At 46.5% G+C, this 133,579-nt stretch overlaps 1 protein-coding gene across 1 annotated transcript; it reads left to right on the plus strand.

Annotated features, from left to right (window-relative positions):
• Window positions 1-373: 373 nt before the first annotated feature.
• Window positions 374-74,383, plus strand: LOC119463818 (uncharacterized). The gene is made up of 4 exons (XM_037724642.2): window positions 374-1,489; window positions 67,315-67,403; window positions 69,424-69,664; window positions 71,996-74,383. Exons 1-4 carry the CDS (start codon window positions 586-588, stop codon window positions 72,277-72,279), a joined length of 1,518 nt encoding a protein of 505 aa, XP_037580570.1. The 5' UTR covers window positions 374-585; the 3' UTR covers window positions 72,280-74,383.
• Window positions 74,384-133,579: the final 59,196 nt, after the last annotated feature.

Below are 133,579 nucleotides of genomic sequence, written 5' to 3' on the forward strand. Positions count from 1 at the left end.
AGTGCAACAGGCTAGACACTAGATTAATCGGACGCCACAGGAGGCTCTCTTGGTAGTCGCCGCGCGTGATTGTTATGCCGGTGGTGGCCAAGGAGCGCTGTTTTGAAACCACCTGCGCGGGGTGTTCGCGGGACCCGCGGAGAGGAGGAAGTTCCTGGAAGTGGAGAGCGCGCGCTCAGACCCTCCCGCAGCTCGGCGCTGCTTCGGAGCGTGCGGGTGTGCGCGTGCGTCAAAGGCCCAGGAGCCAACCAAGATAGATTTACTGCTCGCTCTGGGCGCGAGCGCTGGGGCGACACGTCACGGCCCACGTGATGGCCCGCGGGCCATAAAAGACCCGGTCGAAGCTACACGCCGTACACACAACGCACACAGACCGTTGGGCGCGCGTTCACTGCTCCTCTCCCCGCTTTCGCGTGGCAGTCGCGCGTGCTTTGTTTTGCCTCGTGGGGCGCATGGTGGCCGCCCTGTGATCGGGGCCGCCTGGAGGAGCAACACATTGGACGCTGTGCCGCGCACTCTTTCGGACTGCAATTGTCTCGGGAGAGCGGTGGTCGCGCGGAACCTCGGCTGCCGAGGCTGACCGGCATGGCCCTGGAGAACGCGGCGCGTCGTGCGTCGCCGACGCGCACCACGGCCCGGCCTTCCTCGAGCCAGGGTTCGGCGGCAGACAGCGAAATCTGCCTGACGGGTGATGGGGCGGGCGGCGTCGCCGCTGGCGGCCGTAGTCCATCGAGCCAGCAGCAGCGCAGCCCCAGCCACAGCGTCCGCAGGAAGCCACGTGCCTCCCCGCACCGATACCACGGCAGCCACAGCAACGGCTGCGCCTCGGCCACTGCGTCCCCTCTGCGGGACGCCAGTGTGAGCCGGTCTCAGTCCATGCGCACCACACGCCGGCCTCACTCGCTGCAACGCCACTTCCGTGACCGGATCGCCAGCATCCCGGGCGACCTGCTCATGGTGAACGGCGCCAACGACTCGCGTGGCTCGTCCAGCAGCTCGCTGCCCTGTGACGAGCCGGCGGCTGACGTGCAACGCCTCAGAAACTTTGCCGTCACCTCCAAGGGCGTCGTGAACCGCGGTGACTCTTTCCGTTCCAAATCGCGCAGTACGCACAGTGTCGCCTCGACAGGTAGCGGCCACAAACTGGCTGTGCCGGGCTCCTCGGACGCCGGCGTCGACGCGACCAGCGACGCGTACTGCGTGTGCGCATCGTTGGACGGAGACAGACGTGTAGTCAGCTCCCTGCAGCAGCTCAGTCCCGAGCCCGCGGTGCGCACGGACCGGGCCACGTTCGCGCTCGCCTGCCTTGAGCCGGCCGGCCCGAGCCTGACCGGACTGCCACCCGAGGTGGTGGTCACGAGAAGCGCCGAAGCAGCTGACCTGGCCCGCTACCGAATCCTTGTCCTTGGCGCCCGAGAGGTGGGCAAGACGGCGCTCATCAACCAGTTCATGACCTCCGAGTACATCTACGCGTACGACAGCTCGGTCGGTGAGTGTTACACTGTCTCCCGCCTCCTACTTCGCGGCGAGGGGCACGTTTCAAGCGGCGCTGTAACGCCATTTGAAAGGTGTCCCTCGTCGTTCCCTTCTCCAACAAAATATTTCTTGTAACTAGCAATAAACTTTGTTATTTATTATTTACAGATGTAAGCCAAACATCTTTAGTGGCAGCGGCTTAGCTATCGCTGCACATACCTTTTCTGCTGTGTAGCCATTAAGAATCTGACGTGAAGACAAGCATCTCAGTTGCTATTAAATTTGTTGGATGTAAACCCTTCCGCTACTCACCAACATTTATATCTGGCTACCAAGGAAATATAACAAGCCTGTCTTTCGGAGTATGTCTTCGCCACCTGCCTCTCACGAGAATTGCATATTAGAAATGCTTTGTGCTCAGCGTGGCTGCCAGGCTTCAAAACTAGAGATGTTGAAGCCCTCTAGAGAGAGAGAGAAAAAAAATGAAGCATGCTAGGGTGATTAAGGAGACTAGCTTTCGGTTGGCTAGCCTACACTGGAGAATTAAAAAATGAGCTGATAATGGCGAGGGACAGAGAGGGAATAAGGAAAGACAATTAAGGTGAACTCGCACACACTATGAGTAATATCGAAATACTGCACGCCGCACTCTTTTGCTGTTGGATGTGTTGAAGCAAGCTGTCAAGGTGTAAGCGCATCTGATGGGATCTTTGTAGTGTCGGTTGTTTTTAGCTTTTGAAGAGGCGCAAAGTTTGCTGCTATTGCTTACGAAGCAATACCGTTTCAATCCCGTCCACCTAGCTGTGGCCTGGCAGCTGTCTCTGCTGACAGGTGTCAACTTTAATACTTACTGCCTGTCAGAGCAATTCCTATGACGTTTATCCTGGATGGCGAAAAGTAACAACCACAACGTGGCGTAAAAACTTAACTGTCCTCTTACTTCACAAAGAAATTCCAAGGGTCTCATAATGTAGATTTTTGATCTATTGATCAGATCAGAACATTCAAGCAATATCTGTCGTAGAGACACAGGCTTACAATGAAGTAAATATCTTCTAATTTCTTTACAATGTGCGTTTGTGTGAGTGAGAGAGAGAAAGAGTGAGAGAGATAGCAAGAATTATTCGTTTTACGCATTCCGTTGTAGACTCTGAAAATCCCTTTAGGGATAAATACCAAACGAAATGTGTTGCATTGAATAACATTGTTTGCAATGTACGAATATTAGTGAGGCACAGAAACTGCACTGCACAAATTCACAGGAATGTCCGACTGGACTTGGCCCATTAATTGGTACTTTATCTATCCCTTCACCTAATATCTTGCATTCAAGCTGCAAATGTCACGGAAATATTTTCTGATGTTCTTTAATTAACCAGCATTCAGTCTTTTCCCGCTAAACATGTCGCTGTGACAATTCGCCCAGTTGTCCATATTAGTTCCGCATCTTTAGTCTTTCTCAGCGGACGGCAAAAGTTTAGTAAAACATAATTTGTTACTCAATGAAACAGTGAGCCTCCTTAGATGCATCCAAAAAGTGCTAGCTAATATTACATCGTTATTCCCAGGTACAAGCTTTGTGACTCGCGAACGTAAAACCAATTCTGAGGTCAGGAGAAACGGTACGTGTGCCATGCTAAGCAGTTACTGAACGTTTCAGCCATCCAGTATTATGAAACATCTTATATAAAACAAGGTTAGCGTGCGCTTGCAGTTTAGTTATTTGAAGATTTTTCGTGCAGTGTCACGTAGAACTCCTTGGAGAGCATTCGCTGAGGCTTGTCCTGACTTAATACTGAATGCTCATTCTGACATAGAAATACATCAAAATAAAACGCTATGATATAGTTTCCTACTGCATGATTTGTTTGCCTTCTGCATAGAGGCATCGCGATATTGAGATAACCATATGTTTTGAATACCACGAAACTGATGGCAGTGCTGGCCCATTCTCCTGACGTCACATTGTGCCCATAGTCTACAGCCAACGAAAGAATACTCAGAAGGACATCTTTTTTTATTATTAATATGATATAAAGAGATGTTGACGCACAAATAAGGCACCGGATACTCCTTAGCTCTTGAATGGGTCTAACCTAGAACATACAGGGTTCAAGACAAAATGTCAAACCTTCTCATACAAGCACCAGAACATTAAAAAATTACTTGTGAAGCAGCGTTTTTACAGTAACACTACAACGAAAAAAATACGTGGTGTGTGTGTGTGTGTGTGTGTGTGTGTGTGTGTGTGTGTGTGTGTGTGTGTGTGTGTGTGTGTGTGTGTGTGTGTGTGTGTGTGTGTGTGTGTGTGTGTGTGTGTGTGTGTGTGTGTGTGTGTGTGTGTGTGTGTGTGTGTGTGTGTGTGTGTGTGTGTGTGTGTGTGTGTGTGTGTGTGTGTGTGTGTGTGTGTGTGTGTGTGTGTGTGTGTGTGTGTGTGTGTGTGTGTGTGTGTGTGTGTGAAAACTTTTTATTTACAAAAGTCCTACGGCTCGACTCTTTCAAGCCGAGGCGGGCCGCACCCACGATGGCACCGTTAGGCCCAGCCCTTCAGCGACATTGTGGGCCCTCTGAAAAAAATACGTTATGCATACAATAAAGAAATTAAATAACTCCACGGCACTGCAGAAAAAAGTCTCAAAAATACAAATAATACTGTCACCTAACAGTACAGTCGCTAGTCAGCGGGCGGTGCATACAATAGTCGACATAGCATAATCCACAAACACACACGCAAATACAGCGATGTTGAAATAAAAGGAACATTATAAGCGTTAATAACGGCCAACAATGCCACTGTCTTCGAGAAAAGTTTTAAACGATTTTAAAGCGCTCTTCTGCAAGGCCGTTGTTGACCAAGGGCCCAAAAGTTTTCTTAAACTGAAAGGTCTGCGGTCTAATGTCATTAGACTTTGAAAATGTATTTCAAAATGTGTGGAAATACGTGGTTTGACCATAATTCTAAGATCTCTGATTTGTACCATATTGATCCGCTTATTGAATTCAAATTTCTATTGTCATTAGACAGAAATATTGAAGCCCTTATTCATCGATTAAGGCTAGGAACTGCCTACAGAAAACATTTCTTACATAGAATTGGCCGGGCGAAAACCCCCGAATGTGATTGTGGATTTGTAGATAAAGATATACATTACCGCCTTCTTGAAGGGCACCTTAATGGCGGCGTACTTATGGCAGCGCAGGCATTCAAAAGTTTCGCGTTCGCTTCACGCTGCCTCTTAACCAACACGCTAACTGCTTCAGATGTCCCAAATTCCCTGTCGTGTACATAACTACTTGCAGTTGCTTAAAATAAGATAAAAAAGAAAAGCGCTCGAAAAAGCGACCGTGTGACCGGCAAGAGTGAACTAAACGAACCATTCCATTAGGTACAAAACCCTAACTTATTGTGTACTGAGGAAATGCGAGAGAAGAGGGCAACTTCACTGTGAGAAGCGCAGGTCTTCCTCCTTTCCAGGAAAGCAGAAAATAAAAAAAATGCTGTATGTTGTGATTTCTTTTAAGAGCGAACCATCTTGAGCCGGACTCTTCCAGAATGCCGCTGTATTTGTATAGTCTCGCCAATTTCGGCGACCTCCTAGAGCTTGTTCCTTGCTGGTTATCAGACAACACAACTAAAAGCAAAGCGAAGAGGACTTAGTGCATCAGCCAGACAACCAACTTAGCACCTTTCGATTTTGCGAGTGACGCTGTGAGCTTATCATGTTGACTAAAGGCTTTGAGCTCATCACCACAAAAGTACGCCTGGACTAGCCGCTACCGCTCGTGAATCACGGCGAGTGTTAAAGCAATAAGTCGGGATGTCGGAGGCGAGGATTATTGATTCAAAAATGGGGTTTAACTTCGCTCAGAATGTGTGTCCTGCGATAACTTTTTTTTTATTTTCACTGACCAAAACGATAGCAATACCTTCCTATGGCGCACAACGTTTTTTCGCTGAAAGAGGAGGCTTCTTCGCAGGCTTGCGGTGCCTCTGAAAAATAGATCCCGTTTTTTTACTCAATGTCGTTGCGCGCTGAAACAAAAGTCAGTTTTTTCGTCTGATCTCACTGTTCTATCACTCTAAGAGGCGACGGTGTTTCGTTAAACAGTTCTGGGCCGGTATTTTGTAGCGATGCCTTTAAAGTAATAATGCCTTTTCGCGCTAGTCGCCGCCATAGATTTTTTCATTACTGAGATGTAATTAGGTAATTGTAATTAATTATCTAACTCGAGAAGTGCTGTCCTAATTATCAAAGTGTCAATGAGAAAGTTGTCGAGCAACATGAAAAACTACCGATGCAGCTTTCTGTTGCTCAATACCTGCTACATAAAAGTCTTTTTCCGATTGTGAAAGAAGCCCGCGAATGCACGCATAGTGCTTCGAGCGGCCAGTCGCGCGGCAATTCTGCGTGTATTCGCGGGCTTCTTTCACACTAGGAAAAACGCATTTATGTAGCGCGTATTGAGCAACAGAGGGCTGTATCGGGAGTTTTTCATGTTGCTCTACAACTTTCTCATTGACACTTTGATAATTAGGACAGTACTTCTCGACTTAGATAATTAATTACAATTACCTAATTAAATCTCAGTAACGAAAAAAACTACTGGCGGCTACTCCAGTGTACTGGAAACAGTACGCACTAGGTTTGCTTCGCGTAACGCCGTTCCTCTTTTTTTTAAAATCGTGCTGCATGATAGCTGGGACACCCTGTATATTTTGTTTCTTCGCGAATTGTCTGTTCTGTCTGGTATACATTCTTTGTGAGGAGCGGAATAGTTCCAAGTAGCACTACGATAAAGAACCTCATAAGGCACTAAGCAAATTATTTTAATTAGAGCTTATACACTCGGTGCTGAATTTTACTCTATGTGCGGTTATGTATTTCATTCATGCTATTACGGGGAGATGTGCGAACAAGTGCTTTATTTACACTACACGGAGACAACAACAAAGATGACGGAATGGTTGGTTGATTGGTTGGTTTGTTTGTTTTCCTTTATGACCGGAACACATTTCGTCCTCTGTCTTGACCTCTGCACTTCAACAGCTTCTTCTACATCCGCAAGATAACTGGCTCCTAACAATGTGCCTCGAAAAACGCCGCCAAAGCATCACTTATGACGTTCGATAGAGCAAAAAACAAGGCCGTCTGGAAAACTTTAGAGGAAGTATACAGCTGAGCTCGTCAGCAGAACGGAGGTGCCATTGCAAGCATTTCCAGGCATACAATGTAGCGATTCCTTTCGTTCGATTCTGTTCCGTTCGTAACAGAATCGAACGCTCATAACCGCTTATGACCGGCCGAACCGGGTGACAACGTATAAGCAAAGCATCGATCGGACCCCTGACAATTAAAGCACGGAAAGAAAAATAATTGTATTAGGACAATTACGTTATCTCGGACCTCTTGTCTGAGGCACAGGAGCGGTGCACACTGGCGTGCGTCAGCGGCTTCAACGATATAGTATCCCCGCTAGTTCGAGACATTGTTTATTGCACATGCGTTGCCAAATGAGCCAGCCGAGTAAAAGAAATGTCGATAGCTTAGATTGATAGCCTAGCCCGGTTGAAGGTCTTCCTTCCGGTGTACTGTAGGATATAAGCTCTAGCTAAGGGCCGCATTGAAATGTTGAGCACGCGCTACCCCAAGAGGGCAGGTCGCCTCTATACTGGCCCGTTTTCGACCGGTATAATGTAATGATTCTTTTCGCTCGATTCTGTTCCTTTCTTTTCACCCACCGCTCATGACCAGCCGATCGCGCTGATAGCGTAGGCGGCGCGCTGCTCAGACAACTGACGAAGTGCAAAAAGGAAAAGAATCGGAATAGAATCGCTCTATTCCGGTTCTTTTTTTTTTCTGTGCGAGTTTCGGTAGAAACTCGATAATAACATTTTAAAATAAATTATGCGCCTATATCTAGAAAGACCGGCTCAAATTTTGCGGTGAAATGCGTTGATTGTTTCTAGTTGCCATTTTTCCATTGTGCATTTTTCAACAGTGCGGAAACACGTTAACTGGAACAACAAAACCTTTGGTTCCATATTTTTAGTAATTATTTATGGAAACTGGTGCAATATGCAGATCGCGTTTGCAGCAAAAGTTTATGCTTTGAGTACTGGCAGACTCAAGTTCTGCAATAAGAGCATATCGTTTAAAGTGATTAATTAAAGCAATGATAATTACTAAATTTTTGCTGAATAATAATATTATTGGCCCTTATAGCGCAAATTCTGATGTCCGCCGCTGCTATAAATCTTGGTTAGTAACAATTATAATTTTGTCTCGAATCACCCGTTCCTAATAGTCTGAGAGAGTCGCCGCTGAAACGCGATATAAGGCAATGCTCGCTTGGACCGGCTAAATTCCTTTCGCTTGTTATCGATGTGTGGCAACACTTCATCGTTTCAAGCGTTTCCTTATTAATTTTTTCGCCTTTTCACACCTTCAAAAATGTAGAAAGGTCTGAATATTTGGAGTCTTCGAAACAAAGGTAGAATTAATTGCAAGAGTGCTACGCAGAACATAATTAAGCCTTTTTATGACAGTGCATGGCCTTGTTCTATGACACTATTCGCCAGCATGCGTACGGGAAATTATAACTTGGCGTTTGAGAGGAAAAATTCTCATTCACCCGACTGTAACACGAAGCTACAAAGGATACGAATATGGGTTTCTCAGAAAGGAAACTTCGCAGTTGAAGGAAACTTCATCCTGGCCTGGGCATCGAAACCGGTACCAACGTCTTTCCTGGGCGGGCGTTCTAATATCTGGGAAATGAGGAGGCTAGCAGATCACGGAACAAGGCCTAGTTGAGAGAAACGACCGAAAGAAGCATGTTTAAAAGTCTCAAGTTCTAACTGTACTCAGATACATGCACCCTCCCGTTTGAACACTCTGCAACCATGCGAAGCGCTTCGTAATGCGGCTCCTCGTATTTATATGAGAGTACTTATGAAGAGCTGTGCGTTCCGATAAACAGCCCTGAGGGTTTAACGATTCTTCACAGTAAATAAAAATCCTGGTGAAAGCCTTGTATTCTGAGGTGGGCTAGTATTCAAATTTCACTACGTTTCTTGTTTTCAATGCAACACCATTAATTGTCACCTACCTGTCCATATGCTTCCCGACGATAATGCAAAACACGCAAACGCGCCTTGAAAAAATAGAAATCAAAACATTACTCCAGCTCATGAAAAATAAAGAGTGGGAAGTGCATTTCCTCCTTTAGTTTTCTCACGCAGTTGTGTTAACGAAGCGGAAAAGATTGCGCTTGACTTGGCTGCTTTCCGGCATTTTATGGCCTCTTTCTTATGGTTTATTTATATCTTGGCAATGAAAAAGCGAATTTTTTTCGTGGTAATCAAATTTTTCATTAGCGCTTGCATTCGCTAGAGTATCGTGAATGCGAACGCTGTCAGCCTCTCGAGCGGTATGGAGTTACAGGTTTCCGCAGAACGCTTTACGTTCGCTTTGAGAAGCGCGCGGCCCCGCTCTGGTCAGATTACCCCCATTGCAATAACCTTGATCACCACACCCCTCGGCAGAGGCGCCGGTACGCTCGAGAAAGACCAAGGCAGCTCAAGGTGGAAACGAGATATTCGAATTTCCATTGATTAACACAATTCAGAAGCCTCGCCCTAAGACGTGCTAACAGGATCCTAATAGTCTCATCATTCGTGGACGAAAGCTTTCCTGGGAAATGTCTAGTGCACTCTGAATGGCACCATCAACTATTATTTTTTTTCGCTAATTAATGCAGGTGGTCATCGCGCAAATGAGAGAAACGATGCTAACGATGAACTGCCTTCTAGCAGAATGGAGTGCTTCGCTTGACTGTACGCTTGTACGATAAAAGTGCCGAAAAGGTGGCAAAATGTGGGGGTTAATTCGAGACACTGCATTGTAATCAGCACAGAAAAAGGTGTGGACGATGGAGCAGGAAGACGGGACCGGCACAACCTAGCAACCCAACGTTTAATAATAGGTGCCATGACCTTTAGCAAACGCCAGCGTTAACAGCCCAATACATGGCGGCACTGCAACTCTTCTTTAAAATAGTCTATAGCAAGGAGCGCCCCGGGCGCACCGGGCCCTTTGCCTCGAACTCTAATTCTCTAGTTCTTATTCTGTAAGGTGCCTGTCGGGCACGCGTATTATTTTTTCGCTACTTCAAGTTACTTGTGTAGTTTCGCCTCGTATAGTTCGCCGCTGTTATCGCATGGCTGATTCGTAAGTATGGAAATGGTGGTACTAACGGGATCGGAGTTTCACGGATAGGTTAAGTTTACTTCGCTGGGCCCAGAATTGAGCGACTGTTCATTAAAAGCTGGAGATTATGGCGCCCCATGAACCGAAAATAAGGTGGTTTATTTCATTACGCGTTAAAGAGGATCTATTATAAGCATAAATATTATTATAAGATGGTCTAATACAAATAAGCGTTTTCCCGGCAAAAACGTGCTTCGAGTCCCAGTGGAACTTTTCCGCAGCGCTCGTGCACCTTCCTCAGCGCCTCTGCGCGCACCGCCGAGGCACAAATGTTGCTCCGGCGCCGCCGAAACCTGCGCAACCGCTTACAATTAACGCTTTAAAATAATCTTTCTCGACTTACTAACATAATTTACATTATTTATTATATCGTAGACATGGTATTCGGTACACATATCCGAAGTTTTAAACAAAAATATTTAGCAGTTTGCTTGCAGCAACGATTATAAAACTTATACTGCTCGAAGGAGCCTATTACACGCCACCATAGCCCTACAAATTTTCTGGAGCTCCCCCAATGAAGCTACAACTGTGTGGCCTCTCTAGCATATTTCTTATGACAGACACACTACATCCTGCGAAATTTTGTCTATATTTGTTTAATAGTTCGTAAATGACAACTTTTTTAGGCTTCCGAAGTAGAGAAGCTAGAGCTGTAATTGGCACATTTGATAATTTCCCACGTTGCCGCCAAAGTACCTATACATTTTAAATTTATTGAGCGTTCTTAACCTAATGTAAAAGTTATGTCTACGAAGTTTCATCTTGATACACTCGGTAATCCTGGCACGATGCACTGTTGAATACACCTTAGAGCTTGAAGGAGAAATTACCAGGCATTTGGTAATTTCTCACAAAGAGCTTCATTATCCCATGCATTTCTAATGTTGCCCATACATTACCCTGGACAAGCCCAACATCTTCTCCAAATATATTTACGCTAACTCTTATGGACCCCTCAATGCATATTCGTCGATGTTTGGAGCAGACGTTTGGAGCGGACGTTTGGAGCGGACGTTTTGGAGCGGACATTTTGGAGCGGACATTTTCCACCACGTCTAGTCGTAATAACAGCTTCGCTGAAGAAGTACAGTTGAAGGCAGCACTGTGCAGTGTAAATAGTGCAAATAAAAAGAGAGAAGGATGGTAAAAAAATGACGTGACTGGCATAGTCCTAGCAAATCAATTTTGCTTCTTTCTCGAATGTCTTAACGTTCTCTAGCGCAAACATATTTACTATTTACAAGGAATCAATAATAAAGAAGCACTGAAGCGTGTTCGTCCGAAAATAAAAAGAAAATGCTGGTGACGTCGAGCGTGACTGGCCGAGTATCGCAGGCCCTTAATGCGGCGCCACCTGTATATGTGCACTCTTATCAAGGCAACATTTGAAATAACGACACTTTTGAAGATAACAACCGCCCCGTAACCTTAAATGGTTTTCTTAACCTTGTATAATAATTGCGTTAAGGTTATTCATGTCCATCGGTAGAACGTACAGGTCGGACTAAAATTTGCAGCAGTAACGTATAGGGAACTGTCGGTGGAAGGCTTGTGTTGTAATTGTGCGTACGTGGCGCTGAGCGCCGATGCCACCTAAAAGGGCAACTGGGGCACGATACCTTTGTCGATGTTACTTATGCGAAGGACACCTACTGTGTTTGCTCTTTCCTTATTGCGTGCTTTCCCTAAAAAAAGAAAAAGAAAGAAAGAAAAAGAAGAAGAAAAAAAAAAATCATCGGCTCACAACTAGCTTGGCGTCACGGATCCGATCATACAGGCCTTTTGTTATACGTTCATCATGGACCCGTTGCTCTCACCGACGCCCCTGTCGCATCGGGGCTGCACCGAGACCGGAGCAGCACGTATACAACTACTGCAGTACTCAACCATTCAGAAACAATCACGCGGCGCTTTCGTCTTCTCTTTCGACGATGCGGTCGTGATGGTGCTCTTTTTTACACTCAATGAAACCTACCTTCCAATGGAGGCTTCGATCTTATCTGAAGTAAATGGGTTGATCACGACGAAAGTGTGCCTTCGAATGATCATAGGATCCAGAGAAACTCGGAAAAGGGCGAATAGGCGCATTGCAGGACTCATAAAATTTACCTGCTTCTGTCGAGAGCTCACGCATAGAAGGAAGGACTGCTATTAAAGCTAATACGGATGTATATTAGGGCTATTAAGGCTATTAAGGCTATTAAGGCTATGAAGGACCGATATTAATGCCTGGTTGCTTCTAGAACGAAACTGCCCGAGTAATGTTTTTTTGTTTTTTGAAAGAATTGAAAAGCCATTATCCGTATCATCTAAATTAAATATGTGTTGTAAACGTGTACGTGTACAGCCTGTTTTCTTCAAGATGTTTCTCTCGCGGCGTCTTAATATAGTTTCTAGATTGACCTAGCTGACTATTCATGCATTACCATTCGTATGCCCACCGTGCTGTTTCGTACATTATTCTGTCCGCGAATGAAATAGTCCATGCGGAACGAGGAGCAATATTTACCCTCAATTGCATTTTGTCACGGGTCTCACCGTCCCTCATCGAAGCGCTTTCAACACTGAAAGATGTGACAATAGCTCTCACTTCCGAGCCAATTGTAACAGTCGCGCGTTTCCACGTAAAGCGCACGTACTTACATCAGCACTCCGGAAGACAATCGCGGGGTCGTCTTGATTTCCGCTCCTCGGCAATTGGGCCAGACACGCGTGCAAGAACGGGATTGCATAAAGCGTCGCCACCCACGTTACACGTCACCGTGGCCGTGTACTGGAGCACCCTATGCTCGGCTGTGCAAAAGCGGTTAAGTTTAGCGCCATGGCTTCCGGCTTGCCCTTGAGATGGCGCGCAGCCGGCAACGCTTCTGCCGCGCGGCAGCATCATCGGGGAACATCTCGTCTTTCTGCGCGAAGATCAAGTGCTTGCACAGACGGGAAGAAACCCGTTGTGGCGCTGCCGATCTCCCCTGACGAAGCCGCGTCACAGAAAAAGATTGGTCGCGCTCGAGTTGACTCTTCAGCGACTGCTCCGTTTGTTTTCCCGTGTATTTTTGTCTTCGCGGCGGCTTATCGCGCTCGATCGTCCACTCGCTTCATGAGTTTACTCTGACCGACGCTCGCAGTGTCGTAATGTGGCGGAGTGTGGCAAAGATAGCCTCCGCTAATTGAATGTATTCGGTTGGCTGATGAACTTTCGCGGAGCGCGATTGCTGGAGGCACCGGACCTCCCGCAGGACTGAATGCTAAATAGAGCTGTCGCATTCATTGGAGGCCCACCGAGTTGATGACTGGACAAACAGGCGACACTCGCCTGGGCCGGCTCAAAAGAGTCACTCGAGGAGCGACAATACGAGCTGAAAAGTTCGCGCATGAAAGCCGCCAAGGGCGCACGGTTTGCGTCATCTGGAAAATATCTAGTTTCGCGGGCTTGAGCGACAAGACGAAAGCTTACCCGGTCGCGACGTCCTGCTCTTTGTTCCAAGTTAGTAATGAAGTACTGCTCTCTGCTATGCGCATACGCAGTGCGTGATAAGGGTGCCCCGTTAATTAGCGTAAAAGCTTCGCATTTCTCCTGTGCGAGCATTCTCTCGCCGAAGTCGAGTGCAGCCTTGCTCGATAACTTCGAAGACGCAAGATAGCAAACAACGCACTACGTACTGCGAACATTACACGGAGATCCACAATTCCGATGCAGGAGCAGCAATTCACTTGTCCCTCTTGACGGTCTTTCGCGAAGAGGAAAGAAAAAATTAACAGGTTGCACTTCTTTAATACATAACAAAAGAAGTTCCTCCTTGCGCTCATTCCGGGAACGGCTGACCCTAGGAACCTCGTTTGTCGATAAATGGGGGTGGCAAGAAAGGAGTACAGGAGCGACGAAACAGGTAATTGATGTTGTTTCAGAAATGGCCCGAATACGGGTGCCCGCCTTTCTTTAATTGTTCCACTGGCCAGCATGCACTGACCATGTGTTACTGGCTAAATGGAACCCTGAATCGGCGGGCGTAAAATTAGAAAACGTTGGCGACTCAGCCGCATCTCTTGCTTTTCCTTGAGGCAGAGTGTACTCTCGCGTCCTTATTTTAGTAGCTACGCAAAGAAGTGACTTCATGCCATCCTCTCGCGTTTCAACACGATGAACAGACAGGGTGTGTCGCCCCAGGCCTTGTGCAGAGATTTGGCGGCTTACTTAGACTGACGTGAAAATAGTATGAACGTGCAAGTTTGGCAGCGGCTTCAAGATAATCCTTTGCTGGTATACTTATTTTGATGAAATTGGAAATGTTGACAACTATTGCACCACCGGCTTCTTCACAAACAATAAACTGTACAATTATTAAATAATGAGAACACGTGGTGAACTGAAGGTATCACAAACTGTGATATGAAAGCGTCGCGAATGGGTTTGAACAGTGAATGATATTTTGAACAATTAGACCTAAAAAAGTGTTTAAAAACCATAAAAAACACTAAATAAAAAATATACCGCGTTTTGTTTGCCATAGTTGCAGGGGCGAAAATATATAATTACAGTTTAACCTGCTGCAAAGCAACCTGTTAGACACCTTGAAAGTTGGTTGCACATTGAAAATGTTCGTATTTCGAAAATGTCGAATAATAAGATGCATGCCATCAGAGGGAACGTTCCGACGTTTGCAACGTGCTGGGCTGCTACAACGGCCGTGTTCATCTTGACCAAAGATGACACTCCTGGTACCTTCTTTATCTCCTTTAGGTTTCAACTAATAAAGATGTTATCTTGCTACAGCAGTCGCTTTCTGACGAATAACCCCACCACACTCCGGCTCTGTTTTACAACGCACGCCGCCTCATCAATGTGCCTGCTCTCATTAGGCAGCCGTATGTGCGTTTATCTTAATTGACGTCAATATGCAAGGAAGTGTTCGCCCTATAGAATGAGGACGGTTACTCTCTATCCCATGCGCATCATATACTTAGCACTAGTATCATTAAAAAGCAAAACAAAAAGTCTCAGACCCGTAGCAAGTTGGTGGAGTTCCGACAGAGGCTACACACTCTACTAATTGGTTAGTGCATGTATTTAGTAGACACGTTGCTATTTGCATGATTATTTACACCCGTTGCGGTGGCTCAGTGTTTTAGGTGTTCTGTTGCTGAGGACGCGGGTTCGATTCCTGGCCCTAGCGGCCGCATTTATGTAGCACGGAATGCAAAAACGCTCGTGTACCGATGTTTGTGTGACACGTTAAAGTAAACCAGGTGGGTCAAAACTAATCTGGAGCATTCTGGTATAGCATTACTCCTAGCCCATACGTTGCTTACGGTCATTAAACTCAATCAGTCATCGTGAATGTTGACATTAAGTGACAGCAATGAGGTTAATATAAGTAACTAGAAGCAGAACAGCAAAAAAGATCATATTGTTGTATTAAATATCTTGACATCTGCTCCCCCCCCCCCCTTTTTTTTTTTTGTCGTGCTCCCGTACATTATTTCTTCCCGTTTTGCAAACAAAGAAACGAAAAAAAAAGAGCACAAATTACTCCAAACCCTCTGAACGTCAGAATAGACAAGCAGCCAAACAGAATGTCATGTAGAGTTCCGAATGCAAGAGTGCCGGCTGTTGCTGAGCATCAGTAAAGTTTTCCCTGAAATCAATCACGTCGGGTACATGCGAGAAGAGTCTTGTAACTTGAAAGGCTACTTAAAATCTAGTCCCAGTGGTTGTTCCTGCACTTTAATCTACACAAAGAAGGCCTTTCTCATCGATTATCGAGTGTTGTCCTCCTGTGCCTCGTGATCATAACAGTCGAGCTCTCCTTTATTATGAACAGCTCTGCTTTAATTTACCATTAACCGGTTTCGTGTAGTCCGGTTCAGTTTAGCGTCCTCCTTTATCTTCGTTCGACGGCAAGGGAAATAAAAGTGCCGTACTATCTCACTAGCCGGCTTTTCGTACACGTGAAAGCAAACACGCATGGTAAAGAATGTTTCACGTGCAAGAATAAAAAAATTCACCGACGATTACGATACTCCCTAATGCAAAATTTAAGCGCAACTCTGTACGTGTTTTCATTTCGCGATATATTGGCTGGCGCGGACAATCTGTCTCGTGCGGCACGTTGCAGACGGAGCGAAGTGTGGCGCATCTGCCTCGTTAATCGGAGATAGCGAGAGGCAACGCGTGGGTGACGCGTGGGCGCGATTCACAGCACCCGCCTAGACAGATTTCCCAGACGACGCACGCTAATCTGGCGCCATCTCGTAGTCATTGTCGCCAAACTACGCTTTTCTTCTCTCGCTTTCGCCATAATATCCTCCTCCGCTTTCCTTCTCGCGTCTTTCATCATCCGCTGCGCTTCGCGTTCGCTCTTTCAGCCTTCGCTGTGCTCGTTCGCTCGGTTACGCCGATGCCGACGCTCGCCGTAGGAACTGGCGCATTAGAAATGCGCTCTATAAAGAGTACTGCGTATTCATTACAGCGCACCTACGTCATTCTTATCAGGTAGTATGTCCTACTGCCCATATTTCGCTCCCCATCGCTGCGTATAGAATGCAATAATATAAGAAAATCATTATCAGCCCAGTGGCACGTTAGAAACGCTACGCCGGCTTCCTTCGAACATTTTCAGCACCGGTGTTAACGGAATGTTTCCCACGCGTAGGACGGTGACAGTTGGCGGTTGATCAGATTTTCCTGCGGACACCTCATACATAGGCTTTCTGTTTCTTAATAAGCTATGTGCTGGCTTCAAGCTGCCTTTTTAGGAGCGGTCGCGGCGTGTTTCATTCCCACGAACTTGCAAGTTTATCACGCTAATTTTGCATCCTGTATATTCAGCTCTTCTGCAGGGATTTCTCACCTAGGTTTTCTTCTTTCTGCGCAGAACTCCCACACACGCACGCACAAAGTATCCGTTCTGCTTGATGAAACAGAAAGTGAAGGTCCCCATGCTTATTTTCTCCTAATCTCGAATCCCTTATAGGCTCAATTGCGTCTCTAAACTTTCACGTATGCTGGGGAATAGAGGCAGCGATTCCACGTGCCAGGTGTTTCTGCAGCCTGCAAATAAGCAATGCTCAGTAAAGCTAAGGCTATGCACTCTTTATACCTGTGTACCCGACTCGCTACATTCGGCATTGTAAAGACCACGAGACAAGGACATCGCAAGGACGCGTGCTACCGTGTTTTACGTGAGTAAATATAATGAACAATGGGTCTGCGATTCTCGCTTGCATTTACTGCGGCGCCTGGAAAGGGAATTGTTCTTCGTTATTGTGGCCCTTGAAAACAAAAATGGATAAGTGAAGGGACGAAAGACAGCCGAAAAAGAAGGAACAGGAAATTAATTACAGTAAGATGGATAGTGGCGTTCACGAAGCCTATTCAATTCCAGCCCCATCAGAATGCAAGATAGCGCTGGCCGCAACGATAAAGATCGTGAACAAACTAACTACTATATTCGGTACGGCGAGTGGCCACACGCTCCTCGCCAGGCTGGTTCTTCTGAATGATCGACCAGTCTTGGCAACGACATCGGCAGTCATCCCATTAGAAGGAAATGCCTGCTATCTTTTTATTAGTCAAACGCCTGGTGTGAAGGCTATTCTTTTCCTCAAGCACGTGTAGTGCTTCCTGCTCCTATTTCTAGCCAACCGTCCTATTTCTCCTTCTCCATGCCTTTGTGCAGTTTTAAAAGCAAGTTATTACCGTGCGGGTAAACTCTTATTTATTTTCTTTTGCCAACGACAATCTTTCCTCACGTTTACAACCTGTGGAGTTTAGGTACTTACACATTTTATGAAGCCTCGATCTTTCCGAAAAACACACTAGACACAAGCAATTTTGTCTCGTAACTCAGCGTTGAATGAAAAAAGGCCGATAATATCAGGAGAAAACATTGTGGTGCTCGTTATTTCCACAGCTGCGCATGTCATTTTCTCTAAAGTCAGGTGAGACCCAAAAGTCGCGATGTTGGAATTTGGGTTCCTAGCATATAACTGCAGTAGTCCTCAATACTAAAGCAAGCTGGGTTTCCCGGTAAAGCACTCCGTGTCGAGTGTACGCAAAGGGATTTCGAGCGCTATGTAACGTTCGTTGAATGCAAGTACGATTGCGAAGTTGCAAAAAAAAGTCATCATTTTAACAGCGGCGGCCGCCATTGTTTCGCCAATGATGGAAACATTATTTGCTTTTCACCACGTTCCAGCGCCAAAAATGCAGAAGCGGAAGACCCTTGAAGCCCAGTTGTTACATTCAGCATTGTCAGCCCTCTGAATACAAAAGCTAAAATATTCTGCAAGGCCTACTCCTAGCCATAGCCGACAAAGAGCAGTTGTCTCGCCTCCGGCGAGTACAGATGTGATTTAGAAGCGGGCGAAGGGGCAAATTCTTTCTACAGTGAGGTGCACTTGGAGTTGAACCAGACACGAACGAGAAGGCGATCGTTTAGTTTTCGAACTGAAGCCTGATGGCAGACTGGTGCAGTAATGTAACCTAACTATTATACCTTAACAGAAGCTGGAATAGCGAGAAAGGCGTAGCACTTGAAATGCGCATTCATCGCAGAACATTTTCTCAGAGCTTAGTCCGCGAACCTTTTCACCATCCCTGTGTGGCGTGCTGTCCTGCTACAAAAAAATAAAAAAATAAAAATAAAAATAAAAATAAATAAAAGAAAAGAAAAAAAAACGGCACGCACGTCCGCAGGCACGCACACACTTGCAATTTTGGGCACACGTGAGTGTGCTTTCAAAGGAAAACGTCGTACAAAAGAAGAGGGAAAAAAAAAAAAAAAAAAAAAAAACTACCAGCGGTCTCCTGCGAAGCGCTCTATCACAGAGTAAAAAAAGAGAGTCACAACAATTGAGTTCATTATATGTATAGTAGACAGAGTGAAGATGTCATTTTAGTGCTTTCATATATTGTTCGCAGAAACACTTATCGAATCTTCATTGCTCACTGGCCGAATGAAATTTCATTTGCGTCCATGCCCGGCACTGAAAAGTGGATGCGGCGGTTTCTTTTTGTTTTTCTTTTTTTTTTGCGCTTCAGAAATGCCATGCATATGCTCCGTCCAGAAGATAGCCCGATTTGCTGCTGGAGGAAGAAGAATAAGAAATCGTGATAATATTGATAGGGCTACTGCTTCAAATCTCTACATAACTGAATTTAGTCCTGAAATCCAACGACGGCAGGCCTGAAGCATGTAACCTTGGCCGAGAACGCAATGTATGGCCATTGGTTGTGAAATGTCAAGCACACGGCTCTGTCACACAAGCGATTCACTGATAAAACTTTTATGCGGATGGAGCATGTATAGGTTTACTGGAGGTCCGTTTGAATAAGCCAAAGGAACACTGAGCTGGCTTTCCAGCAGTGCACCATTTTCCTAAACTATGGTTTTCAGCACATTGCTAAAATATTTACTTCACAGCTGGTGCACTGTTCCTGAGGTCGTCTATGATGAGAGCTGCGCAGTAATCGCTCTTTGAACAGTGTTCCGGCGGTCATATTTCGGGACACTTTGCATTGCGGGAAAGCCAGCCTGGCATTTTTCAAAAGTGTCTATTGTTTCCGCATTGAGGCAGCTATAAGCAGCCGCTTCAAAGAGCAATCGAACAATGTACACTAGAGTGCCGTAAAGTTCGCAATGTTGACTTATGGAGAATGCGTTGAAGCAAAATACCGGAAGTCCACTAAAATAACGAGCTCGTGGTCATGCGAACTTTAACCTTTTGCTTTCTAGTATAGGAAGCCTGTAAAACATTTGTTATTAAGTGCAGCGTGAATTGGTACCGGCTTTTCGCGACGTCGATCTAGATGTATAAAGGCTGCCCAGTCTTAGGCGTAAAAGGCGTAGCACTTGAAATGCGCATTTATCGCAGCTATGCGTTCAATCTCTGACACTGCTTATACGTATACGGCTACCACTATTGCAGGTAAAATAAGGATCGGCTTCTGAAAAAGAAAAAAAGTTCGGGGCAACATGGGGGCGTCTAAAAGGTTTCCTCCGTGTCGAGAGGGGCGACAGAGAACGGGGAAGCTGGGTGGCCCAAAAATAGTCACATTCGTGCGAAGCCAGTGACGTGGGCCGGACCGTTCCGAAAAGCTTTAGATTGCAGCACTTTTTTTTTCTTTTTCAGTAGCGTGAAGAGCGATACCTGAACTTTGCAAACGCCGTTTTTCTCATAAGCCATGCTCGACGTTTTTCAGTGTTCGTGCTTTTGTTTTGTCGTTTAGTTGACGGCACTCACTTTATTTTCTCCTCGGATGTCCGGGTTGTTGGCGTCGCTGGTTCCTACTATGAATCTAGAAGCATATGTGGGCTCACTCTGAGCAGCGGCGCGGCTATAATCTGCGCGAGAGACGACCACCAGGGCGAGACTGGTGAACTGATTAAAAAAAAAAAACTGAGTGCAAATATTGAGTGTCGCAAAACTATAAATAAAAATGATAAGAAGTAAGACGATCCGATTATTATGCTAGCGAATTGTCGGTTTAAGGCAGTGATATTTAGTTCGCGTCTGTCACACACACACACACACACACACACACACACACACACACACACACACACACACACACACACACACACACACACACACACACACACACACACACACACACACACACACACACACACACACACACACACGCACACGCACACACACACACACACACGCACGCACACACACACACACACACACACACACACACACACACGCACACACAAACACACACACACACACACACGCACATGCACACACACACACACACACACACACACGCACACACATGCACACACACACGCTCCATCAGATAGTCAAAATTAAACCGGAGCCCTCCACTACGGCGCGCCTCATAATCAGAACTGGTTTTGGCAGGAACAATCAGAAAAAAGAAGAACACACACACACATTGTTGGCTACGCAAGATAAAGATGAGTGATGACAAGATTGAAAAGCAAAATAAAATACAATGGAGCAACACAATAAAATACAGGAATGGAGCGAAGTAATCACGTCCATACTTTCTATGTAATCGGGTTGTGCCAAAGTAGCGAGCAGATATATAAGAGTAACTCGGGGTACGCCGAAATTCTTGTTCTGTAATTTAGCGCAATGGCCCTGAAAAACTTGCTTCACATAAGCAATAGTCATCGCACTTCGTTTTGCTTTCGCGCGCTCTCTGTCAAATATACGTAGACCATTTTATGACCTTCATATTTTCGACATAACATGAACGCTATAACTGGAGGCAGGATCACATATAAAGAGCAGATAACAGGAATGTTTACGGTGCTTAAAGAGTGAGACGCAACGAATTTACTCGTTCGGAGGAACAGTGATGAACGGCTCCTCGCATGCCGACCATGTACGCTCTATCTATAAAGCTAGCGCTGTGCCCTTCCTAAACGCAGTTTATGGGCTCTATGAAAGCGATAAAACGCTGCGTGGGTGCAACTGAATGTCGTAATGCTGCCAGATTTGTTATCCTGTTTTGTTATACACAACGCCAACCGTGAGATGAGAGAGAGAGAAAAAAAATAGAAACTATCCTCCAACGACAGCGTGATTTAGAAGGGACGTCAAAAGCACATTAAATACAGCGGATCTCATAGCATTACACTGAAGCAATAGACCCGCCGGGGTGGCTCAGTCAGCTAAGACGTTGCGCTGCTGAGCACGAGATCGCGGGATCGAATCCCGGCCGCGGCGGCCGCATTTCCATGGAGGCGAAATGCAAAAACGCCCGTGTACTTGCGTTGTAGTGCACGTTAAAGAACCCCAGGTGGTCAAAATTATTCCGGAGCCCTCCACTACGGCGTGCCTCATAATCAGAACTGGTTTTGGCACGTAAAACCCCAGAAAGAACCGAAGCAATAGAACTGAGGCTTTTCTCAGCAATTAATTGATGAAAATGCTCAAGCAAGAAAAAAGGTCATTTACAATCGCCAGTTGGTCGTGTAAATCACAGATTCACAAACTAAAGGGAGAATTATGCAACGCCTTGAAGTTCAAAAATGGTAGCGCTCCTATTTCATTGCAGGAAACTCATGTGCTCACTATAAATCGCGCTTGGAACTCGGAAATTGCTATTTATAAAACGCCGATATAAAGTTGTTATCTCTAGCAAACGATGCACCTGAGGGAGATGAAGGGGTTAATTTAGCGAAAATGCTAAAAAATAGTAAGTGGAAGTAATACAAGTATACAGCATAGGGATAGCCCTTTCTAATTTCGTAAATGCCCTATACGAGTCGTAACGCAGCCCCCTCGATATATTATAGCGGTTGAAGTGGCAGTCGCATAGAGTATTGCAATGGCAGCAACGTTATTCACTAAAATGGTTAGGTAACCAATACTCACCTTACTAGCCGCTCACGTGATTCCTCGAAACTACCGTTGGTTTTCAGCTCACCCAGGTTGTTATAGCCTGAAGGTTTTATTAAAGCGCGGGGTACTGCATGACGAACAGGTCGAGTGCAAGCACAGCAGCACTCGGGAGCGATAACTCGTGCGTACGAAAAAAGGCGCAGTTTCGTCCGAAAGGCGAAGCATCGATTGCGATAGCAAATTAGTGTACAGATATAGAAGGTAAGAATAGTAGCTTTGTTGGCCGTATAAACTTGTAAACATAGGCACACTAACTAAATTAACCAGCATTGTGTCAGGCGCGCACAAGCGAACATATGAACGCATCTCACTCGATCACCGCGGAAACTCGCTGTCAAAGCGCTGGAGTGAGTCAGCGCGGTAACAGCAGCGAGCGAATTGAGCTTCGTGCCGGCGATCGCATCAACGCGATCTTAGCCGGAAAACAACAGGGAAGGCAGACTCTGCCGCCACCGCAGATGGCTTTCAAGATACAGCCGCAATTGCTATCAATTGCTATCGGAATAATATCAAGTGACTAACCGTCCGCCCGCATCAAAAAGCTGCGCCCTCAAACACGCTCCACACAGTTGGTGAGCGCCTCTTTCCACGACCCATCAACCACCAGTTATCTGCATTCTTTCCTTATCAACACCCGGAAGGCGCTGAGCTGTTGCGTACGGGGGCACGCCAGATAAAGCGCCAGCTCTAGCTGGCGCTTTATCCTACAACGGTGCAATAAAGTGTTCACAGGCGTTCCCGTGTTTTCTTTTTTTATTGCGATAGCAATTATATGGACACTTCCACCGGATTTCTGCCGTCGGCGTCGCCGTCGCCGTCGTCGTCGCCGTCGCCGTGAGGTTCCGTATAGATAAAATCTGCGCCGCGCGCCGTATGCCCGAGCGGAAGCGTGCGGGGACGTACGCTGTCACGGAGAGCGAACGCACTCAATCTTCCGCGCGCAAGCAAGGAAGCGGGAAGCGAGCGCCGGAGGGAGCGGGGGGGGGGGGGGGGGCGCATTTCTATTCTGCCAAAAACCGCGCTCGTCGCTCGCTCGCACCGTCTCTTATCTCCACACGGCTCTGACCTTTATGCGCTGTGCATTCGCCGCTCAGTTTCCGTTGAAGCGATAGACCGCACGTACCTTCGCCCGCTCCGGCGTATATGCGCTTGCTGCCAGCGTTTTGACAGTCGTTGTCTGCAGTCATTCAGTGTGATCTATTCATGTTTGTTTGTGCGCGCTCACACCACAGTTAGTAATAGTCGGGCCACATTTTCCAACGCACGCTACACATGCAATGCTGCCCGGATCGGCAGTGCAGCGCTACAGGTGTGTCCCTTCGCACGCGCTGCCCACGGGCAGCGCTTCTCATCAACACCACCGTTTGACACGCGCCTTTTCGTGGTCATCGAGTCTCTCTTCATGTCGGTCTACTTACGCCGCAGCACACCTGCTTACTATTCATATTGCTACCAAAGCCGCTCACCTTACTTCGTATGACATTGCTGTGTTGCTATCGCATTCATCGCTTCGCCCTTAGGGCGAAACTGTGACATTTTTTATAACAATATTTACATTTGTACACTCATGAAATGACGTCTTTCCAGTGGTCTCCAGTAGTGTGAAATTGATTTGAACAGAAGTAGTCCTATGCTAACCTATAGATATATTAACAAACAATATTTTTGCATTGGAAAGTTGTACTGAGATTTACTTGCAAGAAAATAGCGTGAAGCACGCTTGACGATTTCGAAACATGATAGAGCGTGATTCGAGATAAACCACTTGTCCCTGAAACAAGATTGATTTTTCTGGTCAGAAAATGATTTACATATGCAACACCAAGTTGTGAATTGTGATCGAAATTTAAAGTTTGTACTCAACTACAATGCCACTTAGCCAACGCGAAATTTTGTTGATGAGTCCTGCGACCGTGCTTTATTTCCAAAGCTGCGTAGACTCTCAATTACTCACTGGCCGCGATGTTTTATGACTTCTTCACGTGATCGTGACTCAGTCATAAATACAAACAATTTTATAAAACCACAGTCCTTGTGGGCTGTGGTTATATGATTTTTTTATTAAACAAAAATGAAATTCTGAGGTTTTACGTGCCAAGCTCACCATATGATTATGAGGTACGCCTTAATGGAGGACTTCATATTCATTTTGAACACCTGTGGTTCTTTACCGTGCACCTAAATTTAAGTAAACGCGAGCGTTTGCTCATTTTGCCCCCATCGAAATGCGGCCACCGCAGCCGGGGTCGAATCAGCGACTCGAGCTTAACAGCACAATGCCTTAGCCGCTGGGATACCACATCAGGTGGGGATATAGCTAGTACATTAAATATACAACGTTTATTGTCTTCCTAACGCGGTCATTTATAGAATTAAAAGTAGAAAAAAAAGGAGATAGTAATTGGAGAGCGCCGTGCTACGCGAGAAGCAGTCAGAGCGCAAGAAAACGCATGAAAATGAAGCTATTCTATAGCCGGAGCGTAGCAGACGACAAAGGCGGGTTTCCCTACTGACGTCACGGTGATGATGATGATGATAATGATGATGGTTTATTGGCATCCCCTTTGAAACAGGGCGGCGACAAATAGTCACCTGGCCTGCTTGATTTAATCAGGTATACTATGCATGTGCTTTATCTAGCATTTTTGTATACCTCTTATTATTCTTTTTTTCTTTTTCAAATATTTACCTTGTACCGCTACCTGTGATTTTAAGAGATCAGGTCGTATCCATCTTTTCCCTGCTTTTTTTCCACCAGTACTCTAATCGTCTCTTGCTTACCTCTACGGCTGATCTGTTGATGTTTCCTTCCACTTTAAACCCAAGCGCTTCTGGGAGTTGCACGTTACCTACGGTTCTCGCTGGGTGGATCCCGTCGCATTCCATTGGGATGTGCTGAGTGGTCTCTGGATCTTTACTACAGCATACACATGCCTCATTATAGTTCCGAATATTCCGGAGCGCAGTTTGCAGCGCCGCCATTGGTCTCGCACAAAGCTAATTCTCTGCCCCCAGAATAAGAGGATCTATCCTCCTAGCCTCCTGACTCAATACGTGGAAAACCGTACAAACCGTGCTGCTACTTCTAAAGCACGGGAAGAAGGTGTGTATTTACAAACGAGGTAGCAGAGTTGAGCTACGAAAGCAGGCAATGCTTGCACGAAAAGCTCAGGAAAAGGTGGTCAACCTGAACCAAAAACCGTTATTTTTTCCCTTTCTGTTTCCCTCCGGAGTGAAAAAAATCTTAACATACTAGTTCAGTTCCGGTTCAATACCCTGAGTAGTAGTATGGGACCCATTGAAGATATAATCATTCATCGGAAAAGGTCGCAAGTAATCTTAAATCATACGAGGCTTGTGGTACATGTCTTCTTCATGAGGCGGGTATACGAAGCAGTTTTATATGGACTGACGAAGCGAATAGTTCTCAATTTGTATAATTAAACTACGGAGGTTCGAGGCATTACGGTACAAAAGGTAGTTGTTTTTTCCTCTCTAAGGCTGCTTAAGCTGAGCTCTAGTTCATCGAGTATACTTTAGGCATTCCGATTGGCCCTGTAAGGAACTGCTTCTTAGTTTCAATTCGAAGCTGTAGTGAATGGATGGGTTTCAGGAACAATTCGTGCCTCGCCATTAAGGCCATAATTACAATCAGTTGCTTCCTTTGCGGGAGGGGGGGGGGGGAGGGGTGTGCCATGTTGTCGATAAAAGCTGTTGCAGGTCGCTATGCAACATTCAATCGCATATAATGGCTTAACTCGCAATCTTAACCATGACACAATCCTTTCAGGTGACGGCTAGTATGGTATTCTTGAAGTGTTGTGGTATACATGACACGCAGTCGTGTTCACAACCACAAACAATGTTTTTTTTCTGGGTGCCTGATTCGGAGTGCCTGTTGAAAGTAGTAGCAAATATCTTCATACAAGATGCGCGCCTAACTCTTTTTCTTACGCATTACTATAGCGCCCTCATTTCGCAGTAACAACTCACCAGAAAGAATCTTGATGGAAAGATCGCAGGCAGTATCCTTGTAGCATACGGATTTATAATGTTAGCACCAAATACCAAGATTGCTGTTTCGTTTAAAATGCAATGTCTGCATAACTATGTACTAAGGGAATGTTATGTTTTGAGTGAAACATCATACAATGTTTTGCGTGCTGAATTTGCAGACATTCCTTTTACACAAAATTTATTAGCAGACGCGGAACACCTCTGCAGTACAAAAGCAGCAGATACCTTCAGCTTTACATAGCTTGCGATATACAAGTCGAAAATTTTCACGATTCACGCAGTTTTGAAAAAAAAAATGTCGAAGTTTCGCCCGAAATCTGAAGTATCAATTGCGATAGCAAATTAGTAGAGAGCTATTCGGAGTAGGGAGAGTAGTTTTATCGGCTGCATAAACTTGGACACATTCGATTACTAACTGAATTAACAAGCGTGGTTTCAGCGCGCACAAGCAAACATGAATAGATCACAATGACCGCAGACAACGACTGTCAAAACGCTGGCAGCAAGCGCAGCCGCCGCAGCGGGCGAAGGTTCGTGCGGTCTATCGCTTCAACGGAAACTGAGCGGCGAATGCACAGCGCATACAAAGGTCAGAGCCATGTGGAGATAACAGACGGTGCGGGCGATCGCCACTGCCGCGGGCAAAGTACGAGCGCAGTTGTTGGCAGAGTAGAAGCTGCGCCCCCCCTCCCTCCCGCGCTGCCTTCCCGCTTTCTTGCTTTCGCGTGGGAGATTGAGTGGTAAGTTCCCCTTACACCCGGTTGCAAGATACGCCTTTGGCGCCGGAGCACAGCGTCGACCCGCTCCCCTCCCTCCCATACCCCCACGGCCTTTCGCGCGACGGTCGCGTTTGCTTTCCGCCGTGCGTTCGCTCTCCGTGATAGCGCGCGTCCCCCGCGCGCTTTCGCTCGCGCATACGGCGCGCGGCGACGATTTTATCGCCTTTGGACTTTATACGGAACCTCACGGCGACGGCGACGGCATGAATCCGGTTGAAGTGTCCATATAATTGCTATCGCAATAAAACGTAATAACCGCTGACATTGGCATCACTCGCGAGTGTGTCTCCACAGACAGCCTTAGTTATGCAATGCAAGAATGCAACTACTCACGCAAGAATGAAACTGCTCGTGCAATTCAGATTTGCGCTAAATACCGTTTCAGCAGGTACACGTTTGTTGCCTCGGCCTTCGTGGTAGGAACATATAGGCGATAGGAACATAATTTAGTGCCGGGAGAATCCTAGATGAGACGTGAGCGCATTGGGTAAGTGTCGCTGACATGTTCTGGCCATACTCTACAGTATTTTCTTAGTTTTAGCACCTAATTGAATTTAACCACAATTAATTACTATAGTAGTAAATTTAATATTATTTGCACCGATTATGTCATGAAAATACTTTTGAAGCATACCACACTTACATCAAAAGTGCCGACATTGTTTCATCTAAATCGTCCTTTCCGATGAGTTTATAGAGAGATAGAATACTACAAAAAAAAAGGGGGGGGGGGGTCGTAGTAGGGGATCTTGCAAAAAGAGCATATGTACACAAGATCAACAAGGACGCGAAGAAATTTACAAAGGAACATGGCATATGTACATATCAACGCGGAAACACTGAAAATATAGACGATGCAAAAAGTTGTCAAAACAAAATAGAAGTAACAAGATCACTGGTGTCTACATGCGGAAACGCAGCACTTAGTAATTCGCTGTCTATCAAGGCTTTCATATAGCTCGAATTCACTGAGCTCGCTACGCCTATTCACCGCTGCGCATTGACGGGTCTAATGAAAAACTGCGTAGTTGCCCAACCTCGGCAATCAGCGCTGTCGTCAACGGTCGGAACGTTGGAGCCGCTGTCGCCACTCGGTGACCACGTAGAGCAAATGGGCTCGCAGTGAATCTTGCAATAAGCCCGCGGGCGACAATCGGTGCCAACAGGAGTGAGCGCGTCCGACGAGCGGGAGACGCGAGAAGTCCTTGCGAAATTAGGTCGGTTCCGTTACTGACGCTTCACCGGACGTGAGATGAGGCGTTCGGGCTCTGCTCGCGAGCAGGAGAATTCGGCACATCAAACCTCTATGGAAAGAGCGCGTCCTACTTAGAAAACGCTTTTTTTATTCGTGCTTTTAACGTCAGCGCAAAGCAGAGACGCAAACAGCCGCAACGCTATAGTACTCGGACAGCGTCGCTGCTTTGCCCTTGTGACCGAAACTTTGGAACCAAAGCCAGATTCACGAAACGGCTCATTCACAAGAACATTTGGCAACCGTTTAAACCGTGGCCTAACGGACTAACGTTAAGAGACAAGAAGAGAGCGGTGAAGATCAGAGAACAAACGGGGATAGCCGATGAATAGTTGACATTAAGCGGAAGAAATGGAGCTGGGCAGGCCATGTAATGCGTAGGATGGATAACCAGTGGACCATTAGGGTTACAGAATGGATACCAAGAGAAGGGAAGAGCAGTCGAGGTCGGCAGAAAACAAGGTGGAGTGATGAAGTTAGGAAATTCGCAGGCGCAAGTTGGAATCAGCTAGCGCAAGACAGGCGTAATTGGAGATCGCAGGGAGAGGCCTTCGTCCTGCAGTGGACTTAAAGTGCAGGCTGACGATGGCGATGATGATGATGAAACCATGGCCAGTAAAATGTAAGGATTCTTTTCGCCTGATAGTAAGACGTTCTTATCATCTACCGTTACCCGATCGACTAATTCTGGCAATAACGTAGGTGGGGCGCTCTGCTCTGGCCCATCCCCAATCACGAACATACAAACAGAAAGATGGTCAACTGGGGAAGCTGATAAGATGTCATCACTAAATGAGTGCGAGCAGAGCAGGGAAAGAAAGAACAATGACACCGAAGCGGTTACTTTCAACTATTTTTATTTTAAGCACTCTTCTCCCAGTCCAGCCACTTTTTTGGCGGACCCGCAGTGGTGGCGTAGTCGCTGCGGGGTTGTTGCACTGCGAAGCCCGAGGTCGCAACATGAAATCCCGGCCGCGGCGGCCGCATTTGGTTGGGAGAGAAATGCAAAAACGGCCCTTTACCGTGCATTGAGTGCACGTTGAAAAACCCCAGGTGTTCAAAATTAATCCGGAATATCCCCACTACGGCGTACCCCCTAATCACATCGTGCTAAAACCGCGGAAGTTAGTGTAATTTTTTTAATCTTTTTTGGCGGGTGAGCCATCTCGCCGTCTTCGTGGTCCGATTGCGGTGATATTGCTGTCTAAAATTACGTGCCACAGGGACGACTAGGTATGTGCACTATATAGTCACTGCGTATGTGGCATTGGGTACGTGGTATTGCGTCACTGCGTATGTGGTATTGCCCCAGGGGCCACTGCAGGGTATATTCCACTGGGTTTTAGATTGCTTTCAATCTTATATCTTGCTATTACAAACACTCTGCGTTACTTATTAGAAACACTACAGCGCGTAATCTCTACATAACCGTTCACTGCACAACAGTTAAATTATTCGTACAAATATTCGTTCTCTACGAATCATGCATGCTTCGCATTACGTAGACGTTAACTGCAGTTTAGTGTGCCAATTCGTTTATTAATTAATAATATTTATATCTTGATTGGAAGTAAGACAGTATATAAACAATCATAATAGACAGCCTGAGAACAAAAAAGCATAAAACAAAGGCCACAGGGAAGCTTACGAGAGAGAGAGATAGAAGGAAGGCAGGGATGTTACCAGTCAAGAGTCCTGTTGGCTATCCTACGCTGGTGGACGGGAGAAGGGGAATACGATGACCAAACAAACCTTTCAGGCAATTTGTCAAAAAAAAACTAACTGTTTTTCACTCGGTGAAAGTGGGGCCTCGCCAATACAGGCTGCGATGTTTTTTTATTAGGCATTCGACGCCAAAAGAAAAATCGTAGTGTGTGTTAGCGAAACATCAATTTTACTGAATGATGAAGAGTTTCTTTTTTTTTTATGACAAACACGTATCAAACTACCTGAATGGTTCGTTAATCGTTCTTGTGTGAATTTATTTTTTCAATGTCTTCTGTTGTTCTTGGGCAGTATATTATAATTGTGTTTATGTTGTCGCTCTTAAGAAATCAAAATTAATAAGTAGATTAAAAAGTATTTGAAAGCAAGCGCCTCGTTTCATTGCCCTTTCCCTGTACGGTTCACGTTATTTATGCATCGGTAATAGAATCATTAGATTATTATTCCTTGCAGACCCGAGGCCAGTTTGGGCGCTCATGTATCGTAGATTACCTGTTTGCATTGGCCACTGCCTTGGGTTATTTTCTCGTCGTCTGGCGCGACTGGTTTGCGCCTGGTTTGCGCCTGTTTTTTACTGAATCGGCGGATTTCAAAGTTTCGTGAATTCGGGCCCGGTTCACGAAACTTTCTGATGCGGAAAGATGTAGCGCCAAACCCCCCCCCACCCCCCTTCCCTCCCCTATGACCTGAGGCAGAATCCACAAAACGTTCTCACCGTAACAACAATCTAATATTTACCCGTGACCTTTGCTTCACTATTCAGATTGCATGGCGCCTGCTTTGTGAATGCGGAGCCCGGACAACTGTTGCCACAGGTCATAAAAAATAGTCATAGATTTCTGCTTGAAAAATCAGCAGAAATTAGCAGATTTTTGTATGCCGCCGAATGAGGCATCTTGAACGAAGTTTTTGCCAGCACTGTTCGAGGACTTATTGTTAGTACTACCATGTGCCATCTGCGGAGCAGTAACACAATGCGATGTCCTCCAAACTTCATGGGGTGGTGCGGGGTCTGAAAAACCACACAGCGCACACACATTCTCGAACACCACAACTATTAAAAGGACCGTCTTGTTTCAACTTTTAAACCAGTTTTGGAAGGGTCTCAGATGACATCTGCAGATGAAGTCTAAAGTGTTCAGCGTGTTTCAACGGGGCGAAAAAAAAAAAGGCACCCATTGCTCGTTGCTCGAGCGCAGTAAATGCTGATGGCGTTTTAGCAGTTATCGATTGAAAAAAAGTATATCATATTTCGTAAAATATTACAGGAAAGGTGGAAAATATTGAAAAAAGTAGTAGATTTTGCTATATCGTTTTTATAGAAGACGCCAAATATCAGTAGATTCCGAAGCTTTATCACCAAATGACTGAAAGTGTGAAAAAATCAGTAGACATACAAATAAATCCCTCGCTGTGGCAACACTGCCCCACATTCACAACGCAGTGCGTATACGCCAGAGCGGTTCGTACAAGAAATGCCGGCGGCCAGTCCTGATAGATAAGATAAGCGAAGGCGGTCTGGTCTGCCTGTGAAGGACTCCTCACCAACGCAAAGCTTTGTGAATCGTTTTCCCCTGTCCATGAGTTCTGCAAGCATGCGTAATAAGTCGTCCTCTCGGGTGACACTGCGCGTAATTTCATTAGCAAAACCTATAGGGGTAGTCTCGGCATCCTGCTCCAATCGGTACCTACCTTTGTGAACACTTCACGCCCAAGTGCACGTGCAAGCGCACCGACACGCTCTCGGGCAAAAGTGTACACTCGGTGTAAGAAGGATTCCGAGACGCGGAGGTGTCTGCGACACACGTTAGGCACGGCACATTGTTCGGGAAAAGGTGTGCCTTTATCTCGTTCCTGGTGCGGTGAAGCTCTCTCTCTCTCTCTGTGAAGGCCACCTTTTGTGCATCGCCTTCGCGATCCCCGAGCAAAGTTGCTCAACGGAAACAAAGCCCTAGGTTGGAGTTGTCGGGGTGCGCTCTTAGGGTTCCGAACGTCGTCCAATTATCCGAGGCGCTAATGACGCGCCCCCATGTGCTGTCGCCGCGGGCAAAAGAAAGACTCCTGCGGCGAACTGCCTTCTCCCCGGCGCTCTTCCATCTGGGCCGTTAATGCCCTGTCGTTGCAAATGACAGCGGTCGTGGGCACCTATAAATACCACCGTCTCATCGCAGGCGTTGAAGCGCCGCGTGCTTGTTTGAAACTATTTGGTTGCAAACAACGCAGAGCCTCGCACGCGTTTAAAATCGGCATCGTTGAAGTACAGTATTTTTATACGAGAATTTCTGGGCCCCCAAATAAAAAGAAACTTCTTACGGCAGACCTCTTCGTAATATTAAATTCCAGGAAACCAAGATGTTGGACATATTATACGCGAAGGCGCCAAGTCAATGGCAAACAGCACCTACGACCGAAAACCTTTGTGAATTCGGCTTCTGTCTCGTGTATTAGTATATGTGTCTGTTCTTTGTTTAGCAATTTACAGTAGGCGAATAATTCATAACAATAAAAAACAATTAGGCAGAACACGTGCCTGATTCTGTCCATGTAAGCGAAGCTTTCCTAGTTTTGGGAAACGGTGCATTGAAACACAGCATGTGGTATGTTCAATGTGCATGTCTCTTTATTTACAAATTACAACGTGTCCATGGCTTTGGGTCGTTTTATTTTTTTTATTTTTTTATTGTTCCTGGGTGCGGAATGGGTGCGGGATGTGCGCTCAAAATTAGGCACTATAAAAGCCGATGCAGAAACTAGATGACGTCAGTGTGCACCTGCGCAGTCGATAGAGATTAGAAGACGAAACGGACACCCAAGTGCGTTAGTGATGCGAAGACAGCTTCGCTTTAAAAGTGGCGAAGGCAGTGCTTATGATGCCTATATGCCTGCAGTTTTGGATACATTCTGTTGCCGACCACATGTTTTCCTTAGTAGAATGAGGGGGCAGTCGAAAGGAGACAAAGTCGGCGTGGGAGTGGCACAATCACCGCGCTATGGTCAATCGCAGAATGCACTTACGAAAAAAATAAGCTATGTGAACACGAACCTGGATGATCATGGGATAATTCAAGGAGACCTCATATCACGTTATCATTCTGAGGATTGTTTTAAGGCATAAACGTCCATTATTAGGCAGGACATGCTTATAGGCGGCATTAGTGGGGTTTCATCCAAGCTCTCACAGAGTCTCGGAAATAATATCAGTTAAGTCACGTAGTCATGCATAGATGTTGTCGGTGTCACAGCTATATAGTATGTGGCAGAGTCTCGACAAATACGCTCGTTACCGCTCACTGGGCCCGTTTTCACACCAGTTCTTTTACTTGTGCACTTCCTCATTGGCCGTCAGTAGGGCGGCTGCCACTCACGATCGCGACGGGCATCGCTGGCAGCACTTACGTAAGACAGGCTATGGAATTCTACACACGTGGTCCAACCGGCAATCAAACGTAAGAACGTAAGATCGAAATTGCAACGCTCCACCGTCCAGACTATACGAGCGCGTGCGTCATCACTATCACGTGCCTGACCGAGCATATTGCTTATTCCAAAACACTGGGCGGCGCGCTGGAGAACAAAGTAAAATACCATACCGACATCAAAGAGGACGTCGCACAAAACAAATGATCCCACACACGAGTCAGTTGTAGCGAGAAAGGTGGCGGTGACCAGTGAAGATGGAAGAGCACCTAACATACCAAGCAGCGAAGAAAAAAAAAGCAAGCAGATTACCGGTTGTTTGGGGCAAGGACAACACGGTCGAGAATGAGGGCAGCAGCAACTCACGTGCGAAGCTCTCCATCCAGTCTTGTGAGAAGCGTGCAGCTGCGGCATCAACCGTTTTCGGTAAAGCCGCAGTCGGGCGTCGACATCTCGCCATGGCCAGGAAAGCACGATTTACAAGGGTACTGGCAATAAGACACGTATATTAGTAGCGCTTAAATCTATTACGGATGCATAATAGGCGGCCATTTGTAATTGAACATTTGTCTCACAGATATTTTATCGATTTTACGCTTATTAGAAAAAAAACCTGTAGTACAATCTGGCTTCAAAATACACAGTTGCAGTGGAAATATTATTATTATTATTATTATTATTATTATTATTATTATTATTATTATTATTATTATTATTATTATTATTATTATTATTATTATTATTATTATTATTATTATTATTATTATTCCGACTATCAAGCGAATTCAATTCTACTACACCGTTCCGCAAGTTGTACACAGCCATCTGTATTCCTCAACCCGGATACGCGTCGGCCGTCTGGAACGGCATTTCTAGATCCAACATTGACGTTACAGATTGAGTCCAGAAAACATTTTAATGGATATATCATCACCGCTTTGCTAACACGGACGTTGGTCCTTGTTCTAGCACTGTTGGGTTTTTGTCATTGCCCTTACTTCGTTGCCGACGTAATTGCGCTGACTTTCTGCTTCGTTTCAAACTCCACGCTATCCGCACCTGCCCCTACCTCCTCAGTTGTATCATGTTTCGTATTTCGCGCAAGATCACCAGAGAAGATAGATCTTTCCATGTTCCTGCCTGTCATCACAAACACTCAATCGTCCACAGAATACATAGTATTTATAACACTTATGGTATTTTCATGATCTCGATAAAACACTGTCGTTATTCTTTTCCCAGCTTTGTGTTGTTTTGATTGTTTCACACATTGTTCAACTACCTTTCTCTTCCTTTTTCTGTTGTATTTACCTCCCGCTTTGTTGTATGTACACTATTATTTTCATAATTCTTATTTTTATTCATTGTGTTTGTTTTACTTATATTCCTCTGCACCTTTTTTTTTCGTTTTTCTTTGTTTTTAATGAATGCGTGCGCCAGTACTCGGACCTTAGGGTTGTTCCTGGGCACGGTAAATAATTGATTGATTGATTGATTGATTGATTGATTGATTGCAACATTGAAGCAGGTGAACCCAGAATCAATCGGCTGGCGAGCATTGCAGGACTCCTCAAGGTAATTCAAGTGTTCCAAGATTAGCGGGACAATTAGGCTGCGTACCAGTGCTTATCGAAGCGCCGTTACGGGGACCGGACGTTGATAAAAGTCATATCTATAAAACGCGCAGCCTTACAGTAAATTTCGAAACTCGCCCTTGGCGTGCACATTGCGCTCATATATATATATATATATATATATATATATATATATATATATATATATGTGTGTGTGTGTGTGTGTGTGTGTGTGTGTGTGTGTGTGTGTGTGTGTGTGTGTGTGTGTGTGTGTGTGTGTGTGTGTGTGTGTGTGTGTGTAAGAAGCCACCAGACAATGACACTAGGGACAGCGCGCAGGGCAAATTATCTGCAGTTCTTAATTGAATAAGTGATAAATCAATGAAACTGAAAGTGGATGAAAAAACAACTGGCCACAGGTGGGATACTAACCCACGTCGTCGCATTACGCGTGCGATGCTCTTATCAATTGAGCTTCCGCGGCGCCGAAAAAACGGGCCCCTCGCGGTTTCCTTTATTCTCGTTCATATATATATATATATATGATAAGCTTTCCTTCCTACGCGCAGCCCACACGATGAACTCCTTGTCATTGCGATATCAACATTTCTTCTCTTTCTATCTTTTTTTAAGGTCATGCAATTCCGTGCTGAAATGTCACTACTCAAGCGCGCTTGTCGGTGCCACCTTAATCACGGGAACCGCGTAGGTACATCTGTGCAGCGTCTCATGTATTTCTAGGACGGAGAAGCCGCATCTCACCGATACCGCGGCTGCCGATCAATTGTGTTCACTCACAAAGCTGATGCGCACAGTTCGCTTCTCCGCTGTCTGCCTGCAATACAGAAGATGCGCCGTACGAGCAAGAGGAAGATGGAGGCGGTGCACAACAGTCGCTTGCGGATCTTCCTTATTATCCAGAAAGCACTCGTCATGCTTCGGAAGTGTTAGTGCAAGCGCTGGCAAATGCGAGTGGGGAGAAGAAGGTATTTCGAGGCTAAAGGTCTGGAATCCTCCTGCTCGACCTAAGCACAACGAAAGATAAGCTGACCATATCCCCGGCGACTTTACGTTTGGTTAGTTCCGGTTTATCAGTGCCGCGGAAAGACATGCGCGTCAGTGAGCTTCACCTTGACACGTGCATGTAAGAATACCAGGCATGTGCGTTTTTCGAGAGTTTCTCATCCTTCGCGAGGCCACATCGGTTACTCGTGACGTCGCACGTGTCTTCTTCTTCTTCTTCTTCCTGTGTCCCGAGCTGGGGTATTTGAAGGGTGGCGAGCACTGAGCTTGGAATTTCTAGGCGCCCAAGTCGACTCTTCAGCAGCGCCACTACCGCCCGCTAAGGATCACAGAAAGTGTTCGTCTAAATATAGCTTGTTATTGGTGCAAAAGGAAAATTCAAGGTGAGTCTACCTGACGAGACTACAGCGACCAGAGCTTAGGTGGCCTAGAAAGGGGACAGCTCCTGACTACTGTAGCGCTTGCAATTTCTTGTATTGATTAGCTCCCGACGGCCACTCAGCGACGCAATAAGCGGCCTCCGTGCTTTGCTCTGCGCCGGGGCGCCCACTTCCGAGATAACATTGTTTGCCGTCGACAGCCCATCTTGGCAGCCGTGTTTATGGGCGGCCAACGCAGATGGAACGGGCCCTTTTCCTCTCCTCTCTTATTTTTTCCTTCTTCTCTCTCTCGGTCTAAGGTCCAGTGGCCGAGCAACTCATCTGGCGAGTTGTTGGGTTTCTTGATTCTTATCCCAGTGATGTTTTTATCCCTTCTTTCACTGATTTCCTACAGCTTGTAATGTTCGAATTGCGCTCGCTACTTCCGAGACGATGACTGTGGTCATGTTTGTTGCCTCCGGCAGCGGCGGGCTTTTTCTGTTGTCCAAGGACAGAAGCTCTACTTCCTGTCCTTACTCCTGCAGATCGACCAGCAAAGGTAATGAACCTCGGGCGGATCTAGCAGGGTGAAAAAAAGAAAGAAAATGTAACATTATGATCCGAAAAGAAAATAAGAGACAGCGCGCGTGGCTTTTCAAAGTTCGAGGTCAAATCTTTTTCTTTTTTTTTTTTCGGTCGCCATAGGAGAATATGTTGTAAACCGCGTAGCTAGATTCATAAAGCTTTTGGGCCTCATAATTATTTGCAATTCGTTGTCTGCTTGCTTACATCATCGCTTGTCGAGGAACGATGACTTAAACAAGGAGCCAGCACTCCTGCAGCCGGCCATGTATATCCGCGCTCAGGGCCGGTGTCTCAAATCTGAGCCCAGAGACGGCCGGTGGGACAGTCCGAAATGAATGTGCTGAAGATGGGTTGGTCGTGAAACGAGTGTAGAGTGCGCAACACTAAAGAATAAGTGTTGTATCATCCTCCCTGTATGCGTTCGTGCGTGCGCCTCGCCATCATATCACACTTGGTTATTGCTTGGTCTTCGTTACTTTTTTTCAAACTTTGGGTGCCGTAACAAAGCCACTTGAAACCCTGGTTAAGCAAATTTAACAAAATCTTCTAGAATAACTTCAGAACAGGGCCGCCCGTTTCTTTTTATAAAATTATGCGCGTCCATGCAAGCGTGTCATCAATGAAGCCTATCCCTCCCTCTCCGCCGTGTAGGGTAGCCAACCGGACGTGCGTCTGGTTGACCTCCCCGCCTTTCCTTCCTTCTTTTCCTCCTCCTCTCTCTGGATTAGCAGATCTTGCCTTACGTTTATGTGCTTAAACCTCTTTCATAAGATTTACTTCACTGATCCTGTCCTTAAGGATGACTTGTTCCTTCGTCCATCTTACATTGCGCCTCGCATTGATCATCAAATGAAGGTCGCGGTGCCACCATTGAACTCCAACTCTTACTTCCACTCATTCATGCCAAGGGTCGCCGACGACTGGAACCACCTTCCCGACTCCGTCGCTGCCATCTGTGACGCTACTATAGTTTCAAGCCGGTTGCCAATGTACTCACCGCTCCTTTGTGCAATGCCTCCGGGCCTTGAGGGTATGCAATAATAAATAAATAAATAAATAATAATAATAAATAAATAAATAAATAAATAAATAAATAAATAAATAAATAATAAATAATAAATAAATGTGTATTAGGGAATAAAATTGTCTTTGTAGACGGATAAAAGAGAAATGAACATACCGAAACCTAAAAAATTTGAATTCATCCTTAGTTCAAATTCAGGTTCCTCGCGTCTTTCAACAACGGATCATTATTACGCGTGCCAGCTGCACATTTATTCTCATTGACGGGTCTGTGCTATATGAACGTAGATGTTATGTGGCGCGTACTTCATGGTCTACAATTCTTCCTAAATTACGCAAAATGTTGAAGCAATGCTTTTTTTTTATTTCTCTTGATTTTATTTGCTTCTTTGCAGGCTTTCATGCCGGCGTATCTCAGTGCTCAGTTGTGCCCCGCTACTTCGCACACAGTTATTTGCGGCCGCGTGCACTGCAGAAGTCGAGCATCACGGCAAAAGTCGGCTGTCTTAAATAGCAAGTTGCGCCCAGAAGACTGCGCTAATCTCGTCATCAAGCTTCGGTCCAGAAGTGTCAGATAGTTCCAGTTTGCCAACACATCAAATAATATCTGGTCGCAGTGCTTCAGCTTCTGTAACCGTTTGCTGCAGGAGTAGTATTTACACTCCGCCTCCTCCTCCTCCTCCTCCTCCTCCTCCTCCTCCTCCTCCTCCTCCTCCTCCTCCTCCGCGTACTCTATAGTATAAGTTGTGGCAATTCGCGCAAGCCAATTGTGATACCAGACATCTGAGCAAAGGCGGCTGTTCAATGACCAACACTTCTTCCGAATAAAAAGTTTTGTGTATTGGCCCCATTCTCGAAGCATTCATTGTTCACATATGGACACGGGGAGGCACAAAAACAGACTCCGTACTTCGCGTAAACCATCTCTCGGTTATGGAGCACTGTAACATTTTCCGTGCGCTAGTAGAGACTGTTAATTTATTCCAGTCTGGTTTTGATCACCGCGATTTCGATGAAAATGAGACGGCACTCGAAACGGTAATCATCTTGTGTATGTTTCGTCCCTCCAGTGCTGGAGCACGTTCACGCTCCATCATGCGCGATATGCGCAGTGGTGCTTGAGCAGGACATGTTGTTCGCCTTAGTTGGCAGATTTTTATCTTGCAAAGCATTCGTGCTTCTGGTAACATGATCGACCTTCGCACTCTGAGGGGCAACGCCGCACATGTGGGCCGGCATTCTAATTGCAAAGCATGACGTGACAACCGAATGAGCGCGACAAGCACCTCTTCTATAATGTTGCCGTCCTCATGGTACGAATGCCAACTTGACGCCATAGCTCAGAGCGCCAACAAGACCACGTGGAGTGTGGGCGGTGTTGTTTGGCACAGTGTGCAAATTCTTGACTATAGAGATAAGCACTCGTAAGCTTCACCGCGAAACGTAGCCAGTGCCACTAAAGACTGCTTTCTTAGCTCGCTGTTGGCTGCGTTCAAATCGTCGCTGTCAGCACAGAAAGCGTCGGTGCGTGTTCTCTAAATCCTGCGCGTTATTGCGCCACTTTCAGAGCTTAAGAGTGTATACCTTCAACCGAGGGAAGCTCTTCGGGAGAGCGGGGTTCGCGGCAAACCTTTCCTGCAAATCTTGTGAGCGCTGATTAGACGCTGAGAAATCGATAGCGAGTTTTCTAAAGCCCGACTCGGGAGACCCGTTGGTGCCTGCAGTGTGGGTGAGCCGGCTAAATTTGTCTCACTCGGCCGGTAGTGAAAGGGGCTCGCAGGGCGCGGAAGCTTCGCCGCCCTGCGTCCGACAGGCGCGCCGTCGTTAGCGCGCAAGCCGCCGAGTGTGGTCCGACTTCGCTCGCGCCACCGACAGCCGCGGGCCGCACCTGGGCTCGACGACAGCAGCAAGTGATCTCCTCTGTGCGGCGGCGGTAATGCACCCTCCGGTCTGCACGCGGGAAGATGTACCCCGAGCTGCCACAACCCCGAGGCCTAAATTTAGCGACCTGCAATCGATAGCCGGTACACGGCAGAGTGAAGTTCGTCGCTTCTTTGCACAGCTGATTAGGGGGGGGGGGGGGGGGGTGTTTAGCTGCCAGCGCGTAGAAGGCGACCATCGTGCCGCCGGACGGGGTTTCGCAGCGGGGGTCTTCCAGCGGGTTCCGTGAGCCGCCTAGATTACGACGCATCCATCGCTACAGGTGCCTTCCGCCATGAAGGGTTCAGCGTACGCGCAGCTAGGAGTGAGCGTCAGGAAGGAGGTGGTGTGGAAGCTAATCGGAGGAAAGAAAGAAAACGCAAAGTTGGGATCGACCAAAACACTCGTCCTAGGAACGAGCATATATAGTAGTTGGAAAAGTATGTTACGCATTCATGTATTGTGTCTGTGTGCTTCCCAACCTCTCTGCTCCTGTGCCAAATAACTCGTTGCTCACGATATGGTGCCGCGAAACGCACGGTTTAACGGTGCATTATTTAATTCTACTGACGTTGACTAGTTAAAAGAGAAATCTTGTGTCCTCAGCCCGTAGTTTCGTCGTCAATTTTGAGCATAAAACCGAAGTTTTGCTCCCCGCCAGGGATCGAACTTATATTCCACTGCGCCAATGTGTGTTTAATTATGAGAAGCGCTAACCGCCCAGATATATACCGCCCAAACGCCGGAATTCATACTACATGTTCGCTTTGTAGCGTGCGTACGCAGAAGCGGAGAATGGTTGTGTTTCAGCCAGCATTTTTTGGATTAGTTTAGATATGTATTTCCGAGGCAGCGTAGATGGTGCATGATGTAGCAGGCATTTCCATCGTGGCTTTTGACGCAGCAGTCATTCTGTAGCGTCCTCTCGCAAAAATAAAGAAAGAACAAAAAATGACCCCCAAAAGCCGGACCACGACTGACAAGTTCCAAATGGGCCAACGATATCCGGGCCGTCGGGTTTAGAGACACCGCAACGTTTTAATTGGCCGCCTCGCTGAAGCGTTCGCTCTCCGCTGCCGGCGCTCTTCATCGCGCCAGCGTTGTGATAGCGAGTGATCGCAGTCATCGAGTGCTATCGCTTCATGTTTGTCTGTGCGCGCGTGACGCCATGCTTGTGAATTAAATTAATAAGCGAATGTTTATAGCACTTTGCACGGCAGGTAAGACTACGCACTTCGTGCAGTTATCTAATACATTGCTATCGCCATCAGTGATTCGCCTTTCGGGCGAAACTGCGACTTTATTCGTATATCTTCCGTTATGCGCGCAGCCTTTTCTTCTGGCTTGGTTATATTCTCACTAGCATTAGTCAGACTGCGTACGGATTTCTTCAGCAGTCAGGGAACTTCTTATAAGAAATAACAAATATCAAAGAGAAAATGAAATGGTTGCTGTAGGGTTAAGCTACAACGCGATCTCCGTCAGTGCACACAGCTCATTTATTGAAGTGCCGTTGCAAAGGTCAAAGCTTGTCTCGCCCGCGTACGCACTGTTCGTTCTTGTAAACATTGTTCGTTCTTGTAAGGAATTCCTCTGTTGTCAAGGGTTGTTCACTGATAAGCGATGCTGCCTACGGATGAGCCTGAAAGTCTAGATACTTCGAAACTGTGGTTCTGCCTATAAGCCTGGCTCACGTTTTTTTTTTCCTTTCTTTTATCATTACGAAGAATAAGCACCATAAGAAGCCAAGCTTTCATCTGAACTTTTCATATTCATATTCTAGAAAGGTCGTATATATATAAAAACTAAATACAGCTCGCGAGTTATCTGAAATAGTTTCGCAGTAAAAATGTTCGCTACATCTTTTCTTAGTCGGCCGGTATTGAATAGAAAGACGAATACATTCCAAGGTCGGGAAGAGCTGCCAGGCTTGAATGAATCCTCGAATGCGCTCCTCTCGACTTTGTACAAGCAGCGGCGTGTGCTCATTATTCCGGGAACTCGTCTCTTCCAGAGTGTACGATAAGGCATAGAGATATAGGAACGACAGTGCTCCCGTGGAGGTTGCGTGATCGCGTATTACTGCTCCGCATCTTCAAGAAGAATAAGGGGACATTTTTTTCTCCCTAACATTCTGCTCCAATGCATGTTTTGAATTTTTTATTCCTGTAAAAAGGGAGCATGGGATAAGGATTGTTCGGGCGCCGAAGGAAGCAGATAACTGGGCGTGTTTGTTAAGAAAATAGTAGTTTCAGAATAATTTTGAAATATATGCGGATATCCGCGCAAGAGGCGCATATTACTAATGGATGCGTCTGCGAAACTGAGAAGGAACTGGTGCGTTTTGTAGATTATATTTTCGTGTTTTTTCGTGTTTTTTTTTATTTTACGTCGAAGCAAAGCAATGCGTACCGTTTATTAAGCCGACACTGAAGCACAGGTTTCCTTCCGAATAATACTCCATAAAAGCATCCACACTTCTCCTTTTCATCAATCGGTCACAGCCAATCCTGTCTTGTGATGTCCGCAATTAATGCGGACATGACAGCCTTCAACCTTAATTATGTGACAAGTTCCTACAGCAAGAGCGAAAATACAAGGATATTTTAGTTACGCGGGAAGGAAGAGAGAACATGGAGAATGAAATATTAATAGGTAAACGAAGTTTGCGGAGCCAACAACATTTCCACACTAAGTGTTGTCGGCGCTCGGCTACGGCACCGAAATGCTCGCTTCCGTTTCATATATGTACGTATGACCCAAAATGGTATGTGGCTCATGAATTTTTATGTTGACCCAATCAAGAAACTGTTCGCATAATAATAATAATAATAATAATAATAATAATAATAATAATAATAATAATAATAATAATAATAATAATAATAATAATAATAATAATAATAATAACATCCGAGTGCATTCTCGCGGGCTACTATGATAACATTACTGGAATCGACAAAACGAAAAATGCGGTAATGTGATAGCACTGTGGCCGCCTGTCATTCGATGAAGAGCTAATAACCCGTTGCACGGCACCGGCCGCGTCTTCGTTCCACCCGGCCGTAGCTGCGCTCTGTGGCCTCTGACACTCCTTACCACGTGACCTGCTCCTGTCCTCGGCCGGTATAATGTTAGGATTCCTTTCGCTAGATTGTACGCCTTTCTTATCAACCACCGTTCACGACCGGCCGCCCATGTTGACGGACTACTGACGGAACGCAAAACATATAATAATAAAAAATAAATAGAAAAATAAAAAAGAACGGAAAGAAAGAAAGAAAAAAAAAATGCTCTAACCTAAGCGCTACAAGAATGATGTCAGTTCTGCAATCGGTGCCCTACCAGACAGCAAGGCGGCATCCCTTGGCTCTCGCTTTTATGCAGTCCAGAGTCCTGTGGTCCGTACGTCAGCGCCGTTTCAACGTGCAGTGGCGGAGTTATCTTTCACTGGCTTGGGTTTTACCTATTAAAAAAAAGAAAAAAAAACACCGCCCAAGCACTCCGTACAGATGGTTTACCAGCGAAACTGAAACGTGCGGCCCCGGTGTTTAGCAGTGGGTTAATCCTGACGCTGTATTGAAGCGTTTCTCAATTATTGTTTACATGTTTGTGTTTCTAGTGGAACGCAAGCGCCAATGGCGGGCGGATGCTGCTAAGCACGACGCCGAGCTAACTCGAGATATTGAACGCATGCGACAACGGCTAGCCGAGGAGACGGCGTTGCGGGCAGAGCAGCGTCAACGTGGCAATGGCGGGAACGCGTTCGCTAACGACGTCACTAACGGCGCTGCCAATGGCACGCGCGTTTGGGTGTGACGTAGAGAACGACGTAACTGACAGCGCAGCCAATGGAGACGTTTACAGAAACGTGGGACGAACGGTTTTGCGTTTCGCCTAGCCATATGCAGCTTTCGCTGTAAAAGGAATTGGAATAGTATTCGTTAAATTATCCCGGCCCTCCTCTTCACTTTTGTCTGAGTGCTTCGTCGCCTCCGCTGAGCCGATCCCGCCACCGCCAAACTTGTTCTTACCACGTGACTTGTGTTGCCCCTTCTCGCGTGACTCCTTCGTCTCTTCTCCTTTGGCTACGTTCCAGGTCTCTATAGCTAGCTGGGTGTTCTCGGTCGTTACCAACCGCGAAGACCATTCAGCTTCCTGCACAATGTCGACGCATTAAAAGGGGAGAAGTACGGAACGGCGAAAAAATCGTGCAGTCCGTCCGAACGATTTACGACGGGCAAATGCATCGAACAGCTCCTGGAGGCCCGCCGATGCGAACGTTTGTCTTTCTTGGTGTCATTTCGTGGCCAACGAGTGTGTAGGTTGCCCGGCTTATAAAGAGTACACTTTGCGGGAGCTCAACGCTTAGGCATAGCAAACAGTGACTCTCGAGGAGTCATGGAAGTTGTGCGATGCGAGCTGTATTATGTGGATTGTTCGATGTATTCATGATGCTGTTCAATGACGCTGCACGTTCATTGGGGATAGTCTGCGTTAACGCAAGGACACAACCCTTAAATATGCATTACAACGACTGTCGGGCGATCATTCGTTTTTTGGTGCGTATAGGTACCCTGCTCACCAACTTAACGAACCTTCAGAAGGCCCTTGTGTACTGGGACAACCAGCGATATATGAGGGGAGAACAGGCGCACATCTTTTTGGGGGAGCGCATTAGCTACGTTTCGCTGTAAAACTTGACGAGGATGCTGAAGGCAAAATCGTGTAGCTGTTTGCGCTAGCATAGTGGAGACAATAGCAGCGGTCATCGCAATGCGTTGGTGCCATTACGTCTAACACGACGGCCTTTGAAGCCACTTGCTGCTACAAACACACCCGCTGCACAATGACAAGACGACAACACCATGCGCATGGCTTGGTCCGTGCCTGCACCAATATATTCGCGCGCTGGAATGTTCCGCTGTCCATAGGCAGGCGCCTTAAGTGTTCTGAGGAGATGTTCGATACCCACGCGTAAATCACGTAGGTGTATTCATCGTATCGTAGAGCATTCGTAAACGTTCGTAGAGATTGACTGATTCGTGAGGTTGAGAGAGAGAGATAGAGAGAAAGCACGAAGAGGAACGGCAGGGAGGTAACCAGACGAGCGTCCAGTTTTGTACCCTACACTGGGGGTAAGGGAGAGGTGGAACAGAAACAGGAAAAGAGGAAGAGAGTGAGGATGCACAGGAGCACTATAGGCGGTCTCTCAAACCGGTGTACTTCAAGTACTGTACTAGCGCATTAGATAGCGCACCAGATAGTGTACTAGATAACGTCCTGAAGCAACACTGGGTCTATGAGAGACGCCGTCATTCAGGGCTTCGGATTGATTTTGACCATACGTGCGTCTTGAACGTGCGCCTAAATTTAAATACACGAGCGTTCTTGCATTTCTCCGCCATCAAAATGCGGCCACCACAGCCGGGAGTCGAACCCGTGGCCTCGTGTTCACCAGCAGAACGTCACATTCACTAAGCCACCGAGGCGGTTACGCTCGTACATGAGAGAAGCTTTCTTTTTTCTTTTTCGTATTTTTTTATATGCGAGCATCTTTTCTTGGTAAAAATAAAATAAAGTTGGTCTGATTGATGGATTGATTTTCGGATGGATTGATTGACACAACATTAGTACGCATCACCTGAGCAGATCCATGGGACCTACAACTTTCTTTAGTTTGTTTCTGTTGTTAATGATTAAGTTACGCTTCGTTTTGAGATATACCCGACATAAGAAAATTGTGCACGGATGTGCAGAAACAGCAAGAGAAGCCGTCTGTTAGGAAGGCTCTCCCTTCGGGTAGGACACGAAATACAGCAATAAAGCAACAATTGCAGGGGGCAAAGACCCTCGATCTGTAGAGCTTAATATGCCGTCCGTGTTATATTAGCATCTCGCGATACACTGAGCGGCCTGCAGCAAGCAGCTCGGGGTCGAGTAGCGTGACCGTGAGTGATGTGGCGATGTGCGAAGGCACACGCACCATCGGGGTGACCAAGCGAAGCGCTAGTACAACGAGCTCCAGTCTGGCCGTTGTCAGCAACTAGTACGCGAGTGCCTATGGGTTGCCAGAAAGTGCGCGTGCGGTTTGCACTCAGAGGTGCAACCGGTGTCGCTGACGTCTTCGTCGATCGGTCGGCCTGACCGTTGAACTCGGCTTCGCAAAAGAGACAGTCGTTTTCTTCCACTCCACTGGGAGCCTGGCGGACCGTCTCTGTTTGTCGCGTCCATTTTCCCAGTTGCGTTCGCCCGGAGTGAGCGTTGTTATAATATTTTCTGGAAACTTGTGCCCCGAGAGTGGTGTACAGCTCCAAGGGGAAAAGGCGGCACCATGGAGAGCCACTCGGCGGATGACGCTCAGCGCTCGCTGGCTGGCTCGCTCGGGGTGCCGCTATTTTAAGCCGCGCGCGGCGGTCTCCGGCGAGCGCGGCGAGCAGCCATCGCGAAAGGGATGGGAGTGGAAAAAGTGCGCTGTCGAGTTTCGTCTTCCTGTTGCTCCAGATTGGCCATGAGTTCAGTAGACAAGTCATCGTTCATCACGCATGGCAGCGAATGATGCGCGAGGTTGGCCGCCTCGCTCTCTGTGTCGCCGCCGCTGTGAATCGCCACGCTTTTCTGGGAAGAGAGCCCAGTAGCCGCCGCTTTCGTTTTTGCCCTCCACTTTTTTCTTTCGAGTGGGGGGAGGCACCGTGCAAGCCGGTGGAAGACGGGTGACGGGGAGAGGGGGGGGGGAGGGGGGTTAGCAGGCAGCGTAGACATTTATTTTCGCAAAATTGGTGGAGCTGCAGAAGTCGCGGCTTGTGAGCATATTTATACGCGAAATCTCGTCGGCGTTACTTACTTTCCGATAAAGCACTGCGAGCAACCTGTCACGGCAACGAACATGACATTAGCCCTTTAAGAAGCAAGTCTTGGAGTTTTACACGTTAATTTGAAGAGCTAGATCATATATGCTGAGGTGACAGAGGTCACCTCTCCCCATCCCATGTGTCATGCATGTACTTGCGTAAGCACGACAGATAAGTGGAAATACACAAAAAAGTTATTAAGTATGGGAAATAGAAAAGAGATAGAAAAAAAGTGAGTAGTGAAGTATAAAATAACTAATAAGTAGGAAATAAATAACTGTTTAGCGGAAGCAAGAGCAGAATAGAGGTGCCTAACGCACGGCGTCCAGCAGGCCTTATAATGCGAATGGCATTCTTGGCTTTGTCAGACTGGTTTTCTTTCCTGCTATCTAACCTACCTAACCGTTTTCGTGGGCCACTCTCGAAGTTAGTGCAGTCTAAAATTGTGGGCCGTTCCCGAAGTAGTGCTTTCTAAAAAAGCGGGCCCATATCCCGAAGTTTGTGCACACTAAAATACGGACCTTTAAGATTTCGCCGGTGCTCGGCGGAATCGAAGCCGCGTGACACGGATTCCTCAAGCGCAGCGGCCCGACGCTTGCGGGCTGCCCTACGGAAGAATTTTAATCCTCAGTGCCCGCACGGCACTGGCGCGCCATGGATCTCGGAGGCCACTCTCGGACTTCGCGGGAAGCACCAGAGGGGATCCCTGCTGCAATACACGGCTCATACGCACCTGTGCACCACCGGTGCAACTTCGGAGGCCACGCGATCTCTGAGGCCATGCAAAGGACTTCGCGCGGACTTCGCGGCGGCCCATACACGCCTCATTCACGACGGAGTTTGGCTATTCGCATGCTTGCAAAGTCATCGTAGATGAGTTCTGCCCGATTTGTCTGAAAAATGTTTTTGAAACAGAAATCTACTGATCTTGAAGTGAAGACCTTTTGGCTATTTCTTGGTTCTCGGAAACTGAGGGCTCTGTCGGTGCATAGAAAGGCGCTGTCTTGTTTCTGATTTAAACGTGTGTATCCGTGATCGAATTTCGAAGGAGTGAAGAACTGTAATTAATCTGTCTCCGCGCATCTTCGTGAGTCTTCGGAGTAATGCCTTGCTGGCAAAAGCAAATTGCGAGCAAATTAGAATGGTGAGCACGATTGACCCAGAAATGCAAAATAATGTCCTCTTTCTTCCGTGCTTATAACATGCTTTATAACATACAGCGAAGCCGGCCGTTCTCTAGGATAACACCAGGCACCTACTATCGTCGCCAAAGCATTGGTATTGCTTTTATTTGAACGTTGCTTTGTTTATGTTAGGTCAAATTGACTGATGCGGAACACAATTATGCCTTCCACGCATCTATGCAGTGAGCTCACTGGCCTGTTTTGGTAAGCGCTATAGAGAAAATAATGAGCGCGACGCTATTGAAACATGGCTCGCATATTTGCTGGCGTTGAAAAAGGCAGATTTATCCAAATGTCAGCCACATATTTCACCTTTTGTTCTTTCGCCATGAGGACCTTCAGCGCCTTTGCTTCGTAACCCATAGTCTATGTAAACGTAAAGCTGCCCAAGATGTTTCTTCGTGCATGGTAAAATTAATTATAACGACGACTATAATTGTGTTTGTCAGAAAAAGGGACGCGCAGCGGCTGTACGAACCCAGAAAATCCTAATTTATGTGGTGTTTTGTGTGTATTTATAGATGATATAAATTTATTTTTCGGCCTTTTCAGATTTATATCCCACTTCATTAAAATGGTCGCGAGGAACCTCTTGGCCGTCATTCCTAATCTTTCGCAATATTTCGCCGGTGCAATTGCGTCAAAGCATTTTCTTTCGAACCAGCAAAAATAAAATCCGCCAGTGGCAGAATACCCTTTTCACGTTGTAATGCTAGCAAATGGGCGACGTAAGAGAGAGAGAGAGCAAGGAGAGGAAAGGCAGGGAGGTCAACCAGACGAGCGTCTGGTTTGCTACCGAAAAATTGTAAATAAGTGGGCGGTTACGGATGGCTGGCCGAGCATCACAGGTGCTGCAGCTGCTGCAGAGCGCCCACGCATGTTCCATCCATCGTTTGTGCAGTCGCGACACGAGAAGAAAACCCTTAGAAAGAAAAAAAAGGGGGGGAAAAAAAGCATGAAGTTTTTACGAACGGTGTTTCAGGGATCCTTAAACTTTTTGGACCTTTCTTAACGTAATTTATTTCAGGACGTGCGCTGCGCCCCTATTGTCTGGAAAGAACTGGGTGAATACACTCAAAAATAGCAGCATGCTACTTTTCTATCGTGATGAAGATGCGTTTTGTAAGTGGAATACGCACGCAGTCGTTACAGAGAAAGTAATTCATCCATGCAGCTCTCCTTGCGAACGCGTCGCTAAGGTTACCGCCAGCAGAATGCAGTGCTGGTCATAGTCCCCGCGTTTTGTTCTCTCCATTATCTCTTCGTCTGGGCCATGCCTGCAAATGTGAGCTGTCCAAAGATATACGACTATAAACAGCGAAAGCTTGCGCGAAATGTGTGACTAAATGTTTGAACTTTCTCTGGTTGAGGTTCTGTGCACTGTGGCTCCAGCCGTATGTGGTCGTGGCGGATAATGGCAACGGTGTTGGCGCATGCAATTCTGGAGTGCGCAATCAATGCTTCTATATATGCTAACCTGCTCAGTTCAACTTAATCTTCGACTGTGTATGGCTTACGTGCAATGCCCTCTTTACTGCTGCAATTATGCCCATACTTGTGCGCAATGAACGTTATTAACGCGCGTAGCATTTCTTTCTTTCGTTCTTTCTTTTCTGTTTTTGTTTTTCTTTTGTAACTGTTACGGGTACGAAGTCAACTGTTGTAGAAGTAAGCGGGGGTATTACAGACACTGTATCTCTACTTATATGTGAATACAAATAAGCGAAGCACTGCGCTCTCTTTCGACTTGACGCAAAGGTAAAGAGAACGACCACTGAATAATCGAGAGTAGCATCCCAGCAAGTTGCGTCGAAAACGTGGTGACTGTTGCGGCAGCGCGATTTCCTCAGCACAGCTAGGCTTGTGGTTACTGAGGGTTACCTCTTTGTCAAAACGTAGTTAGTGATACAAGCACCAGCTTTATTTTTCGGTATCCCAAAACAAATCGAAATTGGTGGTGGAGAGCAGTATGGATTTAGTAATCGTTGTTTAGTAACCGTTGTTTCGTAACCGTTGTTTAGTAACCATATATCCGAGTACACGTTGTTTCTCACATTTCTTACCTAATTTTTTATTATTATTTTGAGCGCCAAGAAAGGAATTCCAGTTTAGCGGGCGCCCTGATAGTCTCTCTAAAAGCACTTCTCGTGTATCGAAGTGTTCTTCTGCGTTAAGTTCTATGCAACGAGCCGAACAAAATCAGTCGTTAGCAACGTCCTTTTATGCATAAAAGCGAAAGGAAGACTTTTAACAGGTGTTCGCGCCATTTCACACGCTGTCGGACATAATAAACAAACTTAGAACTAATCTCGCATCGTGTAGTAAGCATACATGCGCGTCACGTAATTCTAACTGGTGCTTTACCAGGTTATGATGTTTCCAGCTGTGGTCACCGCCTGTTACAACGGTGGCTCAGCAGGGGAACGCCGAAAAGTTAATCGACATGCATCTTCTCAACATTCCTGCTCAAAGCACCATCCCCTCTGAACATGACCTCACGTAAAAATTAGTGGACGAAAATTATTAAACAACGCGTATGGCCATGCCGTACCCTCCGCAGTGACTGGTAGGTGAGTTTTCCACGTCGCACGTTTCGTTGTGCATGTGGCGCGCGCTAAAACTAATAAAATGTTTGACGATTATGCCCGCCAGTATAGGTTGGGTAATGCAGATTGAATTACGCAATCTAAATCTGTATCTGTATACAGCAGAAAGTTATTTTCGTTTCACGAAGTAGTGCAGAAGTCATAGACCAAATACTAAGTTAACAGTGATTGTACAACATTCCAAGGAAGACCGCCTCGAAATTTAGGTATAGGGGGTGATCATTTTTAAGTTTCCCGGAATCTTTAAAATTCGTTTGTGGCAGATAGCATAATTTTTTGTCCTTGAGCTGGATTATTCTAAAAGGCGTACATTACCAGCACGAAAAATTGAAATCCATATTCAACTAATTAAAAAAATCACAAATTAATTTCTTAATCAATTACTTTACTGCGCATATTGCAATTTAAGAATTGTAGCCGGTTAGTTTGCAAAACGTATCTACTTGAAATGAATCTCCAGGACGACGCCAGTTTCAAGATAATATTATCCAAAGTGTGGAACGAAATACATGGGCTTCTGTTACTTTTGTGCTTGAATGCATAAAAGAGCGTTTCGTTTAAAAAGTAAGTGGAACAACATTGCATTTTTACGGCGAGTTTGATGGCACATATCTTGAAACTGGTGTAATCCTTTAAATTCATTCCAAGTGGATACGCTATGCAAACGCACTGGCTACAATTCCTGCACTGCAATTTGTTCCTTAAAGTAACTAATTATCAGCTTAATTAGTGATTTTTTAAATTAGTTGAACATGTGTTTCGATTTCTCGTGCAACTAATGTCCGCCTCAGTGAATAATTCAGCTCAAGGACTAGAATTATGTTTTATGCAACAGGCTATTATTAAAAATTCCGGAAAACTTAAAAACCATCACTGCATATACTAAACAGTGTAAGCGAGAAACTTATTTTGAGGGCGTGACCTTTTATTTTAACAATGGTGAGAATACGTATCTATTGCTTAGACTGGCGCCTTTTAGCTCTCTTTCATCAGCCATTCTGTTAGCCAGTAAATTTTGGCGTATTGAATTGCATTTGAAAAGGCAAGGGCCTTCGCTGAAATGGAGCAGGATATACGTCGTTGGGGTTGGACGTGGGTTCGTGAAACAAAAAACAAACACTTCAGATAGTCGCCAGTTTAATCCACCTATTCACCTATATACGTGTGTTCCAGCTAACGTTAGCCAAGCATTTCAACGAAAAAAAAAAATGAGAACGCTGTGCAAGATGCAATTATAAGATCCGAACACAGTAGGTCGCAAAATCGTATGTTGCACCACGTTTGTTAAATCTTTCTTTTTTTTTTTTTTCGTTGAACGGCTTGGCTAACGTTAGTTGGGACACCCTATATATGCGTATAGCAGACGACGCTGCAGGAACCAGGGGGTTAAACAGCTTTCTTTATAAAAATGCGGCAAGACTTCAGAAAAAGACGACGACAAGGAGGCAGATGAAGGAGCTTCTACGCGGGCGCAAGTTCGCGTCGCAAACTGAACTCCTTGGCCAATGCTCTGCAGCGCATATGAATCTAAAGCATTGTATAATGCGTTTCAAGAAGGACAAGAAGTCCGCACCCGTATTTCGAGGGCACATGCAACAATGTCTCTATGTTCGCTGGCTGGGCTGCACTTTTCAAGTAGACTCAATAGACTATTGTGCGGGATTTTGGATTGGTGGAGGACCACGAGCAAGACGCCACCGCGACCGCGGTAGATCTCAGAGAAGCGGAACGCTTTGGCGGGGGTGACCGACACCATGCGCAGCTACGCGGATAACGACGTCCCAGCTGTTCTGAACATTGTTGGCGAAGCATTCGAGTAGCGCTGCACCTGCAGTGTTCATTTTTACGCTGTAAAACGGCGTGAATGTGCGTGAAATATAAAACACAATATGGTCCTTAGCAGACATGTCAGCGGGAAAGAAGGAGAGCGAGTGCACAAATGCTAATAGACTAACTTCTCAGTGCCAAGGCGGTGCATCTTTTTTCTTTTTTTTTTTTTTGTTCAAGCAAGGCAACAACTGTCAACCTGACTGCTTCGTCTCCCACCGCACATGTGACGCACGTTTTACTGCTAAAACAAAGACCCCCCCCCATTTGCCGCCGCATCAGTCGTTTCGACACTAAGAAGTTGTTCCTTGTGTTACTTGCTGTGGGACACAGCAGAGGGTAAAAGCTCGTGTCAGGATGGCACACCACAGGGGTGCCGCGTCCTTTCGGTTTCCGAGAGAGAGACACCATTTTATACGTCACACTGCTGGCAGGCCGTGCTGCTGCAAGTATAAAACGCAAGCAAAACATCCCCGCCTCGCTGCCTCAGCAGCGGCGACCCGGTGACTCATCAAAAGAGGGCGTTGGCAGTCCCGGGTCGGGGAGCCACTGCCAAGACTAGCCTGGCATTTGTTTATAAACAGGGCATTGGTCCTTGACAGCAAACCGCGGAGCGCTCGACCTGTTTGCGCACACTGCTTGCGCCCCGTGCTGGGCGCACAGCCGGCCGCACTTCCTTGGCGGCAGGTGCTGCCTTGCGCCACGCAGTTCACGCCACGCTCGGCGTTTTACGTCTTCATTCGCGACCTGAGCCGAGAGGCGACGCGGTTTGCAGTGGGCACGCTCTTCCGAGTGTCGCTCGCTTCAGTGAACGTAGTCGCAATCGTATTATACTGGCGTGCACCTTTTTCCGCAGTGTGCGTTTGTTCGTCTGCAAAAACCTACTACTGTTCACAGCTTTCACAATGAAATGCGACGTTTCTTAAGTTGTTTGTTTGGTCAGCTCTTCCGCTGAGCGACAGATCCCAAAGAGCAAGGAAAGTAACAAAAGCGGACTCCAGTGAAGCATCCAAAACGGTGAAAAGATGTAGAGTCGGTATAATTCAAGGATTCCTATTGATAGACTATAATCATCTCTTATCATCCAGCGCTCATGAAAGGCCGATCCTGGTGATAACCTAGGTGGTGAGCCGCTCGAAGCACTAATGATGCGCGGGAAGGAATAGGCTTGGAATATAATCGTTATCCCGGTCCAGATATCATTAACGGTAGAGAAGACGCGCATGAAACACGAAATGTGCAGTGCCATCAAAGATGGGCGCACCAGTTCGATGACCCTAAAAAGCTCCGGCATGTTCGATGACTCGATGGCATTAGAGCTCAGGCATTGGGCATCGAAGCTTAGCACCTGCCTGCATCCATATTCAGGAAATAATCCAAGGAGAAGCTTATTTCCGAGGAAGAATTGACAATTATGCTACGTACGCCTGCTCAAGCATTAATGAAGACTGTCACACAGAACTCACGAGCAACGAAAGAGTGCAAGCTTGGGTTTCTGTATCAGACTGTGACAGCGTTCATTTTCAACGTGGCTGTGTGCCTGAAGGCATGGAATCCAAAAGCGCTCATAAAAACATAGGGGTGGTCGAACATAATCCGAAGCTCACCTGTACTATAAGACGTTAAACTCACTCACTCACTCACTCACTCACTCACTCACTCACTCACTCACTCACTCACTCACTCACTCACTCACTCACTCACTCACTCACTCACTCACTCACTCACTCACTCACTCACTCACTCACTCACTCACTCACTCACTCACTCACTCACTCACTCACTCACTCACTCACTCACTCACTCACTCAATCAATCAATCAATCAGTAATATGAAGGTTTACATAATGTCAACAGTGAGCTTACAATCAATCAGCTCACAAGAAACAGAAAAGCGAAAAAAAGCTATTATCATTGTTTTCAGAAATGTACGGTGTTATTTTTTTTAATTCTGTATTTATTTTATTTCATGCTACCTAGAGCATTACTTATTTACTTAAAGCTCTTTGCATTAGGCACCTCAGCTACATAGCTGCATGAAAACACACACAAGTTCATCTTCAGTGTACCATTGTCGGGAAAACGTCAGCTTTCGGCACCCAAGGACTTAAGCCACCGTGTACGAAATATATAAATATCGTTTACGATCGCTTCAGTAAAAGTTACACTTTCACCTGGCTGATGTTGCGTCATGTGTATTCTTTCTTGCATTAAAATATCAAACGCTTGATGCAATGCCTGCTTCGTCATTGAAAAAATAATAATGAATAAACTGTTCACATAAAGGCGACGAAGTGGAAAGCTCTCAAAGTCTGTCACTGTGTCCGCATCTCCCTTAAGAAGAAACGGAGAGTTGTCGTTGCCCAGCAACAAGAACAGGGAGGTCTGTCCCTATTTTGGAATTTTGTACGAACGAGGTTAAACATCGTTTGATGGGTCTTTTGCCGTCCGCATTCATCTAGCGTGTGCGCGTTTCACGCATTAACCCTTGCTGCACCTGCGTGGACGAGGCAGGCCATTAACGGAGCTTGAGGCGTAACGAGCTTTGTGTAACGAGCTTAGGTCATGGAAAAATTAAACATGAATGGCATTAAGAGCGATGCACGTGCTGTACTTTTTTCCCCTCTTTCTTGCTCAAAAAGAAGGTCAGAGAAAGATTTTGGAACAATACTAACTGTTAGAAGAATAACTACGGCCTCATCTGACGGGTTAACGGAACACAAAGAAAATCAGAAGCTAACTTTACAGGGAACTGAAATTAGGCTCGAGCAGGTAAAAAGAAGTGTTATTACAGAAGTCGTTGGAAAAATAACTCCTTTGAAGTGGACGCGTATCAAAACTGAAACAAGGAGCGCATGCTGTCTTGCTTTAAGAAATGCTGAAGTTTCTTTACAGGCCCCTTAGTGTCCTCTCATCCAGAGTTTACACATACACATTTAGGTTTATGAATGGCTACTTGCACTTAATTTTTGGCTTTTCCAGCATTGGAGCAGCACGAGGAAACGCGATGAAATTAGTTTGAATTGGGCAACTGAGAGAATAATGTTGTGCGTTGTCATATCATGCATTGATTGATCTCAATGCACGCACGCACGTATGTTCATTTGCAAGATCAGCAAATTGTTGCAATATGGTAATTCGTCACTTGCATTCCTAAAAACAAAACATGGTAGGAAGTAACAACAAAAGTTCCATGCCGTTTCCACTGCTTCAAAACTTTATAATTTCTTTCTTTCTTTCTTTTCATTTCTTCTCTCGATTGCGTCGTTTTAATCAGACATGCCGCTGCGAAAAAGCGGCACCGGGTAAGAGCAATGAGATTGGCGCAAGGCAGAAAGACTGCTTGCGGAGTTAATACATGCTCGTCTTAATTCCCTCCAACAAGATGTGCTTCCTCTGACTCGGAGCAAAAAGAAAAATAATATTGAAATGATTAACAAAATAAGAGAAAAATCATGTGACGAGGGAGGATTTTCCTATGTGTGCTGATTGGTGCAAGCGCTGAAAATCACACTTTCCCTCCGCTGCTTCGTCCTATTCTCGGCGCTGTTCTGCCTTCGAAATGGGGTATTGCCATCTCGCTGGACTGATTGTACTCCTGGAGAACGAGGCTTCCTGCCTGACACGCTTATTGAACACGTCGCGGCGCGTTTAAGAAGCTTTGAGCATGCGCCAGGGTCACAGTGACCGGCTGAACGGCAGCCTCGGCTTTTCTTTTATCGCACTTAAACCACGTGCAGCGTTGTCGAACTCTGGATTGGGCACCATATGATCCATGTCCATATTAACAAAGCTGTCGGTAGCTAAGAACGTGACAGTTGTTCGTCGGTACCCTCCGCCTTAGCTCTTTTATCGCATGGAAATCAGGAGGAGGGGTTAGTGAGCAGGTTCCGGGCGATTTCGAGCTTTGCTTTCTCGCGATCTTCTCTCAAAATTCGGTTCCTGCTGAGGTCAGCTCTGGCTCTAAATAATCTATATGGATTTAGCGAGAGAGGGTGGAAAATCACGTATGTGCTTTGTCATTGCTCGAACTACATGCGCTCGCCTGTTAAATCTTGTCGTTTGTGCACACGGCGACAACACCTGACCTGTCCGTGTTTCTACAGAACTCTGAACCCCTATGAGTGAGCGCGTTTGTGCAACCTGCGTGCTGCGTTTGCAAGCGGCTTTAAGCACCCCGCTGCTCGCCATGCGCAGGCGGCTGCACCACACCACGCGCAGTGAGCTTCTAGGCAGCGACTGATGGCGTGCCAATCGTCGGCGTAGCTCGCGGTGCAAACCGCAGCTCGTCGTCGCTACGGCCGGGCGCGCGGTCGGAGAGCCCGCGCGCAGCAGCTGTTCTGAACCCATAGCGCTCTAAAATTAGGCATAGACAACAGCCAGCCAGCGTGTTAAGCCGATCTCTCAGCGCCGAGAGAAGCTCAACTCACGCTCTCGGCAAGCCGCTCGCGCGCGGTGTGACCTTCAAAAGTTGGGCGACCTATAAAAGCGGGAGCCTTTCCGTGCCACCGATGCCTCCTTCTCCGGTGTGCGTGTGTAAGATTGAGCTCTCTTCGTTTCGTTGTACCCGCAGATTGATTGGGGGCGCGGCGTGCGGCTCCCCCTTCCCTATATCCTGGGTGCTGTCCATCTCAGCCAGCTTCGCAGACAATTTTAGTGTCGAGCGCTGTAGAACAAGCCGCTGTTGGACGCGTATTGCTATCTCGACTCAGCAGGGCGTGATAAATACGTGGGGCAGACAGAACGTTGCTGATCTTATACTCTTAAGGCGTGACATCGTTTGCCCTTTAATTCGAACATTAATACAGATATTTAAAATTGAGTTCCTTGTATTAACTATATGCTTCGAAATTTCAGTGCCTCCGACTCCAGATAATCCTCCGATATCCTAAAACATTGAAGTCAACTAATACATGAATACCAAGACAAAATACTATATGTTAAAATCCAACAGTACCAGTTATGTTTACTCTTGTTGTTTGTCTTAGTTTAGGCACGGGCGATAATGCTTTTCTGATAGTAAGTGAGCTTGAGGCAGGCACTATACAAAAGAGGAACACAAGGATTAACGTCTGTTTGCCACTAATCTCCTTGGTCGAAAAGAGTTACGAATTTTTTTTTTCGACCCTTGAGAGCCCGCCCCACCCCAAGTTTCTGTTACCACGAGCTTTTCTTATCACAGCAGCTCTACTATACTGCTGCCAATATGCGCTTCCTAGCGTTAAGCAGATTGCCTGGTTATCTTTAGGCCGCTCACTTGTTGTTACCGAAATTCCTCGCGAACCTCCTGGCAGCCTAAAAAACAACCGCGCTTCCCGTAATCCTCCTTCACGCGCACAAGGAAGCTTCTAATGGCTTCGGCAACCTAATGCGCCGTAAATCCTCCCAGAGATTACGCGCCTTTAAGGGCAAGCCTGAAGGATCCCAGGCCCGGCATCGGTGCCGTTCTGTTGCTTGTCCCATAATACAGGTGGCCGGCAACTGTGGACAGAGAGCAAGCTAATTACTCCGAACAAATCGAAATGCTCTCTCGCTGATTGCCGAACGGCGTCCAATCTGGTCTGCTGTCACTCGCGATGAACTTTGGCAATGAATATATTCGGTTTCACTCAGTCCGCCCCTTCTCGTTTGCTGAAATAAAAAGAGAGAGAAAAAAAGTTAACTGCACACATAGAAGAAAAGTTGAATGCTGAGCCAGCACTGACGCCACTGATCATGGTGCATACGCTTTACCTAGATTCGAATTGACGCTGCATAGGAGGAGTGAATGAGAGCTCCTTTGTCCTCGCTGTTGGTTCTTGCTCTTCTTACTGGCAGTGCGGCAGTAGAAAACAATGGCGATGCTATGAAGATATAATTTTTTTGGTGCCGTTTATTATTGCAATGAATGTAATCGAGCCGAAAGAAAGAGAAGCAAGAAACCGTAGGCCAGCGCTAATAGCCTGCGGGTATTCCGCCTGCGCGCGGTAGTAAAAATGACAATATAATAATGATAATAATGATAATAAAGAAAATAAACGCCGAAGTCAAGTGTGCTTGAGCAGATACAATGCTGCAGACATGCCTAAGTCTGCATTATCGATAAAAAGAAGGTACAATAATACCTAAGCCAATAATATTTGGTTTGCTTCAGCTTTATCGTATACACCGGCCCGGAACGTGCTTTAAGAACAATAAAACGGACAACCTGGTTAGTTGTTATGGATTCATTATGAGTACGGCAGCAAAAAACGTGACAAGAGTGAGAACACACTCACGTGACGGGTGCTTGGAGTGTTGTAAAAAAGGTCAGCTATGTCTTTTGATCATTCGCCTCGGCACATTCACAACATGTATAGACACTGCGGGAATATCTTGGGCTTGTTTGATACTGTTTATGAGGTAATTACATTCTTTGCTAAATTTTGAGAAGTAAGAACACGCAAAAGAGACACTCCTAAAGCTGTTTTTCTTTTTTGTTCACTATGCTAAATACTGTACGGAACAATTTAGTTTATGCGGCGAATCGAGATATTTTATTTTATATTGTTTTATTTGTTCGTTCTTGTCTTTTCTCTTTGGTCACGTGTAAACTAACCAAACCAGGCAATTTATCTGCTCTTATTTCTGAGATTCACGCGTTTCTTTGCATAGTGTCTTGGTAGTGAAGCCAACGCTGCTTTAAAAAACAAGTTTTCAAGGGGCGTGAATACTTCGGGGCCGAATTTACAAAGCATTTTGATCGTAAGTACTGTTTGCGCCATCGGCTGGCGACCTTCGCTAATAATATATCCGTTCTCACGAGCAGCTGGTATCTGCTTTTACGAACATATTTAGCTCAAGAACGTTTTCGGGAGTACGGCCCTTGCTCTTCCTAGTTAGCAGATTAGGTTCAGATTACGTGTAGTTTTCACACATGCCCCTTCGCAATTAAGTTGATCAGTCAAAAATAATAACGGGTATTTTATGGTGCTAACACTTTCAACAGCTTCGCCTTGTTCTGAAACGGCCAATATGCTGCTACTAAATGTTACTCACCGTCTCTATAGATATGTGAAGAAGAATTCACAGCAGGGCAGCTCGACTTATATCACATAACTACGAACGACATTCCTGCAGCCTTACGAAACGTTAACAAGAGCTTGAGCGCCACCTGTTGCATATCCATCGCTCCATTGTACTTATCGTGCTACTGCATAAATATGTTCATTAGCTGCCACCACATCAGTTGACTATTCAAGCTCCTTCGCGCACATCTAGATCGGAGCAATGAGCATTTAAAATATTTTTGCAAGAAGAGCAGCATTTAATTGATCAGCATTGCCGCGCGTCATTGCGATCTTGAATGCTCTCCTGATTCCATCGTTTATATAATTGAACGCGACCATTGCCATGAGCACTTGAACAATCATTTTAGTTTTGTGCAATGATCCATATTTTCTTTCGCTTTGTTTTCTCGTTTTGAAGCCCGGTGGTGTACTCTAAATAAATATAATGAAAAAAAGTGGTTATTTAGCAATAGACAGCTGCTGTTCATATCAGTATACATGGCAAGCGATCTCCACGCAACGGTCTCTATGATGTGCTCTTCAATTGAACTCTCTGAAATGTTCTTGACTTAAGCACGATACTTTCTTGGGATGCACCCACCTCGCGGATGTGCAGCGGCCAAAGTTGAATAAAGCTCATTGAGTCTTAAATAAGGAGACATTAGAATTACGAAATATTCGTGAAAAATATATGGCAAATCACTCGAACTACAGTCCGTCAATTTCCGCCGCACTTGACCAGATGGCTTTCAGGCCAACCTTGAAGGAGAAAGTCTCAAATGTTACACGATACACTTGTCAGATGGGTTTTTGTGATCGCTGCTGAAGCACGCGAGTGATGATGTCATAGTGAAAGAAAGTAAGGCGTGAAGACACGGACACAAGAGAAGAGAACCCGACAATACAAACGATGATGTCCTTGCACAAAGATGCTAAGCATCAAAATTAAAAAATATAAATTCTGGGGTTTTAAGTGCCAAAACCCCGATCTTATTTGGAGGCACGCCGTAGTTAGGGACTCCGGATGAACTTTGACTACCTGGCCGTCTTTAACATGCACCGAATGCTCGATACAACGGCGTTATTGCATTTCGCCCCCATCGAAATGCGGCCGCTGAGATTTGATCCCGCGACCTCGGGCTTAGCAGCGCAGCGCCCATAGCCACTAAGCCACCACGGCGGGTGCTCGGCTTCAAAGACAAGGTGGCATTGAGCCGCTCTGAGAGTAAAGGCGTACGTGCTGGTTTCCCAAGATACATGCTTACATGACGTCGAGGTAAAGCGTAACTTTAACCTTTTCTCTTTTGTTTTCTTTTTTTTTTCACAGGCCCTCATAGGGAAGTTTTGATAGCTCACTCGAGTCACTCGTCGACCCCAAAGCCGTCCCTTCGGAATCTGGTGCTGCATCCGTAATGCAATTCATATAACCGAATTCAGCCGCTTTCCAAGATCCGTGCGATGGCAGGTACCCGCGCACTCGGAACGCGCTGGCGCGAACCGCTGCGTTCTGTGTATCCGTGTGCTGCCGTTTATGGCATGCCTGCTTGCGCCCACATTCCAGGCCTGATCGGAACCCACGGTCGGGACCCCCCCCCCTCCATTCAACTACGATCGCGTCTGATTCACTCGTCTGTGGAAATGTGCTCTGGTGCTGAAAATTCGTGCGAAATTAAATTTCCTCGCTTCCCTCTTCGCAAAAGCCGTCGTCGCCAGTATTCCCGGATTCCCCGGCTCCCATCCCATCGCGGCTGCAACGACGGGCGGCGAATTGTGGCGCAACTACCTTGCCCAACGTGGGGGGTTGCGCGCGTGTGTGGCGCGCCAGAGAACGAGGGAAGGGGTGCGAGGCCAGCGTGTGTGCGCTGCGGATCTGGGACCCGTTCTGTATCTGCAACCCGCCAGACAGCGCACCCACCTCTCCTTTGGCCTGCCGCTATTGGATAGTCTGTACTTCTCGCGTGCCCAGCTTCGTATTTTCCGGGACCCTTTAAGTCCGAACACGGCTCGCTTTTTTTTTTTTTTTCTATATCTTGCTGGTCGAAAGGCGCTGACGCTCGCAGACGAGCGAGATGCGTCGTGCTCTGGGAATCACGGCTTCTGGGAAACGTCGCTTTCTATTCTTATTCGCGCATCACGTGACGTTGATGTATACTTCGCAGGAAACGTAGAGCAATGCGATGTTACGTTATTCCTTCGCGGTTCGAGTTCAAGCTTTCTGCCCCGAAGGCTTCCGTACATCTTTTATTTTGCTCATGTGTTGATTTGCTTATAACGATCTATTCCGGCAACCGTCGCTAACGAACGTTACCTATCCCAAAATAAAAATGGAGTCGGTGCTGCCAACGGGCAACATGTCCATTCGTTTCTTTTGCTATGTAACATTTGCGGTACAAACGATGAGATACTCAGTAATCGTTAAGAGCGTCGCAGCAGGGGAGCCTCAGTGTTATAATCAGCAATCACGTTACCGCATTAGCTTCGTTGTCTGGAAATCGATGCCCTCGCTATACTGCGCTATATTTAACGTGCGCGCCCGGCACCGCAAGCTGCGCCGCTCTCCGTTTGCGCCTGCGCGCGCACACACACACAAACACGCCACACACATACACACACGTGCGCACGCGCCTGAGCGTGACGCTGTTGCTCTCCCGATCCGAGCGAAAAAATACGGCACTGAACGTACGGAACCACCTATATATAAAGATGCACCATGTTTTGAAAACCGTGACTAACGTTCTCTCTTGGAATAGCAAGCTGTTTGCAAAAGCTCACCCACTTGCATTAGTGAACACGCACGGGCGATATGTTGACGGCTGGACGCTGCCTGCAGTTGACACAGTTTGATCCTTCGTGAGATTGATGCTGCTTGTTGGAGCGATCACAGTCTAGCTAAAACATTCGCTGGTATCACTACACGGTGCTACAACCCGTCGGGATGGCTTAATGGCTTTGGCGTTGCGCTGCTAAGCACGAGGTCGCGAGTTCGAGTCTCAGCAACGGCGGCCGCATTTCGATGGGGGTGAAATGCAAGAACCACCAGTGTACCCGGTGCACGTTAAAGAACCTCATGCAGTCAAAATTAACCCGCGGTTTTAGGCACGCAAAGCTCTATAATTTAATTAATTTGATGCAGTGGTATAAAAGGAAATACAATGGCCTCAATTATTTACTATATATAGAATTTTGCTCTAAGATGGTGACAAAGGAAAGCTGTTGCGCTTGTGATTATCTCCAAATTAGCACTGCGGAATTAAATTTTCAACGGCTCTATACTGTTGATATAACTGTCTGAAAACAACGTTTCTGCCGATGACAGGTTAATGCGCTGCCTTAATTTTTCTACAAATGACTTCCGCTGCTTCATGATCAGGAGTGACACGTTGGTCCTGTGTAGTAATTAAGATATCTCCAACGCTCACAAAACGAGGGCATTGCTATATGCGGTACCGGAAGTCGAGAGGTCTCTGTGACCGTTTATATGGCTTGGTACACACCTTCAAGTGTATACGCACAACTAGTGCTCTCGTTCTCTCCCCCCCCCCTCTTTCCCCCTTTTTTTGCATTCTTCTTCTTTTTTTTTCTCCTGTAAACAAAGAAAAAAAATTAAGAGGCGCGCGCCCCCTCATAAAAGTTCATTTTGCTCTTTCTCAAAGCCTGCGCAAGGTTTAACCGTCGTCTTGGCGGTGCCGGTGACCCGGGTCCGACCTCTGGGTCGAAACATTCGCTATGTGCGAGAGATATGCGACATTAAATTTTATCACATCGGGTGCGGACACTAACAATTATTTCCTGGAATTTTTGCGATGCATTCTGTCTTTTCCTTGACAAAGAGCTGAACACTTCGAAAGTAAAGGCAAACTGCATGAAGAAAAGCGGACAGAGAAAAGGCAGTCAACACAACGAAAATGCGCGCGCAGTTTACGATTACTATTGAAATGTGCTAAATGGCCTCTAAAACAAAGTTTCTTTTTATTGTTCTCTTTCGCACAACATGTTATTTCACTGCTCTTTGATTTAAACATTTCATCAATGATGCATGCAGTGTGGAATTATTTGATTTGAAACCACATACATTTGACAGGAAAGGGAAAGCGAGGAGCAAGCTAGCAACTGCCACCGGAGGGAGCACAACGCCTGCCTACTCTTCAGAAAGGAGGGGATATAAACATAGAAATGGAAGATAGGAAGAAGAGGAGGAAAGAGGAAAGAAAGAGCAAGATGACAAATCTCAAAGAATGAAGTAGAACAATGTGGAAACACCGACTGTAATAACTCGAGTATTTCGGTTCTGGTTGGTTTACTGAAGCGGCTCACTGCTTCACGCGTCTTATGTCTATCGCGTTCTCGCGTTGCGTTAAGGCTGAACGTTTGCAGCGACGCTATAGATTCGCGGAGCATCAGCCTCAAGCCGGTTTCGAATCCAGCGGCGAGACTGCCTTGTGCTCTTGCCCTAGCTTGAGCAGACATGGAACGTGGAAGAATGGCAGGAGAGCGAAGTAACCGGATCCCGTCCTGCCCTGAGAGTCGGCCTTCGAGATGCGGCCGCAATGACAAAAGCGCAGCCATTGCCAGCCCGCACGGTGCCGAATCCAATCCCGTCGCGTGCAGGTGACGCTCTCGAAGCTGAACCTTATTCTCAGGTCCTGCGCTGCAGTCCTTCCAAGTCTGCCTGATTGCTCGGCGCAATCGAGCCAGGCCCCGAAGAGAGGCCCCCGTTTCTTGACAGCCCTGACCGACATTCGTGCCATATCTGTGCGCTGCTCTCGTAGGGCGGCGGCGAAGACAACGGTCTATGTTTGTTGTGGGCCGCGCGCATTTAATTGCGGTCCGTGGTTTGGCCCCATCTGTCGGGGCATCTGCTGCCTTCGGATCAGCATGCGTCTAAACTTAGCCCCAAAGATTGAAAATAGAACGAACTTCTTCTTTCGAGGAGGAGGAGGAGTAGGCGCGCGGTGGTAAAAAAAAAAGGGGGGGGGGGGGGGCGGGGGATGGAGTCGGTGGCATGTACACGAAAAACCGCCTACCCATTAGTTTCGCCGAAAAGTTCATAGCGTTTCCTTTGCCAGCCTTAAGCCGACTTACAATACCGATGTAGCTTGCACGTGCTCTTAAGATGTCAGCGTCAAGATAATGTCCCATCTACGCCATGGTATAGTCGCCAATCATTTGCCTGTACCTATAATCTGGCATATATCTAATGTGTCTTCGCTCTGTTTGTCGACTCTGACAGGCCAAACGGCATCGACAGAAAGCTCATAACCGAGACGACGTCATGGAAATATCATTCTCTCAATGTTCGAAGAACGTGTACACTGTCGTTTGTCGCAAGGTAAATATCAGTGCGAGAGAGCATGCGGGTCGTGTCGCCGACATTATTCTGTAAGATGGTAGCACTACCGCCATCGTTTTGCAATAAGTCAACGAAGTAGCGACTATCTCTTCATCTGGTTACCAGCCGCTCGATTTTCAAAATATTAAAATAAGTGTACATCCTTTTATATCTTTGTTATGTTATTTTCACCACCTCATGAAGGCTCGAACTTCCTCGCTATATTACTGGCGCCATCTGCTACAAACTAATTAAATTGCTTTTCGCTGTTGCCATACATTTCTTGCCCGTGAGTCGGTTTTGTGATGCCTATCTTCTGTCCAAGAAAGGCTGGTAGCTTGTGAAGCGTTCCTCAACTCGAGGGATACAAGCACTGCACTCGGTGTATCGAGCACGGGCATAGCACTTTACTCATGTAGAGAGCTGGTTGTCTAAAAGCACACGGATGACGTCCATTATAGAGCACAGTATATAGGGTTATAATTTGGCCATGTACACAGAGGACGGTGCACTTCATTCGAGAGCTGGCCTGTGCGAACGACTAGAACACATCAACGTCATCTTTTTTTTTTTTTTTTTTGCGCTTGTGTTACACTCGCTCTTAAGGTGTACCTTTTTCTCTTCCTTTACTTTTCTCCTCTCCGCTTTCCCCTTCCCGAGTGCGGGGTAGCAAGCAAATATTTCCGTCTGGTTAACCTCCCTGCCTTTCCCCTTTACTCTTCCTCTCCTGTCCATGATGTTTCGCTATCAGGTGCTGTGTTTAAACAGATTTCACCTTCATTTTGTCTTTACCTTAAAAAAGGTGTGCGTGTATGAGAGGGGGGGGGGGGGGAGGGGGTCCCTTGTGCCTTTTCTATCTGTGTCCGCGCCCGTACCGTCTTGGCAACCAGATTCTCCTCTGGCTGATCACCTTGACTTTTCTCCGTTTTGTTCCCCTCTCCAGGAACAAGGGCACTGCCTCACTTAAGAATATGTAACGCAGCGTGATCCCCCCCAACCTTGCACCGAGCTCCACTTTACCCTCAGCTTTATCAGCACTCCTTTCCCGCATCTTGCTTTTGGAGGCTCGCGCGTGCTTAGCCAAAGCAGTCCCTGTTCAATTTCACAGCGCGCGCACGGGCAGGGCCGACGGCGGAAAGAAAATCGGCGACCAAAATAAAGCGGCGTGAAATGTTTGTGTTTGGCCCGGCGCTTCCTCTATTTCTGCCCAGAGAACCTTCTTTTCTTCAGCCCCTCCGTCCAAAATTAGCGCTGCGGCAACGGCGAGACGGGACTATATTTAATGCCTTGTATCGGTGCGGGTCGTCCTGAGCTTCGATGTGCGCCTGCGCGTTTTACAGCGTCGTGCGGGCCAACGACGCGCCGCCGCCGCCGCCACGCTGACAGCCACGGGCGCGCTGTTTTCTCTCTCGGGACGCGATCGCGTGATTTACAAAGGCGCGCCCTTGGACAAGGTGCGCGCACATCATCTCGGACGCTTGTTTTCGCTGCAAGAACAGTGGTTTCGCTCTATTTGTATGCCCAGCTCATAAGCTGCACGCGCGAGCCGTGTGCTCGCGAAAGGGACCTGTCGATTGCTCCGTGTTCTGGGAATAGCAGTGCTGCTTCCAGTTCTTTCTGTTTTATTTCATTGCTTCTACAGCTCCATACTGCGCGCATCGCCCAATCAGAGTGCCGCTTGCTTGGAGGAGGAGTTTTGAGGGAAGCAAGGAAACGAGTAAGGTTCTGAGCGAGAATGACGTCCCCGAGCTATGCGCACCGAAACCACAGTCAAACAAGCTCGTCTGTTCGCGAGCACGCGCGCGTTTTATTTCAGGCGCTACGCGGATCACGCTCTCCCAGCCGTTTTGCCGGCTATGCGTCTTCGAATTAGCCGTGACATCCTGTGGTCGAACCTAGTATGTTTCTTTTCTTTTTTTCCCCCTTTTTTTGCGATGTCAGCTGCAGCAAATACTGGCCTGGCGCTGGATACTACGAAGAAAACAATAACTAGTCATACTGTCGAAAAATAATTGGCTTACGACAATTCGGGCACTGGTTGGGTTGGACATTAATTCCGCATAAGGAGAGGAATAGCCTTTGCGCTAAATGAAAGATTTCGAGGCTTATCGTGGTCTGTTCGATGCCAAATCGCGCATGACAGCAAACCGGCAACCATGTGTCGTATTTTTTTTTCGGTATTGCTAAAACAGGTTTAACATGTAGGTAGAACGGGATTGTAACCGCACTGTAGCAACATCGAAACCAATTATTATTCGATGTGAGCACCGTTCGCGAAAAGCTTTCTCCTTCTTGCTTGTGTTTACTACTATTTTGTAGCAGCCGTGGATAATGAAATGTGCAGAACTTTTGTTTTTGTCAGCTTTACTTAAATATGGGCGGAAATAGGTTCATAGGCGACGCCAGTTCAACAGTTTGGTTGTCAAATTGGTTCGTTTTCATATCCACAAGCTGCATCACGAATCGAGCGCTGTTGTTTTCGATGTTGTCTACGGGGTGACCTGAATCCCTTTCGTCGCATCATATACGTGCTCAAAAAACTGTCAACGTTGTGTTAGTTTTGTTTATGTCTTTTCTTGTTTTTTTGCTCCGTCGTTCTTTGATGTGCGCATTCTCTTATCGTGCCTGGAAGTTTCGCACTTCTTAACCACCGGTGTGTATTGTTTTTGCCTCGTTTTGCAGATGAAGAGAATGAGAAATCGGTCATGGTGGTTCTCAACGGAGAAGAGTCGGAGCTTATCTTCATTGAACATGTACATCAAGACGAACTGGTAAGTGCTGGCTTGGAAACCTTAATTGGATGTAACCATGCAAAGCTTTTCGGATGTAATCTTGCGGAGCCTGTTCAATTTAGCAAGATACCATTGTATCCACGCAAACCAGTGGCAATTAAACGAGCCACTTCTGCTCGCGTCGAAATTAACTAGAACAACTAGATTAACTTGAGATTAAGACCTGTGGTTCATCATAGGAATATGACGCATCGAACGTCTTCTTTACGTCTAGTACCCGGTACGTATGAAATGGCAGACATACGACAGGTAACGTACCGGCATACAGAAAATTAGTCTGGTATCCTCCTTGAGGTCATGTTGTCATATATAAAACTTTATTGACACGTACCACACTAACCAGAGCTTCAGAACCTGCAAACATTCGGGAGCGCTTGAAGAGGAAGTGGTTATGTTAAAAAGATTTAATCTGCATTTGTCTTGAGGCTCGTGCAGTAACGTTAGACCTCAGACGTAAATACTTCTAGAACAGAAGAATTTTAAACATAGCTGTCGAATGAAGCTCCACTCCTCACGAAAAAAAAAGGATAAAGAACACAGACCAACTGAAATGAGACACACATGGGCACTGTGTTCACAACTGAGAAATAAAGAACCGGAAAGTTACTTATTTCACAGGCACTCACACGCTTGTCACTGCTGGCCTAACGCTTTAAACCACCTGGGCTTTCGTATAGATACTAGGATCTCATTGACGGAAAGAGGGTGACGGAATAAATGTTGTAAGAGCAGTCTTGAGAAGATTGTCGCGACATGCAGGTTCTGTTAGTTGTGCCGACTGTAGGCGCTTCTCGATTGCTCGTATTTCTCCGCAAAGAAACGGGCAGTCTGGCGAGGATGCAAAGAATACAGATGGAAAGAATATTGAGCTGTATGCGCTTTCTGGATGATTCTGGGGAATAAAGTGACGCACAGTGTATGCCTTGTCGGTTTACATAATAAAGTTCTACTAGCGATTCTCAAAGCTTTCAGAGTGATGAACTTCTAGCATACCTTGATCAAGGGGGCCCAGTTCTCCTTGCAGCTGATTTTTATCGACATGTGGCCGCAATTGTTCAGATTAACCCCAACGGGTGCTTTTAGTATTGACAGAATTTTAACGAGGAGTTCTAACGAAGTCAGGCGTAGGTTTAAGTAACGCACTTAACATCTTTCTCACGCCGAGCTCGTTTCATTTTTAAGAAACTGCTGCAACGCAGTTGTGATTCAAGACGTCTGTCGCCAAAGGGCGCAGGCAATCTGTGCCGTTTCCCGAACAGCTAGGTCACCTTGTACGCCTCGGGAGGGACGTGACCTGTGCAGGTGATATGGTAAAACAGGTGCGCGGAGCTTTGTACTGGCGCGCCGTAGCTGATAGCCGCATATCTGCTTGGCCTGCTAAAGGAAAACACGATAAGTATAGCACGGCTGCTCCACGCATCGATAAAGCTGACGAGGGGCATCGAGGCGAACCTCGTGCGTGTCATTAAATGGATTGTATCACAGTTTTATACGCTCAAACATTCGTACGTTGGACGAATTTTCAAGTTTGTTGACCTTGGAGGGACTATAGCACCGAACACTATTACCATCTAAGCATGAAACAGCCTAAAAATTGATCAGTCATCACTGCAATTATTCCCGTGAGCTGCGTCCGCCTGTTCAGCATACAGCGGCAACAGCGCAATTTTGCGTGCTGCTTTTTATTCGGGGGATGCTTCAACATGGCCTTGGGGTGGGAATGCGATGCTGCAGGATAAAGACAGTGCTGTCGTGGAGCATTGCCCTACCGGGAACACCGTATATTTCTTAATAGTTAACAACGCCAAATAATAATAATAAATAAATGTATGACTATTTGGTTTATCGGGTGGTAGCGGAACTGCAAGCTCCGTTCACTGCGTGCTGCATTCGTTATTACAAGTGTTCGCGTACCCTATACCGCCAAACTTTGCATGCTGACAGCCTGCGACTGTGTGGTCTTGGAAATTATATGACCACTCCATTCTCTTGCGTGCAGTTGCAGCACACGAGAAACCCGTGCCAGGCCTTAAAAACTCAACCGACGTTGTTCAACCCGGCTGCCATGTATCGCCCAGATGCCTACCTTGTCGTCTATAACGTCTGCAGCCGAAGCAGCTTGAAGATCGCCAAGGAGTATCTGTCTCTGATACACCGCTGGGACAACGTGGACCATAAGGCCGTCATTATGGTGGGCAACAAGACGGACCTCGTTCGTCATCGCACTGTCACCACTGACGGTAAGGAGCGCCTTCGCTTGCAAGCCCAATCTTATTTTTCTTATTTGCAAGCCCAATCTTTCTCGGTCCTCTGCACGCACAGACGTGATCCATTCAATTGCAGGGCATTCAGAGCACAGTCGCCTCAGCCATGTTACTGTCACAGTCGTAATGGAATGGAGGCAACCATAACTAAGAAAATTGCACCTTCTGTCTGATGCGTTTGGCTTGAAAGCAAGTATCAACATCTATCCTTCTAAGGGACCTCTGACCGACCACGTACTTACCTCGCAGGTTGCTTCTGTCATAGTTGACACTTGGTCGCCTCATAGGAACACCTTTTCAAGAACATTTCGAAAAGAATAAAGCTAGTAATCTTTATGAAAGAGAGAGAGGGTGGAGGAGAAAAAGAGCGAAAGAAAATGTGCAGAAACCATGACCGATGATAGTCAATGCATGTAAGCGAATAGCAGAATGCTTTTGGAAAGCTGTTCGTTTAATTCACGAAATAACGCGCTTGGTGTTGTTTGTTTGCTGCAGTGAGGACATTTAGGTAGCGTTTGTTATTTCATAGCGTAATTCCGTAGAGAATAGAGGTCTTAACCAGTACATCTGTGGCGGTGGCGGAGCCCTCTCCTGCAGCCACCACAGGGGGAGAGGATGGCAGAGGAGGAGGAGGAATTTTTTTCCGAGCGCTCCACCACAGCACCTAGTCCTTCCCGCGCCCTAAAGCTCCGTCTCTCGACAGCGCTGAGCACGTGCCGAGACGCCCAACTGTTTGCAACGATGTCACGAAGGCTTGCCTTTAACGGAGCCAAGCTTTACCTTCGCATCTCCCCATTGCATATACCTTCAAAGCCTTGCATCCTTACGAATGTAAGGGTGTGAGTTTACGACCAATTTGCACCATTAAGCATCCTTAAGGGTGTCAGTCGGTTTACAGAGTTCCATAATCGCTTTCACTCATTACCAGTCCAACTGCGCTTCTCAGTTTCGTGGGTGGCCCGACGCTGCGACTGCAGAGTAAATTTCCAAACGGATCTCCTTCCTTGCTTCCTATTGCTTCCGTGCATAACCAAGCCGCTGAATTGTGGCGGTCATGACCAATAGCGCATGAATTTTTCTTTATACACTTTGCTTAAATTTCTCATTATCACTTATTTAGCGTTATTTTAAAGCTCCGTTCTATGTAGCACCCATTAATAAAGCTTGTTTGCAACCAGGCTATAAAGGTGTTAAGAGGCTATTTGTGCAGTTTCTTGATGACAATTAGTGATATTATATTTAAAATTGATTCTTTGCCCCTAATAGCTGACTATTTTGGACCGGTAAATATAAGCGTGGGACAGAAATGAATATTCCTGCTGGAAATAAGTACATGCGTCTGCGTTTGGCTATTCGGTTCGATATTCGATACTTGCTATATGTATTGGATTCATATTGGAAACATTTGATATTCGCCCACCTCTAATAAAAGATTATGGCTAGAACTACAGTATCATCTTCGATTGTTGGGTGGAGCACCTACGGCAATCCGTCAATGCCAAGCAACGCGGTATGCATCAGTAGGCATCAACTTGTCCACATTTCTACATAGGCTTGGTCAGCGCTGCCGTACTGGTCTGAAGTGCAGCCATAAAATATCGCGCGACCCGCGGCTTGAAGGTCGCCGCTGAATACGGGCGTGTTTTTTCAGAGCGAAGTTTCGTTCGGGACGACTCACCGGCGAGAAAAAATGCACGCGAGGAGCACGCACTCTGGCCCTGCGTCCGGCGAGTGCAAGGGTATTATTTCGTATGCATTCAGCAGCGGGCCCCTCATTATTGCACATGCGTTTGGCTTTTTGGGGCCAGTTTCCATTCGACCTGTGTGCAGACATCGAACCGCGCGGTGAGCGGCTTAGCAGAATGCATAGATGGTCAGGCGTGGTCCTGGGAAACAGCTTGGCTGCGTAAGCGTCTTCGATTCTACACTTTTCCAGTTTTTCATCCCCGCTTTTTTTTTTGTGCATTTATGTTTTCGCTTGGAGCTTGTTGTGTATGTTCATTTATAATTCATGCGATGCCTTTTTTATTTTTTTTTATTTGCATCTGCATATTCTCTTACTGTACAAACTGAAAAGCTGTGGGCGTGGAGCGCAGAGAAATAAACGCTGGTACGCCGCAACAGTTGTTGACATTCTGAGGATAATAGAATGAAAAAAAAAAAACGGAGCCAGTATTAGGCTTCTTGGCGTCCCTTTGTCCTTGCTCACAGCACGACATTTGCTATTAGGAGCGGATACTTTTCTTTTGTGCGTTTACGAATGAAACAGCGTGCTTCAACCTAAGTTCCCTTTGAATGTTCTCGCAGACGGACGCTACTTGGCCACCAACGAGCGGGTCAAGTTTATCGAGACGTCGGCGTGCATCAACCACCATGTGGACGAGCTCCTGGCCGGCCTGCTGCACCAGATTCGTCTCAAGAATCAGATCAGCTACAAGGATAGCTGTAAGCGCGACTCGGTCCGAATGCGGGGCCGCAACTCAAGCTGCACGTCATCCTTCTCTGGGTGCAAGGCCAAGGTCTTCCTTAAGCGGTTCCTCCGGAAAGCCTGCTCGCGATCGCGGTCCTGCGACGATCTCCACGTCCTCTGAGCGGGACGCTGCTTCCTCGGCTCTGGTTGTGTTCTCTCTCGTGGCTCAACGGGCTCTCCCGCCGTGGCGCCTGTCGGAAACGCGCGCGTGCACTGAGACGAAGACACGGCAGTGACCGTGCGTCGTTGGCGCGATTGGTTCTCTCGGCATAGAATTGGTAGGCGAGGTTTCTCTTTCTCGTTTCTTTTTTCTCGTCGAGGTTATTCACATTGCCATGCAGGGACAACATCAAGCTTAAGCGCGATGCAATCCGCGGGGCAAGCTCGGATGTTCCGGCCTTGTAAGAGCCAGTTGACGTGTTTGATGCACAGCTGCGCCGGTATTTTGTAGCGATGCCTTTCGGGTAATAATGCCTTTTCGCGCTTATCGCGCTTTGTCAGTGGTCAGAGCGACGGTCCGCTCACGTTATCAACGGGATCAGCCGGCCGTGAGTGGTGGATGATAAGACTAGTATAGAATAAGTCATAAGGCATCGCTACAAAATCGCGGCCCTGTAAGAGCAAGCGACCCGCTTTCCCTACAGCAAGGGCTGGTCATTAAGTTCCCAGAAACGTCAAGTGAGCGCTGGCTGACAGTCAGTGTCCCACGATCGTAACTCGTTATCGAGTGCGGCGCGATAGCAGCACGTTCCCTTCTAAGGCAACTGCCTGCGAGTATCGACGCGCTTCTGCTATTAGGGGGTCCTGCAGCGGCGCGCGATAAGCGCTTTCTCTTCCTTTTTTCGTAATTTTCGGAGCCTCCAACGCGCACTATTTCCACCGCCGTGCTCCCAAGGCCACTACCGGTGCTTTAAAGCGCCATGATATCGATTCGCATAACCAAATCCGGCCTCGATCGAAGGGATTCAGTCTCCTTACTTTTCTAGACACTACTCCACATACCCCGGCGAACGTCGCTGTCTTTCACAAACGTGCCACTTTTATATCGAGAAATGCCGTGACAGGTTGAAACGCTCCGCTCAAGTGACGCGGAAAGAGCCAAACAAGTTTTCTCAGGGAGCTTTTGCAGGAGCGATATCTATCCTGGTTGACTGGAGGTACAAAATTGAAGCTGTAAGGCCTGTCAGTATATGGGAAAAAGGACCACTTCTGTACTGTAAACAGATCGTCGTGGAAAGCGTAGCAGCAGATTTTGCAGGACATGGGATGGCTCTTCTGGGAACTTATTGAATGCCCTTCGTATAATCATTTGATTTCATTCCTCTCAGCGGAGCCCTTCGCGAGGTGGTCTGCCTTTGACAGCGCATTTCACCTCGTTGATTACACAGAGAGGGGGGATAAACATGCTGCCTTTTCTTTTTACTATTGTATGTACAATTGCTCCTATTGAGTTCCTTCGTGAGGGAACAATGTGCAGGCCCAAAGCGCGAAAGTCGTGGTATCGCTTGGTAACCGGTTGTAGGGGAAAGGTAACCGACGGAGATAATCAAATCATATTGATGCTCATTGTCCTGGCGTTGTACAGGGAGTCGTGCTTTCAAAGGCCACTCTTCTTTGTTGTACATTTCGCTTCCGTTGTTTACGTAGTACGATTCGCTGTGTTTCACTGTGCGCGCACAATGTTTCTACATCGGTTCACATGCATCGGTTCATGTGTTTCGAAACGCAGAAGTGAAAGCGACTGCTGGTCAGTGGTTTGTATGCACAAGTCCAACTGTCAACTTTATTTTATGTTTCTTTTGTTTCGCGCTCTATACGCGTGTCATCTATATACCTTCCACATTGTCTTCGGCGTTGTATGAGACTGTCGTCACAAGTAGTTTGTTACAGTGCACCTGGTGTATTGGACGTGATTTTCGATATTGGTGGTGTTTTTGACGTTGATGTCAATGCCTCTGTTGTCTTGTTGCTCATGAAACTTGAATAATGGTTGCTGTATCTTCAAACTAGCTCAAACTGTGACGTGAGGCAAAACAAAATGTAGCGCATGCTTTTTTTTTCTTTTTTTTTTCGGGACACATATGGTATTTTGTTGCCTGTTTCGCTCTTTATTTTGTAAAAAAAAAGCATGCTATAATCGTTTGGTTCTCTGTATAAAAGCTACAAAGTTTTTTTGCTTTGGGCCTTTCTTGATTTTGTTTTTTCAATAAAAATATACACTTGAGTATTCGTGTGTACCTTCCTTTTTTTATTTTGTCGTAAGGCGTGTGATGGTAGACAGCGATTTATTTTCTTGAGTTTTACCTCTGGATTTCTACATGCGTATACATTATACTATACTCGTGATTCCTGGTATCGTGGTCGCTTAAACCCCCCCCCCCCCCCCCCACACACACACACACAACTGGGGGGGGGGGGGGAGTTTTTAAGTTACGGTTACTTTCTACTACACCCTGCAAAGGTGTTATTGATTTTTTTAACTTCGGACAGGTTACCAAATTATTGTCATGCAGTTTATTATTCAACGCCGCTCTTCGCGGCGATGGCACTACTCGGCACCCAAGAGGGTGCAGAGGGTGCCGAATAGTTCCACTGCCAGTAGTGTCGCTCTGTAATAGTAATTGGAATCCTCTCCAAGATCTAGTTAAATCCCTCTTGACTTTGCCGTCGGGCACTGGGGCCTTTCCAGGCTTCAACGCATTTGCGTCCTTGGGATTAAATGCACAGGAGAACCACGAGCTTAGGCAGAATTTTCGTTCGTGCAAAAGGCAAACCACTGCAAGTACGTTCGCCATGAGGAATTACGAATCCTGGCTTTATAAACCTTGGCGCTACTTAGCAAAGTCGCTACAGGACGCAGTAGTGCTCAGTGAACGTGTTCGTAAGCCGTCATTGGAAGTTAGAATTGTGGCAAAATATGGAACAAGCGCTACATACCATTCTTGTACGCTCGAGAAAAATGATTACGCTTTTTCTTAAATCTCGATTGGTGAGTTCTACAAGCAGCGGCTGTCACTGCAACGCGTTTTAGTTTGTTGCAGTGTGATTGCTAAAGCCACTTAAAAGAAAGCTTTAGCTCGGACCCAACTCCGATGTGGCGTATTCAAATACATGTAAAACGCAGAAACGCTTTTCTTATAACCACTGGGCTATTTTAATAAAATTTGTTGCATTTTAGAGAAAAAGTTAAATTCTAGTGACTGTGTGAGGCGCAATTTGATTTAAGGCCTGAATTTCTTAAAAGGAATTTTCAAAGATTGGAAATTTTGAAAACAAAAAATAGACGCAAGAAGTTTACACATTCGTAGCTTTGCACCGAAAAACAGAAATCGAAATTTTGTACCGTGCATCCGTTTGCGCATCCAAAGCGGACAAATCTGATATATCAATTTATTTATTTATTTATTTATTTATTTATTTATTTATTTATTTATTTATTTATTTAAAGATACCTTACAGGCCCCTCGAGGGATTGCGTAAGGGCGGAGAGTACAATAAAAGATAACTTATACAATAATTGAAATAGATATTTTAACAGATATACAAAAAATATAGGGTAAGAAATGATCTAATATACAGTAATATAGTCTTACAATATGTGCAAGGAACAAACCGAATACTTTGGATCGCGACAGTTCATTCAGCAACAAAATTTCACACAGTAAAATATAATCACTAGAATTACAGAGCGAGCAAGACATAATTAGGCTATAACAAAACAGTATTTAACTCGTAGTTGGTGTTAGTTGGCGGTAAATTAATCTTACGTTAATCTGTAGCATTGTTAACAACGGTTTTGTTAAAGTCATACTCACATTTTAGTGGTCTAATTGCGAGCCACGTATAATGCATAAATTTTGTACGCTTTAGATACACTATTGCATGCAATTTACAGAATTGTGATATCCTTTTTCGTTGCAGAGTTACAGAGTTGTAAGCATTATAGTTTCGTTTTCTGAAAATTTGCGATTTGCACAATTTTTATTAAAGCATTGACGACCTAAATCTAAAATTTGCTACGAACAGCCACTAGATTTCAACTTTTTCTTTTAATTGCAACAAAGCTCATCAAATTTGGTGCAGTGGTTGCCCAGTAAAAAAAAAAAAGAAAAAAGAAAAAAAAACCATTTATCCTTTCCCATCTAAATGACCAAAAGTATCGGTGTACGCAAGTGAAAGAGGGGTCGACAGTTGCCATTTCTCTTTCCGGTTTCATAATAATACGCCGGTCAACGACCAACAGCGATCACGAACCAAAAGCTTCGTGAATCTGCCTTCTTTCTAGTTATTTTTTTATACTTTCGGAGCGCACCTTTAGTGCCTTCGCGTTTCAGTGTAGGCATGCCACGATTTCGTCGATCTAAGGATGACCACGAGAATCGAAGAACGGCCTTCGAGACTAGGCGGCGTGCAGATGTAAGAATGGCGCACGGATCTCGAAATCGTGATGGCAGCCACGAGTTTCGTGCAACAAACACCAGAGGAAAATATGGCGGCAGTGTTTCCGGTATTCGACAGTTATCGATGTTGAGCATGGGAATCGTGGATAGTACATGGCATCGTCAAACTTTCGTCCTTGAATGAGTGTTTGTTAGCCACCATATAAAGAAGCTAACTTGTCGTCAAAATATAAAATTCAACTTCAGGCCTTCATAAGCCTTATTCACCCCGTCTGAGCTCTACCATTCAGCGTATTGCAGAGTGCTGTATGTAAATTAGAACACGGGAGGAGAGTGTTACGCTCCAGCTACTGTCTAGATTTAGTGATAGATATACACCAAAGGGCGAGCCTTTATTTATGCATATCTGGGCGCAGCGCAAACGGAATACACGACGATTTTCAGTTCGCGCACACCCAACTATTCATTCATACCTGCTAGCCCTCTCTCGTCGCTTGCTGTTTACAAGCTGAAAATTCGAATGAACCATTGCTGGGAATTAGGGACATTTGCTGGAGCAAAGGAGCGTTTTCAGGTCAACTGAACTTACGAAGAACTATCAACAACAGATAATAATGAATTAAATTCAGGAGTTTTACGTGCCAGGACTGCAATTTAATTATGAGGCACGCCGTAGTGGGGGACTCGGGATTAAGTTTGACCGCCTGTCTTTTTTTTTTTTTTCATTTTTAACCCACTGCACGGTACACGGGCGTTCTTGCATTTTTCTCCCACGGGAATGTGGCCGCCGCGGCCGGGGTCGAACTGAGACCTCGAGCTCAGCAGCGCGAACGCCATAGCCACTGAGCTATCCCGGCGGGTAACATAAATTTACCTCAAAGAACAATAAAAGAGAAGGACGCCCCAAAGATGCTCGCTCGATGAAAGCCATGGCCAACCTGACCCACGATTCCCACGCTGGTTGAACGATTGCAGCACTAAACTGCCGTGTTGGTAAACCTTGTGTGAAACTCCATGAACATAAGCACCGTGAATAGTTGGCAGTCGGCTAGCTCACTGCCTTGGCTTCTCTGTGTTCGCACGCTCCGCTCTTTCTTTTTTTTTTTTTTTTTTTTTTCGCGATGAGCGAGGAGCGCGAGGAGCGAGACGGAGGCTCAAGGCAGCTCGGCAGCAATGTTTTCCTCGAGCGCGACGCTTCCAGTGGCAAAGCGGCGCTGTCGTTCCGCCGTCACGCTCGAGCGATAAGCGGCTGCCGGAGCGCGCAGTGAAAGGGCAAACTCGCGTGACTGTTTGGTGGGCGACGTTTGCTCAGCAGATGTTTCGCGAGACAGCCTAGAGCGAGCTTTGGGAGGGGGCCGAAAGTAGTTTCCGAAACGACGGTCAACATTTACGGCCGCGACAAATAGGCGAGAAATTGCGGCGCTCCTGTTTGCACTGAGATGCCGTGCGTGCCTCGCAAGGCGAAATGCAGGAAACGCCAAAGAAGGACGCGACTCCACTGACTGGTTGGACAAAGGTTCTGAATCGCAAAGCTCACGGGAACAAAGCGACCGAGTTCCGCATTTTTTGTTGGCGTGCTCGTGTCACAGGGTATTTTTTTTTCTTTTTTCTTTAGGAAAACCCTTTGTTCCGCCTGCTGTTGAACGAGGTAGCCCTAACATGCCCGTCGCAACTCAGATTGTTCACGATAAGTCAAGACTGGCGCAAGAGATCCCTACGAAAGCGACTGCACTACCATTTATTACAAATGATTCATTGTTGTGGGACAATAACGCAAACGAGCGCTATGTGCTATACCATAGAGGGGCAGAAATTGAATTTGCGCTCTTCGTATATGCAAATTATGTGTCCAAGTTGGCGGTGGAGAGATTTCCACGAGAAAGCGTCGCGTAGTCCTACGGCATAAATACGATGGCACCGAAACCATACAGTCGGGCTCTGAAATTTTCAGGACCCATCCGCATAACATGCCTCGTGTGATCACTTCGAAAGACAGCTTTTTTAGTGAGAAATTTAAAATTCGGTTGAGGTGACGAAATCACTTAAGCGCAGAACGTTTTCATATTTCCTTTCTTTCCTTTTTTTTTTCTGTTGCTCATCACTCGCGCGCTCGGAAAGCTTCTACAAGCTGGATTATTTCCGTTTAGCAGCGGTTACGAAGAAAGCTATGCTGCTATATGTTGTGCTATTGGTTCATAGGGTTCGTATCATATAAAGCATGTCTTAGCGACACGTAGATGGACGTCTCGGCATATTTTGTGGCAGCAGACGATGCCCTTTCTTTAGTTCATTAATTGTTTTCATTCGGTAGCATTCAGCGTATGTAGAAGTCTTAATAATTTATCGACTAAAGCTTAGGACAAGAAATAGCGTGTTTTACGACAATGTTTAGTGTAGAGAGTGAAACTAATCATTTGCCTCGTACATATATCGTCTTTTGCAAATTTTAACTCGCCCATGCCTTCTATTTATTTATCTATACTTACTGCTAACATCAAAGAAAAAGAAAGAGTGGCAAAGGAGACAACTTCTCCCCCCTGCCCCTTCTCCACTTTTATTTATTTGTATACTTGCTAATGTTAGTTTGTTCGGAGTTTATAGCTGTACGACGCCCGGAACGTTACTTTGACGGCATTTTTGCTCACTGGTGCCTTGTACTTAACGGGTGTCGTTGGAATCACAATGTAGAAGCGCTACTTGCACCTAATGCGTTGTCATACCAAATCTACTGCGCGCGCATTTCAGGATTCCAGTTTCTTGGCCGTTTGAATATGCCCAATGGACTGTGATGGCCAAGGAAATGGCCAAGGCATTTCCCTTAGTCGGAAAAATGCCTCCTAGGGTGTTCTTCTCGAAGAAATGCATGTTATCATAAACACGCTGCTGTTCCTGCGTTTAGATTGAAGGTGACCCGCTGGGTTTCTTCAACGTATACGTCCAAATAAACGTGTAGATAGCCGTCTTAGTCATCCACGCGCCTAAAAAAGCGGCCACCATTGTCGACTTTTGAAGCCCTAATTTGCGCTATACGCGCCAGTGCGTCCCAGCCACTGAGACGACGCTGCCAACTTCATTTCGTAAGGTGAACTTCCTTCTAGAGATGTGCTTTTTTGTATGAATTACTTACGTAATATGACTGGCGTCCCTTACCGTGCACACCATTCGGGCTTCAAACAGTGTAATTAAGCGCCCTTGGCGTGCCGCCCTGTCAAGGCCCAGAATTATTTACTCCTTTTCCGAAGATTAGGTGCTTCGCGCTGTAAGAAAAAAAAAATAACCTTACATAGCTTCACTGACGTTGCGAACTAAAACAAGCGTGTTCTCGCTTTGTTACGAATATCTTGACTGCAGAATCTTCCTGGAGCTTTTTTTTTTTCCTGCATCGTTTTATGTCAAGAACCGAAGCAAAAATGTCACTTGGAGGGGCGAGTGGAGCTTTTAACTTCACGTTGAAATGGCGGGGGCGAATCGTTTCAATTTTTCGCCAATATCCGCTCTCAGATTTTGCAATCGGCGTGAGCAGCCGGGTTTCTTGCTCTCAACATCGATCTGCAGGCGTTGGTTGGCCACAGCTCCGAGGTTCCACGCTTGGCTGAGCAGAAGAACAACAACCATGTAAGGCGGGATAAAGGGGAACTAAAAAAACTAGACCTTCCTTCGAGGTGTAGTATTCCCGTCTTCTGCTCAAAGCATCCATTAGGAGTAAGACTACTCCGTCGCGACCGATCCCCTGGAAAGGACAGAATGCGCCGCCGGCTGTAATGAAAGCGAGATCGAGCAGTTCGAGTACGACCACGCAATACCTTGCGCCTTGCTCCGACGTGCAGAGACGGAGACAGTATCGCGTTCTGCATTAGCGACGCTGCACGGGAGTCCATATGCTGAGGTCGAGTGGCAACAGCAGGACAGCGTACTCTTGCACTATCTCTACACTCGCCACGAGAGCGCTTAACGCGGCGTCGGAAAGTCTCTTCACCCGAAAGCAGACAAACCGTATGCTTTTATGGAGTTGGACAGGGTTACCGTGGAGTGTAAGAGCCCGGTAGAAAGCTGCTTACAAACAGTCATTTCTGCTTCAAGACACCATAGCAGGTGTTATTATACTCGAAGCGTCGTCATTTCCATTCAGTCTGTCTAGCAATATGCACGCTGTTTATCCAGCACATCCTGGACTGCATACTAGAGCACTGCACGGGCCGATTTTTTCAGCCCGGGCCCGGCCCGGGCCCGTTTTTACGTTGGGCGGCCCGCCCGCGCCCGATCAAAACTTTATGGCGAGACCCGGGCCCGGCCCGGGCCCGGAAATAATCTACGTTCTCGAATCTCGACCACGTAATAATCTCGAATAATCTCGAAACCGGCCCGAACACGGCCCGAGACCGAAAAATAATGTTTTTCAGAGTTGAGACGCCCGAGAATAACACGCTGCCCGTTACATGCACACCACCAGAAAGCCCGAGCCCGGCCCGGGCCCGGGTCAAAAAGCACAAGCCGGGCCCGAGCCCGGCCCGATCCCGTGAAAAAACTGTTCTACCCGGCCCGGGCTTTTGGGTAAGCCCCAGCCCGTGCAGTGCTCTACTGCATACTGCAGCTTGTTCTGCTCTCTTCTCACTGCTGCAAGACGTAGGAGAGTGGTAAGCGGGACTTTGTGTGTATCATTCTTTAACTTCTCACGCGTTACTGGTTGTGTAAATGGCTGTGGACGTTATCTTTAAAGTGAAATTGAAAACTCTGCGCAAACGTGATTCGGTTAGTCGTCGTGACATTTCCTTGAAAGGTTAAGCTTGTTGGCAATCATTCAACTTCTCTGGTAAGTAACTCTTTGCGTTGGCGTCTCAGGCCATTTTCCATATATATTCGAGTTCTTCTAGCCTTTCCCTCTATCCACATCCACTTTTGCTTAGTGTTTAGCAGGCAGGTCTGAAGAAACAAAAGCGGCTTTTCGAGAAAAGGGATTTTCTTGAAAGCTGCAAGCCTCTCTGTACAGTTGATTGGATTTGTCAGCGGCGCACAGCGCTACTATAGCTGAGAGCGGCCGACGAAACGCTGAAAGAATGCCTTGGCTTGTCATGGTTCTCCTCGTCGCTGTTGACTCAATCTAGCAGCCGAAGAAATTTTGGTATTTATAAAGCTCATTCATTCTAATTGGCCTATGGGCGTCACGAGGATAAAATAAAGGTAGTGGATGGCTAGGGAGTGGTCTTATCAGCGTGCCTACTTCTACACACTATCTAGGTGGCCCGATAAGGCGACTTTCTTAATATTCAGTGCGACAGGTTCTCCGCACGCTAAAAAATTTGTAATATTAACTAAACCCTGTGATTTTGAGTCACAATATATTTCTGTTGGCGCAAGAAGGGTTCAACGCGGATTATTTAACTCCAGTCAATAAAATAAATTATCGACAGACAATTTGTGCATTCACTCGGGCGGCCCGGCAGGTCATTCACGTCTCGTCTTAATATGGATAAAGCTCTTTACCAACCCAATAGCTACGAGTACACGCAACGCGTGATAAAGAAACTAAAGTGCTTGACTTGCACATCAAAGCAGGAAGCAACAGAATGTTTGCAGAAGATGAGCATAAACAAAAAATACCTAGAGAACTGGCCTGTCAGTCGTCAGTCAACCTTGTGTGTGAACCGACGGTGTTTGGAGGAAATTGGGATCGAAAGACGTTGGTTTTGAATCTTAAAATTTCGGAAACCGCCTATGAACGCCTGTTTTCGAGGTAAGCCAAGGTTTTCTACATGTTCTGTGCAAACGAACATGTAGAAACAACATGTAGAATATGTCATGTCTGTTTACATGACAGCACTACACAAAGAAACAAGCGTAGAGTACTCCGACGATACTGCCCTGTTGATGGTATTAATGTATAACCAGCTGGCTGCTGCAAAAATGCATGTTCTTATTTAGGGTATATGTATAGAGGCGCACATTTTCCGTATTTGTCCCTTCTTCCCTTTGTTTGTTGTCGACTTAAATGAACCCATCCCAGATGTAAATAGAATAAACGATCATCTGAATGAACAAAAGAACAAAAAAGGAGGGGGGTGCATAGGTTGTATAAGTAAGCCAAACACAAACGCAAAACAAAAATATGGTGGGAGAAGGCAGCAGTGGCGAATTGCCTTTGCATGTTTTATGCACTTGTCATCGTGGCTCTGTCTTTTAAATAAATAAGGCCACTGGTAATGCACGAATTTGCAGCAAATGTCAATCCGAGGCATCAGATGGTAACTCGACACAACAGGAATATATGAACGATTCTGAACAGTACTTTGTGGAACTGCTTATATAGTCAGATACTTGTGAAATCCGTTTCTGTACGCACTTTGCACACAACTTTGCCGCAGATTTCTGAATTTATACTCGTCCTCCTTCGTGTCCCTTGTTCAGAACGCGTTGCCAGTGTGCTAATTAGCCATCGAAGAGCATCATCTATACTCGCGTGGGCCGTCACGGTGGAATACACATCCCAACACGTGACGCCGTGCGCTGCATGAAACTCATCGAGAGCGGTCTTACGACAGCACACTTCCCGTGCCATCCGCCCTCTAACATCAATAAATGCAAAAAATAAAACGATGTTTAGACGAGATGAGCGAAGTATTTGCATGCGTTGGCTGAAGCTTCCGGACATACGAAATTTACGCAGCTGCAGGAGCTGCACTCTCTCGAGGCAGGGTCCTACTTCTCTTTTTTTCCTGCTTCTTTTCTGAGACAATTCGGTTCCTCATGGTGTCTTCAAACACTCACCGCTTGATCGATTCTGCCATAGCACAAGAAAAAAAAATGAATAGAATAGAAAAAAAAGCCAACTGAACTGTATCAGGCTCTTTTGATCGGGGACTGGTCTGCTGGGAAATCTCGGTGCCACGTTTGAAGCCTGTAGAAAATCAAGAAAACAAAAGATGAAAAAGAAGAATGCCTCCCGCACCCTTGTGTACTACGTCCCCTCAACCGTTTGTTATCGATGACCGCGGAGTCATGGTTGCTGCAAACTGAACGAGGAAACAAGTTCCCTTCGCGGGTAATTTAATTCATAAACGGCTGGAGTTGTTTCCTTCTTGGTTCCAATGAGCCACCACAGCTTTACGGGCAAAGCAAAACTGATGCCGTACGCAAATACAGGCGCAGTATCCGCTATTGGCGCGCCATTTAGCAGTAGAAATTAACCAGAATTTCTGCCGCAGAAGCTTGCAAATGAAATGAAGAGCAACAAAAAGCCTCAACAGTGCTAGTGTCGAAGCCCGCATGGCAGCAGCGCAGGACAGTGCGCGGCCAGAACAAAGCTGCCGCAAGGACACGTGCATAAAGAGAAAGTAAAGAGAAACCGCTCTTTCTCGTAAGAGGAAAAGAATTAGATTATCCATAAACGAAAGAGAGGCAGAGGGGGGTAATAGTTTTGAACCGAATTACACATAGGTTATCTTTCGTAAGAATATTTTCTCATTGACGAGCCACTTTCGGTACTATGTTCGCTATCATGACTGTCTGCCGCCTTTTCTTGCGAATCGTTTTGGGTAACGAAGTGCTTCGTGAATACAGGCGCTTCTCATAGGGAAGAAGAGTAGAACAAGAATGAGTGACTTTGCTGGACGTCTCTGCCAACTGTTTGTGTCTTAGAAATTAGCTGAAAGAGAAACAAACTGTTAGCAAAAAGCAGTCGCTTTGGAATACCTTTATACACGAACCATGCTGCTGACTCAACACACTACACTGTACTACTGTACTGCACTGTATTGTACTATACTGTACATGTACTGCTCAGCAACATCCCTGTTCGCCCTTTCCTTCCTTCAAGTCCTTTGAAACCTTCCGTCGTCTTTGTTGTGCCCGGGTGCATATAAGGGTTTCATAGAAAACGAAAGTCACGATGAGCAGTTTCGTTTAAACAAATTGTCAAAGCACGTTCTGAGGCTGAAAGGCTAAAACAAAAATCAAACAAAAATATGCACGCAGGAACTCCAGTGGAGTTGTCTAACTATGCGTAAGCATTGTGTCAATTGCTCATCTCCACGCAGGACGGTGTAATTATTGATTTTATCAAACTTGATCGACCAGCATAAATACTTGTCAAACTTTATCGGTCGTTATCAAACTTATCGTACTAAATCCGACCCTTATCAACCTTTATCGGTCGTTACCAACCTGCGAAATTGGATGTCCAACGAAGCTGTTGCAAAACCACCAGTACAACTGCTGAGGGGGGTATGCAATGCTTTATTGATGGTTCGGATGCTTGTTTGGAGCTTGCTGTTTATAGAAAGGTATGCTGTTGTGTGTGCTGTATGGGTGATTTCAATGAATGTATGCACCGTTCGCTTCACTTTGCTGAGCGCTTGTAGCCTCAGCTTTACGAGAGTATGAGCCATTCCATTCGTCTTACGTGACGGAAGGACAGGTTTCCTCGTCGGGTAGGCAAAGCTTACGCATTTAAAAAGCATCTCAGTGTGCTCGTGCGAGAGAGAAAAAGAGTAAGCATTATTGAAAGCTTGGCCGAGTTTTTTGTAAGCATTCTCCTGCAACAACAAGATAACGGAAATATACTGGTAGCCGTTGACCTAAAGAAAACATTTGACACGATACAACATGATGCAGACCTATAGAGGCGCTCGATGAAGCTTGTTCCGGAGTCTGCGTCAAGAACATGGTGAAAGCCTTTGTTCACAGCAGTATATTTGAAATCAGAAGTGGCGTAAAACAACCAACTAATCTTCAAGGATTGCATATGGGTATAGCGCATACTTAAAGGAGCAGTTATTTCGCCGGCGCTGTTCAACCTCGTAATATGTGAACTGGATGGGAAACGCAGCACAGCGGCGGCGTCGGAATGACAGTATGTGAAGATGACATCACTTTTTGTACAGAACAAACACATTACGCCACAACTGAAGCATCAATAGAAACCACGCAGTGACCACTAAGCCCACTGGCCGAAAACCTTAAAGCAATTGGAATGAACTTGTCTGCAGAGATGGCAGAATAACGAGAATGGACACGAAAACAAGAGGACCAAGGTTGACTATACCTTGCAGAAATGCACATAGGAAGTGCAGAGAAACGCATAGGATCGGAAGTTACGATTTCTCGGCAACCTGCTGCGTGAGAAAAGAGGAACTGATACGTGAATTTGTTCCGTTCAACTGTAAACAATTTCTGCACTTACTTGGCAGGATTTCACAACGATTTGGTGGGGGCTACGACTCCTCGTTTACAGGGCACACAGGGGTTTCGCTCATGTGACGAATGTACTGCGCAAATGCGCCCGCACATGCCGAAACAAAGGAGCGAATGAATGACGGACTATAAGTTGATACTCAGCAACAGCTCGACACTGCCACGATGTCTCTCAAGTGCCATCACTGCAACGCACAAAAGGCACCTAACGTTTGACATCTGCTTCGGATCTGTCTCCAGTTCGGGATCTGTCTCCAGACGCGTGGGCACGACACGTTCCCTGTATCGACGGCACGCGCCTCGCTCGGGTATCTATGATACATCGCGCCCTTAAAACCATGCGCTAATCATTAGGCTACAATGGCAAGCCTACATTCACTATGGGCACTCCAATAAACAAGCAAACAAACAAACCGGCGTCGACCGGGGAATTTAGATCACACTCTCCCTTCACCCCTTTCCCTAATGTTTCTCAAGAGTCAGACCTTCAAATAAGTACGATCAGCCAATTATCTGAAAACCGGACCTAATTTTTGCGCGGGTTCGTTTCTTTTTCTATGCCTTTTTCGCTCTTCGTCATCGGTATGCCGCCGCACCGCCGTTTTATTGCTAGAAGCCGCCACTTAGCGCGACCGATGAAACGAACACGGCCTCTGACCCCTATGATTGGCTGAGTGCATCGGGAATTGCATGTGCGGCGCAGGGCTTCGTCGGCGTGGTCCAGCGCGTTTGCAGTCGGAAAACGAGAAGACAAACTTGTAAAAGGAGAGGCTTCAGGAGGGAGAAGGGCTAGGTGCAATTATAAGGCTTCACTGTCGAGCGGTGTTGCAATGCCGCCAATGAATATGGGAACACAAAGTTTCATGGCAAGACGAAGGTATACTATACTTACGTGTGGACGATTTCGCTTCACTGGTTATCACTAGCCAAAAGCGAACTTGCGGCACATTTTTAGCTCGCACACACACAAAAAAGCTTGTGATATTTTAAAAACCACGCGAGAAATCCGATTCCGAGCATCTTCGGTTTATGACGCAGTATTTTTGGTACGGCGCACAGTAGTTTATAACCAACATCACAGGCACAAGCGTACGTACGCACTTATATGTAATACGACGAAAACTGCGGTACTACAAACAGCACTTTCAGGAGGTCGCCACGTTTCCAAATTCTTATTTTCTTCAACATGCGCAACACCAGCGTTGGTTCCTTTAAGCGATGCCAGAAACAATTTTCCCTACATCTTTTGACTATACATGGAGACGCTGTATTTATTTTGATGTTGGCTAACTAAACTGAAGTTGACTAAACGCCACGGCCACTAGAACAAGAGAATGGATCTTGTTGGACGAGTACATCAGGGCCCGCATTCAAAAGAAAATAATAATTCTTATGATAGAGCTATTCGTGAGAACTGATGCCTGCCAATCACCGCATTGCAAGCAGGAGAGGTAATTCTGTAAGAGTTCATCTAGTGGGCATGTCCATTTCGTCTGCTGCTGCAGCGCTGACTGACTGTGGCGCGTGCTGAAGCCGCACCCCAGCCCAGCCAATCAGAACTTCAACAGCAGACGAAATGCACATGTCCACTAGATGGACTCTTACAGAATACCTCCCCAGCTGACTTTATTCACAAGCAGCTCTTACAACGAAAAGTATTGTGAATTCGGCCGCAGAGGTCGAATTCACAAAGTAATTTATTTGTACGAACTGTTTCTCGTTAGCCGGCTGCCCTCGCTAATAACATGTTCACAATCAGGATTGACCGGCGCCCATTCTTAGGAACAGCTCTAGAGTATAAACTACGTTGTAAATACGAGGTCAGGGCCCGTTTTTATGAAAGCTTTCCTACATAAATGTTATCAGCGATTGGCCATCGTTGCGTCAATCCTCTCGTTAAGTCAGGTATATTTCTATTGTGAGTAGCACGCGCCCGAACGCCAGCCAGTGAGGAAAACGCTCTAACGAAAAGTATTTAGAATGCCGGCCCACACTTCAATGCACGCTTTTGTTCGCGAAAAACCGTGTCGGTGCATACTGCCGGACATGTCAAAGAAAAAAGAAAAAGACGCTTCTTTTTATCATGCGATGTGTTGGTAAAACGCGCACATAACAGAACATTATACAAAGAGGCACAGTCGTTGTGTTTACGAATTTTCCGGTGCCGTGAAGGTGCTTCCGTCATTCCTCAGAGAGCCGAAGTGTTCCGTGTAAATATTCGGCGGGCAGCCAAGACAACAAGTTATGCAACCAAGATAGTCCCACTGGGAATGCTTTAAATAAATTGACTAGCGCAAAAAACAAGGCCCGCAGTAATTTACATATCGCTGTTTCTTTGTCAGAGAGGAACGGAGGTAATTTCGCAGTCCGGAGCGCCGACGTGTTTTGCCTAGGCATTTGCGGCAGTCGGAGAGAATGCGAAGAATGGAAACGCAGGCAGATTATCCCGATCTCTGCCTCGTTTTCGTTTTAGCCCGCGGAAAGGGCCGGTAAGGAGCAAATTATGCAGTAGGCACTGTCAGGCTGTCGGTGTTCACCATAAGCCTCTAACGCTCCGTCGCTCTCTTCACATCACTTCCACCTTCACCAACTGAGAAAAAAAAAAGAAAAAGCGGTCCGTGTCGTGTTTTTACGGTCGAAAAAATGCTTGCTCCTACGTGCGTGGCGTAGCGCCAGCACAGTTTACTTTCTTGCAACGCCACCTGCATAATAGCAGTTGTTTCAGCTAACCTAGATAGTTTAATAAACTGCCATTTAGCCGTAAAATTCAAAACAGTGCCACATTTCGCAAGGCCTGGACTACAGTCCGTTGCAAAAAAAAAAAAAAAAAAACACACATTCAATTGCATCTCAACAGAAAGTGTACTGAAAGCAACAAAAGTCAGCAATAACAAGATGAACATTACATAATGGTAAAGGGGTAACAGCGCTCACAGACGGGGACAGAGTGAAGAACAACAGTTGTCTTTTGTAAGATATGTGGAGGGAAACGTCACATAATGGCTTTTGTAAGAGATGTGGAGGGAAATCTGTTTTGTCTACAAATTTTTGTCAGTAAGTCTACACGGTTAAGAAAAAGCGCATACAGAATGCTCAAACAAAAGTGATAATTTTGGGAAGTAACCATTTTTATGACAGTTTAACTCGCACTATTGAATCATTGATCTTCACCATAGTTTTTAACTATTCCACAGAACCAGGTGGCAAAATGAGTCGTGTTAGTGCTACTGCCTGGAGTTGAATGGCGTAGGGCGAAGGGCGGACCGGTACATCGCTTTCGGCTTTTTTTTTTTCTGTAAATGGCACTGAAAGTTAGTTTGCGTATGCATATAATGGGAGCCTAAGCGGTACCATAGGAAGCGCCTTTCCACCAAGCCGTGAGTGTCTGGGGCTGCAATATTTCGCCCCCCGTATGTAAAACTACCAATATTGATGAAGCGTTTTCCTCGTCTGCTAATGAAAAACCGTATTTGGTTTCGTTCCAGCAAGCCAATTTGATGCTGACAAGAGATTGGGGGGATGAGTCATCGTTGTCAGCCACGATGTTTCGGGAATCTGATTATGAGTGTATTGCGCAGGCATGCAGTTGTTAAAACATGAGGCTTCTACCTCTCTTCTTATTAGGCCAATTAGCCATACAATTTTTGTCGTGAGATAGTTTCAGGCTTTCTATTGTCATCTCTCTCACCCAAACACTCTGGCTGCGCAGACACGACTATAGCAGGCAAACGAACGTTTTGGCACTTTCGTGCATGGTTGCAAACCTATATCCAGAAAACACACCATACCCTTCTTCTCGAGGCTCTTTAGATTTGCACGGCAAGTTCTTTTTGTGTGGTAGTAGTCACTACCAGAGAAATTTTCACAAGTCATGATTTCAAAGTAGTTGTGGTGCTGATTATAGTCTTGAGCTGCTACTCTGACATTCCGCACGAGATTACGAATGTGGCCCTTGGATGAAAACTATAGATACCCACTGGGACCCCAAAAAAGTAATCTTTTTTAAATATTATTTTAATTGAATGTAAATAGTGTCATTCACATTGGCATGTGCGACCACGCAGCGCGCTTCCGAATACAAGGTTGTATTACAATCAGCGATGATATTGAGCTTGTTGCAGGCTTCGGTGGCCGTCAATTTTTTGTTTTATGTAATTTTTTTTGGAACTCAGGTGCACATTGTCGCAAATGTGTTGCAGGTAGCACTGAATAATGCACTTCAACGAAATTGCACAAATCAGCAGAGAAAGCCCGAAACTCGGCGGGAACCTCTGAGGTATACCAGGCTTCAAAAATAGCAACGCCACAGTATGGCCTAACCTGTGCCATTAAACCCCGAAAATGGCACTGCTGCGCGTTCGCCATTTTGCTCATTTATTACACTTTTTTTTCCGAACGTAAGAAGCAAGTTTTCACACCCGTGTCGCATCTCAACTACGAAAGCCAAAAAGAAAGAAAGAAAGAAAGAGAAAGAGGAAAAGGAAAAGGAAAAGGAAAAGAAATAAAGAGACTGGCAGGGCCCATAGAAAGGCAAGCGAGGTAGCGCGCTATCTGGAAGCGCATATTGCGCCGTGAAGATCAATTTCCCGGCTTATTACTCATTCCGAGGCTCTCATAGAGGATTACTTGAAAAACGTTTCGCGAACACTCGCAACAAGCCTTAAAATAGCTTGTGAATTTCTGCCCTAACTTTTTTTTTTTTTTTGCTCTTTCCCTGCGGACGTGGGGAAGCTAGTAGAAAGGATTTAGGCTCGGACATCGTGTAATTCCTTGTGTACGAACGATTATCGCACGTTCCCGTAGTAGCCGTCAATCCATTCTTTTCCCATCTGTTTTTCGGATGACTGCAGTTTTTTTTCATGGTAGATATGGGGACTACGAACGGACACTGTTATAAAGCCATTGAAATTAAGGAGTTTTAGAAATAGCACATCCAAGCGTTCTTGCGTACCCAAAGCCCCATTGGCCTAGCTTGCCTTCTTTTGTACGCTCGGTGGTGTTACGTCGCCTAATATTGGGTGCGGAACACCTGAAACTCCCTATTATTGCTTGTTGTATTCACTGGCAAGCATTGCCTTGTTTTTCACGCGATGAATTGCATGATTTTGGATTGCCAAATGGGCTTATAATACCACGGAGCTAAACAACCCAACCTGAGCCATAAAAACTGGAACATGCATGAAGCGCTAAAAGTTTTGCTGGATTCAATCTACCTATAACGCCTTTCAATGTGACCTTGTAGCACATCGCCATAAACCTTACAACGCTTGAAACGCGAGCCCCAAGGCGCAACGGTAAAGGAGGTGAAAAACAGGCGGACAATGCCAACTTACGAAACTTGAAAAACGGACGCGCGTATGATGCTCACCTGGAATCGTCAACAGTTTTGTTTTGTTACGACATTCGCTATAGGAAGAGCGTGGGCCTTTTTTTTACTTGCCAGGAATGGCTTGATTGGTCTACGTTGGCCGCTAGAGTATATCCCACTATCAGATATGATTTCACAGAGCACAGAGCACAGGTAAAAAAACAAATGTGTCTTCTTTTGTCGTTTATTGCTCTGGTGGGGAGTCTGGGGTCGATTGTGTGTTGGTGGCGTGGTGGATGTGGTGTCGTGTGGTGTCGTACATGATATATTGTGACCGCTGTTTGGCTACTTTCCCTGCACTTGTCCGTACTATGCACTTTCCATCTCGTATCTCGTGGATGACGTGGTACTCTCTTTTGTGTGGCATTGTGAGTTACCTCCTGTATTATCGAGTCGATCGGGTGCCGTTGTGTGATTCGTTACATGAAGTGCTGCGTTTGTTTTTCTTTTACATATATATTATATTGCGAGTGACAACGCAACTTGTCAGCGATAACCATAAGCAAAAGCTTTGAAATTGTCGTCACTGCAACTAAAAAGAAAAGAAAAATATGTTTTAGATTTACCCACGAAGACTGCTTGCAATCCATGGGCCGCATTTCGTAACGATCTGTTTCATTTTCTATTCTCCCCCCCCCCCTTTTTTTTTAATCATCCGTTCAACTCTCACGCTAGGCGGCCCATCATAGTAGTGAGGCGGCACGGCAGCGTCCGAGCGAATAAATAAAGGCAAAAAAAATTATGTGAAACGAAATGAGTCGTTAAAAAATACGACCCCAAATGTTCTTTGGTTAGCGTGCCAGACGGAGGTGATCAGGCGTACTATTCCTTGGTCACGCACTTCTCTTAAGCCGCACGGGTGCATGTTCGTAATGCTTGACGCAACGTATGGCATGTCAGGTGTATGCCAAACATGTATCCGTAAAAAGTGCGAGGCGGTCTCTTGGAAGTAGCGCGTTGAATGTAGCAAACATTGCTTTTTAGACGGGCAAGTCAGTCCTAGAACTTTGAAACATGTTGCTAAATTTACTGGACGAAACACAAGTGGACACAGGCCATAAAACATTGGCAAGAGGTCGTTGCAGCGTGGCTGTCAAAGTGAAGTCATAGCTTGGTGTACCTTCTGAGGTGTGCTGCCGGAAACATTAATTGGTAAACTCTATTGGTTAATGGTGTGGGCCATGTGGGTGCTGCGACGTTGCACTGCCTCCGGGTTCAGCACCAGTTGCAATCACATTAAAAAACTTGCGAGGACAGGGTCGGCTCACCAAGTCGCCAGCTTTGTTCACGCTGTCTCCGGGATGAGCCCACTTTATTTGGCCAGACAACCTTCCGCGCAAAGATGGAAGGAAGAGCTGAAGAAACTTCGCTTTACAAGCTTCGCTTCAAAAAAAAGAGTTTGTGCTGTCTGTGTCTGCTCCTTGGGTCTCGTCCAATGGCGCTGGTAACGTGCTTCATAGCTCTGGAAAAGAAAGATACGTCGGCAAGAATCTTTCGGCATGGCATGCATAATACCATGGAATTTTAATATGAAGTTGCTTGGAGACTTGCATCGTTCCACTGTATCCTGCGCGCCGAGTCAAAGCGATTAAAGAAAAAAAGAAAAAGAACCCGGTGCCGAACATGCCCGAGCGCGAAGTCTGGCTGAAGAAAACGAACACAGGAACTGGCGTTGAACGTGACTTTGTCCGGATTGGATTTCCGTGTAATGCGGTAAGCAAACGAACTGTCAAACACGTTTCTTCTCCTTGGGACCCCATCGACCATCCGTGTGCGACGCTCGGGCTCGACAGCTAACGGCCACGCGGCCTTATCGATCCCGCACAGCGCCGCAGGTGCACGAGGCACCCGTCTGGGGAAAGCGCCCAGTAGCCGCGTATCCACTCGCAACATCCGCGGGGGACTCGACTATAGCAGGCTGTGCTTGCGTGTACTCCCTACGTACCCCCCCCCCCCCCCTTTCTTTTTTTTTCTTTTTCTTTTTTTTTACGAGGCGAATGAAAGCCTCCCGGGCGGTCGCCTCACTTCGTTGAACGTTCCAATCACGTCTGAGTTCGCGCACCGTGACGCGTTTGAATTGCAGGCGCTGTGGCACATCGCGCTGATAAATTCCGCAGTAGCCTCAGTCATGAGCGCGGGAACCAGACTAAAGGGCGAGCTGTATATAGCACGGGCCCTCCTCGCCATGGTAATCGAAATAGAAGCTAGAAGTGTGCCATAGCCCAACCCCAGCGCCAGTACAGCAACAGAAAAGCAAATAGTACAGCTTGGTTTACAGAGGCCCCGGATTTGCGAAATGAAACATATCTTTGAATGCTGCCATTAAGACGCGTAATGCGAGAGTGTGACGCTCCGCCGTCACCATCGCAGTTATTTTTTCTTGTCAGAATCTTCGTTCCGGGCGGAAACTTGGAGGAAAGCTAAATAAGACTGCCCAAATGAAGAGGACTACTTTGTATTCTCTTCAGTGATGTTTGCAACTAAAGAGCTTACACAAAATCGGGGGCGGGAGTGCTTCTCATTTCGCAACAGTGTATAGGGAGTGTACCGTGCACTGAGGCGTGGTGGAGAGCAATGTAGTAAGCGCTTATCCAACGAAAGCACACGGACTCAGTGTTGCTTGCCTTGTCTGTTGTCTGTGGAGACTAGCATGCGATAGTACAAACGACTGGTTTTTTACACCTTAGAAACCGCTTGTTAGCGATTGGATTATCCACTTCTAAACATATAGTACTACGAGAAGTTGAGCTTTTAAGTGCTCTATAATCGGTCATTCCACTGTGAAAGTTTAACGCAGCAGTGTTTCTCTAGGACTAAACAATCACCGAGCCACTGTCAGGAAGGAAAAACCATAAGTCACTTCAATATTTCAGTAACTGCAGCATAGAGAGCTACAAGGGTGACTTATCAACATATCACTTCTTTATTGTTTACGAAGGGTGCTGTCAACACACCATCAAGAATCTTGCTACAGTTGATGCTTTATGCGCAGGATTTTATACTGATATTTAACATTACATTGAGCATTTGTTACTGTTGATAATGGAACTGTGTAATAGACCCTGTAGAACTCATTTAAATTATATAAGAACCCTGTACGACATTTATGAAGAAAAAAAAAGTGACATTTCAAGTTATCTTGTCCCGTTCGTTTTTTTTTTTTATTTTCGTTCTTTTTTTTTCAGCAAAAGCGAGTTTGCGTGACAGGTCTGGCTATCGTAAGCGTGTACTTTCTCCATTATCGATTGCAGAGTTGAAAACACAAACACACACGCTCACGTAAGCAGCAGAGAGTCAAACTGACACCATCATCCCTTTTTTTCCCTTTCCCCCGGCAGCGTGAGAAGCTCGGGACCACTGCTTTCTTTATATATATATATATATATATATATATATATATATATATATATATTGCGTGCTTGCGCTAGGATAGGTCATGTCATTTTAGAGAAACTGCGACGAAACCACTGCGCCAAAAAGCTATTCGTTCTGTGCTATACAAAACAATTCATTACGCTCAGTGCAGCGTACGCAACGTTCCAGCGTTGCTGCACGAATTCTTGAGTGGTCTGCTATATAACGTTGCTTAGGGCTGCCCCTCCCCCCGCCTCTTCAGTGAAGAAAAGAATGAAAGAAAGACTGTCGATAAACATGCCATGACGTTCCTACAATTTGCGCTCGAAAGAGAGGTTGGAGAAGGAGCGATTATTTTGATAATACGCAGTCACCTTAACCGCTTCCAACAAAGGCATTTCTAGCGTGCATTTCGTAACGCACTGTCGGAGAGTTCTTTGCATATCGGAAGAATAGCAAGCAGTTACGCGGCTCGGGTTAAATTCCCGAGTTACTTTTTCTGGGGAGATGCACAGCCGTTCTTTCTTCGTTCCCGATATAACATGTGGGCACTTATCGGTGGAAAAGAAAACGAAAAAAACAAACAAAAGATGATGCACAATCAGCGCATGGCAACAGCTCACATTCTGGAGGGTGTCTTGATCAAAAAATTGTTGTCCTTCCTTTTTTTTCTTTCTTTCTTTTCTTACAAGTCATGCAGGGAGTTATTGCATACGTGCCGACACGCTACAGAAAGACTGTGGGGATGCAATGTTTTGGTCATTGCTCCTTTCCTGACGAAAGCCAGGCAACATACTCTTCGCTCTGTTTATCCTCTTTGACCTCTCTGTTTGTCTTATGCGCTTGTTCTTTCTATGTTATAGAAAATGTAGCGTGTTTTGCTGTGCAATACAACGGCTCCAGTCATTGTACTCTGTCGATGTTCTTGAGTCCGTATCAGCATGCTGTTTTTATTTTGTAAACATTAGTGATAGAAAAATTGATAGGGGACAAACAGCCCTAATTTGTCCTAACAGTTTTGTTGCGTAAACTAAAGAAAATTAACATAGCGCTTACGGCCTGGAATTGATTGCCTAAGAATGCTCAAGCGATAACATCTTATATGCCTTCCAAGCAAGCCAAGCTGCTGTATACCAAGAAGTATTGTTTATTTGGGCTTATGCAATTGTGACAACTGTGTAGTCTCTATGACATTAAGTTCTACAACCATATTTTCGTAGAAATGTTGCAAAAGTGGATGAGAAATATGCTAAGATAAATGTTAGTAGAAAATTGTGCCACTGATGACAACAATACCCAGCGCAAGGCGCCCTGTATTAAAACTTAAATCACATCAGGACTTGTTGGCGTCTGCGGATGCATTTAGGAATACGTGTGACTCCTTAGAGGGCACCACCATTTATGTGTACCTAAGGCATTTGGGCATTTTGTCCCCTTTGGAGTACGCCTGTTAAGCCTGGACTAGATACTACCACCTCTATGCCTGGCGCGTAATACGGGCCACTGATGAGTTTTAAAAAATCTTCTGAAATACCCTACGACAAAAGCAAGTTATACGTTAATAAATAAAACGAACAGAGGCGGTGCGAAAATTGTCAAGAAAACTTGACGGTCGCTTTGTATTGCATTCCCGAAGCCTTCTAACGTGGCGTTGCCTAGATGCTGACCCGGGGCTGTCGCCATGGGTCTCTGTTATGTTCCAGTTTGTTTACTTTCACTACTGTTCAACTGAGCGCTGACCGTACCTATGAGATCTAGAATTAATTCGCTTACTTTCCGGCCAATTTAATTCCAGGTAGGGTGTAGTTAACTGGGTTATACAAGTTCAGTACACATGTGCATATACATGTATAACGTCAAATATATTGAATGTCCGAAACACAGAACACATGTAATTACGCACAGCGTAAAAAACACCAATCACCACAGAAATCAATTTTGAACACAGAACAACATTTGTATCACTCACCTTACCTTTATTTTTGTTCCCTTCCTTTACTGTTTGCTGTCAGGTCACACTGTAGCAAAATGCAATGGAATATTTCGTTTTGGGGAAAGGCGTTGTCGCACTGTAGCGTATAAACATTTTTCGTATTTGTCCCGCATCATCCTAGTGAGCACGGACTGTAATCTGTAATGTCTTGAATTCACTGGCTTATTTTATGTCATTATTCTACTAGCTACGCCGTTTCTAACTGGCCAAGCAGGAAACTAGCCATCAGTCAGCTTGTCATTGTGTACCCGAAGGTGCTTATGGGTACAAAAAGGTGCAAACACAATTGGACAAATTTAATGTCAATGTGCATGACGTATGTGACTAAATAGCCGAGAAAGAATGTACATGCCGAAACGTTCAAGTCGTCGCTGTAGCTACGCACGTCAACCGAGTCAGTTATATTTCTTTTTTGAGCGTAGAACTGCGTTAAACCAATGTTTCCTACTTGAACCATTTCCGTACCTGGTCAGGAGGTGGTCAAAACAAACACACGAATTCAGAACCAGGTCTATAAAAAATACGCTGAGGCGCTTTTTTCCTTTGTTTGTCTGAGAGTGCATGATTATTGCACCTTTACACTTACTCATTTTCCGGTCGTATCCGCAAATAAACGTTATTCATTCATTATGCGTTAGACCGACAGTTTTACGTTTTATGTAGGGACTGACACAAAGGGACACTTTAGTTAGAAATAGGTGTAATAATGTACCAAAATGTGTCGTTCACAAAGGAAAACAAAAAATGTTCCCGAAAGAAATCACGTTCTTTTTTTTGTACGCACTGTAAGAAGCAGTGTGCAACCGCCTCGGTTATCATCAACATTAGCCGAAGTCAGAGAAGAAAGCAGCGTCGAATCAGAAGTGACTAATGCTAGGTTAACTAGGAAGTTACAACATAATCCTTTAGTTTTCCTTATTGGTCTTTTTTTTTTCTTCAGTTGTTTTCCATTGCGATATAGGACAACTTGCCTTTTGCCTATCATTTAGCCATTCTGTAATCTGTATCCAGATCTTCCTCCGTATTACAAATGAGTAAGAAAAGTGGCGGAACCATTCGCTTCATTTAATTGTGGCTGCTTTGCCATGATTCTGTAAGACTGTATTCGTTGCGATTATTTTAGCGACTGTGTGAAGAACGTAACTGAGACGCCGCCGAGTAACTGCTGCGTACTGCTGTTCTGTGCTGTGGTTTCTACTCGAGACGCGCGCTGTTACTAAAAAGAAAGTGACAGGTACGCTGTTAGCTGGAAATGCGCACTTCGGTGCCTAACAACAGAGAGTCGAAAGAATGAATTGGGGAAAGAAACCGCCACAAAATGCGGCCCACTGATTTTCCGCTTGCGCTGCTGCAGTTTAGGAATCTCCCTGTAAGCGGTGTTCGACAAAGGAGGCAAATACACGCCACCGTTACGTGACATTATTCTTGGACACGTTAGCGTGCCACCTGGACACGAAGCTTTGTTGTGGTGTTTGCACATGCTCCATAGAGCATTTGAATGAGTTGGTTTTGTCCATTTCATTACCCTCTCGTGATTTTGTCTGTCTTTGGCGCAGTACCTTTTTTTTTTGAGCGTTGTGAACCCACTCTCCCAACAAGTTTTATTGAGCTCCACAGAGCCCTATCTGTATTCCCTACGTAATAGAGATAGAGGGAGAGAGATGGGGGGAGGGAGCTGGATAAGCATGCTTCCGCTGACTGCCACGGTTCATAACCTCCTTCCGCAACACTAAATGGACGTTCTGCTCGCACAAAATTTCAATATGGATACCGGTCAAGAATTGATCGGCGTTGCGTTCACGAACTGATGTCTGCTACAGATCGCCTGTATGTTTTCCGTTCGCCAGTGATAATTGAAATGAAACGCCGAGACGGCCATGTCGGTCGGCTATGTGCTATAAAAAATGTAGCTCGTTTTGGCTAGAGAATTCAGCCTATGATCGCGTGTGCAGTGGCCAAGTGCACTGTGTTGTCCTGTAATAAGGCATTGGGGACATATTGTTAACTGCGCAATGTTTTTATACGGCTTGGTACTTTTCATATTGCATTTCTTTCTTTCTTCTTTTGTGAGAGTGCTGCTTGTTAACTGGAGTTGTGGCGTTAACCGGTTATTCTTCTTACGCGATATAAACATTCGATACTGCAGATACCATCTTTATGTCGATAAACCAAGAGATATTTATGAAACAAAAAAGTGGAGAGTGCTCGAGAGTGACTTGTATATGTGGAATAATAAAAGTGTTTGGCCGTGACAGACAGGAAGACTTGTCGTCTAGACCACTTTCTTGAAACGCGTTTCTATGTGGGCAGGGAACGCTCACACAGAAGCGCTACAACGCATATTTCTGCAAGCGCAGATGTCCGCCACTACGACATCAAGCGGACGTAACTATTTGACGGTTGGCGCAAAATACTTGGTGAAGAAAAGGTGGGAAACCCTCACGTCTAAGGTCTCATTACAAATAAGCAAGCGTGCCCACTGAACAGGTGTCGTTATTTTATGCAGGCACCGTTACATTATCGGCAACTGCCGATATCTCTGAATGAAGTATCACAGCCATGCCCATTTTGTAAAAAAAAGAAAAAAAACTGAAAAAAAAAACACATTGCATACAGGCTAGGTAAAAACTTTAGGGGATGCGGCTTCCGCGAAACTATCAAATGTCAGCCCAGGTTTAGCTTGCAGCCACTAAAACAGCGCAACACAATGTTGGTCGCCAAAACTAATACACTTAGCACCTTTGAAATCAGGGCTGCGTGCCCAGGCTCAGCAAAGATTTCAGTTTTTTTTTCTCATATGCCGCTTCCCGTAAACGTTTGACCCTGCCTGTACATTTAGTAGATGCGGTGGGGGAGTGTTCGCATTGTTAATAGTATAGTGTGAAAACAAAGTTGTTGATGATTATGTGGTTATAATAAAGATGATCATCACGGATAAAAAGCTAGACGACGATGACTAGGCTTTTTTTTCCCCCTTAATAGTGCTACAAGTGGGACGATCCCCCCTACACTGACTTCAGGGTGGCGCACATGAATCCGATTGCTGAATTACGGCCTGTCTGCTCCAGCGGAAACTGACACACCGCGAAACCTTAAAAATAAAGTTGAGTTTTTTTTACAGAAATGAACACCTTAGAAGAAGAAGCTCTGGGCATACGCAACCAAGTGAAGACAAGTGATAATGCAAAAGTATGGATATAATTACACTAAAGTGCAAATTTAAAGAATCCCCGGTGGCCAACATTAAGCTAGAGCCTCTACTATACGGTGTCTCTCAAAGCCTGGGAATCGCTTTCGGCATTCAAACCTCGTGAACTAGGCATAAGGTCGTTTCAAACCTGTTCCGGATCAGCGGTGTTTCTTTTGCGTCGTGACGCAGAAAGAGCACGGCAGTATACGAGCGACCATACTAAAGCATCAAGGCCCGTATTAAAAAAAAAAGGTCTTATTGTTCGTAAGAGGGAATTTCAGCCAATCACGATGCTGAAGAGAGAGAAAGAACGCAAGGAAAGGAAGGGTGGGAAGGTCAACCAGATGAACGTCCGGTTTGCTGCGCTACACTTGGGGTAAGGAAAAGAGGGAATATATAGAAGGAGGAGGAGAGGGAACGAGCGAACACTGAGCTCGCACAACAACTTATTAGCGCAGGCGGCCGCCCGAACCAATGATCATGAACAGAGAGCCTTGTCATTTAGGAGACGCGCCGTGGTTGCTTAGTGGCTATGGGGTCGGGCTGCTAAGCAGGAGGTCACGGGATCAAATCCCGACCACGGCGGCCGCATTTCAATGGGGGCGAAATGCGAAAACACCCGTGTACTTAGCTTTAGGTTCACGTTAAAGAACCCCAGATGGTCCAAATTATTCGGGGGTACCCCACTACGACGTGCCTCATAATCAGCTCGTGGTTTTGTCACGTAAAACTCCATAATTTTTTTTTTCGTTGCGGTGGCCCCAGAACTGTAAAATCTATAGAGATGCCAGAAACAGTGTCTCCCATTGGCTCTCGCAGTTGAAATTACGGTACCGCAACAAAGCAGCTGATTTGAAAACAGTTAAAGGGCTAAAGAGCACACAGAGAAAACATCGTGGCGCCAAAACAGCACACAACCGCCACAATCAACCAAGACAATTCGCTGGGGTATCTTTCCGTGGCATGTATTTTCTGCCTTTTATTGTCTCATGCACCATGAACATCATGCACGAAAGATGCGTGAACTATGCAGAATTTAAGGTCTGACATGTTTATAAAACAGGCAGCACTACACGCGAGAAGCGCTGCAAGATAAAGAACGTGTAGGTGAGTTGAATAAAAGGTTTCCTCGAGCGACTGACTCATCCTGTGTTCACATTTGAACGAAGGCTGCCGCTTCGCCGCGGGCCATATTGGCGCGGTGCAGAGTTGTCCGCTGGAGAAGGCTCTATATTCCATGCTTTTTATCCCCGAGGGTCTTGTGGCCGGAATGCTGCGACGAATACAGTCAATCACAATCGACGGTTTAGATTCGACCTCGCTACAACAAGTAGAAGAACGCTTCCCTTCTGTGGTTTAAGCTCGCGGAAGTTGTCTACAATGAAAACAGACTAGTTCACCTCCTCCATGAAGACCGCCCACAAACACACGAGAAACCAACATAACACAACCAAGTAAGCGCTTTCCGTAAGCGCCTTGAAGAATTAAGTTTCTTCTTTTTTTTCTTTTTTTACGTTACAGATCAAATGACATATTTATTAGCAAACGTTAGAACATTTGAGGCTTGCGCTCGTAACGTAAGTATTATTACGCAACACAAACACGCCAGTAGCCGGCACGAAATGACAGAAGTGCACCGAAAAAGGGGCGTGGCTGTAGAAAAAAATGGAGGACCCTTAAGCTAAAGCTTAAGAGTGGAACGCGGCAGCGTTATCGGGACCCGTTCGCATCGCACTTTTCTTTTAGTAGGCTTCACTGCAACATAGAACGTGGGAAAGCCAGCTTTCAAAGACCAAGCTTACACCCATCCCCTTAAGATCGGCTTCACTTTTAAACAGAAATGCATTGCTGAGAAGACGTTTTTCTAGGGGCAATATAAATTGTGTTATATTAAAATGTGAAGGCCCTAGAACCTTTTTTTTAAATTATTTTATTAGTTGTTTGCTATTGCCCCGACGCGCGCGCGTGTCCTAAACGCATTAGGCAGACCAAGTTCCAATTTGACCTGCCGAGGAGGCGAGCGCCGCCTGGATAAGATTTCGCAAGTAGCCTACCCGAGCGCGCCGCTGTTGGTATGGTAGAAATGCTGGCAAGAGGGGTTTGTGTTTGAGTTTCCTCGTAACAGAATTATGTTTTCTCGTACATTCAAATAACGGTCCGACAACACCATGTCTGTAGGTTGTGGTTGAGTCGTACTTCACCATTTTTCTGACGAATTTCACTGTGACAAATTAAACTTTTGTTCACTAACACCTTGCACCACGTGGAGGGCCTGCGCGGTCGGGGTGGTTCGGGATGATTTTCTCCGCCACGGACGCCGACATCTACCCAACACCGACGCCGACGCCGGCTTTTCTGCGACACGGGGCTCTTAACGCTCTCGTGTTAAAAACGAGGCAAGGTCTTGCAAGAGAACAAGGCCAGCGTGGAGCAGGTTTTAATGCGAATGAGGGCAGCAGTTTCAACGTCTTCTCTCGAGGAGCCGTTGAACTGCGACAAAATGGGAAATATAGCTACTGAAGAGCTCATTTACTGTTTCAAAATAATACTTGCAGACAGGGCGCTAAAGAAGAGAAAAATATGAAAAGAAATAAAGTAATTAAAACTTTTCAGATTTACTTTCAAGAGAGTCACAGGCTTGCGTGGCACACGCAGCCCAGTCACAGCGTAAGCTGGAGGAGCGGTTTCATAGGAGCTCCATTTTCGGCACCATGCACAACAGGGTCTTCGCGGCGAAGTCTCTTCGCGTCGTTTTCACGAGAATGATCTGAACTGTCCTCCCGGAGTCGACGGCGAGCTGCAGCTTGTACTGCTCTCTGCTCACCGCTCTGCTGAGCCCGCTGCTGTTTGGTTGCATCCGCGCTGTATATTAGCAACATAGTGCAAAGCTGCAAAAATATACGCATCATACGTAATGTAAAGCCAGAACATGACCCGTGAAAAGCATGAGTGACAAGCTAAACACGCTGAAGTATATATCAGACAAAACTCATTATAAAATAAAAACGGGTTATAACCATTTTCCCCCAATATAATCGTAATTCTCCTTGAAATTCCCATACAAAACGGAGAAGGCAAACCAAGGGGCTCCGTTTTTGTTAATGACGACCATATAAAGCCAACAGACAATAAAGCCAAGCAAAGCATAGGGTCAATTAGCTGTGGTTAAATATGAAGTGTAGAAATAATTGCCCGTTCTCATAAGTTCAGGTGTTACGTGACGCCATCGGCCAAAAAAAAAAGAAAAAAAGAAGGCTGTTCCACATCTGCCCATCATTGATCAGAGTGGCGCTGGCTAGATCTAGTCCAATCCGATGGCTATTACTATTTCGATTTCAACCACAGCTAGTTTCCCCTATGCTTTGCTTGGCTTCATTGCCTGTTGGCTTTATATGGCCATAGAAAACCAGACATGCACCCGCTGTGGTGGCGTAGTGGCTTTGGCATTGCGCTGCTAAGCCCGAGGGCGCGGGATTGAATCCCTGCGGCGGCGGCCGCATTTCGATGGGGGCTAAATGCAAAAACGACCGCGTACCATGCATTGGGTACGCGCTAAAGAACCTCAGGTGGTCAAAATTAATCAGGAGTCCCCCACTACGGCGTTTCTCATAATCATGTATTTGTTTATGAACGTGAAGCTCCAGAATCTAATTAATTTTTAAAAGCTGGCATTTAAGATATAATTTTAATGAAGCGAAAGCGTTCTTTAATTCGATATACTGAACCTTTTTTTCAGTTGATAATGAAGATCACCTCATCCTTTTGTGCCGATTAGGCTGAAACCTGGCTGCTCGCGACGCTGCTTGCAACTCGTCGGATTCAGCAGTTCAAAACTCCCGCGAGTTCCCGGCTACCCGTCAGCGCACTAAATCTGGCCCGGCCGCGCTGCGGAATCGGCGGGATACATATACGAGACTCTACCGCTGCCACCTCGCACCGCACTCTGCCAACACCGTGGTTTTCCCGCACTCTCCAGCGCTGATGCGCAAAGCACACTGCGCCTTGGTCGAAGTGCCCGCCGTGGTAGCTCAACTAGGGGCTATGGCGTTGTGCTGCTGAGTTCGAGGTCACGGGTTCGATGCTAGCAGCGGCGGCCGCATTCCGATCGGGGCGGAACGCAAGAACTCTTGTGTATTTTGGATTTAGGTGCGCGTTAAAAAAAAAAAAAAAAAAAACTCCATGTGGTCAGAATTAATCCGGAGCACCCAACTACGGCGTGTCTCTAATGAAATCATGGTTTTGGAATACGAAATACACATTAAATTTTTTTTATCAATTTCACACTTCGTCATTAGCTGTGACGTAGCCGCGCTGTCGTTATAACCGAGATTGGACACTCGGTACGACGAAAGATAGGAACGGAAAATGAATTGAATCCCTACAAATTGCAACTATAATGCTGCGTTCTCGGTGAACTCTCGGCTTTTCCACGTTTATAGGACGTGCCGACGGAGCACGGCTAGCCTCCGATTCCACGCAACGCCCGTCAATGCACTCTAGCATTGCAGAATGTGATTTGTTTGTAGTTTACAGTTAAGTGTCCGCTTGCGAAAGGCGACGACCGTTGTACAAAATCAGAGGCTTGCAGAGTTCCACCGGCACGCGCACGAAATACTGTCACCGGTTATGCCGCTACATGAGCGCGCTTAAGACAGATGCGAGCATGCATTAACGTTGACAGCTGCATCAGAGGAAGCAGTAATTTTGCTGACGAATACGCGGCAGAAAGCGTTCTTTCGTGATCCTTCGGCGGTGGGCCGCGGGCTTTTGCATCGGCTTACTCAGTGCTTACTTATTGCACAACCCCTCATTTCCTGGCAGCCGCTGTCGGGTGGGAACGCGGACAGTCGTTATAACAAAGTATATATATATATAAGTAAGTTCGGCTCCCCTTTTAAATTCGACTTTTACTGCAGTTGAGTTCACGGAAAAGGGCATAAAACGGCATCGACGCGAAAAAGTAATCATTGCATTAAACTGAACTAGGAAGAGAACATCACATCAAAACACATATGTCACTGACTTGTGCACGACGGAGTCATCATGATGTTACAGTGAGATAAAAAACACAATCCATCACAAATATTGTACCCCCCCCTAGCATTATTCACAGGATATTATTCCGATCAATGTCTACAAAAATAGCGCAAGACTTAAACAGTTCTCTTTGTTCTTATATACTATGCGTCAAAACAAAGAAGATGGGTATCAGAGCTTGTGTTTATGAGATACCTGTTTTTCATGGTATTTTAATGCGAAGCCCTTCTTTGGATCACCCCAAGCACTCTGATGGTAGACAGGCAGGTAGGTTCCTGTATCGCCACATTTTATAAAATTATAGTTCCAATCTCCGATCGTGGGGTCGGACCTCTGACGCCCAGCACAGCAGCTCGAATCGATAAACCACGATCGCTTTCTTTCTTTATTGCCGTCAAAACTCAGTGCACATAAATCGCATGCATGTTTCTCTCGTGCCAATGCACGTCACATAGCACGAGGTTGAGCGCGAGTGCGCGGCTAGTTTTGCTTCAACCACAGACACCGCTCTCTCTCCCTTGCGTCACGAGCGGGAGCGTGTCGCTTTCTACCATTCTTGCCTCGTGGAAGCTAACGCTTTCTGTCGGTGTGTTAGACTGCACCGCCTTCGGGATCGGCCCAGGTCATAACGGAACAGGTTGTGACGTTTCTTCCTGGAGTAAAAAAAAAAACAAACAAACAAAAAAAAACAAAAAAAAAAGAGAAAAGAAAAATGAAAAGCCAGAAACTGTCGTAACACCGTCGCCATCGTATTATCGTCGTCGTCGACGTCGTTTTGATTCTGTCGTCACGCACAGGCTCGCGTCAAACACAACTGCTTGATTTAGCAAAACGCGTTGATCCATCTACAAACCCTTCGAAGAACCCCATATGGGGCTGGATGGCTATAGCTACCTGCAAAATGCTTCGCATAACATCGATTCCCACAGCGCGTGGGACCAGCATAATTTTTTCTTTATCTTAATGAGGAGAAGGAGGAGGAAAAAGAAGAAAGGAAAGGCAGGGAGGTTAACCAGACGCACGTCCGATTTGCTGCCCTACACGGGGGAATGGGTTTAAAGGGATGCAAAGAAAGGAGAGAGAGGGAAGAAACTACTCTCAGTATGAACACGTGCGGTTGTCCAACACTTCACAATCGGTCACTGAGGCCAGTGAACTTCTTGAACTGTAACAGTGCCCGCGTCGCTTTGGAAGCCTGCGACGCGTGGGGCCACGGTCCAAGAATATTTGTCTCTGAAAACGGTCTGCTGTCTAATCGGTTTAACACACTCCGGAGAATGTGCCGTTCGATCTCATAAAGATGACAAAAACACAATACGTGTTCCACCGTCTCCTCACAGTTGCACAAGTCCCAGATTGGTGTGTCGGACATGCCAGAAGGAATGAGTACGCTTTCGTAAAAGCCACCCCTAACCAGGGGCGGCCAAAGTAAAGTTGCATCACGGCGGGGGAAGTTCGATGGAATCTGCAGCATCAGTGTAGGATCCAACCGGTGGAGACGAGAGTTCGCAAAAATCGGGCTGCTCCATGAAGTTTCTGTCTCGGTTTGAGCGAAAAAACGAAGACCCCTCGCAGCGTCTGTCCTTGATAAGGGTATAGGAACTGTGAAGGTTTCTTTATGGGCTTACCGGTTGGAATCATCCGCAAGGTCATTACCGACGATGCCACAGTGCCCCGGCAGCCATTGAAAGTGATGTCATGTCCGTTCATGAGGGCTTGATGGAGAAAATCTCTGGTCTCAAACACAAGTTGTTCATGTGTCTTGCGTCGTCATGCTGACTGCAGACTCTGAAGGGCTGCCTTGGAGTCACAAAAAGTGACCCAATTTCGAGGTGGTGTTTCTACGATGTAAATAACAGCAGCACGTAGGGCGGCAAGTTCTGTTGCCGTAGAGGTCATTATGTGGGACACTTTAAACTTCCTTGTGACTTGTAACGCCGGGATGATAAAAGCGCATGTGGAGCTGGTGGCTGAGACAGATCCATCAGTGTAAACCTGCGTTCTTAGTTCATATGCATCGTTCAGTAATGACAATGTCAACTGTCGTAGAGATACCGTGGAATGACGGATCTTCTTCGTAATTCCCGGAATCGTGAGGTGTACTTGTGGCTGTCGTAGACACCACGGGGGTGACAGTGGACTTGCTGCTGGTGTAAAGCCCGATGGAAGGGAGCCTCGATGTGCCACAACAACTTTCGAAAACGTCGCCAGAGGTCTTTGTGCCGCAAAGCAGCAATGTGATGACTGGGCACGCGACACAGGTGTCCAATGTATGCTCTGAGGTTGTCAACCATGATGTATATTGGAACCAAGTAGTCTCTAGCAATCACGATTGTTGCATGAGTCGAGCCGCATCGTGGAAGTCCAAGACATGTCCGTAGACCCTGGCCTTGCAAACTTTGGAGGGTACGAATATTTGTTTTGCATGTGTTTGCCAAAACCGGCAAGCTGTATCGTAAAAAGCCCAGAAACAGTGTTCTGTAAAGCTGCAGCATGGACCGTACCGATCTTAAGATACCCGATGCATCTACATGGTAATGCAGCGAGGGCGTATGGCTTTCCTTCAAGAAAGACATTGTTGGAGGATTATTCTGTAGATATATCGGTTATCGTAAGCATCTTAAGCTGCAAGATCCGATAAAAAGGGTCGTACCTTCGATATGGGCATACAGCCCCGTTTTGCCTTTTGTCTGTATTTTGATACAGATGAAATATGCTCGAATGGTGCCTTATAAATATAGTATACGCAAAATAATTTGCTTTCGATACTGAGCCTGCCTTCGACACCTACGAGCCACCGGGGTAGCTTAGCGCCAATGATGTTGCGCTGCTAAGCACGAGGTTGCGGGTTCGATTCCCAGTCACAGCGGCCGCATTTCGATGTGGAATTGTGTGGAATTGGAACTTGTAAACATTTGCTTAATAAATAAATTAACAAGCATGCTGTCAAGCGCGCGCGAACAAACATGAACACATCTCACTCGATGACCGCGAAAAATCGCTGTTAAAATGCTGGAGTGAGGAAGCGCGGTGCAGCCGCGAGCTAGAGGTAGCACGAAGGTGCTTCAACGCGCACTAAACGGCGAAGACACAGCGCACGGCTGGCTCTGTCCCCCTCGCAGATCGCTTTCAAGAACGCCCCCAACCCTCCCTCCCCTTCCACGGGGCCTTGCGCGCTGCGGAAGACGGCGCGCTTCCTCCCCGATTTCCTCCCTTGCGCTCACGCGATTGAGCCGCCATTGTCGGCTCACCCTCACACGCTTTCACTCGCGCATACAGCATACGGCGCGCAGCGACGATGTTATCGCCCTTGGACTTTACACGGAACATCATGGTGACGGCGACGGCAGAAATGCGCCTGGAGTGTCTACACATGCCCGAAGCGGAACGTAACCGCCATATCCTGAAGGGCATCAACTCCGTTGCTTTTCACACCCTTGTTATTGAGAACCCCACTTCCGTTAGTGACATCATCACGACTTGCCAACGACTTGCCACGATCTGCTCCTTTCGTCTTCCACGCGCATCCTGCGACGCTCACCTTACTGACAACGAGGAATTGCGAGCGCTCATCCGCATCATTGTGCGAGAGGAGCTTCACGGCCATGCTCCGGCCAACACCGCCATTGCATCTTTGCGCGCTCCTCCTCCCAGTTTGCGCGAGATCATTAAAGAAGAACTGGCGTCCATGCCAAGTGTCACACATGCCCGGTCCCCTGCGCCTGTTTGGGCACCTTCTTACGCCGAGATTGCTTCGCGGCCTGCGGTCCCAGTTCAGTCTGCACCTGCCACCATTGTCTGCGACCACCTGGCCTCGATGGCAGCGAAGGCCCCCGTGCAACCATATGACTCTACCTGGCGCCCTTCCCGCCCAGTATGTTTCTACTGTGGCATACGTGGTCATATCTCTCGTTTCTGCCACCAGCGCCAGCACGATGAACGACGTGGCTATTCTGCCTATGAGAGAGACTATGTGCCCAGATCGGACGCCTATGTTCCAGGACCATATATATCCCCGTTACGTCGCTCGCCCTCATCTCCGTTGTCTCAAAACATGTCCCGGTCTTCTCGCTCACCCCGTCGTCGTTGCCCGTCTCCGTACCGCCGTACTTCATCACCCCTGTGTCGTGCCTCTACTTCTTTCGACAACCATCCGGAAAACTAGACGCTGCAGTTTTTGGAGGAGAAACTGCTTGTTTGCGAACTGTCCCAATTCCTCCTGCTCGCCCGACTAATTTACTCGCTGTTTGTGTGGAAGGTGTTTCTGTCGACGCTCTTATTGACACTGGCGCCGCCCTCTCTGTTATTCATCGCGAACTATGCTTCCGTCTACGAAAAGTGCAAACTCCGTATGTTGGTCCGGTCTTATGTGGCGCCAATGACAGTTCGATTTACCCTACCGGGCAGTGTACTGCTCGTGTCCTCATCGACAGAATTTGCCATCATATACAGTTTACTGTGCTTTCGTCGTGCGCTCATCCGATCATCTTAGGCTGGGATTTCTTGTCAGCTGCATCTGCTGTCGTTTCGTGCGGACAACCACTGATACATATTACGGACACCGAGCTCTCTGACGCTGCCGATTCCTCGCCGCCCCACCTTGTCACTGCGGCAGATTTTGTTCTTCCACCTGGCCAAGCCCGCATTCTCACCATTAGATCAAGCGAAAATGTCGACGGCGACGCAGTGGTTTCCCCTTCGCAGTGCTGCATTTTTCGGAGAATCGTCATCACTTCTTGTCTAGTGCGTTTCTCACGCGGCTGCGCCAGTTTGACCGCCTACAACACGACATCAGAGCCACTTCTGCTGCCGGAGGGGTCCAATGCTGCCATGCTTATCGACGCAGCACCAGTATGTGTCGTCACTGGTTCGCCTCTTTCCTCCTTCGCCGAGTGTACGCCCACGGACGGTTCACCCAGTGCTCTCAGGGCTACTGTGAGTTCAGATCTGAGCCCAACTCAGACTGATGCCTTGCTGACCGTCTTAAGGAAACACCAACCTTGCTTTGACGTGTGTTCGGATGGCTTGGGTAAAACAACCGTGGCCACGCATCAAATCGAAGCCGACGGATCCCGCGTCATTCGTCGCCGCCCTTACCGTGTATCGTCGGCTGAACGGAAAGTTATAGAAGACCATGTCAACGACATGCTCGCACGGAACGTTATAAGGCATTCAGCAAGCCCTTGGTCATCTCCTGTTATCTATAGTTAAAAAAAAGGACGGTTCGGTACGCTTTTGCGTCGATTATAGGGCACTAAACAAAATTACCCGTAAGGATGTATATCCTATGCCCCGTATTGACGATGCTTTGGATACCTTACAAGGTGCCGAATACTTTTCGAGCCTCGACTTGCGTTCTGGATATTGGCAGATCCCGATGCATGAGCCCGACAAAGAGAAGACGGCGTTTGCAACACCTGATGGCCTTTTCGAATTCAACGTAATGCCTTTTGGTCTGTGCAATGCGCCAGCCACATTTGAACGAATGATCGATACCATACTACGCGGCCTCAAATGGAAAACCTGCCTATGTTACCTGGACGACATTGTCATCTTTTCGTCCAGCTTCTCCCAGCACCTACAACGTTTAGACGACGTTCTCACGTGTCTAGCCAAGGCCGGTCTCCAGTTCAATACTAAGAAGTGTCGATTTGCGAGCCGCAGCATCAAAGTATTAGGTCACGTGGTCAGCGAGCACGGCATTGAGCCACATCCCGATAAGGTCGCTGCTGTACAGCATTTCCCAACACCAACCACACCTAAAGACCTTCGCAGCTTTCTCGGATTAGCGTCGTACTTCCGCCGCTTTGTCCGTGGCTTCGCGACTATCGCAGCTCCTCTTCATAAACTCCTGACCACGACCATACCCTTTACCTGGACGGATGAATGCGAAGCCGCCTTTCAGACCCTCAAGCGATGCCTCACATCAGGACCAGTGCTTCGTCACTTTGATCCCACAGCCTCTACTATCCTCCACACTGACGCAAGTGGGCATGGAATAGGCGCTGTCCTACTGCAGCAGAATCACGCGTCTGAAGAGCAAGTCGTGGCCTACGCGAGTCGTACTCTTTCTCCTGCTGAGCGAAACTATACTATCACCGAACAAGAATGCCTCGCCATCGTATGGTCCATACAAAAGTTTCGTCCCTATTTATATGGCCGCCAATTCACAATTGTGACTGACCACCATGCTCTGTGTTGGTTGTCCTCCCTGAAGAATTTGTCCGGACGCCTTGGCCGTTGGGTTATGCGTTTGCAGGAGTACGACTACACTGTCACGTATAGGTCTGGCAGGCGACATCAAGATGCTGACGCTTTATCTCGTTGCCCGCTGTCGCCAAATGCCCATGTCTCGCCTTCCCTCCGTTCGGCACCGCCCAGCCAACCGACCACAACCATGGCTCCGGTACGGTTCGTGACCTCGGTCGACATTCTGTCCTCCGAAGACCTCGCCTCCCTCCAAGGTGCAGATACGTGCTGCCGAACAATTATCGACCGGCTCACTGGCTTATCCCGTCCTCCCAACAGCCGCTTAAGACGACAACTGGCACGGTTTAAACTTCACGATGGCTCATTATTGCGGCAAGTTTACCACCCTACCGGTCATCGATGGGTCCCAGTCGTCCCTCGCTCATTTCGACTGCAAATTTTGCAAGCTTTTCACGACGACGCAACGGCTGGCCACTTATGATTTCATAAAACCTACGACCGCATAAAGACTCGCTGTTTCTGGCCTGGCCTATCTACTAGTGTTGCCAAGTACGTCAGTTCGTGTGCGTCATGCCAACATCGAAAACGTTCGACCTCTCTTACCGCCGGCCCTTTACAACCATTGCCGTGCCCGTTTGTTCCCTTTGAATTCGTGGGCATCGACTTATACGTCCCCTTCCGCTTACACCCGCGGGTCACCGCTGGATTGTCACCGCCGTGGACCATCTCACTCGCTACGCTGAGACGGCAGCTCTTCCTTCTGGTGCGGCCTCTGAGGTCGCCGAATTTGTCCTGCAAGCCATTATCTTACGCCACGGTGCCCCTCGTGTTCTTCTAAGTGACCGTGGCAAGACATTTCTTTCCCATGTTCTTGCTGAAGTCCTGCAAGCCTCAAACACCATCCATAAGACCACCTCTGCGTCCAATGGTCTTACCGAGCGTTTCCATCGAACTCTGTCCGACATGATCTCCATGTATGTGAAACCCGACCACACAAACTGGGACACTATACTTCCTTTCGTCACGTTTGCATATAATACTGCCGTTCAACGCACAACAAACTACAGCCCCTTTTTCCTCGTGTACGGCCGTGCACCGTCTTTTGTTTTGGACACCACTTTTCTCTCTACGCCTTCTGTTCCATCCACATCTCTACCAGAGGAGTTCGCCGCCCGCGTCGCCCACTGCCGCAAAATTGCGCGCGCCCACACCGCGACCATTCAGGACAAGAGGAAAGTGCGTTGTGATGCGACCCGTCGTGTCATTTCGTTCCGCCCAGGCGACGAAGTGCTCCTGTGGACACCTGTTCGAGTGCCAGGGCTCTGTGAAAAATTTCTTCACAGGTATCGCGGCTCATATACCGTGCTTGAAAGAACATCTGCCGTGAACTATCGCGTAGCTCCTGTTACCTCGGTTACTGACCGCCGTTGCCGCAGCACTGAAATTGCTCACGTCTCTCCCCTGAAGCCGTATCTTCGGCATTCCGACCGTTTCTGACTCGCTGCCTTGCCGGCCGCTTTCGTGAGGGGGGGGGAGTTAGTGTGAGCGCTAACTGTGCAGTTTATCATCGTCTTCATGTGTATATAGCCATCCTCACGATCATCATCATTTTGTCGGGTTGGTGTTCGTGGGCTGTCTCGCGCTGTGTGACAATACAGGAGCTCTGCCTTCGTCTCGGGCGTCGTCTCACAATATAACTGCTATCGCAATAAAACGCTCGTGTACCGTGTATTCCTTGCACGTTAGAGAAGCCCAGGTGGCTAAAATTATTCTGGAGTCCTCCACTACGGCATGACTCATAATCAGATCGTGGGTTTGGCACGTAAGACCCCCCGAATCTAATTTAATGTTAAGTCCGGGCCGGTGAGCGCAAACTTGGCGGACGCTAAGTTATGTTGTGCGCGATCGATCGCAACTACCTTCATTCAGAATTCAGAGACCTCAACTTGCAGCTGGTGTGGAGCACCACTTGACCGGCGCAGCGACCACTGAACCATGGTGTTCGGAGGGGGTGCCAGACTTAGCTGGGCGAATCCAGAAAAACGGAGACAGTCATGTCTTGACTTGGTGCTGACATACAGAAAAGCTTCCTTTCTCCAGGAAAGTGTCACTTGTGAGCTGCGTGCTTTCAATGGAGGAGGAAACAACTTTATTTTGTTAATTTGGCTTGATGAGGGATGGCTACCAGGCGATGCTTACAGCCACCTCCTCGGCTCTTTTGATGGCCCGAAGTTGAACCTCCAGGCTCGGGTTCATGAGTATCGCTTCCCACGCTTCAATGAAAGTAGCCGCTAATGTAAAATTGTTGTCATAACTATTATATAGCTTAGTACTTAAAGAGAGAGAGAGGAACAAACGCTTTGGGACAACCACCAAGTCACTGGGCGATGGACTTAACGGAAAGCCATGTCAACCGTTTCAGAAGGCTAAAGATCGATGTCACGCACGCGTAATGGCATGGTCGTGAACGATCGCTTTTCCACTGCGACAAAATTTCGTAATGGAAAGGTTGCGTTTCGAAAGGGCATACCACCGATGATTGTTCTTTTTTTTTCCTTTCAGTTCTTTTTTCTTTCTTTGTCGTAACATCTCCAATGAATGCACCATACGCCCAACGAAACAAAAGGTTTCGAAGTAACAATGGCTCGCCAGGTACAATCGTATTATTGTATTGCTGGTGACAGACTCTATTGCATTAGATTGATCGCACTGTCCAGTTCTTTGCTTTCAGCTTCTGGGGCCAAATTCAGTCTTTTTTTCCTGAGTGATCTTTTCCATTGACTCGCTTGCATTCGCTAATAACACGTCTATAGTGTCAGGATTGGCTGCAATTTCCTCTTACGAACAATCTTTGCGCAAGAGCTTTTTGTGAATACGGGCGATGTTCTCTTTTATGAATAGGCCGAGCAATATTTTTGAATTAGTATTGCCGTTTCACGGATTTCAATATTACTGTTAAATACATTTGCTTATGTGTGCTGCGGAGAAAATGCGCTCACGTAACTCTATAACATTCACACCGCTACGTGAGGTCTCATAGGACCTCGTGTTCTGACAAGATCTCATAGCCTTGATCATTCAATATTACAGTTGAATTATGGTTACCGGGCCCCGGCAGGGGCCTGATAGAGTAGACAGGGGAACGTCAGCTATGCGGCAGGTCTCGGTTTAATCTCTCGAGCGTTCCCGGCCGGTGATAGCGCGTGCTAATCGGAGCACTGGTGCCTGTTGGACTGCGCGCGCACATCGATGCCAATGCTGCTGCCGCTACTGTTGAAATGAGTCAGTTAATTTTGCCTCAAAATTCAGATATCCGAAGCAACGTTGCAGCACCCTACGCGACGTGAACTATCGTTTAGCAGAAAACAGCCGCTTCGGACCAGAACTAAGTCAGCAGTGATGCTATCTTACTTCGGTTAAGAGTATTTCCTTTTGTGAAGTAAAATCGGCTCTTTCGGAAACCATTTTGTTCCGTGACAAACGGCTCCCTGTTAGTTCCACGTACCTACAATTTCAAGGCACGCATTCGGGTCTCAACTTTGGCAATTATACTAAGGTGAAACCTGCTCAGTCGACTGTTGAATGTTCGGACTGGTCGCCAACGAAGCAGATCAATTTGCGCACTTGCAGCAGTGGGGACGCAGAGTTGTGTCCTTTCGCCCGTCACTTATTCACTAGAACTCATTCAATAGAGATAGAACAGGCTTCGCTTGAGCGCAATTGAATTAATAATTTTTCAGCGTCGCTCGCTTTTCAAAATGCCTGCGCGTACACCGAGTGAGTCCGTCAGAGATGTCGTACGAGAACTTCTGCATTGCCCATAAACAGGACAACAAATTAACAATAAATAAATAAATAATTAATTAATAAATAATTAATAATTACTTAATTAGTTAGTTAATTATTAATCAATATGGCCATGTACAACATTGAGGTCTGAATGCTGGTGCCCAGAGAGAAAAAAACGTAGAAATCTATAACAACTACAGCCAGAAGTTATGGGATAAAAAAATTGAAGAAAAAACAATAAAGAACTTGATAAACCGCTACATAAGGAGCAACAGTACAGCAAATAACACATAATTGAGAGAAGGAGTAAATGTAGGAAGGAGAGAGAAACTATGAGAAGACAGGAGAGAAGGATAGGAGTGCAGATAGAAAAAAGGGATCCTATTATTATTATTATTATTATTATTATTATTATTATTATTATTATTATTATTATTATTATTATTATTATTATTATTATTATTCATAACAATAACGAGCACATTTAAGCGGTCTTATTTGGTAACACGAGCCCCCACCACAATTCTCTTCGTTCAGAAGTTGTGACACATTGCAAGTCAGTCATGACAATCGACAATAAACAGGGTGCGTCGTACAGTGAACATGTTCAACAAGGAACAAGGAACACGAACATGTTCAACAAAATGCGTAAATAATTTTGTTGCATGTCCTAAAGTATTAACAAAATATGTGGGCAAGTTTGTGGAAAACAATAAAAGCTATCTCATTTTCATCACTCTCTCATTAGATTTAGAGCGAATTAGGCCACCGGCACGCCCTGTTTGCTGTGCTTCACTCGTGTACGAAACCACCCTGCGTTCATGAGACAGAGTACCACAGTCGCAGGTGTGGCGCCGTTTACGGTCATGCGGGTCCTCGATCAGTGTGCTGAAGATGACAGCAGAGTCCTGACTAAAAACCCACAGTTGGTTGGGCCCGGCACTTGTCAGTGCTCATGTATCACTCATCCCGGTAAAACGTTGCGTTGGCACGTGCTTATGATGGAAGACACCTACAATCAGCGCGGAGAAAACAAAACAAAGCTTTTAAAAGTTCGGTCTTCAACGTCGAAGGTTGATTGACTTGCACTCTACCTAGCACGGTCTACAGCTGGCACGTGTATTTGCTTCCAGAGTTATTTCGCAAATATACTTTAGCGTATTTTGTGCACCGATCAGGGTTTAGTCATCGATTGTCACAAAGTTATAAGCGCTGGCCCGAAAGGACACTCGATTATTGCTTGCTGCAGGCGTTTGGAAAGCCTTTCATTTCACTAACTAAGCACGCACGCACGCACGCACGCACACACACACACACACACACACACGCACGCACGCACGCACGCACGCACACACACACACGCACGCACGCACGCACGCACACACACACACACACACACACACACACACACACACACACGCACGCACGCACGCACGCACGCACGCACGCGCCTTGATCACTCGCTATAGGGTACTTAATGCCACCCGGCATAAAAGTATACCTACCTTGTATAAGAATATCGCTGCTTGAACTACGAAATTTACAATGTCATGAAGTTTTATTTCACAAGAAAGGTGCACCGCGTCGATTCCACTGCACTGAATTGCGATGAAGAAAGATGGTTGCGACAAATCTTTTTGCGCAATATGGCTTGGCCTTGCCTTTTAATTACCTCAGCAACATAACATTTTCCTCGTACGCAAGCGGGAAAGAGTTATGGACGCATGCATCATGCAAACACGAACACGTCCGCACACGCACGCACGCACGCACTTTAATAGAAGGAGCATGCACCACACACGTGTGCTACTTCTATTTTTTTTTTAATGATGACTTTGAATTGCTAAGGCAAAACTTACTCCCTCTCGGTGTACCTCGACGGGCGATGCACACAAAGAAAATAGCGCACCCGACAACGCTGGAATGGTGTAGTACGCAAGGGCAATTACGTCAGTCCTTTGTTAGGAACAGCAGTGGCGTTGTATTACGCAAGGGTGAGTTGCCTGGGTTACGAATTGTCGCTGCGATGGAGGTGTATTTCGCACAGCCACTATTCGCACGAGCCACTCTGACGCATGCAGAAATGAGCAGCTCAGGGAAATTGGCATGTGTTGGAGCCATCAATCAGAGCCAACAATCGCGAGCAGAGCGCCTTATTCTTTAACTCTGCTCATTCATTGACGCACGTATGTTCTGCACTTTTCGTTAGGTGTCCCCGCCCACACCCCCTACCCGGACCATCGCTCGGCATCGACTGGAGCTGAAACGCATCGATAGGGCTCGAGTGCCGAAGGTGCGGTCAGTAATTACGGCCCACAGCCCTATGGATGCGACAACGCAAAGACAACGTAAAGAGTAGAACCACTGTGATTCACGATGGTACACAAGGAGCGCCAAGTACACGGTGGTGGGTGCCGAATTTATATGAGGCACACATACGCATTGCGTGCATCATTGGCTGCGTGCCCGAGTGCAGGCACTTGCAACTGAATATTCCCAGTGAATACTCCCAGAATAAACACCGGTGGAAAAAGAAGTGCTGAGAGAGAGAGAGAGAAAAATGAGAAAAAAAGTAAGTTCATTATTGCGATGAAAAACTTGTAATGGCTGTTACAATGGTATAAAATCTGAAACACAACTGCGAGGGACAGCGTTTTTTGAGTCGCTCGCATTGCGTCTTCGAGCACTCCTATTTGCACAATCGATGACTGAGATGTTGACCGACGAAATGAATTCAAGTTCGACTAAAGATGTCCATTTATGAAGAGTTTCTTAAGGGGCTCTGCTCAGCAACCCCGCCCAGCCATTAGATTATGTTGTCAGGAATCGTATACAACGCACCGACGTCCGACGTTGCAGCCTGTTCCTGTAACCGTTGTTTCAAATGTATGTGCGTACGTCATCCTTCTAGCGATAAGTCGATATATCTGTTGCAGCAACATTCATGCCTTAACTTAAAAAATGCAGAACACATATCGAGAAAGGCGTCCGTTGAGAAGAAAATAAGAGGCGGAAGTACGGTGAATTCCAGCTAACAAAGCGATGGATAAAGCCATCAGCGTGATCACATTGAATCTGATGTCACGTGCGAAACCAAATGAGAAGCATGGTGTCGTGTTGGTCGATACCTGTACCATGCTATACTGGGTGTTTCAGCGAAAACTTTCAAAAATTTTTAAAGGTTGCCTGTGGCGGATAGCACAAATCTAATAAGCCGGTCTATTCGAAGAGGCGGACATTACATGCATAAAAAACTGAAATGAATAGTTGAATAATTAATTAAGCTTTAGGTAATTACTTTATGGCCCATATTCAATTTACAAATTCTAGCCATGGAGTTCGCAAGGCGGATCCACTTGCAACGAATTCTCAAGATGACACCAGTTTCGAGATATTAATTCCAGAAACTTTGCGGAGAAATGCATTGGCATTGCAGTTACTTTTCTGCTTCAATGCATAAAACGACGTTTTAACCGCAATTTCACCGAAAGTAACCGTCATTTCTTGTGGATGCGAACTTTCTTTGTCATTCATGTGTCAGTTACTGCCCCTTCTCTCAGGACGCTTAATTCTGTGTGTGAACTCGTACATTAGTACGTTCCACTCCGCTTTGCAACGTCTCCGCGGTCGAGCAACGGTATAGGCCTTATGCGAAATCTGCTGCCATCTGGCTGTCGTGTGCATACCCGCCATGTTGGAGGAAGCGCAGTCCGCATGTGAGGGTACGGAACGTACTACATATCAAGGTGCCGTGCCTGATAAGAGCCACTGTTTACTGCTTACCTTTCCTTCACAGAGAGGACATCGGAATGCCGAAGGAAGAAATGCAAGCAGTAATCTCTACCCTCGCATTTTTGTTTTCCTTCGCTGTGGACGTTGCAATTGCTCCGGTTCACGACTCCACTGGTTACGTTACTCACGAATCACTTCGTGTTTTCGTTCGTCTTTCTTAGGAAATACGATAATAGCATCTGCGCTCGTGATCACACATTTTGCTCCATGCCAAAACGAGACAGTTTTCGTTGCATTTTCATTACCATCTGCTTCACAGACAAGCCGCCTTCATGTATACGAGCTTTATAAAGGCGCATTGCGGCTGCTCGCGCATGCCTACGTTGCTTTTGAAATCTTTAGTTCGTTTATTGCATTTCGATAACGGATACACGCTAAAACGGCTGCTCGTGCGCTTCATTGGTTCACACCGATTGTGCTGGAGAGTGTTGTTCTTAGTTTTTTTTCGATTGTGAAGCTTCACATTATACCGTTTCGTGGGATATTGTTCACTGTGCACATTTTTCAAGCATTCCATGTGCGATGGAATGTTGTCAGGGGCTTCAGGTGTGTCTGACACTTCTCGTATGAAAATAACAAATACCGTTCCGGGAAATGGATCACATTCGACCGTGGGCACGCGATTGTTAGTTTCGTCGAGGTATTTTCTTGTCTGCGTTTCTTCGGCGTTGCAAAATCGAGTCTAGCTGCAATGCGGCGACATCCGCAAGACCACCGTAGGCACCGAGGCAACGAGGGAAACGCTAATTTCATTGACCTAACATGTAATTTATCAGCACATCTCGAAAAGATCGTGTGGCCACCCTACTGCACTCAAACTCTCTGAAAGAAACGTTGCTCTGACAGCTTCTTGCTCGTATCGTCGTAGATGCGCCTGGTCGCGTCGCACGCCAAAGCCTCTTCATGACCTTCGCACACTGTATGAAGGGCCACCACCCTTCATACCACCGGCAAGCTAATTTAACGCCCTCGTTATGCCGTAAATAAAGTTGTTTCTCTGTCTCTCTCGCACACTGTACCCAGGATATTCAGATGGCTGAAAACCTTTTATATACCACACTGAAAACAAAAAGAGAAAGTTTATTACCTTGCGCACTGCTTCGTTCTCAACGGGGCAACAGCAAACAATCACTGAAATAATAAAAAAAAAGGTCCTAGGGCCTTCACATTGTGTTATAAGACGACTTAAATTGCTCATCTAAAAATGTCTTACCAGCAATGCATTTGTGTTTAAAAGGGAAGCCGACTTTAAATGGATCAGCGTAAGCTTGGTCGTTGCAAGCTGGCTTTCCCACGTTGTTTGTTGCAGTGAAGCCTACCCATAGAGAAAAATGTGATGCGATCGGAGCCCGATAATGCTATCGCGTTCAACTCTTAAAGGCGAAGCTTAAGCGTCCTCCAATTTTTATGCACAGATTGATTATGATCAAAGCACATATAAGCAAAAAGTTATAGCAGCGACATCAATACGACTCCAACAGATGCCTTCAACATGGCGCCGCATAGGTAGTTTCATCAGACCTCCGACGCATGGCAGCAATTTCGTATAAGGGCCCCATGCAGCGCATGTGCAAGCGTTATTTGGTGCTGCTTTTCACACACTTGGAATATGCGTGAGAGTTTCTCACGCATAATAAGCAAGCTGCCTATAGGCGTGAATTCTGCGATGTGTAACGAAGCGTGATTTTAAGACACTCTGTGGTTTCAGCGTGCGTTTGACCATTGTCCTGCATCACGCTTCACCGAGAGATAGCGCCGCTGCGATTGACCTGGGGCCGGATTAAAAAAAAAAAAAAAACGTTGTTACGCTAAAACTGTTCGTCGAAGCACGTGTCAGCCAATCGTGGTGTTGGACATATCATTAGCGAAGGCGGCTAGCCACTGGCAAGCAGCACTTACGGAAGAAAAGCTTTGTGAATTCGGCCCCTGATTTCTATTTTCTACGCTGGGTTTGTAATAGACGGATTGTTTGCTTTTTTGTCCAGAAGAGCCTCGGCGGAAAACTCACTTGCAAAGAATGCTTCATCGCTCTGCATTTGTCATAGCTTCAAGTTCTAAAACGTGTTTTAGAGCTGAAAGCCGTGACAGCTATATAGCGCACTGATACCGTCGCACGTGGGTCCTCCATCGAGGTTGTTCTAAGCACAACAGCAAAACACACACTCGCTTCATCGGGAGTAAATGAATGGGAGCGAGGGTTGCGCAACTCAGGAGCCTATCTCCCTCCAGCAGCCTTGCACAAGCAAGTTTTTTTCTGCAGTGCGCTGAAGAAGTCGCGCTGTGCGCCTGCACAGGGTTTGCCTATATACAGGGTACGTGTTCCAACTATCATGCACCAAGATTTAAAAATATGCAAATGCCACGTACCTGGACAGAACCAAGGCAATGTTGTTTGCCGTCGCTCGGAGTCGCTCAGACTATTTTTTGCATTCCGCCTGATTACATAATTAGTCTTAATTAATTATTCAACTTCTCAAATATTAAATTACATAAAAAGTGTCAATGGTAAAATAGTAGAGCAACATGAAAAACTCCCGATACAGCTTTCTGTTGCTCAGTACGTGCTACTTAAGATTGTTTTTCCGAGCGTGAAAGAAGCCCACGAATAGACGCAAAGTGCCTCGAGCGGCCATTCACGCGGCAGTTTAGCGTGTATCCGCGGGCTTCGTCTGCGTGTATTTAAATATTCACTACGCCGTCACATATTCGAGTTTCCTTCTTCGTCTTCTTTTTCTTACTGTTTGATTTGTGCGGCTTTTCTCAAATTTATATTTGGGCTACCGCATTAATATGCCACTGGTTCGCGTGTGCCCCTTCGGACTAGACCAACTTCATGCTAGCGCGATCGCCGCTCCCCAGGATCAGTATTCTTCACTGTTGTAGCATCGGCAGAGTGGCTGTGAGGTAGAATCCTGGACTGCCAATCTGTTGGTCGCAAGTTTGAGTCAGCTCAAATAGCTTTGCGAACCTCGAGCAGCTGTGCGCACTTTCTGGCGGATTCGTGAGTATATGTGAGCGTCAGTGAGCTCGTTGAGCTCTTTCCCAAACGTTTTCTCACGACTAAGCCAAAGCGGGCCTTCGTGAAACACCACTAAATCAGGCACCGCATAGCGGTTTAGAAATGATAGATCGAAACTCCAGCTAAGGTTTCTCTAGCCCCAGCTTGATCATAGCCCATCGCCAAGGATGCGTTTAGGAGTCGATAAATATTTGTAAAAGCCTTCTGGCGCGTTACTACGTATATGTGAACGTCAATGAACGTTTCAGTCGTCTCGAGATGCGAGCTTCTGTGAACAAAGGAGAACCGAAAGGGTCATAAATGTTCAGGCGTTCTGTGCCTGCGTCTTTAAGCACTTTGCAATAGTACTGAGGCTTCGGCTCTAGTTAGTAGATATCTGTAGGATATATATGCGATGGTGCGAAATAAACACACACATAAAGACGCGTAGAATGTACAAAAGTGGGGAGGGCTGCAAATAGTAAGAACTTTCAACTCTGCCCATTTTTCTTCATTGTGGCAGGAAAAAGGGAATGGTAACGCAAGACACGCCCGCAGTCGCGAAATCCATGCAACAGTCGTAACTAAGGCAGCAGTACGACAACGTTCTATCAGTCTGGCATATAACGGACAGACAACAAATAGGCTGTGCCATAGTGTCTAGCGGCATTTGGTCGCACAATTATAACAAATTTGGTAATTAATTGACATTGATATCCACACTTTCCCACGCCCATGAACCCTGGTACATTCATCCCTCATAAATGTGCCAATAGTGCAGTGTCCTCACACTTGTTTACCTTGGTAGACCCGAATGTCGTCCACGAGGCGACGCTGGAGCCTCTCACACAAGCCTCCTTTACGCTCGATGAGGGTGGTTGCCTTCATCTTTCTGATGGTGGCTCTTACCAGGACGTGAAGACTGGGAGAGACTAGGCTTAACAATTTTCCAAGAAAAGCTCGTAGCCCGCCATGGTATAATCAACGCTGGAGTGTTGCTATCGCGCGGGCCGGTAGTTCTGAGTAGCAGCACGAGCTCTCTTCTCGCATGTGAAATGCTCCGCAGAACACGCATTTTGATGAAGCAAGATGTCCTACACGTTCCACGCATAAAGAAGGAGAGAGAGAGAAGGCAAAGGGTGAGGCGTGCTACACTGTGTTCTGGTTTCTTGAGGCCTGCTGCCTCGCCATCGTCAGTGCTTTCGCCAGACGCCTAGGACGTGCAGCAAGAGCAGTGGGCAGCGCTCCCGCGCTCACTCCTGCACCAGACGAGCGCCCTCGGAAAGAACCTGCGGCGACAATGCACGGGGCTATGTAGCTTCAAGTTGAACATAAACAATCCCGGTGGCCATACTAGAGTTTGTTTCCCGCGCACGTAGCCTCACCTTAGCATACATCGATCTGTCAGGTCCCGCTAGATGGCAGGTGCAGTGTGTACACGCTGGCGTATGGTGCGCCCGCCGGCTGTCCAATCAATCACACGCAGCTTGGCAGATACAAGGAAGCCGGCCACCGCCATGGCGCTGTAACGAGCCCGTTTAGGCGCGGTTTTCCGCACGGATGCGGTCAGTGATAGACTGGGCGCCAGAAGGTGCAATCCTTAGGGAGTCTGCCTGGCTACACTGTCAGCGTCCCCACTCAGCCCACGCGCAAGCCACCTTTCGATAGCGCCGGCGGAAAGCAGCCCATGAGTTGCGCGGAGATAGGGGTTGTTTTATGTTTGCCTCTTTTTCTTGTTTGGTCCCAGTGTACTATAGGTTTTTTTTGCCACAGGTGCTTTCGGAGAGGTGGGTTCCTCAGCTTCGGCTGACGGCCACATCTATACACAGTATCAATTAGGCGCGTTTCCGCGCGGTTTGACAAATAGGCGATAACAAACATGCAGCATTACCCCTGCATCCTATGTCAGCGTCACATACGGGGAATGCTAAGAGTACCATAATTATATGACCTTGTGACAATCGGTGCCCTTAGTCGAGGCGCGATGCGTTCCAGATCCTTTACTCTTCATGGGGCCAAACTATGTGGTCATTTGTTCGCTATAGTGCTCAACACAAGAATTTATTCGTCCCGGAGAAGTGCTGTTATACTTGCCATAGTTAGAATAACTGCGTCGCAATTGGGTCCATTTTTCTCCTTTATTGTCCGTTTACACGTTACCCTATGGATCTAAAATGGAAATAAAGTCGTCTTCTTCTTCTTCTTTCTGGGGTTTTACGTGCCAAAACCAGTTCTGATTATGAGGTACGCCGTAGTCGAGGGCTCCGGATTAATTTTGACCACCTGGGGTTCTTTAACGTGCACTACAACGCAAGCACACGTGCGTTTTAGTATTTCGCCTCCATCGAAATGTGGCCGCCGCTGCCGGGATTTGATCCCGCGATCTCGTGCTCATCAGCACGAGATCGCGGGATCGAATCTCGCAACGAGCTTATCGCTTCGTATCCTGGAAATATATGCTCTATATGCTCTACTTTCATTCGCCCGAGAAGAAGCAGGCCACTACTCCGTGTTTGCCGTTCTTTCCCTTCAATGGTATTTAAATATCTGTGACATGGTGAAGATGTAACAACGGGCTTCTGTGATCATAAAATTTTCCCTACTGCTACTAAGCAGCACGATTCTCAAGGCTTCAGCTTCATTTCTACGAGCATTTGGAGCCGGATGAGGTAAGTTGGCGAATCTGCTTGGCGGCTGTAACGTTGTGTAGCTGACGGTAGAGCTGCCATACTAAAGTTCGATGTTAAGGTCTTAACTTCTTTTGATGCGAAAGCATCAATTGAACCATTGAGCGAACAAGCCGGCGTCTGTCGTCTGGACAAGCGAAAAAGGGCACCTAAATTCCCATTGGCTGCAACGTCATGTCACGAGCGCGCCTCGACGGAGCAGAGCGGGCGAAATGGGCACCTGCTGCTGGGTTAGGGCACCAGGTGTTGCGTGAGGGGAGAGGGCAGCACCGCGACGCTACGTCACCCTCTCTCTCGCTCTCGGAAGCCTGTTGTCCGCGCGTTCCTTGTTCGCACAAGCTCGCGCGCCTGCGTTCAAACTGCGCCTCGGTAACGCCAAATCCAAACGCGCCAAGCCAACACAGGCCTGTGCATTGTGCTTTATGACGTCATGCTACTTGAACCGACATTTTCACTTCCAAGACAGTCTTGACGAAAGCGGTGACGTCAAAATCACCGCGACTTACTCGGGAGCGTGCCCATTAGATTCTATGGCAGCCGGGCAAGGTAGCATAACTTCACGGATCGAAGTGCACTGGCCTTCGGCTATCTAGGAGGCGTTGGCCAAGCGTCTCAACGCGCTCGCTCGCCCACAACGAGCTCATAACTCGAAGGAACGCTCAGCGGCGTTCAATTGGGCATTAATGCTCTCGCATTCACAACTCATAAGAAGTGCTTGGTGTCCGGATTTCTTTAGAATTCTACTTCAGCTTTGCCGGTTTGCCACCATACGAGAAAATGGGGTGTGCAAGCGATTCAATCACAATGGTGATCATTGTGCGCGAAACCATTAATCTCCGTGACGGTTTAAAAGAAAGCAAGAAGCAAGATTGAGAAAAAAAAAAGAGACATTAGGCCGTAGTTTTCATGCGTCGGTTTTCATTTTCCGCAACAGAGCAATTCAAAGAATGTCTTTAAGATTACTCTCAAGTTCTGAAGGTTTTGCAGGTTTCAAGTGCTCCGTATACTATTAAACACCAAAAAAAGGTTCTTTTCACAAGTACCGCCTCTGCATGTCGCCAGTCTCTGTGCCAAAGAATAAAAATGAAAGAGCTACGCCTCGCCTCCCAGAAGTCTATATAATCATTCATCTTGACCCGACGGCGCTGCGTTGTCCAATCTATGCACGCGCGTGCCCGCCGCTCCCAGCCTTTCCCGCCTGAGAAGCGGCCTTTCTCGAGCGAAAAGGGTACTGCGGGGCAATGACCAGTATTGACTGCTACCCCATTCTCCTGGCGAGTCCTTCTCCCGTTCTCCGACTGCTGTCAGAAGGCGCCGACCACCTGCCCGCCGTCCTCATTTTCCTTCCTGCTGTTCCACTTTCCGGTCCTGACAAACTATACTTTACCTGAAGAAAAAGTGTTCAAGTGCTGGTAACGCACTCGACTTTCGTCAACTCAGCACGAATTAATGCGCATTCTTCGTTCATTCGACCGAATTCAGTATCACGCATAGACACCCACGGTGCCGGATGGCAGCGCCCATCACGAAGGAAGGCTCCAATAACAACAGTAAACATCAAAGCCGAAGTACGAATGTCACTTTGCCTCGCGAAACGATTTTTCGGGCAGGCAAAGTATTTCGGCTGCACTTTGCAGCTAATATTGGGTTTGAAGATAATTTATTTGCATCCCCTTTGAAACGGGGCGGTGGCAAATAATCACCTAGCCTGCTTGAGTTGCTCAGGTATGCTGTACATGCTCTTATTTCTAGCATTTTTGTATACATCTCTTTAATGTTTTTTCTCGTCTTCAAAACTTCTCTACCTTGTGTCGTTATATGCCCGTAACGGATCTGGTCATATCAACCTCTTCCCTGCTTTTTTTCCACCAATACTTTAAACGTCTCTTGCTTATCTCGACTGCTGACCGGTTGATGTTTCTCTTTAAATCAAAGCGCTTCTTGAAGGTGTGCGTTACCTACGGATCTCACTATGTGAACACCTTCGCATTCCATTAGGATATGCTGAGTGGTATCCGGATGTTTGCTGCAGCATACACATGCCTCATCTTGTTACGAATATTTTCTCCCTTATGTTTTTGTCCTAAGGCAACCAGCTCGAGCCTCAAATCTCTGTTTCTCTCCCTTTATCTTTGGTAAATCCTGGTTGTCAGTTTACACTTTCCATTAAAATTTACTTGGTTGCTAACTTTCTTGACCGCTTCCTACATTATGTGTCCACGCTTTTCAGAAGAACGCTACACCAAACGCTACCCTGGCGATGCGCGTTGCGCGTATGGATGGCTGACGCCACAGCCTGTGAACATGCAGTGCGGAGGCGAGGAAGCAATATGTCATATTCTGTGCTAGCGCCCCTAGCACTGTATGCAGGCACAATCACTCTCCGTCTCCGTCCCTGGTCATCGCGTAAAAAAGTAAACTCTGCCCCTTTGCATCAAGGCTGAGTGTTCCAGACCCATTATTTTACCTGTTCTTTCCGGAATAAAGGATTTATAGTTGCGAGTCAGCGCTTGGCGTCATCATCTTCTTTAGTTTTGTTACGATGGGCGGTGGGCAATGCCACACCTGAAGGGAGCGTTTGTTCGTCGCTCATAATTTAGACTAAAAACAAGGGGATATGGTAGGAGTGATAAGAAAATTGTACGCTGCGCACACGCACACTTTACTCAAACGTCCAGCCCCTCTCAGCTAGTCCGGTTGTCTGTGGGTTATCCATGGATGTTCCAATATGCGCGATTTAATTACAGCTGCATGAACTGCTGGATCTCTCATGCCATGAACTGAGTTCCATTGTCCGACACCACAGTGCGAGGTATGCCAAAACAGCTGAGCGTTGTCCTAAGAGCATTGGTTGTGCTGCCTGTGACAAAGGAACAGCCCCTTCGTCTGGGAGTCTGCAACTATTAATGTCATCTTGCCCCTAACTGGTTCCGCATAGTCAATGCGTCCGCGAAAAGTACGCACGGGCACACCTCCGCTTTTCCTATCACTCGTCTTGTTCCTCTTACTTTTTCTTTGAATTTCCGAACGACGAATGAACGTTCGTTCTTCTGCATGGTCACACTGTCCGGTTCACTACCGGTGCGGCGTAGCCGCCACCTATCCTAACTGTGGCGACGAGCATTCCCACCGAGACGCAGCTGCTCCTGGATACACCCACGCAACAAAGCCACCTACCAGCCCACCTACAGCCATGGCCGCCCACAAGCTCCCGGATTTCTAACAACTTACAAATAAATGGTAAGCGTAGTTAATAACAGTTGGCGCACACTTCAAAGCAAAAAAATTACAGACGGCGCCAAAAACGCCCTGTCGGCCGCAGCGTTAGGATCGAGGACCGTCGATGTTGTATGCGCGAGAGTTGCACGAAAAAGAACAGAAGTCGCTTAGGCTATCACGAATTCATCTCACACACTGAAAGAGAGTGAGAGAGAGAGAGAAATCAGATGGGAAAGGCAAGAAAGTTCATCAGTGCTGGAGTGTCTGAAAAAAAAACTTAAAGATTTCTTATATTTTGTTCGGTGCCGGAGCATATAGTGCTCACTCAGTGTTGAGACACTCCAAGCATCCTGCACAGACGCTGGAAGCTTGGTGTGTCTCAACACTGAGCGTTTTTTTTTTTTCGTCGAAACCAACACGAAGGAGAGTGTGTGCACGCATTTATCCTCGAGTTCCTCTGTTCGTTTCGCTTGCGTTATTTCTTCAAAACATGTTTCCACCACTGGCCCATCTGTAGGCCAAACACCGCTAGATCCTGAGACCAGGGCCGGTGTAATGAGAGATTGCTTTAGCTCGATTATATTTGCTTTCTTTTCATCCACCATTCACGAAATGTCTATTGTTGTGATAACCTAGCCCACTGACAAAGCGCGGATAGGAGAAGAGTTGGAATAGAATCGTTACATTGGTATATGACAGCGCGTCAGACGAAACACAGAGGGAAAAAAACCACTAAGGCGATGATAGCTGCCTGGGTAATCTTTCACAGTGGCAATCTTGAAAGTAACCTCATCATTAGTGTGCAACGGTGATGTGATCAAATGCATTCCATGCCTGCAGCTTCTGTCGGATATGGGGAGAAGCGGCTATATTTGCTGTCATTAAGTCGTGAACTCATGAAGTCATGCCTATCATGAAGTTCGGCCTCGATATAAGACCTTTCTGGAGAAACTAGACAGATAGAGACACTGAAGCAGGACGACGCACAAACGTGCACTATCCGGTAGCAGCTCCAACGGAGCGGCCACATCGCACGTGCTTATTTTTCTTCAGTTGATTCTTTCGAGGCCACCTCCCCTTTTTTGTCTCTAAAGCTAAGTTTCGGTGGTGAAAAGAGCTAACAATATTAAGATAAGTGATGGCTCAAATTCTCGTGGCACTTGCAAGCAGGCCGCTATTATAATGTTCTGACGAATATTCAAGTTTCGGTTTCTAACTGTCTAGTCGTCCTCAGTGGCTATGGTGTTGGGCTGCTGAGCACGAGGTCGCGGGATCGAATCCCGGCCACGGCGGCCGCATTTCGATGGGGGCGAAATGCGAAAACACCCGTGTACTTAGATTTAGGTGCACGTTAAAGAACCCCAGGTGGTCCAAATTTCCGGAGTCCCCCACTACGGCGTGCCTCATAATCAGAACTGGTTTTGGCACGTAAAACCCCATAATTTAATTTTTTTTCTCTAGTCGACAAGGTAGAAGAAGTAGGGGGGTAGCACCGGGGCGGGATAACTCTGTTCGAAGAACCATGACGTAAACTTCGCTTTACGTTGACTCTCCCGGTGGTACTTTGCTTTGGTGCTACCGAACTGGGTTTTAGCCGAACGCTTGGGATGAGTGAGTTAGTGACATAACTTTATTTGAAATCCGGCGATTGGGAGGCCCTGGGGCCGCCTAGATGGCCACTGGGAGCTGTTGTTGGGATGCACTCTGAAATTTTCTGCGCGAGGCAAAAAGAATTCAATGATAAAATTCCCGTTTCGTTTCTCTATCGTAATTCACGTTTCTATATTCTATAATATGTAGATGCAATAGAAAGAGAGAGAGAGAGAGAGAAACTTGCTTTAATGAGATGCTGGAGATGTTAGCCTGCCTATTCACCTGACATGTTACTCGAGGTGTTGGGTGATGATTATGATATATGCAGTGATAACCATTTAACAGTACATACAGTCACACGCACACACATATTACACTATTTACAAAGTTTTGTTAAGGCTCGTGGCCCGCAAGAACGTTAGCAGCGCTTTCGTGATGCGTAACGCGCACGAGGTGCTTTGCCATGGGCCGAGAATTTGCCGCATTTCCCAGCTCGAGTCCTGTTTAAGGTGTAATGCCGCCTTTAAATACTGTCTGTCTGACGCGTAGTGGCAGCAGTCACACAGAACATGTTGCAGGTCTTCAGGGGCGTCACATTGAAAGCACATTAGTGAGTCAGTCAGTTATTTAGCATATATATCGAGTAGAATTTATTTTCACAAGTTCCCAGTTACGAGTTTTTATTGAAATTATGTCCCTCAAAGTAGTATTATTTTTTGTACAGCAGCAGGCCGGGAGTCCGCACGACGCTTCTGACACTTGGGTGCCACGACAAAAAGCAACTCAACGCTTCAACATCAGGCGCTTCGATCGTCACAACATTGTGTGCGTGAGTCACAAACCTTACTCACCGCAGACATTTATTTACCTTCTCGAATCGTCGCACAACCTCCATAATTGTCGTTTTCTATGTCATCGACGTGTGTCACCTTCTATGTCCTGCAGCCCATCAAGTACCCTCAGTGTTTCTCGTGCAGCTGTCCTTGTTCATAAAATAGTGCCTTCGTTATTGACTTCTTCAAGCGTTTGAGTTCCTGGGCCCACGAACCATGCACCACAGATGGGCATATTTCAAACTATACAGTCTGTCATGAGTAGCTTGTTGGGCTTAACCAAGCCCAATAGTGCTGATCATCGCCCCGCAAATATGATATGACGGTCATGTTTCTGTATTATGTGCTGCCAGCATATCTTTCCAGTAAACACTTTATTATAACACATTGTTATGGTTAAGGTTGAACTGGCTTTATTAAAAGGACGAGGTTGGTGGTGAAGTAAAGATGGCGTCCATAGGCTAAGCGAGGAGGAACAGTCTCATACTAGCTACCCCGCACCTCCACCACAAAACTATGGACGGCTATATAGGAGGTATTAGAGCACCAAGACGCATGCTGCATAGAAACATACACGATATAGCATCGCAATGTTCTAAGTAAACTTGAGGCACGACAAGACATCTTTACCTCGTGATATTCTGGTCTTGTCGCACTATTTGTCTTCACGTTTCTTGATGTCTCAAGCAGCGAACAGCGGGCCTACTTATCTAGATATCTCCTTCGAATTCCACAATTACAAGCGAATCCGTGTTTCCATACTTATTTCAGCCCACCGACCACACAAATATAGCTCACCTCTCAACACGCTGGTATACACGCAAACTAAATTCCTCTGCATAACCGTAATAAAGAAGTTGGATCACTAAAATCGCATTAATTGCGGACGCGATGGCGTGGTTATTTCGCAGCGGCGAAATCCCACGTCAGAGATAAAGGCCGTAAAAGTAGTCAGAACACCGACGTCGACACCGCGGCCCAACAAGCCATCCCACGCGTCGTAAACTTGCTGCACCGCGATATTTTCAGCCAGCTCACAAATGGGCTGCTGCTAACACCGCTGTCAACACTCCCATCAGCCCCAAATGCGGCATTGAGACCTAATACTTTTCTGTTAGCCGCCCGCATAGCCATGACAGCGACGCTGAGAGCTATATATAACTTGTTGCAATATAAGCTATCTGACGATACAACGAGCCTTAGGAACGCTTGCACATCCTCTATATGTACAGTCGGCCAAAAATGAAACCCGATCACGCGATCGCATGGCTCTCGATCGGCAAATACTACGCGGTCTCGCGTTACGATGGGAAGCTTTAAACCCACCCATTTAGGACAAGGCTGCCTGTCATAACGGTCACTTTTTTATCGCTCCTCGAAGGATTCACGCTTCGCCAATGTACTAGCGCTACCAAACACGTCATAGGCGGGCCGCTTTGTGAACTTAGCGCTTAAGCTCGTTTCGCGCGAAGCGGCTCGACAGTGGCTTAGACAGTTATTATGGTAGGAGCTGTGTCACGCTCGTCCATTAGCGCGCGCACGTCCTCGCCTTCGGGGCCATTTCTACTTGGCTACCATTATGAACCTCGATCCAAATAGAGAAATCGTACACCAAGGCCCCGCCATGTTTAATTAGAACAAGCCTAAGTGATTTTAACGAGCCCTTGAAGCACGAACGCAGACGAAACTTTGAATAGCTTCATTCAATGGAAATGCATACTTGATCTTCAATATGTCCAGAAAATTGGGAGGACGCTTAAGGCTTCGCTTTTAAGAGTGGAACGCGGTAGCATTCAAAGATCCCTGACTGCTACTCATGCTTCCCGATGACTGCAGCTTATGCAACCGTAATGGTTACTGGCAAACACTGGCGGCGAACGCTATGCACGTAGGCGAGCTTTCTGGTAGAAACGCGGCCTCTTGCGTGGGCCGATCCCGGAGATAGTGCAGAACCGCGCCAAAGAAATTACGTCATTTTCAGGTCTCCGTATTTGTTTGGCACTTTTAATATTTCAGTCTGAGAAGATTTAACATAAAAGGCATGCGCTGTGGGTGTTTTGTTTCATGACATTTGTTTGTGGATTGTCATTCTCAAAATTCTGAGGAATAACTTTGCCAAGAATGCAAGACAAGGTATGAGCAACATTAATGATAGAATGGTGTGGCATACCTAAACGTGGTTAGGGATGTTTTTCTCAGCCGCGGGCGCCGACGCCGGCGCCGACGCCGGATTTTCTGCGACACAGGGCCCTAAACGCTATCGCGTTAAAAAGAAATGCTCGGAACAGTGATGAGGGGACACGCTGGTCTGGCGACGTCATTCAGTAGTGTTCGAGGTTTAAAACTCGAACACTACTGAGCCATTGCAGCAGCGTCAGGATCGTCTCGGTAGTGGCTGAAGTTGTCACAAGCAGCCACGATAGTCCCCATTCATTGCGGTAGGATTAAATTAGTTGAGCTGTGAGATCACTGGCGTGCGCAGGGTTTTCATATCTGTCAACATTTTCGCCCTGTCGTAGGTTTGCATCATATCTGCATTCTTTGCCTCCTGCATGTAGACAGCATGTATGCTGCGTGCTCTCTTCAAGTTTTTGCATCCTGTCTTTTATATTTATTTATTATATGCGAAGCATTTCTTGGTGAACTTTTGCTACTTCGACAGTATCTATCTATCGATCTATCTAGCCGCCTACAAGACTTTGTGCTCTCATGGTCGTTTCGTTAACTTGATATGTACCAAAATTCGCATACTATGACAAGAGTTTATGACGAACATAAATGATATGTCATTTCATGAATGTCATGACATGCGTGTCATGTAGGTCATTAAACAGCCGCCTACGTCCTTGTGCTCTCATGGTCGTTTCATTAACTTGGTAGGTACCAAAACTGGCATAGTATGACAGGAGTGCATGACGAGCATAAGTGATAGGTCATGACATAAATGTCATGACATGCGTGTCATGTAGGTCATCACAATGACGCAGCGAAAAATATTAACCTTTCAAAACCACTGGAATGGGTTCGGACGTGGGTACGAAGTGAAGGAAACACTAAAGGATGCTGGTAGAAGTCATAGTCATGAGCATGACTCAGCAAAAATGACAATTACTCAGCGAAATACGATTAACACTTAAAAACCACTGGAATGGGTTCGGACGTGAGCACTAAGTGAAGGAAACGCTAAAGGAATGCGGTAGAAGTCACAGTCATGATCATGACTCAGCAAAAATGACAATGACTCAGCGAAAAAACATTAACACTCAAACACCACTGAAATGGGTTCGGACGTGGGTACTAAGTGAAGGAAACACTAAAGGATGATCGTAGAAGTCATAGTCATGACCATGACTTAGGCTTTCAACTTTAAATTCTCTTAGGCGTAACTAAAGCGACTACTGAGGACTCATGACATGAATGTCATGACATGCGTGTCATGTAGGTCATGAAACAGCTGCCTACGCCCTGGTGCTCTCATGTTCGTATCGTTAACTTGGTAGGCTCCCCGGGGAGCACACTGCTTCGCATAACATCGATTCCCACAGGGCGTGGGGATCTGCCGGTTATTTATTTATTTATTTATTTATTTATTTATTTATTTATTTATTTATTTATTTATTTATTTATTTGCAAAAGCCAACTTGACGCTGCATGTGCAGCTTCGACCCTGTTGTGCCATTTTAGAAAGCGGATGCTGCCGCATGTAAAGCAGATTTTTCATTAAGATTTTTGATTAGCATCAAGCATGTTCATAGGCCCCGCGATTCGTAGA

This window comes from Dermacentor silvarum, chromosome 1 (genome assembly GCF_013339745.2).
Source record: "Dermacentor silvarum isolate Dsil-2018 chromosome 1, BIME_Dsil_1.4, whole genome shotgun sequence".
Classification (NCBI taxonomy): Eukaryota; Metazoa; Arthropoda; class Arachnida; order Ixodida; family Ixodidae; genus Dermacentor; species Dermacentor silvarum.

Bases quoted from the DNA above. Each gene is read 5' to 3' on its own strand.
- LOC119463818 (XM_037724642.2), top strand. From the start codon at position 586: ATGGCCCTGGAGAACGCGGCGCGTCGTGCGTCGCCGACGCGCACCACG. The intron at 1,490-67,314 runs GTGAGTGTTACA...CTCGTTTTGCAG, and splicing joins CGCGTACGACAGCTCGGTCG to ATGAAGAGAATGAGAAATCG. The intron at 69,665-71,995 runs GTAAGGAGCGCC...ATGTTCTCGCAG, and splicing joins TCGCACTGTCACCACTGACG to ACGGACGCTACTTGGCCACC.